This window comes from Phoca vitulina, unplaced genomic scaffold, assembly GCF_004348235.1.
Source record: "Phoca vitulina isolate PV1807 unplaced genomic scaffold, GSC_HSeal_1.0 scaffold8, whole genome shotgun sequence".
NCBI lineage: Eukaryota > Metazoa > Chordata > Mammalia > Carnivora > Phocidae > Phoca > Phoca vitulina.
Genome location: NW_022589711.1, coordinates 59920759 through 60046488, shown reverse-complemented (window position 1 = coordinate 60046488; position 125730 = coordinate 59920759). Strand labels below are relative to the sequence as shown.

General features: G+C 40.6%; 2 protein-coding genes across 5 annotated transcripts; both read right to left on the bottom strand.

Annotated features, from left to right (window-relative positions):
* Positions 1 to 25018: 25018 nt before the first annotated feature.
* On the bottom strand, positions 25019 to 84563 carry MCCC1 (methylcrotonoyl-CoA carboxylase 1). 2 transcript variants are annotated; one of them, XM_032407097.1, is made up of 19 exons: positions 84339 to 84563; positions 80608 to 80654; positions 79229 to 79365; positions 75972 to 76067; positions 66543 to 66664; positions 65972 to 66119; positions 65763 to 65884; positions 59526 to 59637; positions 57642 to 57723; positions 49900 to 50027; positions 46526 to 46709; positions 44716 to 44825; positions 40386 to 40602; positions 38549 to 38635; positions 32297 to 32346; positions 29243 to 29380; positions 27756 to 27863; positions 26074 to 26145; positions 25019 to 25293 (listed from the first exon to the last, which is right to left on the bottom strand). In XM_032407097.1, exons 1-19 carry the CDS (start codon positions 84425 to 84427, stop codon positions 25165 to 25167), a joined length of 2178 nt encoding a protein of 725 aa, XP_032262988.1. In that variant the 5' UTR covers positions 84428 to 84563; the 3' UTR covers positions 25019 to 25164. The 2 variants fall into 2 exon arrangements, with proteins under 2 accessions (XP_032262988.1, XP_032262989.1); XM_032407098.1 differs by lacking the exons at positions 66543 to 66664; positions 80608 to 80654; positions 84339 to 84563 and having other exon boundaries at positions 79229 to 79322.
* A 6023-nt stretch (positions 84564 to 90586) lies between these two features.
* Positions 90587 to 125445, bottom strand: LAMP3 (lysosomal associated membrane protein 3). 3 transcript variants are annotated; one of them, XM_032407096.1, is made up of 6 exons: positions 125226 to 125445; positions 117829 to 118574; positions 116658 to 116786; positions 105591 to 105648; positions 102140 to 102310; positions 90587 to 91211 (listed from the first exon to the last, which is right to left on the bottom strand). In XM_032407096.1, the coding sequence occupies exons 1-6, from the start codon at positions 125272 to 125274 to the stop codon at positions 91078 to 91080; spliced, it is 1287 nt and encodes a 428-aa protein (XP_032262987.1). In that variant the 5' UTR covers positions 125275 to 125445; the 3' UTR covers positions 90587 to 91077. The 3 variants fall into 3 exon arrangements, with proteins under 3 accessions (XP_032262987.1, XP_032262985.1, XP_032262986.1); XM_032407094.1 differs by lacking the exon at positions 90587 to 91211 and adding an exon at positions 97242 to 97791; XM_032407095.1 differs by lacking the exon at positions 90587 to 91211 and adding an exon at positions 98303 to 100313.
* Positions 125446 to 125730: the final 285 nt, after the last annotated feature.

Genomic DNA, 125730 nt, shown 5'->3' with positions numbered 1-125730 from the left:
AGTGGCAAAAGTTGCAGTATCAACACCTACTGCTTGCTCTAAATATCCCCTCAGTTCAACCTTACTAGGATAAGTTTTGGGAAGTAACTGTGGAAGTCTTGTTTTGTTGTTGTTGTTGTTGTTTTCTGATGGTTGACGTCGTGCCAGGTGCACTGTAGAGGCTTGACCTATTCTTGGTTCTAAGTCCGGTGAGGCTGAGGATACCAGGATTCTGAGCTAGGGTTCAACTGGACAGGAATGTGCTTACAGGGAGTTCAAAACACTGTTTGGAGTGTGGTCCCTGCCCTTAAGAAATTGACTATCCGGTTGGAGAGATGAGACACTTACACGAAGGAAATAAGAAAACAGGTAATGAAGCAAACCTAATCAGAAAAATCACATCTAAGACAGAGCCAAGAGTCTGGATGTGTTCCAGAACAGAACCAACTTGAATCAACCTGTTACCACCATCCTCACCAACACCCATTTTCCTTCCAACACCGGCACAAGCTACCAGATCAACTCTATAACTTCAGGGCTTTGAAGTTCTTATCAATGCCAGAGAACTTCTTTGGCAATGCCCCAGGGCCACTTAACACTTTCTGGAGCCAGCCATTTATCAGGAGCTCCCAGACCTCTACTAAGACAAATCTCTGGCCACCACAGCCCCTTGCTAGGTTCTGGGTAAATAGCTCCGTGAGGACAGGCCAGATCTGCTTCATGTAGCCAGCCTGAAGCTGGCCCACAACCCTGGATGTTCTCCAGGAATTCCCCTAGATTTGACCTGAAATATTAACTAACATCTAGGGTCGTGATGAAAAGGATTCACTGTATCTCTTTCTCCACTCTGTTATACTTAACTGAGGTAATAGCTCATGGGTTTTCTTAAGCTCTTTTTCTAATTGCCAAATCCGAAGTACAATTCTCAGTTCTCATTCTACCTGACCTCTCTCCTACATTTGAACACTTCCTCCTTGAATTTCCTCTCCATCATTTTCCATGATTCCACTTTCTTCTACATTTTCCTCCTCCTTCTATGAATACTCTCCTTTGCTGACTCAGCTTTCTTTGGCTCTGAAATGTTCCCAAACCATCCCTGAATCTCTTCCGGTATACAACCTTTATCATGCTCTCACTCACATTCCCACAATGTCAGCTGCTCCCTCGATCTTGAGGAGTACTGAATCTTGACTTCCAGCTCCCGAGTGGCAGGCCTAAACACTAATTTTGGTGACATCACAGGCCCATCGATTTTGACAAATCCCAAACCTGATCCCCAAGCCTGCTTTTCCTCCAGTCTTTTTACCAAATCACCCAAACTAGAAGTTCAAGAGTCATCCACAACTCCTTCTACCTCAACCCTTTAATCTAATCGGTCACCAAGTCTTATCAATTTTAACTTTGAATCTCCACCCTACCCTCCATCCCCCAGCCGAGCCTTGATCATATCTCTTCTCATCAGTAACCTCTTAACTAATCGGGCCTCTACTCATTCCCCATTGCTCCAGAGTTATCTTTCTATAACACAAACCCGAATTTGTTCCTTAAAATTCTCTACAGGCCCCATAAAACATGAGCCTCATGGGTGTGGCATATGAGGCTCTCTTGCCATAATCTGCCCACCACCCTTGTCATTCCCCACCACCTTCCACACAAATACACCTCAAATTTCAGTTTTGACAAGCCAAGCCTGCCATGATCCTTTGTGTCTCCTTGCTTTCTCTCATTCTGCTATCCCTGGCATTGGAACTAATACTGATTGAGGGCTTTCCATGTGCCATGCACTGTTCTGAGCCCATGGCACACATTAACTCACATAATCCTCACTTCAGCCCTAGGAACTGTGCCCAGTGATGATACCCATTCTACAGAGGAGGAAACTGAAGCACAGAAAGGTTAAATAACATGCCTAAGCTTCCTTGGTTGGTAGGCAGTAGAGCTGGGATTTAAACCATAGAGTCTGGCTACAGACGATTCTTTTAACCACCACACTGTATTTCCTACCAAGACCTCATACTCAATTCAAAGACCATCTTCTCTGTGATTATCTCCTGACCTCGTTCATTCCTGGATTCCAGCAGTTAGGCGTTGTTTTTCTTTCTGCACTTGTGACACCTTGTATATGCTTCTATTACACATAGGACATCGTGACATCATAGGATAGTCATTTGCCTGCATGACCACCTCCCCTGCCAGACTGTGTACTCCTCCAGGTCAGAGATCCAGCTGCACACATCTTGGAGTTTTCAGTGTCAAAGCAAGTATCTAACATATATGACACAGGTATGTGCCACGTGATAATAGTTGGATAAATTAAAAGGAAGATATCTGACGTCTGTCGATTTGCCTTAAGACTATGCCTATGTTGTTTGTTATTGTAATGGAATGTCTGTCCTCTTTGGCAGCTGTATGTTATACCATATGGTCAGATGGTAAATGTAGTAGCGACTGTTCCCATGACTGCACTTACAAGCTACAGAACTGAATGTGAAATGGAGAGTTATTACTCAATCATCATTATTGAGAGAAACATATTTGTTAAAGTTGTCCTGATCATTTTTGATGGAAAACCCTGAAGATAAAGCATAAATTACAATATTTGATCAACTAAGGAAAATTCATTAACATGTTCATGTTACTTTTTTGTCATGAGGTTTCAGATATTTAAGTTAAGACTTTGGGGTTTTTTTAAGAGCAGAATTTGTAAAGATTATTTCCTAAGTGACAATCTCAACACAAAATAAGAAATAAGATGGAACCATCCAGCTGAAATCCACTATCCTTATTCCCTCCGTGTGTGTGTGAATATACACACACACATCTCTATATATAACACATATATGTGTGTGTATATATCTATATATATATATACACACAGAGAATGTACATGGATACATATATATTCACTGTATATCTATAGCTACATAGACAAATTAATATAGTTTATAGTGTAACTTTTCAAGGTAAAACATGCAACTACTTGAAAATGAATGTTGCCTCAGATGCTTAAAAATTCACGTTAAGATAAATATAATCGCTGATAAAATTGTTACAGTTCTGTTTAAAGAAACATGTGAAACCAAGGATTCCATACTTTTAAAATCTGTCGTTTAGCAAAGAGAAAGAGCAAAAGTAATCTGAAGAGACAGATTGCTAACATTTCTGGTAGTTCATCTAGCTAAAATTAAGCCTGCAGGGCAGCCATGTATACATAGTTACAGTTCAAAGGCACTAGTCTGGGATGCACAGCCACCACCCTCCCACGCTTCACTTGGGTGGACTCAATTTTGCCCAACATTTACATAAATGTGCTTGTTGAATTCAAGCCCGCCTATTTATAAATACATAGGAGTAAATGAGACTGACCAACGCAACCTATTTTAGTCTGAGTAAAACGTGGCATTTCCGTCTTATCGATCCAGAATGATAATATTTTAAAAGGTGACAGGACTAGGCCTCCAGAGCAGGGATGGGAACTAGTGGGGTTGCAGGGAATCTAACGTGAGAGCCATAGCCCCAGACTCATGCCTAACTCACCGGGGGAGGAGAAAAAATGGAAGCCTTTTGGCTCTCCTTTCCCTAGTAAGCATCATCAGTGCCGCCGAAGAAATGAATGGCTGCCTGGGACTCTTTCCCCCACATTCTGAACTATTTGAATATGAATCCTTAATCAGGACAAAAGGATAAACCTTATCCTTAAGGACTGTCCTTAGAAAAATGAGCACCATTGTCCTCTTCGCACAAAAGAGCCAACGAAAGGGGCACCTCTAAACAGAAAAAGGGAGTATTCACCAGAGCCAGTCTGTCACCTCAAGGTACATGTGGATCTGTTGATTTTAGCTGCTCCACACTCATGGTAGAGGAATGGACTTGCAGTAACAGCTGAGACTGGAGGGCCAGCAGTGGGAAACCTTCTGAGACCATCACCGATGATGTCACAATGTACAATGTCCTAAGGTGTCCATTGTGGACCTCCCCGCCCAGCCCAGCTTGGTCCCTCCCACATGAGACTGCAGCCTGGTCTACGTGTCCGTCTTAGACGGCTCTGGTCAGTTGCAGAGAGTAATCATAAAGGCTGAAATAGTTCGACAGGTAGTATAGTTGATAGTCCTCTAGAATCCAGGGCGTTCGTCCCTGGATACTTTGGATATCTTTACCAAGGCATTTACCACTGATGATGACAGAAAAAATGCTGGTATTGAATCAACACCTTGCTTTCCTGTCTTTATTCAGTGGATAGTGCAGAGGGCGTGCAAATTTCTCTGGGACTGTGTATTCTCAATTACAAAATGAGAAGACTGGGTTGAACTGTAGTTAAGTTTTGATCAAACCCTGAGTTTGTTTGATTCCTTCCGGGTAGACAATTATGAGCTGTCCTCAAAGATCAGGAAAGTGTAGCTTGTCTCATTCATTTACTCATTCATTCACTTCTAAGTGTATGAAGTACCTAAACTAGCACTGTATGGCAAATATAATGCATGCTACAAATGTGAGGCACATATGAAATTTTAAATTTTCTAGCAGTGACATTTAAAACAGTGAAAAGAAACAGGCTTCCCCTGTTTTGTTTTTAATATTTAACCTAAGATATCCAAAATATCAGCATAGCCACATGTACTCAATCTAAGATATTATTGAGATAGCTTACATTCTTTCAGAGCAAGTCTTTAAAATCTGATCTGTATTTTATACTTAAAGTACATCTTAATTTGGACTAGTCACATTTCAAGTGTTTAATTGCCACCTATGGTAATGGCTACTACATTGGCCAGCACAGGAGGTCCAGACAGTGTCTGGCCTGGAAACAGAAGGTCAACAAGTGGGAGAAATAAGTACCCTTACTTCCAGGAAATAAATGAAAACCAATAAATTGGTTATATCTATATATAACCAACAGTAGTACAAAAATATTTAGCATTGGGGAAGCTAATGTAGTTCAACTAGAAAAAAATTTGGCAAGAAGGTAATGTGAATTCTTTAAATATATATAAAAATAATATATATAAGTAATCAATGAATTATTAATAACAAGTATATATGTTTATATATATGAAGTAAATGTTTTTGGTATAGATAGCAAACTAGGAAAATCACCCATATAAATTTATAAATATCTACCACACACCAATAATTGGCCTGGCCCTGACCATGTCATCCTGTTAAATGGGATTTGTGTATAAGTATTTTTCAATCAAAATAAGACATATGAAACACTGAAACATCTCACAGCCGCCTTAGAGTTTTGAGGGTTTTTTTCAGGGCTCTACAGTAATATGGTACCCAGTAAATAAGTAAGTGCCATTTTCTCCACTTCCATTAAGATAGGTCACCCTTTTCAAAGACCTTATTTGGGATGGGTGGAGAGAGAAGAGTTGGTGAAAGGGAAGATTTCTGTGCAAATATTGTAAAATTTAAAATGAATTAATATCAGGGTCAGATTAGCCTACAGCCCTATGAAAGACAAAAAAACAATGAAAATCACAAAGAAGCTCCTATTGTGAGATGATCATTTTGAAAACAAATCTACAGAAAGAGGAAGTCAATGAAGGAATCTACAAGTGAAGCCCAAATGGGTTAATGTGAGGACCCTTCAGGACACGTGGGAAAGGAGGTGATTGGGTTCTGAGTTCTTCAGAGAGAAAATGTGTGACATGGCCACTCTCAGCCGACCGGAAGGAAAATGTTGTGGTTGCATACCACCACTTTGAAACATAGCAATGAATTTTAGAGAATTTGAAGAGGTCCCCTGATTTTGTTGACAGCCTGACCTGAAAGAGGGGTGCGGGGGGGGGGGGGGGGGGGGTAAAGCGGGGAGGGAGCATGGTGGCCCAGGGTCAGGCTTGGTGGGCGAGCACTGGTGACAGCACAGTTGGCAGGTCAGGTCTGGCTGGAAGGAACAGCCAGTGGGAGGGGGCAGGAGAGAGGAAGGGATTATTTTCATTCGTGATTGATAGGATCCAGCCCTGCCGAGTAACAACAGAGCTGTGAAATGTGTAAGAAAACACCTCACTCAGGCTGGGCGCATAGGACAGGGCCATACACCTTGGGTGAAGCCTCTGGCTCAGAGCCCAGATTCTTAGTCCACCAACCCAGAGCCAGGTGTTTGGTTGATGTTTCGGCTGAAGAGTCTTAAGATTTGATTCTAATCCTTCAGATGGATGATTTCTCAAAAGAAGTAATGAATAGTGTTAAGTCCCTCATGAAGTCACTGTAGGTAGAATTTTTTCCTACAATGTTATCTTTACATGAGTTAAGATTCAGATCCCTTGTTATTATTTTTACATGTGCATTACCTTTATATACCTTACAAACTGAGGAGCAGGATCAGCTTTGAAACGTCAGAAACTGGCCGATGGGTTCCCTGAGAGAGCCACGGACTAAGACAACTGTGTTCTAATTTGACTGTCTCCAGATGAGTGGGCAAATCACACCTGTCTTCTTAGAGCCTCAACTCCACTGACTGGCAAGTCTGGATTAGATAAATTCCTGATTTCCTTCATATCTGAGCTTTCCTCAAAAGCCTAGGAGGTAAAATTGTTCTCACTCGGTCATTATTTCAACATCCGTTGAATACCTGCACGTCAGCCATAGTATGAAGTACTAGAAATACAAAGAAAGAACCAGACAGTCCTGGCATCCCTGCCTACCCCCCAGGAACTCAGGATCAGATGATGTGGGAACTCCGGGGGGTGGGAAAAGGGTCTCTGAGACAGCTGTACAGGTACTGCATCTGAGGAGCCCAGCAGGACTGTGGGGCGGGGGGCGTGGGCTTCAAGTTACCTAGACCTGTGCTGGAGCCAGACTCTACCATTTTATTATAAAGGTGATGTTGGCTGGGCGCCTGGGTGGCTCAGTCGTTAAGCGGCTGCCTTCGGCTCAGGTCATGATCCCAGGGTCCTGGGATGGGGAGCCCCACCTCGGGCTCCCTAAGGGGAGCCTGCTTCTCCCTCTCCCTGCTTGTGATCTCTGTTGCTATCTCTGTCTCTCTTTCTCAAATAAATAAATAAGCTTTTAAAAAAAAAAAGGTGATGTTGGCATATTTCTTAATATGAGCCCCAGTTTCTTCATCTATAAAATACCTACACCTCAGAGTATTATGTGAAGAGTAAATGAGACAGCGTATGTAATGCTGTGGCAGGCACTTGCTCATTCTAGAAGAGGTAACATATGAGTGGCCTTCTAAAGAATGAATACCAGTGAGTCTCAGTCTGAGGTGACTTGGTTTGTTTTCAGAAGAAAAAAGTCATTTAAAGTGATGTTTGGAAAAAAAGCAGTTCTTTCCTGTTACATTTGGATGTCTCTTTAATCAAAAGGCACGCTCATGTAGAGTATTGTGATTGTTCTTTATGTTTCATACACTGAAAAGTAACCCAAATCAACCATGATCATAACAGATATTAAAATTACATGATGAGGGAAACACTGGCTAGATAGTCAATTCCTTCCAAACACTAGATCAACACACAGATTCTTCTGACACTTGATACGGCTTTGGCATTGAGAAACACTTTGGGGGCACCTGGGTGGCTCAGTCAGTTAAACATCTGACTTCAGCTCAGGTCATTATCTCAGGGTCCCGGGATAAAGCCCTGTGTTGCGCTCCCCACTCAGCAGGGAGTCTGCTTGTCTTTGTCCTTCTCCCTCTCCCTCTGCCCCTCCCCCTGCTGCACTCTGTCTCTCTCTCAAATAAATAAATAAAATCTTAAAAAAAAAAAAATAGAAACACTTTGATCAGTAGAGCGAGCTTGACTGGTTATATATATAATTATCACATTTCTTCCCCAAATCTCAAGGGGCTATGATAAGACGTTACAACAATGGTCCATGACTACTCAGGAGACGTTTTTCTATCCCTCTACACTACAGTAGAGAAAAAGAAGGTGGCAACTTTCTCCTGTCTGTGATCAGTTGGGAAGTTTGACTTTGAGGTACTTAGGTCTCTGGCATGCCATCTGTCTCTGCCCCTGTCTGCAATCAACAGACAAATACTGTGAATAGAGGACCCTGCATGGGTTCTCAGATGAAACATCTATTAAATTTTGGTGGTCAAACCAGTAGATAAGATCTAATTTCTGTGTTAAAAATAACTTATGAAACTTGTTTCTCAAAATGAAAAAGAAACAAATAAATGCAAAAATTACAATAATGCAAATTCTATTTAACTGTCTATAGAAGCAAGGCAAATGTCAATTCCATGAGGCCAGTATTTTCCTGATGCGAAACCAAAACCTGATATCAAAGAAAATAAAACTACAGACTAATACATAAATGCAAAAACCCTTTAAAAATATTAGCAAACTAAATCCAGTAATGTATGAAAGGATTATATACCATGACCATGTACCCAGGAATGCAAAGTTGGTTTAATAGTTGAAAATCAGTTAATGTAACATACCACATTAATAGGATTAAGACAAAAACAATGCAATCAGGGACACCTGGGTGGCTCAGTTGGTTAAGCATCTGCTTCAGCTTAGGTCGTGATCCCAGGGTCCTGGGATCAAGCCCCGCATCGGGTTCCTTGCTCAGTGGGGAGCCTGCTTCTCCCTCTGCCTGCTCTGCCTGCTTGTGCTCTTTCTCTCTCTGACAGATAAATAAATAAAACCTTTAAAAAGAAGAAAAGAAAAGTGATGGAGGAAAAAAAAGGACTTTTTAAAAAAAACAATACAATCATCTCAATAGATGCAGAAAAAGCATTTAACAAAACCTAACATACATTCATGGTAAAAATTCTCAACAAACTAGGAATATAAGGGAAGTTCCTTACCTGATAAAGGGCATCTACAAAAAAACCTGAAACAAACAAAACAAACCTAGTGTTATTATCATACTTAATTGTGAAAGACTGAATGCTTCTCCCTATAATGGGAACAAGGCAAAGACATTTGCTCTTTCCAACTCTAATCAACCTTGAACAGAGGTTCTAGCCTATTAAGAAAAAAAATTTTAAGGTCTCCAGATTAGAAAAAAGAAGGAAAACTGTCTTTATTCTCAGATGATATTGTCCTATACATAGAAAACTCTAAGGAGTCCCCCACCCCTGCCCAAAGCTGCTCAAACAAAAAAATGAGTTCAGCAAGGCCATTGGATACAAGATCAATATTTTAAAAATGAATTGTGTTTCTATATACTATCAACAAACAATCTAAAATTAAGAAAATTTCACTCACAATAGGATCAAAAAATAATACTTGGGAATAAATTTAACAAAAGTGAAATATTTGTACACTGAAAATTATAAAACATTGCTGAGAGAAATTAAAGAAGATCTAAATAAGTGGAGAAATATCCCATGTTCATGGATTCAAAGACTCAATATTGGTAGGATGGCAAATCTCCCCCAAATTGTTACAGAGATTCAGTGCAATCCCTATCAAAATCCCAGTAGGCTTTGTAGAAGTTGATGAGCTGATCCCAAAATTTATATGGAAATTCAACATCATTGGTCATTGGGGAACTGCAAATTAAAACCACAAGCTAACACTACACATCCATAAGAATGGCTATAATTAAAAAGGTGGACCTTCCCAAGCTTGGGTGAACATGTAGAGAAACCTGATCCTCATGCACTGCTGATGGAAATGTAAAATGGAAACCCGGAAAATAGTTTGGCAGTTTCTTACAACTTAAAGTTACCATTTGACCCAGCCATTGCACTATTAGATGTGTATCCAGAAGACATGTAGAAGAATGTTTATAGCAGCATTGTATATAATAGACAAAAACTGGGAAATATTCAAATGTTTATCAGTTGGTGAATGGATGAAGAAAATGTGGTATATCCATATAACAGAATACTATTCAGTAATAAAAAGGTGATTCTGTTTGGCGCCTGTTTCTTCCTGTTTTCTTACAAATTGGAGTCTCCCTAGGTTAAAAGTTAGCTAAGAGAGTGATGTACTGGCTTCCAGCGGGATCCTTAATGTGGAAAATTCCCCAAACACAAAAAGGATTTTCAATTGCTATTGTTGGGTGTCATAAAACATGACAAATATCCACTGATCTCCTCTCTTTAGGACCACAAACTTCTAGGGTCACAAACTTGGGACTTTGACCCAGGGCACTGAAATTTTTAATGCTGAATAAAATGGATGGGACAAGTGTACCAACGTCAAGAGCAGGCAATGCTTCGTATGTAGATCTGCTCTCTTCCCCAAACACACAAAAGCAAGCTTCGTGCACTGGCCACAGCAGTAAAATTTCTAGGCACGGCTCTGCCACTTTCCTTTCTACTCCAACCTCCTGAATCCCCTTGCTACCACTTACCAGCATTCTGAGCTCGTGAGTTAGGCCCTCCAATCTGTCCTGCTCACCACTTCATTGTCCTTAAGGTCAGCTTCATTGCTGTTCCTCTGGCTCAAAAAATTCCAGTGGCCACTTATGTTGATACCATCTTAACTCTTTAGCTTAATTTTCAGAAGCTCCAAACTCTGGATACAAGCTGTGATGGCATGGAATGCATCTGATCTACATTTCCCAGAATTTCCTTTCTTGTATTTTTCTATTAGGGTGGGCCATTGGGAAGATTCTTGGAGATTTGGAGGGCAGAGGGAAGCAGCCATTTTGTGGCTCACACACAGTTTGGCTAACGTGCTGATTCACCTCATTGGCGTGAAGCAGCAACTAAGCCTGCAGTTTCTCTTCTTTGCCCTGGATTCTCCCTTCAGCTTCTCCAACTCCTGAGCCAGGTGTTTGTGTTTGGTTCTGTGACCTAGGGTCCTCACTTCTGCAGAATAGCCTTGACACCAAGGTCAGAGGTCACAGGAACTGACACAGCTTTCAGTCCATCCTCACGGAATCCCATCTCATGCTTGTGGCTTCCAGCCCTCTCTTGATCTCCCCTACTTCACATCCATCATCCCTTCCTGCCTGTATGGTGGCTTTCAGGTTCCAACATTAGACATGGAGACAATGGCTCAGAGAGACTGCTTAACCAGCTCACACAATTGTGTAAGACCAATTCCCTGGAACTGTAGATAGACAAGACAAATGATCTGGTGTTTCTGCTTCTCCATTAGGAACACCCTTGGCCCCATCTCCCTATGTTTACCTTCCGTAGGCTTCCTCTTCTTTCACCATCCAGTTCCTCCATCATGCTCCTCAGCCTCTACAGCTAGAAGTGACAACCCCCTACAAATACACACACACACACACACACACACACCTGTTCAACCCAAGCAGGCTGTTTGAAATCCCTAGAGCACTTGGCTCATTTTGCCTCTCATCTTAGGTATTTCTGCCCACGTCATTTTTCCTCTACTGATGATTAGACTGTACGTCCTCCAAGTCAGGGACCATGTGTCATACATTTTTAGGTCTCCTAAAGTATTGTCTACTGGCCTAGCACTCCCCCAATGAACTGAGCTGAACCGGGCTGAACACTCAAGGGGCAGAAGAGACAGTTGGTAGGGAGACAAAGCGCTTCCAAATAGACCACTTGTTTTACCACCTGCCTGCCTGGTGAGCCCATGTCCACGTGTCATCCTCAGGATGCGTCTCCTCTCCAGCAATAGCCAGGGACATCGGTTTTACAGCGAGAAAACACAGAAGGAAAAAAAATGTAAGAAAGCATATACCCAAAAGATTATTTACCAGTTCACGCAATTTTATGTGTAATAATGCCTATGAATGAGAAGGGGGAAAAGTCATCTTTAAAAAAAGCTATTATTTTTCTGCTACCAAGGCTCTTTTATAGGAGCTCTGAATGATGTAATTTAATGAGTAGAGCTATTAGCCCAACTACAGTTTGCAAAGGTAGTAATATAGAATTGCAGACCATTTTCACTATGTAAAAAAGTAACAGAAATGGCTTGGATAAAGAAAAAAATAAAAGCTTTCACCTGCTAACAAACTGAAATTCTTTCCTTTTAGCTGGGGCTATTTTAGTTCAGGGTGGTAATACATATTATTCCAAGCTCATTATGAACCGCATGTGTTCTTTGATTACTTTAAAAAAATGGAGAAGTTACTTGATAACTTGTTAATAAATACCTGTCATTTGTTAGGGAAAAAAATTGTTTTCATGCCAAAAGTTCCTGTTGATAGAATAATTAAGGAGAATCTAAAAGGTAAAGAGGTTGGGAACCATTAAACTGGATATTTAAATTAGAATAGATGTTAGAAACCAAGCCTTCAAAATATTAAAAATTTACTCCCTTCTCACGATGGGATCATCCTGTCTACTATGAATCTAAAATCAAAAAATGGTGGCATCAGATTTTCTATTTAATAACAGTGACTTGGGTAATTACCATGATATAATTCAATGAATTAAGAGGGAACAATTTCAACACAGGGAATACAACAAAAGAAATGGTTCCCGAGAGTATCCCAGGTTTATACTATCACTTTCAATTTTAATTCAAAACAATTCAAATCAAAAGAAAAATGAATCTCTTTTACCTTACTTGAAAAACTGCAGAAAATTAAGCTTTTATTTTGTAATTTTCCATTTGCTTTACTGGAAGATTTTTTTATTTGGCTTTTTTTGTGTGTTAGTTATATACTCTATTGATTAATTCAACCCAACGCCAAGGAAGCAGGAATTGAGATGCTGGCAGATGTTCCTGCTTCTAACAGAATATATAAGAGAAGAGCCAACCGGTTTCCACATTGTGGTTTCAATTAGAGCTTAGAATGAATAAACTCATCTAAGAGAATTCAGGATTCCACCGGCCCTGAGGAAATTCATAAGATGAATCATTTCTGTTTTATTCCCAAATAAACATAGATTTTAAAGTTCAAGCAGGGGTCAAAGTAAGCACAATTTCTCACTAACCAAGTTTCTTTGTCAACATCTCCCTTCCAGGTAGGTGTCTCTGAGTAATGCAGGGCAGAAACTGCGAGCTGACCGGGCCGACCGGAAGAGTCGGGGAGAGGCCCGGGAAGAAAGGCCAGGCGGGCTGGCTGGGTAGGATATGAAGGTTGAGAGAGTATAATGTGCTGTGTGGTAGATCATTGAGGCTCCAGTCATATTTAGTGCTTTGATTTCACAGTCCAAGGAAAGCTAAATATGGTGTAATGATTTATAAAAGTTTTCAAATATATACAAAAGTAGACCAAATCGCCCAAATGTACCCATCCCCCAACTTCTACGATTATCAACTCAAGGCCAGCCTTGAGTTGATGCCCCATCCATTCCCATGGCCTGCATAATTTTGATGCAAATCTCATATATAATACATTTTATTCATATGTATTTCCATATCTCTAAAAGAAGGGGATTTTAGAAAAAAAAAGATACAATACCATTAGCTCACTTAAAAAGTAACCGTAATTCCTTAAGATCTTCAAGTGTCCAGTTTGTGTTCACATTTCCCACGAGTGTCATATATATTTTTTAAGAACATAAACTTTACTTAGAAGGTTAATGGACTCAGGTTTATGTTCCTGATTTCCTAATAAAATATAAACTCCTTGAGCAGAAGGACTGTTTTGTTTATGCCTGCCTGTGAGGGTTTTGCCCAGACTTCACAGAAAAGGTAATTAAGTAAATGTATAATAAAAGCTTTTTATGACTCTTCACGCAATTACATTCACAAATCAGAAAAAAAAATCACCGCACTACTTCTCCAGATTTTTGATACAGAAAATAGAAACAATATAGATGCTCAATTTCTTCAATTAAATTGGAATGAAATGTCATCTAGAGGATGATTAGGCAATTGCAAATCTGCAACATTTGGCTACTAAAAATCTCTCTTGATAGCGATCATAATTTCTGACAACCTGAGAAATGGATTCTCCAGAGAGTGACCTACTCTGTCAGTTTGGACAAAATATCCGCAGTGACCAGCGAAATGTAGAAGAACATCCCTGATAGGAGAAAAATGTGTTCTATGAATTTTAATGCAAAAAAATTGAAGTTCTGTCTTGGATTCAATCAAGGTGAACAATTTTGAATATCTCTGCGTCGGGATGTTCCCTTTTGTACCATCTCTCCACCTGTTTCCTTCTCTCACTTCCACTCCAATTCTGGTTCTTTCTTAGAGTGCACAAATGAAATACATGTGTTTATAGGGAAAAGAAAATTGAGGGAAATGTATCCTCAGGCATATGACAATATGAAAAAAGAAAGCTATGTATATCACAATGTTTAGTGCTGCATTATTTTATAATAGCAAAAATTTAAAAAATCTGCATGTCTAAGATTAGAAGCATAGTTATATAAATTAAATTTAAGGAGTAATTGTGCAGTTTTTAAAATTAGAATTATGAAGAACATGTACCAACATAGAAAATGCTTATGATGTATTAGGTACAATCAGGATTGAAATTTTATGGACACTATGAATTTTTTTAAATATTTATTTATTTATTTGAGAGAGAGAGAGAGAGAGAGCTGGATCGGGGGGGGTGGGGGCGGGGAATAGAGGGAGAGAATCTTAAGCAGACTCTGCACCAAGCACGGAGTCCAATGCAGGGCTCGGATCTCACAACCCTGAGATCATGACCTGAGCCAAAATCAAAAGTCAGACACTTAACCGACTGAACCACCCCAGGCGCCCCTGGACACTATGACTTTAACTATGTAAAAAGTGTACCTAGTGTAAAAGTGTAAAAAGACTGAAGGAAATAAAATAATAATAGTGGTTATGCTAGTGCGTGGAATTACACGATTTTAAAAATATTATTCATCTGGCCTTTAGAATATGTTAAATAAATACCAATTTCTTTTGTTTTTGTGTTCTCTCTACCTGACTGTAGATTAAAATTTTTTAAAGCTAAAAATAATAGAACTTTGGTTAATGGTATTAAATTTAAATCTTTACTTTTTAAAGCCTGTATCCAGCTTATATATAAAACAATATTTATATTTTTATATTTTTAGTTTTATATAGAAAACAATAGTAAAAAAATAAGATTAACTTTTTAAAATGATAAACTAAAATAAAATATAATTATTTTCTTTCTTTTCTTTTCTCTTTAAGTAAGATCTACACCCAACGTGGGGCTTGAACCTACCACACTGAGATCAAGTCACATGCTCTACAGACTGATCCATCCAGGTACCCCTATTTTATTTCTTTCATTAAATTTTATTTAGGGGCGCCTGGGTGGCTTGGTCACTTAAGCATCCAACTCTTGATTTCGGCTCAAGTCATGATTTCAGGGTCATGAGGTTGAGCCCCTGGGCGTGGAGTGTGCTCAGGATTCTCTCTCTCCCTCTGGCCAGCCCCCCCACCCAACCCTGGTGCAAGCATGAGTGCTCTCTCTCGCTCTCAAAAAAAAAAATTTTTTTTTTACTTCTCCTTCTACTTAAATAGCAAATACTATAATGTATTTATTTATTTATTTTTAAAGATTTTATTTTATTTATTTGACAGAGAGAGAGAGCACAAGCAAGGGGAGCTGCGGGCAGAGGCAGAGGGAGAAGCAGCCTCCCCGCTGAGCAGGGAGCCCAATGTGGGATCATGACCTGAGCCGAAGGCAGCCGCTTAAAGACTGAGCCACCCAGGCACCCTACTATAATGTTTTTAATAACACAATACCTAGTGGGGATCCTTACACATTTAGGCCCGTGATATATAGTGGCTGAATAGATTTGAAATCATTCATTTACTTGTGCATTCATTCAACAAATGTTTATTGAAGAACTACTTTGCCCAATGAAATGTGTTATTTTTGCTGACTTAAAAAAGGGCCAAATGCTTTTTCAAATTATGAAATATACATGAAACTCTAAATAATGTAAGCGAACAGCTGAACACATTGTTGTAAAATAAACCCCCTGGTATCCACCTTCCCACAAAGGTGAAGAAATAGAGCATCACCAGCACCCAGAACACCAACCCGTCCAGTCCTATCCTAGCCCCTGCCTGCATCCCAGTGGTCACCAGGACGGAGGCAGGTATGTGGGGACACCCAGGACGCCCCAGGGCCCCTGTTTGTATGGGCCCTTCCGAGGCAGAAGCAGGCATTTGCTCTTTGTAAAATTTGCAAGAGTAAACATTTCCCACATTGGGTTAAGATTTCTTTGTACTTTCATAGATAACTTTGCATTCATCATTTCACATATTTTTCTTAAATAGGGTCCCTCCAAATTGTATAAGCCTCAGGACTCATGGAATCTGGATCTGCCCCTAGGCAGAGCTATCCTGACTACAGGATATATAGTCAGGGGCGCCTGGGTGGCTCAGTCGTTGAGCGTCTGCCTCTGGCTCAGGTCATGGTCCCAGGGTCCTGGGATCAAGCCCCGCATCAGGATTCCTGCTCGGCGGGGAGCCTGCTTCTCCATCTCCCACCCCTCCCTGCCACTTGTGTTCCTTCTCTCGCTGTGTCTCTGTCAAATAAATAAATAAAAAATCTTAAAAAAAAAAAAAAAAAAAAGATGTTCTTTGCTCCCAGATGGATCACACAATGTGACACTGTCCATTTTCCAATTACAAATGCTCCACATATTTCTATGAGCTCAAACCTGCAGCTGCCCCGGGAGCTACTTAGAGGAATTGAGGGGCCTTTCCCAAGAGCATGGTAAATGGTTTGGGTTTGGGTTTCCCAGCAGTGGACCTCTGGAGCCGGCTTTCTCTTCTTTATGAGCTAGGCCAGTGAATCAATGACCTCCCTAACGAGTCCCTCCAATGTGGAGTTGCTAACAGAAGCCTCGCTTGTTAGGCACACAGAATATTTACAACAAATCTGAATAGTTTGCCAACACTTAAAAATCATGAGATTTCCCGTGAAAAGTTGGCTTCTTCTGGCTTCTCATAAGCAATTGGAAGATGTAACCCCTCTGGGCTCACATCCCCACCTGGCCTGGCACCTGCTGGGTGGAGCCGAGGCACCCCTGCTTTCTGAAGCCAGACCTCCTCCCTGAAACTCTGCCACTTCACTTAAAGGTCTTCCCTGAGTGTTTGGTCCCTTTAAGCATTTGTGAACCCTGCTCTGACAGATTACCTTGTATTAATACAAATTAAAGATAACAAGGAATAAGTTCCCCCAAATACTCTAAGATGAGTTTCTTGCCAATATTTCCCGCACACTTGACAAAGGTGCTAGTAAGGTATCACCCCAATGGAGTAAAACATATATCTAAAGGCAGATATCATGAATCAAATCAGAAATGTACAAAGGGTCATCTCAAATGAAATAACCTCCCAATCAGAAGCAGTAGGAAGCAGCTAAGCATAACTACAGATCTGTGGTTCTTGAATTTTAGTATGCATCAAAATCTCACCTGGAGGCCTTGTTAAAACAGACTGCTGGATTGCACCCCAGCGTTTCTGATTCATTACGTGTAGGCTGGGAATTTGCCCTTCTAGGAGGTTCTGCGGTACTGCCCAGGCCACTGGCCCAGGAGCGCCTTTTGAAAACCACTGCGGCATCTTACTCAAAATGGGATCGGTCCCCTGGCCAGAGGCCGGGGGAGCTTGTTAGGAATGGAGAATCTAGGGCCCTCTCTAGACCAATGGAATCAGGAGCAGGTGCTTTGTAGGAACATTACATTTTGAGACACACTGAACTAATTGTTCCCAAACCCCCCTGGGAAAAATCACCTGGGTGTTTGTTAAATATACAGAATGCCAGGCCTTTCCTTAGAAATTTCTATTCAGAAATCTATTTTTGTCAAGCACTCCAGGTGATTCCTATCATGAGGAAAGTTTAGGGAAAATAGGTTAATGGTGGTGTTAATAAATCTAAAGAAAGAGTATGTTAATAAAATGGGGGCGAGTAGATGAAACAGGGGCAAGTAGGAAATCCCAGGAGAGAAAATTGGTAGCATAATTTCAACCATTTGGGGCTCTTTAGCCACTGGTAAGCCTTCCTTTTGTGGGGAGAGATGCAGCAAATTGTTAGATCCTATACCACACACCAAACTCCTTTTATCTAGTTCCTTGCGCATCAAGAACGCTTGTCATTATGATTTGGCTTCCCTGTGCTTTTCATACCAGGGGAAACACACCAGTCAAATCAAGAGGCGTACCCGATTGGAGTGACAGGTGCGTGAATCAAGAACTCTTCATTAACGTGTTGAGATATTTTTCTGTGGGTTCTATTAGTGTCTCTAAGAGATCAAACCACTTTTAATAACAAAATCAAATTTCTGGGCATGTGTGTACCTTATTCAAATTGAAGAAGGGACAAATTCTTTTGCCCACAAAGTTGTCTTATGTGGATTCCACTGTGTAGTTTTTAACTTTTTTGTACATTCATTTAAGTCAGATTTTTTTGAAAGAATTACACTAGCAAATAATAAAAGTCTGCAAAAATATATAAGAAAATAAAGCAGAGGATGAGGAAATTGCCTTTTTAAAAAAATTTTAGTCTAGTCGACACATTAGTCTCAGACATAGTGATCGGACACCTTCATGTGTTATGTTATGCTCACAAGTGTAGCTACGGTCTGTCACCATACAACACTGTTACAATATCATTGACTATTCCTTATGCTGTACCTTTCATTCCTGTGACTCATTCACCCCATAACTGGAGGACTATATCTCCTACTCCCTTCATCCATTTTGTCCATCCCCCTGCCCCCTCACTCCTGCAACCATCAGTTTCTTCTCTGTGGACGTTGTCTTTATTTTTTAAGTAGGCTCCATGCCCATTGTGGAGCCCAGTACAGGGCTTGAACTCAGGACCCTGAGATCAAGACCTGAGCTGAGATCAAGAGTCGGCCGCCCAACTGACTAAGCCACCCAGGTGCCTCTGGAAGTTGTCTTTAAATTAACAAATTCTTTCAGTTTTCATAGTGAAATATTGGCCTGGATGAGTCATATCTTTTCTCTTAATCTGTCTCCACAATTCTCCACAAGAAGGGCAAAATTTTACCCTTCTATTTAAAAGACCTAAACCATCATTGAGTCTAAGTTTTTCCAAATATCAGATATTTCCAAAATCCTTTAGTGAAGTAAAAATCTCTGAAAGTTAGATCACATTGCCTGCTCCCCTGTCTATCCCCCAATACCACAGTTTTCATCTGGGAAATTAACAAATTCCTCGTTGATGCTGAAACGTGGTATTTCTCTTACGGTTTCAAGAGAATGATCTTATTCTGGAAATAAGGCCACCAGAAGATCAGTTTGTCCGGAGGGTATTTTTGTTTTGTTTTGTTTTTTTAAGTAGGCTCCATGCTGGGCCCAAACTCACAACCCTGAGATCAAGACCTGAGCCGAGATCAAGTCAGACACCCAACAACTGAGCCACCCAGGTGCCCCTGGAGGGTGTTTTAATGTTAACCCCCATTCTGAACAAAACAGTTTTAATTTCCAGTCCCAGTTCCACCTGAAGTTGCACTGACTTTTTAAGTAGGATGGTCTGGCAAGTAGCTTAACTGTGATTCTCTGGCCAAACAAGCATGGGGGCCATGGTACCATTAAGTTCTCCAGGTGGAGATCTAAAAGAATGACGAGATATTCAACCAAGGAGGTAACGTTTTCAGAAAATGATAAGTTCTGGTTGAGTAAAATTTCCTGTCCCCCTGCCTTGCTAATTCAGGAGGCAGCATTATACATAGAAAGCAGGGAATTTCTGAATGAAAAGTCCTAGTTTCAGTTTTGGTCACAACAACTATGTGAAGTAGGATTGTGTGGAAGTCACTTTCATAATCTCAGTTCCCTCAGATTTCTATGAGGACAATATTGGTGATTCCTCCCTTGGTGATAAAATATCAGTACATCATAAAATGAGTTGTTACTGTGGACACGGTAACACTACCCTCAAATGTAGGTGGTTTTAGCTTAATTTTTCAATAATTCACTACTAGTCTCTGACCAAGGAATTTACTTCTAGGAATTTATCCTAACAGAACTGCATACGTGCAAAATGAAATATTGTCAGGTTCTTCACTGCATTTTTTTTTTTTTGTCATAGCAAGGCTTTGAAAATAACCTAGATGTCCACCAATAAGTGTCTGGTTGAATAAGTTATGTCCATTTAGTGGAACAAATGGGATACCATGCAGCTATGAAACAGAATAAGGAAACTCCCTGTATATTATTATGGAAGGATCACTAAGACACATGGTTAAATAAAAAAAGCAAAGTGCAGAACTTGACCTTTATCGTAGTGGGTTGGAAATTAGAAAATAGAGTTGCATTTGGTTTTGTGCACATAAACACTGGAAGGATACACAACAAACAAAGGCAACTAAATATTGCCAGGGGTGAGGAGGCTGTGGGTAGGAGGGAGATTTTCACTGTATGCCTTTTAGTATACAGTGTTAGATTTTGAACCATGGGCAGGTATTACCTATTCACAAATTAAATTAATACTTATCTGAGAAGAGACTAATGGTATTCACATGGCCAAGGAACTAAAGACCTGTGACTTATCTTGCACATAGATCTTCAGTAGTTGTGTGACATATTGTATTACTGTGGAAGGACTCTAGGGTTCAGTTGTGCAATGGGTCTGGCCTAGAGTGGAGTAAGGAAGGTTGAGGGCAAGGGTTGCCCACTGTGCATGAGGCAGCCCGCTTAGAATGGCATATCAGAAATGGAAGGTCCCGGTGGGGCCAGATGAGCAATAGGAGAACAAACGTAGGTGGGATGCCAGTCTGAATTATGACTAACATGCCACCTGCCTTCAGGAATGGGGACAAAACCACAATGCTTTTATGACATAGGTGGTGATGATAAAGGAGTAAGAATAACTGAGGAGAGAGAGAAGCCCCAAGTTATCTTTTGTTGTTGCTGTTAGTGGGTTTTTTGTTTTTTGTTTTGTTTGGTTTTGGTTTTGGTGGGGGTGATGGATTTGGAACGAGGATTTATTTCTAATCTAAACAAAGGGTTTAGCACCAAGCTTATGAGGAGTGGTCTGTACAGAGAGAATGACGTTAGCCATCTTAGGAGGGACGGAGTTAACGTCAGGGCTGTGACTTGGAGGTTTAAGGGGCGGGTGCTCCCTGTACTTGCCACTCATTGCAGGAGACTGAGCCACTTAGAGGCACCAGGGCATTCTGATTCCCGTGATCCAGCATATGGGAGACAAATGTCAGAGGGACAGGGTAATCTTTGGTATCGGCTGTGATCTGCTAACAATCCAGGCACCCCCTGGTCCAGAAGGAATGGTCTCCCCAGGGTTATTCACAGGGGCTGGGGGCGGATGGGCAAGACTGCTCCCACCCAGCCTGCGACTCTGAGATCTGTGGAGCGTGGGCCGAGCCTCCTGGGATGCCCTATACTTAGAGTCTGGTGGAGGAGAACCACTCCCCCAAGGCTGCAGCTCCCCGGGGCCAGCCCACAGGGAGCAGTGTGTCATTAGCGGGAAGGCACTAATGATCCAAGGCTCCCTGCTCTGGGCACGGAGCAAAGCATTTGGGGACATCCATCTCCTTCCCTCTCACCACACAGTTTGAATCACATTTTCCTCTTCCTGGGTATCTTGAAGCTTGGTGTGAATATCTCGGAGTACTTTTAGAAATCCTTTGACGGAAGGTGCGACAGAAGGGCAAGGTCTTACTATCAACACTGTAAAATATCTTAACCACAACAGAAGATGGAACATAGATGCACATTTCAACTTCTAATATTCCTCAGAGAACGATTTGAGGGTTAAGAATGGTAAGTGCAAGGGTGAGAAGAGAAGCCAGTAGTGGAGGAAAAAACAAAGAATGAGTTCAGCCCCAGTAAGAAGACCTCCCTACTCGGCTGCCCCACTGGAGTGGTGACGCCCACTCACACGGAGCCTGAAGCCAGACAGGGACGGTCCCCGCTCCAGCGCCATCTACACACATGTGACAACTGGAAGATGGAGCCCATCCTTTGTGCAAGAAGCAAGCTGCTTCTGGGCGTGCTGCCGTCCCATCAGCACGCAGGCTCTAGGACATGCCAGCCTGACAGCCCACTGTTGCAGAGGGAGGGGACCGTGGGGCCTTCCCCAGACAGCGCCACAATCTGCCTGTGGCTGACAAGCGCCTGGGTGACCCTGGAGCCGGCTAGAGCTGGGGGAGGGAGTGAAGAGGGGACAGAGTGATGCATGTCCAGTGGGGTTGCTCACCACCCCAGCACCTGGGAATTTTGCTGGCGAGGATAAGCAGCTGAGCTGAATTAAGAGCAGTTCCTTAATTGCTCTGGAGCAATAGCTGCAGTTAAAAATTAATAATAACTATCAGTTGCGAATAAATGATGTTCCAGGCACAGTGTTAAAGGCAACCTATACATTTTCTCATTTAATCTGCCAAACGACCCTGCGAGGTTAGTGTTGCCACCCCCATTTACAGATGATGCTGAGAGTGTCAGTGACTTTCCCCAAGACGCTCCAGTAAGTGGCAAGGCCAAGGGTCTGAATGCCAGAATTTTAACGCCCAAGGCTGTTTTGACTACAATGCTATGTGGCCTCGCCAAGGATTAAAAAGCAATGTCTTAACTTTTGTTGTTTTCTTCATTATTCTAGACCTGAACACAATGCATCCAGAATGCTACTGTCAGAGATAAGGGAGGGAACTGCTTTCTTCCAATCATACAACTCGGGTTTTGACCCATGCTTGTAAATGGAGGTAACCCAAAAGAAAAGCTACTTTTAAGTCGTGGAAATGTGTACCGAGCTCTGTCTTCTCCACCTGGCCCATCCCGCTCAGGCATCCATAGCTGGTGCCTCTTCTGGACTGTCTCCGGTCTCTCTCCACTTTCCAGTCTGTACTCCAGATTGTGGACAGAAACAACTTTGAAAAATGTGTTTGAAAATCTCCATGGCTCCCAACTGCCTCCGGGATCAAGTCCTTTCCCTGCTGGGCAGCCACTTCCCCAGCCCCTCTCTGCCGCGCCCCCCCGTGATCCAGCCCAAGCTGGATGGCTCTGTGCCCCGAACACCGTGTGTACTTTCACGCCTTACTGTTATTATTAGCCCTTGCTAGTCCCTCTCCCTGTGACGGCCTTATCTTACCTTCTTTCTCCGCTGGCAAATGGCTGTACTCCAAAGCCCAGGTCAGATGTCACCGTCTCTCCCTCAGCCTCCCAGCCAAGTAGAAGTGATTACGCCACTCACCTGGCCCCCGCCATGGCACCTAGTGCACCGGTATATCATACTATCAATTAGAGTACATTCTCCTACATAGCTGGATCCTGTTTCCCATTAATTAGGGCAGGAGTAAAAACCGTTTCTTGCCATCTTGGGTTCCAGAGGCCCTGGTATAAGGCAAATGCTCAATGCTCTGTCTTTAGAAGGAACGGATGTAGGCACATGCAAAGGAACTCTGCTCACACAGCACCCCAGTTAGCGATGCTCTCAAAGGATTCCACCAGTATGTGGGTAATTGGGCTGGCGGGCTTTAAGTTCCTTCTCTGCACCAACACGGTCAAGTAACAAGGAAATTGAGAGCTCGATCTTATTCCATGAAAGAGATCAAAGGGAGAAAATAGCAACCCCTAATTTCCACCAGAGCACCTTTGCTTTTCCCTCTTGTAGAGAGTTTTGCTTGGATAGGGGCAAAGCCTCTGTTGCTAAAAATAGATTTAAAAAGCTCTGGTTGAGATGGCCTTGTCCTTTATTACCCCATGCCTAAATATCTGTAAGAACTTCCTAGCTGGTTTTCTAGGCTCTAGTCTTTTCCTCCTCCATCCACATGCATCTTGCTGCCAGATGAGATTTTTTAAAGTATTATTTGAATTATGAAGAGTTTCTATGTAACATGTTAGTTATGAAACATAATTGCATGATAAATATAACCAACCAACCATTCAGCCCTAGAATATTAGCGGCAGCTTGCATCCATCTCTATATGCCTCACCTGTCTCAACCACTGGCCTAATTAATACCTGAAGCTAATCCCTGTCGTTAACTTTATGATTCCAAAACGCATGCCTTGGTGTTCTTAGCCTGTTTATTTTGTTGTTACATAGTATTCCACTGTGTGCCATACCAGTTATTTACCCCTTCTCCTGCCAACCAACTGGGATTGTTTCCAATGTTATGGGTAATGTGGCTATGAACATTCTTAGTGCACAAGTACATTTGTACATTTCTAGAAGTTAGGTCATAGGGTATGCAAATGTTCAACCTTGTGAAATAATGTCAAAATTTCTTAAAGGGGCTCTACTAGCCTGATGAATTTTCTACAAATCCCTGTTTTCCCTGCTAAAAAATAATTCAATGTAACTGCTACTTGCAAGATAAAATCCAAAAGGGCTCTTCCTTGCCAGTTAGTCTGGCCCCAACCTCTTATAGCCCCCAAATACCCTCTTTACTTCAGTTGGGCAGATCTGTTTTTGGATGTAGAACACACCTTACTCATTTTCGTTTCTTTTTAAAATTTATTTATTTGAAAGACAGAGAGCACACACAAGCGGGGGAGCGGCATAGGGAGAGGGAGAAGCAGGCTCCCTGCTGAGCAGGGAGCCTGATGAAGGGTTCAATCCCAGGACCCTGAGGTCATGGCCTGAGCCAAAGACACTTAACCAACTGAGTCACTCAGGTGCCCCATTCATCTTCTTTTCTTTCCTTTTTTTTTAGGGAGGGGGGAGAGGGAGTGAGGGGGGAAGAGCAAAGGGAGAGGGAGAGAGAGAGAATCTTTTATTTTTTAATTTTTTAAAGATTTTATTTATTTGACACGGGGCGGAGGGGGGGGCAGCAAAGTGAGAGGGAAAAGCAGGCTCCCCCACCAAGCAGGGAGCCTGATGCAGGGCTCAATCCCAGGATCCTGGGATCATGACCTGAGCTGAAATCAAGAGTTGGACATTTAACTGACTGAGCCACCCAGGCTCCCTAGGAGAATCTTAAGTAGGCTCCACACCCAGTGTGGAGCTGGATACGAGGCTTGATCTCACAATCCTGAGATCATGACTAAAGCAGAAATCAAGAGTCGGACACTTAACCGGCTGAGCCAGCCAGGCGCCCCAGGAAAATTACGTTCAACTCAATCATGTTTTCAGATTTGCTTCTGTCTCTGAAATATGTCTATTTTCATCATGATTGTAAGTGGGAAATAATTTAAACAACCTTTTCGCTACCCGCCTTCCTAAAAGACACTACAGTGTATAAAATTTGAGGCAGAAACAAACTATATTAGCTTCCAATAAAAAAGTAAAATTCAATCTATTAGTATGAAATATTTTGAGATAATTTATTGTGTTGGTGACCCAAGTACATGATTCTCAAAGATAAAAATGTGTTTTAGCCTAATCATACAATCATTTAGTAAAACTGCTGTTTATTGGACTCCGAGAAAAGCAGGAAGGCACTTTCCCTTTTTGTAGAGATACTATATTGAAGATACTGCTTAATGGAGCATTTCTTTGATGGAGTTTACTCTGCTTTTCTTTTGTCAGATTCCTCTTCCTCAAACTCGATTAAAGGATCGTGTCTGTTGGCCTGAGAACCTTCTTTGTAGAACACTTTCTTGATCGTGCCATCCTTTGGGGCCTTTATGGTGTGCTGCAGGGACACAAGACATGAAATGATTGCAATACCAATGAAGACTGAGCACGCAGCATGGCAAGAGAGAAGTGAAAAATAAAGCCAGTTGTTCTGATGTTTCTCAAGCTTTTTTATACCACAGCACCCAGAGAAAAATAACCTTTTTATGGTGTGCTTTGGAGTTGTGAGGAGTCACTATTCTACATACCTGTAACATACTCAAGGTCACTGATCAGGAAGCTCTGGCCTATTGGTAATTCACAACAAGCTTCACCACAGAGTCTCACTTGAGAAGCTGTTAAAAACTACCGATCCTCGGGCCCCACTCCAGGGGATCCCAATTCAGCCAGTCTGGGGAAGTAGTTTTGAAAAGCCTTCCCCATCAGGGGATTGTAATATGTGGCCAGGCCAAGAACTACTGGCCTACAATTTCCAACCATCTACAAACCTCAACAGCTCATCTAGTTTGACTGAGGTTTCACCTTGATACTGATGCTTGGCATCCCAAGTTTGGCCTTAGAAAATACCAACAGTTTAACAATCAGCTGGGGGGAACTGCCTGAATTTAAGCTATTGATAATTTCTTTAATTTCAGTATCAGAATGGACAGGTGCAATTTCACAAAATTAAAATGAAAATGTATTTAAAAGAAGGGTGGTTTGGTTTAATGTCTTGCAGTTAATGCTTCCATCAACCCGTGGCTCTTAATATTTAAAATGGTATTAACTTATAAAAAAAAAAAATTAGGTCTGAAAGTTCCCAAAGTTTAATTGGCAAGTGAACTTGTGATTTCATTACCTCCATTTTCATGGCAAGCATAACCATTAGAGAATCTCCAGCTTTTACTCTGTCTCCGACTTTCACAAATATCTAGAAATTAAGAGTGACAGGTTAATATTGAAAAACAGAGGTCCCTCGTGGTCCAGAGTTGGAGTACGAATGTACACAGTGAAAGTATAGATCTATGTGGTTGTCTTATCTGCCAAAGACAGGTGTGCTGAGGCAAATCAGGGACCTACAGGTCAATCTGTGTTGCTGGGCCTCTTGTCAGTGGGGAACACTGCTTAGCTCCTCACCTCCATCCCCAAACCATCTAGTTTTCCTTGAATCAGATGAATATGCTTTATATATCTTGAGATCCTTTTGTGTTTTCATGAATGTACAGACAAGCCATACCACCACCAAGGAAGAACCAACATACTTAAATGTCATAGGCAGGGTGGAGGGTCACACCTTGTTTTCTAGATTTTATAGGTGGTCTAGGATAGTGCTCCAAGTTTTGAGGCCCCTGTGTGGTAAATGCATAGACGACTATCTTCATGTGAAAGAATTAAACTTATTGGCAACCCTGGAAAAAAATCTTTATTTTCCTTTTTACATGTATAAATGAACTCATATATCCCATGTCTCAGCTGTCTTCCCGGTTAACATGGTGATGAAGCAGTTTTTGGAAACATCACACAGTGGAGTTAGGTTCTAAAGTCAATGTGTAGAGCCCAAAGTGTGAAAAATAAGAACACCTCTGAAAGCCCCCAAATCACCCAATGCTGGGTGATGCTATAATAGTGCTTGATGAAATGCATGGTCTAGGGGGCAGCTATGGGGAAAATGTGCATCTTCTGCCACAGATGTGCAGGGATGCCCACATTATGGAATGTCCATGGGAACAGAGACTGAGTGATCCAAGTCTCTGAGCTCATACTCCCTCTGGGGCAAACATCTGTAGAGGGGAATGGTGGGTGCAATCACTTTCACTACTTAAATGGTTATTTTCTTCTCCTTCTTTTTGGGTACCAAGAATATAGTGTTGAATTTTTATGACTTAGATGCAATTAAAGGGACCCTACTATATTCAGGTGTATAAAAAGGTTACTACTGATCCGCCACCATTTGAAGTTATTTCAGTATGGATCATAACTCTGAATACATATAGCATTCAACACCAAACCTCGTTGTTCTTCACCAGTAGCAGCCTTTCAAATTTCATTTTAACCCACATGCAATTATGTACATTAGAAAAACTGTTACTTCACGATAAATTGTTTGCTGTTACGTTTAACATTAAAAAACAGACCTTTTGGATAATGCTTGGTGAATGTTCCATTTTAATCATAAAATGACAAATTTAGATTATTTGTACTTTGATGGAAATTCCCACTTTCAAAAATAACAGTATCGTAAATTAGGTAAATGGGTATTTTCATTGAAGACTGAACATAGAACTGGAATCTGTCATACAGTCTCTTGTTTTCTTTCTTTTTTTAAGGTTTTATTTTTAAGTAATCTCTACACACAACATGGGGCTTGAACTTACAACACCAAGACACATGCTCTATCGACTGAGCCAGCCAGGTGGCCCAGTCTCTTGTTTTCTTGAATAGGATGCTTTCCAATGAGAAAGATTTGGAGAGGGAAAAATGATGTATATGCCATTTACTGGGCCTTACTGAACATCCTTCTACATACATTCACATGATTACCTTTTCAATGGTACCCGTCATAGGAGCTATGGTACCTTCCTGAGTTCCATCTGAGCTCATTGAAGACAAGTATTTGGGGACTGGAATGCCAATCTGAGTACTTCCTTCCTATAAATAGAAACCAAACTGGAAATGAAATCAAGATCAAATCACTGTAGTTTTATTAATATACCCAGGGTAATGACTGTCTTCAAGCTATTTGTTAAATATTAGTCATCTTTAATACCAGGGTTCCAATCAAGCTTTGTGACCTTAAGCAAATTACTAACCCCCTCTCAGTCTTGGTTTCCCATTATAAAGGAGTAATGGCATCATGCCTCACAGGGGATTAAAGGAATTAATGTATATAACTGTTGATAACAGATAGCCACCGTCTGAAAGCCATTTGAGTAGCATCCCCACTATCAAGGGCTTAGTCTAAGCCAGGAACTGTTCTTAACAGTTATATATATATATATATATATATATATGTATATATATATATATATATAGAGAGAGAGAGAGAGAGAGAGAGAGTGTGTGTGTGTGTGTGTCATTGATCATCACAGCAAGCTTACGAGGTAGGCAGGTACTGTTATTTTTCCTGTTTAGAGAAGGGGAAACTGAAGCCAGAGAGTTTAACTTGCCCTAGCTCACACAGCTGCTGAGGTAGAGCCGGGATTTCACATTCCAGAACTCCTACTCGTCACCACTCCACCATACTGCCTCCACCACCATATTGTTACCAGAGTAACTATGGAAAGGAATGCCTGATCAAGTGAGATCATCCTTGATTCTGTATAAAGTAAATTACCGGAATACTAAAGGCATCTCATCACAAAGGAGTATGATCTGTAAGATGGTTCTCAAATGTGAGAAGACTCTGAAGAGGCCACAATGTATCTGATAATCCATTTTCTTTTCTGCCCATGCAGAAACTACGGGCTCATCAGGCAGCAGGCTCCTAACTGGGAGCAATGAGTCAGGAGACATGCTCCTACCCAAATCTATGCCACGCCTGCCTCAATCATCAACCATCCTTTGACTGCCAAGACACCACCATTAACCCCCACTACCTTCCTACTGCCCACCTTCCCCACAAGGAATATTGGCTCCACAGACTCTTCCCTCAATGGTCACCTCCTCCCAAATCCCCAGAATTCCAAGTGCCAGGAGGATGGGGTTGGGAAAGTATTCAGGCACCAAATCCCTGAGAAAATACTGCGCACTGGGCAGCGAGATACCTTCTGACAAGAAGGGTGTAAGGACGTGTTTCAGAATTCAAGGAAGAAAATGAGTATGTATCTATCAGTGAGGAGCTGTGTGAACAAAAGAACTAGGGAAGGCAGGAATGTGGCAAAGAAACAGAGTGGAGCGGGGGACACAGAGGAAAGGTCACAGCAGTGATGGAAGGAAGCAGGGTCTTTCTAATGTTTCAGTGGGATGCCTCTGGTCAAGCAATGTTCTCCCAAACCTCAACAGTGTTATTATAAAAAAAGACACATTACCATGGAAAATAAGTAAATAGTGTTTTCCAGGATAATTAGTTTAGTTTTACTAACAACTCCATTAACAGAACATTTCAGGTAAGTGCAGTCTCCCTCAGTACAAAGATCACCAAGGACTTGGAAAGTTTTATCTTCAATCTGAAAATAAAAACAGAAAAATTAGATCCTTAAAATAAATAAACAACCCTACAGAATTCATAAAATCAGAATTCTTTACTATTAATAGTTTCAAAAGGAAACAGGTGAAGTATTTTTTTAAAAAGCCATGTATGAACTTTCCCCTAAGATTCATAAACAAAGTTCTCTAGATAGAAACAGCACAAGATAATTAAAAAGATAACTTATCTACAGCACCATAATGCTACAGATAAATGTTCACTTAAGAATAACAATAAAAACATGAAATAGAAATACAAATTAAGCAAGATTATTAAAATTCAGTTGACTCTATTACATGTTAGTATTCATTTCTGAGTACCTGAAGTCAAATTTGGTTTTACTATGCCAATGTCAGTAAAGAAAAAAGCCAGAACCACACAATTAGATGGTATATCTTTTATCTCCCCAACATGTAGATAAAATTTATGGGTTTCAGTTTTGAGTTTAAGAAGATAAATTAGCTGGAGACTGGCCACAGTTTTCTCACTGTAAGAGAGAATGCCAAAGAACAGATTTCACACTTGATCTTTCAAGGAAGCTGACAAAGGGACATGAAACCTTTCTGTTTTAAAAAATATTTTCTCACATATACTATACTCAAGAAAAAAAATTCCTCTACACACAGGAAATCCATTTAAATCTTCTCTATTTTTCATTTCAGTTCCCACGAGGTTATTGTCCAAGTCCTGTGGCTATTCTTTTCAAATATATTATAGAGGCTAAGGTGAACCAGGTTACATTGCAGTATTTATACACTGGTTCTCATCTATCCTAAGTTAAATATGACATTTACTGGGCTCTGTAACCTACTAAAACAGCCGTTTGAATGTTTGTGGAATTCTCAGGACATAAAGGTTAGATCGGGAACAGTTTTGTTTAAAGGTTTACACAAGCGCATTCTAAATTTGTGAATGTAGTTCAAAGAGCAGATTAGAACAAATCTATAGTTGACTTTACCAAGGGAATAAGAAAGGGATCCCCAAACCAGAGGTACTGATACGAATTACAACTCTCCTATACTAAAATAGGTAGACTTTCCAGTTTTTCTGAATCTCAGTGAAACAAAATGGTATCTCATGGCATTGGCAGATCCACAGCATATCCTCAATCAATTCTTTTTGCAGGACTTAAAGTCTCTTGGCTCATATTAAAAATGATTTGTTCTGCTCTCTGACTTTGTACCTATTTATGAATTTGGTTGAGTTCTCACATTGTTGTTTTTGTTTTTTAATCCCTTTCAGCATTTCATTTTGCCAGTGTAATGGACTTTTCAATTGAGGACTATCATGAACATTTTCACCAGAGATTCTCAAAGTATGACCTTGGGGTCCCCAAGACCCTTTTCAGGGTCCACAAAGTCAAACTACTTCATAATAATACTAATGTTACTTGCCTTTTTTTACCCTCATTCTCTCATGAATATACAATAGGATTTTCTAGAGACTGCAGGACATGTGATAATGTTACCCTGACAGCTAATGGAACATGTGCTTGTATAATCTTAGGTTTTAAATTTTCTCAGTTTATCCTACAACTCAACAACAACAACAAAAAACCAACCTGATTTAAAAAAACAAGAGGCAAAGGACTTGAATAGACATTTCTCCAAAGAAGATATACAAATGGCCAATTAGCATATGAAAAGATGCTCAACAACATTATTCATTATGGAAATGCAAATCAAAACCACAGTGAGATAACACTTCATACCCATTAGGATGGCTATTATAAAAAAGAAAAAAGAAACAAAATCAATGTGGGCGAGGATGCAGAGAAAAGGGAACCCTTGTGCACTGATGGTAGGAACGTAAAATGGTGCAGCCACTGTGGAAAACAGTATGGTAGTTCCTCAAAAAATTAAAAATATGATCCAGCAATTCTATTTATGGGTATATGCCCAAAAGGATTGAAAACAGGGTCTCAAAGAGGTATTTGTCCCCCATGTACATAGCGGCATTATCCACAATAGGCAAAAGGTGGAAGCAACCCAAGTCTCCATCAAGAGATGAATGAATAAACAAAGTGTGGTAAATAGAGGCAATGGAATATCATTCCACTTCCAAAAGGAAGGAATCTTGGACACATGCTACAACGTAGAAGAACCTTACAGACATGCTAAGTGAAATAGCCAATCACAAAGGGCAAATGTTGAATGATTTCATTTATATGAGGTACTTAAAGTGGTCAAATTCATAGACACAGAAAAGTAGGATGGTGGCTGCCAGAGGCCGGGAGCGGGGGAGGCGGAAAGGGGCAAGGGGAGTGTATTGTTTAATGGGTACAGAGAGAGTGTCAATTTTGCAAGAGGAGAAAAGAGGAGATGGGTGGTGGTGATGCTTGTAAAACAAATGTTAATATATTTAATGTCTTTAACTCCAAAATGTTTAATATGGTAAATTTTACATATAATTTTTAAAATATACATTAAAAAGAACAGTAAGAAATAAAAGTATGCTCGGTCTAACTTCCTAAATGGTAAATATTAATACATGTAATTAACACAAACAAGAGCTCTTCGGGGAGTCTTAATAATTTTTAAAGGTGTACATGGATTTTGAGACCAAAAAGTTTGAGAATGGCTGCTTTCGATGTAAATACATGCACATACTTTAGAGACTTGTCAGGCGTCTGATTCAAAGCTATTATTACTATTTTTTTTTCTTTTACCAAGTTTTCATTCTTAAGGGAACCACAGACAAATTGAGGAGACAATCAGAACTGTAGAGGGGGTAATTTCCCCAAATTGGTCTGAAATAAAAGCACATGACATCCTCCTAACTATAGTCATACTGGTCACCAGCTTAGGAGAAACCAGAGTGTGAAAAAAAGACCCTCCTCGGTATGAGAGAGATCAGATTTAGCTTTAAACTGTAGAACAAAACCAGTTAGACTTACCCGCATGCTATACGACCCATCACGGTTATATGTTACAGCTATGGCTACATCTTTATGGAAAAGGGGGAAAAGTTGAAGAAAAATTAGAAGACATTCATTTATTCAGTAACTGACATTCTACAGATCTCTTTCAACCTAAAAGATATCAACATCTTTTAACTACCTGACAATAAAGATAAAAAAAAAAATCTATAGGCAGGTTCCAAAAAAGGTGAATTTCAAAGTTTTCTTTTTCTTTTTTTTTTTAAATGGAGTTTTAGCAGTCCCTTAACTATAGAAAATAAACTGGTGGTTACAGGGGGGTGGGGGGGAAGGAATGGGTAAAACAGGTGATGGGGATTAAGAGTACACTTATCTTGATAAGCACTGAGTAAGGTATAGAATTGCTGAATCACTATATTGTATACCTGAAACTAATAAACACTGTACGTTAACTACACTGGAATTAAAATTTTTTTTAAAATGGAGTTTTAGCTCTTTGAATGTTTGTAGGATATTTTAGATATTTTTCCTTCAACAAGAAAAGTTGCAGTGTTAAAGCAGGAAATGCAATGAATTGGGAGAGAGAAATTCTGGTTTAAGACCCAAATCTGCCATCTGTCACATGATCACCTCTGTGATCTTGACTAGGTCATTTCAAATCTCAGAGTCCTGATTTCCTGGTCCATTCTGACCCATTAAATGGGTATGAGAATGTAACAATGATTTAATAAATGTGAAAGTGCTTTGTAAACTGTAACAGACCATACGAATATACAATATATTTCATAGTATCATGTGAACACAGAATTGGTTAAAGACTTTCCTAGCAGATGGGGGCAAAAAGAAGACGTTCCCAGGAGATGGAAATCAGAAGTCTTGCGGTGTAGAGAATGCAGACCAAAGTCATTTCATAGACTCCTGATACTTTAACTACCATTTTGATGCTGCCAGCTCAAATCTATTTCCAGCCCTGACCTTCCTTCTCCAGAACTGATTAGTCATTCCCAGCTGGATGCTCTATCGGCACCTTAAAGTGAACATGGTGGGTCCAATAAATCATCTCCCCGCTCTGCCTGCACTCTTTCCCGCCCTGGGAGCTCCATGACTGGCATTACTATTTTCCTTGTCCTGCAGGTTGAAAACCTGTCATTACCATACCTTCTCCTTCGCTTTCCACATGCGATAGTCAACTACAAAGCTCCCAAATTCTTCCCTATCTGTCCTCTTCATTTCTTCCTCTCATGCCCATCGCTCGACCCTGATTCAGGCGGAGGGCCACAGGCCTGGGTAACTCTGAGGTCTTCTTGGGACTTCCTGCTTCCTTCTCAGCCCTTCCAGCTGACGCTTCCTAGCATGTCTCCACCATATTCAAAATATCGGACCTGGTATTGAAGGCCCTAAACTCTCAGTCTTATTTCCCACCATTCTTCTACATAGCCCTATATGACAACCAAATGGGAAAATGGGCAAATTAATGTTCTCCATATGTGCCTCCAGTCTTCCCCCTACTGTGCTTCTTTGCTCATGCTCCTCCTTCACTATGTTGTCAGTCCCCAGCCCCACCAAATGAAACCTCACCCTGTGTTCACATCATACCCATTCATGGTCCCTGGGAAAAGTCTGTCTAGCTGGAATGAATTTCCTCTCCTCTGAACGTTTAGACATTTGCATATAAAACACCATTGTGATTCCTTCCTCATCCAGTTTTATAATAGAATGATTTTTCTCTTTATCAGCTGTTTTAAAAAAAAGTGCAAAAATAAAACTGTTCCCAAATATCAAATACTGAAGTACATAAAGTAAAAAGGGAAAGTCCTCTCTACTGCCCAGTGTAACTACTGTTAAACTCTTTAATGTGTGTCCTTTCAGAATGCACAAACTTATATTTTTTTATAAAAATAGTATATTCTTATACATATTGTTCTGCAACCAACTTAAAAAAAATTTTATTTATTTTTCCACCTTTTTTTATTAACATATGACATATATACCTACTTTGTCTTTCAACAGCAGCAAGGGGGTAGTTTAATAATGATGATGATGATGACAGCTAATGTGTACTGGACTGCTTGCTATATGCTGCACAACGAGCTTTCTGTGTATCGTCTCATTTAACATCCACAATAACCCAAGGAAGTAATTATCACTATCATTCCCATTCATGGCTGAGGACACTTGATGCTTAGAGAGAGTGTATGTCTTCCCTAAGGGTCACACACAACAGAGGAACCAGAATCAAACCCATAACAGCCTAACTCCAGGGTCCGCATTATTTTTAGTTTATTTTAGTTTTTTAAAGATTTACTTATTTATATTAGAGAGGGAGACAGAGACAGACAGAGAGAGCACAGTGGGGAGGAGCAGAGGGAGAGGGAGAGAGAGAGAGAGTCCCAAGTAGACTCTGCACTGAGTGTGGAGCCCAACGCGGGGCTAGATCCCATGACCCTCAGGGGCCTCAGGGCCTCAGCCCAAATCAAGAGTCGCAGACACCTAAACGACTGCGCCCCCCATGCACCCCCAGGGTCTGCATTATTAACCACCACACCACCTATCTTCCCAACACACCCACTTCTCCTTTGCTATATGGTAAATTCCTTAAGAGAGGAAAGTAGGGACAAAGACATCTTTTTTTCTCTTCACATTACTCAGAACATCTATTTTTTTGAAAACTTTATAATGAACATATTAGTAAATGAACCTTCTCCAACCTATATCTTGCCAATATCTTTTAACCCTTCTGAAGAGAAAATGCATCCAATTATACCAGATTAGGGTTTTTTTTCGATTTATGAAATATGAAAAGTATTTAGCTGACATGAAAGTCAACAGAATCATAGTAAACACATTTCCAGGAAAACTATAAATTCTTTTTTAAAAAATTTCTTAAAAATTTGAATTATTGTTGACATACAATATTAAATTAGTTTCAGGTATACAACACAGTGAATTCAACAACTGTATACATTTTTAAATGCTTACCATAAGTGTATTATATTATTGACTATATTCCCTATGTTGTACTTTTCATTCGTGTGACTTGTTTTATAACTTGAAGTTTGTACCTCTTAACCCCCTTCACCATTTCATCCGCTGCCCCCAACTCCTTCAGCAACCACTAGTTTGTTCTCTATGAGTCTGTTTCTCTCTTTGTTGTTTATTCACTTGTTTCATTTTTTAGATTCCACATATAAGTGAAATCATATGATATTTGTCTTTCTCTGGCTTATTTCACTTAGCATAATATTGTCTAGGTCCATCTATGTTGTCACGAATGGCAAGATTTCATTCTTTCTTAAGGCTGAGTAATATTCCATTGTGTATATATGCCACGTCTTCTTTATCCATTCATCTATCGATAACCCACAGCTAACATCATACTCAATGATAAAAAGCTGAAAGCTTTCCCACTAAGGTCAGGAACAAGACAAGGATGGCTGCTCTCACCACTTTTATTCAACATAGTACTGGAAGTCCTAGTCAGAGCAATCAGACAAGAAAACAAATAAATAAAAGACATTCAATTGATAAAGAAGTAAAACTTTCATTATTTGCAGATAATATGATACTATACATAGAAAATCCTAAAGACTACCAAAAAACTATTAGATCTAATAAATGAATTCAGCAAAGTTGCAGGATACGAAAATCAATACACAAAAATCTGTTGTGTTTCTATTCACTAATAATGAAATAGCAGAAAGGGAAATAAAGAAAACAATCCCATTTACAATTGCACTAAAGGAATAAATTCTTTCATATGTTACAGGGTAACTGAACGTGTTCCTCCCTCCCCTAGTTATCTCTAGATCTCCTCAAGAGAACGTTAAATATCCTCCTATTTCTCTATTTTTAAAATTAATTAATTTTAAGTAAGCTCTATGCCCAACGTGGGGCTTGAACTCATGACCCCGAGACCAACTGAACCAGCCAGGCGCCCCATCCTCTTATACATTTAATAAGGTATGTAAGTGTAGCATGGCACAGTGTTAGGTAAGCGCATATACCCTGGAGTGTGGGTTCGAATTCTGGCTCCACCAATTACTTTTGGAATGACTTTAAGAAAATTATTAATCTAAGCTTTGGTTCCCCATTTATGAAGTTGACACTAATAATAACACCAATTTCATTGGCCTATTCTGAAAACGGTAATTAAATAATCATGGAAAGCACTTAATATCTGACATATACAAAACAACTCAATAAATCTTAGCTATTATTCTTATTCTTATTATTGAGGGTAGGGCAGGGTTTTGTGAAGCATGGCCACTACCAACAAAGTAGGAATTTTTCAAGCCTTAAATATTTAAAATACTTGATCATTCTCACTGAGATCATTCATTAAGAGTTGGTTCTACTTTAAATTCACAAATGCTTCTGGGCCCTTAAGACTTCCTGTTTGGTGTACTCACTTATTCAATCATGGTATTGTTAATTAGCATTTATCAGAGACCCACCAGAACATTTCTGACAGCTGGGTTATTGTTGAAAAAGACTACCAGAAGAATGTAGTGAACAGCAATCGTGCTGGTTTTCAATAATGTATTCATTTTTTAATTAAAAATTTTAAAAATTTCCAAGAAATGCAGTAAAGTTCAAAACACTGCTAAGTGCCTTGGTGAAGATCCACACCAAATAACACAGTTGGCTCATCTGACTCTTAATCACACATGCGATTTTTCTGTTTAATTTAGGCTGAAGAGGCCACTGAAACTTTACTCCTACTGAGACTTATATTCAGTATATAGGGGTCTAGAATAAGATAATCCCTGATTTTGGAGGGACTGTTTTTTAAGAATGAAATGAATAACCACACTAGCATAAAATGGATAGGTTAACCATTTGCAGAATGCTACTCTATAAGGGATGTTTGCAAACATTTTTTTCCACGTACTCAATACATTGAAGGTAATGACCATCCAGGTTCAGGATGAAAAAATATCTCAAGAGCTGTAACCCAATCAACTTCTGTGAAAAAGGAATTTGCTAAAAACTGAACAGATGTCTACACAGAGTTGAGATAAAGATCTTACTCTGTCTGGGGAGGAGGGTACTACCATGAGCTAGCAGGAAGATTCTGTTCTACCTGGTAGGCACGTTTTTATAATGGAGCTTTCACAGTTCAATGACACCTCACGTTCAAGATTATGCAGCCCCACCAGCTCTGACTCTGCACCCATCTGGCTTCCCATGCAAAGTGTCCTGCAGCAGAAGGGATACTGCTATCAAGGGATTCTGATCCCTCTGGTACATTGTTCCAGTCACAAATTTATAAAAAATTTAAAATTTTTGATGTCAGCCTCTCCTGGCTTCAATTACAATAAATCAGTCCCACCCTCAACCTACCCAAATTAGTTTGCAGCCAAAAATCCATTTTCCACTGGAAAAGTAAAAATGGCACAGGAGTCAAGGTCAGAAAGGCTGGATGTCAATGTCACTAATCTTCAGTAAGTTACTTCACCTTCTCTGCCTCAGTTTCATTGGCTGTACATGGGTATGGCAGGGACTCCCCCTCATTCAATTACAGTGAAGATAAATTTTTTTTAAGATTTTATTTATTTGTTTGAGGGAGAGACAGAGAGAGAGCACGAGGGGTGGGGAGGGGCAGAGGGAGAGGGAGAAGCAGACTCCCTGTTGAGCAGGGAGCCCAATGGGCACCGGGCTTGAGCCCAGGGTCATGAATCATGACCTGAGCTGAAGGCGGACATTTAACCGACTGAGCCACCCAGGTGCCCCTATTTTGGTGAAGACAAAAATTTACATGTGATTGGGCACTTAATAAATCATGGCTCCTTAATAACCCACTTCGACCTGAAACACTGCCTGAACGGTGGATAATCCTTCTCCCCAGAGTAGTTTTGGATATTGTTTTTATTTAAAAGTAGTACATTCTTGCTGAAGAAAAGCTGCAAGGGAAAGAAAGTACAAAGAAGTGGGTTGTATGTGTGTGAGTGGGGGGGTACAAATCACCTCAAATCCCACTACCCAATGGTCACCTAACATCTTGGCATATTTCATTTTAGTCATTTTGCTAGGTATATTTAATGACATATTTTTCAAATATTTACAAAATATAGGAAGAGGAAAAAGAACAAAAATACCACTAATTGTACCACCCGAGCCAATCAATCCTAGTATTCCTACCAATGGTTAGGCTAGGGAGCTTAAAAAATGTAACTGACTGATCCGTGACTAGGGTGGATCCTTTTATTCCAGGTGAATGTGATGTATTTCCATGAAGCACACTCCTCTTTTTAATAAAACATTACTTACTGTTTTTACCATCCCTCAGAGTTATGTTTCTCGTGTAAGAAATATTCAGTCTTCTTCCACTGCTGAATGCAAAAGGTGAGTACTGATCTAGAAAAAAGTTAAAATTTAATTTAATTAAAAAATTACAATTCAGCAACAAATTTACAAACGTCAGGCCTGACTTCATACCTTACAAAAGAAAACATAAAACACCCGCCCTACGCTGGCAGCTCAAATGGGCCTTCTTTGTCCCTATTGCTTTAAATTTAAATTAATACTTTCATTTATATCTCAGGAAATGGCATGTGAAAAATTCCAGCTTGTCTGAAAAATCAGAGTGTTTGCAGCCTCAACACTCTTCCTCCGGGGCTGTGAGCGGCACAGTGGTCTTCCCCTCCTTGGGCAAATGCATTCCAGGTCACCAAAATCTCCACCACTCACTACTCTTGTCTCGCCTCGCCTCTTTCTGCGTCACTCGTCCCGCCCACAGGCTTGTGTGCTCATCCTCTGTTGGACAGTATCCAGGAGTTACAGCAGAGCTGAACTGAAGCAATTTCTTCTGAAGCTCCTATGTGCACCCATTATAAATTGTAAAAAGGAAGGAGGGAGTAAGAGGACACTTGATTCTAGGGCGCCCAGGTGGCTCAGTCCGTTGAGAGTCTGCCTTTGGCTCAGGTCATGATCCTGAAGACCCGGGATGGAGCTCCGGGTCAGGCTCCCTGCTCAGCGGGGAGTCTGCTTCTCCCTCTCCCTCTGCCCCTCCCCCCAGCCCCATGCTCTCTCTCTCTCTCACTCTCTTTCAAATAAATAAACAAAATCTTTAAAAAAAAGAGGATACTCGATTCTAACAATGCTATGTTCAGGCTTTGGAACACCGTGCAGGCATATTTAGATGCATTTCATTTAGTGTAAAAGGACAAAATGAGAATAGAGCACACATCTCCTAAAGCTGTAGTTATATATTTTAAGCTTTCAATATAACTTTCTTGAATGAATCTAGAAATTAAAGATCCTAATAATAAAACCCTATAATATAAAAATCCTAAAAATAATGAAGAGATAAATGGATTAATTTGGTTTTTTTCCCTGTTTGCTCCAAAGGTCAGAGTTAGCCTGCAGTAAATATTCTGGAGCAAGTTTGGGAGAACTCAGATTTTGCTCAATTTAGAGGGAAGAACTTTTAAAGGAAGAACTGACTGAAACCATAACAGGCTAATGAGTTCTCGTTACGAATTTCCTGAGGTGTTAAAAAGAGGTTGAGCAACAGCTTAGAGGGGGTGTTGAAGCAGAGATGTGTGCGTGTGGCAACCGGGACAAATCTCTGCCTTGGTCCTTCCTGTGCTCAGATTCTCTGATTCGAGGAAGTACCTAGGTCTCTAGTTCATCAGAAATTTGATCACAGAATGGAAAAGAAAGGAGGAAATAACGCAACGATAAATCTCAGGTACCCAAGAGAATCTGAGAGTCTCCAGTGCTCTGTCTTTAGTCCCTAGGACCAAGGAAGTTGCCACAGGTACAGAAAATACAACAACATAGTCCCTTGAGGAGCGGCGAATAAAAAAGCTTTGGAAGGCGTCAGCACAGGGTGTAGGAAGAACTAGCGTTTGGTTGAAAAAAGACCCATCTCAACACTGTTAGGCAATTAGTTAAGTTTTATTTAATGGGTTAAAAAGTGTTTATGGGCACATCCATATATGTGAATCTACTCTACTTCACACTAAGAACCACATTAGCAGAGGACGGTGTCAATCACCAAGAGAAGAAAAGGGACACAAGAGTGGCATAAAGAAAGAAAAGCACCTCCAATGCTTATTCATAGACTCTTAACAAGCAGAGCAAAGAGAAAAGCTTTCCATACCGTGGGACTGAATGTTGAAAACATCAGACATGGCTTTCTCCTTGAGGATGAGACCCAGAGCTGCCTGGCATAAAAACTCCTTGGCTGTGGCCTTCCTACTGGGAAACAGTTCCTTGTGGTGTTGAGCGATGAAATCCGTGTGCACGTTCCCAGCCTCAAACTCTGGATGGCCGGACAGGCTGAGGAGGAAGTCAATGTTGGTATGCAGTCCGACAATCTGGGAAGAGAATAAAGCCCACGTCCCCAGTGAGTGGGGAAATCAACATATTCAGAAAATGATTTCTCGACAGATGTTGGCGAGGATGTAGAGAAAGGGGAACCCTCCTACGCTGTTGGTGGGAATGCGAGCTGGTGCAGCCACTCTGGAAAACAGTATGGAGGTTCCTCAAAAAGTTGAAAGTAGAGCTATCCTATGACCCAGCAATTGCACTACTGGGCATTTACCCCAAAGATACAAATGTAGTGATCTGAAGGGGCACCTGCACCCCGATGTTTATAGCAGCAATGTCCACAATAGCCAAACTATGGAAAGAGCTTAGATGTCCATCAACAGATGAATGGATAAAGAAAATGTGGTGTGTGTGTATATATATATATATATATATATATATATATATAGAATTTATTATATATATATTAATATATATATTATATATATTCCATTGTGTGTGTGTATATATATATATTATGCAGCCATCAAAAAATTGAAATCTTGCCATTTGCAAAGACGTGGATGGAACTAGAGGGTATTACGCTAAGCGAAATAAGTCAATCAGAGAAAGACAAGCATCATATGATCTCACTGATATAAGGAATTTGAGAAACAAGACAGAGGATCATAGGGGAAGGGAGGGAAAAATGAAACAAGATGAAACCAGAGAGGGAGACAAACCATAAGAGACTTAATTTCAGGAAACACACAGAGGGTTGCTGGAGTGGAGGGGGGTGGGAGGGATGGGGTGGTTGGTGATGGACACTGGGGAGGGTATGTACTATGGTGAGCGCTGTGAATTGTGTAAGACTGATGAATCACAGATCTCTACCCCGAAACAAATAATACATTATATGTTAAAAGAAATTTTTAAAAAAAGACAAAATCATTTCTATGGCATCTGCTCTTTGTACGAAGTATTTTCCACAATGGACAATTCTCAAGGAAAATAAAAAACCTACTAAGGTACCACATGGCAGCATTAGGACAACTTGTAGGAAAAACAAAACAAAACAAAACAACCCACTTCACCATCACTATCTATCTGGACTTAACACTTAAAACTGTATTTTATGATACATTTTTTAAAATGTAGCAAACTACATTTTACTCTCTATGATAAAGAGGAAATAGGAAATGATGTTAGGGTAGGTCACATGGATACATTTAATTGACTCAGGCTAGGAAAGTGATAAATGTTAAGAAACTTAAATGAGATTTATTTGCAAGATATTGAAGACTTGCCACTCAGAATACTCCTACAAAATAGGAAGACTGCAAACTGAGGTTAGGATTGCTACACTGAGGAGGAGATAGGATTAAATGTAACCTCAAAGGAACTTCCTTCTGACACTAAAATCCAAACTTTACACAACGATATAAAAATGAAAAGGTATAAAATGAACCCACATACACCCAATAAATGGGATCAAGGGTAAAACCAGCTATCTGAGCCTTGGGTTCATTCAGTCATTCATCCAATCATTCATTTAATAGACATTTACTGAGCACCGTTAGGTGCCAGGTCCTGATCCAGGTACTGGGGACACGATGAGGAATGAAACCTTACAGAGCTTACATTCTAGGGACAGATAACAGACAATATAAACAAATATCTAATATGATGTCAGGCTATATGAAGAAAAATAAGGCTGGTTAAGGGGATAGAGAAGAGCAAAGGGCCCTATTTTAAATGGGGTGACCTGGTTTCAAGCTATACTACAAAGCTGTAGTAATAAAAACATTATGGTACTGGCACAAAAATAGTCACAAAGATCAATGGAACAGAACTGACAACCCAGAAATAAACCCATGCTTACATGGTCAATTAATCTATGACAAAGGAGGCGAGAATATACAGTGGGAAAGGACCATCTTTTCAATAACTGGTGTTGGGAAAACAGGACAGCTACATGCAAAAGAATGAAACTGGACCACTTTCTCACACCATACACAAAAAATAAACTCAAAATGGATTACAGACCTAAATGTGAGACCTAAAACAATAAAACTCCTAAAATAAAACATAGGCAGTAATCTCTCGGGATATCAGCTTTAGCAACATACTTATGGATATGTCTCCTCAGGCAAGGGAAACAAAAGAAAAATTAAACTACTGGGACTACACCAAACTAAAAAGCTTTTGCACAGTTTTTGCACATCAACAAAATGAAAAGGTAATGGAAGAAGAATGGGTGAAGATAGTTGCAAATTATATGTCCTGATAAGGGGCTAATATCCAAAATATATAAAGAACTCCTACAACTCAACACCAAAAAACCTAATAATCCAATTAAAAAGTGGGCAGAAAACCTGAACATTTTTTTTCCTCCAAAAGAGACATACAAATGGCTAACAGACATACGAAAAGACGCTCACGATCACTCATCATCAGGGAAATGCAAATCAAAACCACAATGAGATAGCACCTCATACTGGTCAGAATGGTTAGTATCAAAAAGACACAAATAACAACTGTTGGTAAGGACATGGAAAAAAGGGAACCCTTGTGCCCTATTGGTAGGAAGGTAAATGGGTGCAGCCACTGTGGAAAATAGTATAGAAGTTCCCCCAAAATTAAAAACAGAAATATCGTATGATCCAGTAATTCCAATTGCTGGCTATTTGCCCAAATGAAACGAAAACACGAATTAGAAAAGATACATGCACCCCTATGTTTATTGCAACATGATTTACAATAGTCAAGATATGGAAGCAACCTCAGTCCATCTATAGATGAAGGATAAAGAAGATGTGGTGTATACACATAACAGAATGCTACTCAGCCATAATAAAGAATGAAATCTTGCCATTTGTAACAACATGGATGGACCTAGAGGGTTATTATACTAAGTGAAATAAGTCAAAGACAAACATCACATGATTTCACTTACATGTGCAATCTAAAACACAAAGCAAACACACAACAGAAACAGATTCATAAATAGAGAACTGATGATTGCCAGCAGGGAAGGCGATGAGGGGATAAGTTAAATAGATGAATGGGATCAAGAGGTACAAATTTCCAGTTGTAAGTAAGTCACAGGGATGAAAACTACAGCATATGGAATATAGTCAATAATACTGTAATAACTTTGGTAACAGATGGTAGCTACACTTATTGTGGTGAGTCCTGTGTAAGGTATAGAACTGACTCACTCTGTTGTACACCTAAAACTAATATAACATTATATATCAACTATACTTCAATTAAAAAAAAAATGGATGGGTGCCTAGGTGGCTCAGTCGGTTAAATGTCTGATTCTTGGTTTCAGCTCAGGTCATGATCTCAGGGTTGTAGGATTGAGCCCTGCGTTGGGGCTCTGTGCTCAACGCGAGTCTGCTGGGGATTCTTTCTCTCCCTCTGCTCCCCCCCCCCCCCACTTATGTGCACATGCGCGTGCCTTCTCTCTCTCTCAATAATTAAATAAAATCTTTTAAAAAAAAATGGAGAAGGCCTGGGAAGGATTCTGAATGAGCAGGAGCTGAGGATGGTGAGGAGGGAGTCTTGCGATCATGTGGGGAAAAACATTCTGGAAGAGAGAACAGGAACACATGGGTCCATGCTGGGTGTGTCTAAGGAATGGCAAGGAGCCCTGTGTGGTTGGAGCCACAGAGATGAGAAGTTTGGTCAAATTAATGACATATAACACTTTGGATGTCACGGGTTAATAAATCCTTCTATGACGCTACATCAGTATGGTTTGGGGCTTACGGCACCAAGGAAATCAATGTGCTACAAAAAAGCAACAAACTCTGTCAAATGGATAAAACTGAACATAATTATTTTCCTTTGGGGAAAATAAAACCAGACTGTAGGCCACACTTGTGTAGCTGGCCTTATCTAACAGGATGAATATGAATTTAATATCAGATTTCACTGAAGTATAACACTGACATTAACAGTTTTAGCCCTGCAATTTTTCTTTTCTAGCTGAATCAAGAAGTCATTAAACTCTATTCTGACCCATGGGAATGTGAAATCAGTTTGTTCCTGACATCTGGGTAACTGGTGGAAATAAGCCGACAAGGACAAAGGCTGACCAATCATGACGGACATACTTGGCTGTGGAGATACACAGATCATCAGGGTCCCCAACATGGCCCCAGGGCACTCACATTGTACTGACGAAGGCTGTACCTCAGTTTCGTCAAGGCCGCCTGGCGATCTGCAGCCCATACAACCAGCTTTGCAATCATGGGGTCATAATGCACTGAAACCTCATCTCCTGAAATTGAAAAACCAGTAACCACAGTCAAAACTCAAAGTGATAAAATATGACATGGAAGACATTCTGCTGGGGCTTTATGCTCATTTCACACTTAATCTTCAGGAGCTCTTGCATGACTGTTTTATTCATGAGGAACTGAGGCTCGCAGGGGTTTAAGACCCAGGGTCTTCATCTATAAAATCAAGGGGTTAGATTACACTCCCTTATCCATCATCCACCCACCTATCCACCCCATCACTCACCAACACATACTGAACACTTCTAGGCCCAGGCCTGAGCAAGGTGCTGCAAATATAACATGGAAGAAACTTACAATATAGTGGGAAAACTAGACAAGGAGTAAAAGGTTACTGTAAAACAGTATAATAAGGAAAGTGCCTGAGGAATACACAAGGGGCTTGGGGAACGCAGAAGAGGAGGGCTGGGGAAGCTTCTTGGAGTAGATGATGCTCCCAGTGCCGAGATGTGAATCTGGGAGTCCTTCGCAGAATTACACCTCTGTTATCCTTCGAGCACCTTTATTAAATTACACTGCAAGTTTTGCTTGCCCTGCAGATTCTTTCTTTTCCATCGCAAGTGTTCTCTTTTCTCTCTAAAGTGTTCTGCTATTAAGTTAAAAAAAGGCACTGACTACTAAATCTTGCTGTGGTTTAGCCAGAGTTCTCAAAATTCTTCCACTTTGCCCTCAAGAGGTCCTGACTCATTTTGGCTTTCAAGACACTATGTGATCTGCTTTCAACCTGTACCTCTAGCTGCACCTCCAACTATTCACCATCCTGACCCCTTTTCTCCAGCCACGTTTTCTTACAGTTCCTCCACCACACCTGGAGTTAAGCTCTCCTTTCTTCACTGTTCTGCATGCTGTTCAATCTGCTACTCAAATCCACTCCACACTTCCTCTTCGAAATGTGTCCGGGCTGTATTGGCCTAACATGACTTCTTATGCTGAGAACTGCTTTTCAACATTCACCACCCGGATAACTTCTCTGGCAGCTAAAGTCAAGGTGGCAGGAGCTCAGAGCATGGACTCTGGAGCCAGAGAGACTGGGTCTGAATCTTGGCTCCAAGGGTGACCTTGGGCAAGTCACCTAACTTCTCTGTGCCCTGGTGTCCTCATCTGGAAAATGGGAGTGATAATAACCCCTACTCATAGGGTAGTTCAGCCCATATAAAAAAAGTCACCTGGAACAGTGTATGTAGTACACAGTATGCGCTAAATAACTGTTATGACCATTGCTGGTAATCACACGCTATGACAGCTCTTGTGCTGTTATTGTTTTATTTCTCTTTCTTTTATTGTTGTTTCGCTTGCACTGAGTTTATATATTAATTCTCCAGCTTGACTTTAAGTCCCTTGAAGGCAGAGGGCATTGGGCATAGCGGGGATCAGTGCCTTAAATCACTTTTAGAACTAGGAGGAGTAGAAATATGAAACAGTATACACAAAATGTTTGTTATTTAGGTTTGAACAAGTACTGCTACATTTCAACAAAGGGCATATTGTGTAAAAATACTAGCTATTTTTTTTTAAATAACTATTCCAGAAAGAAAAATAAAGATTAATGAGAAACCAATTAAGTCCTTTATTCTAAAACATACTAAACATTTCCATAAGACACAGGGAAAAGATGCTGTCCAGAAATAGTAATGCACCGAAAATTCCACAAGACCGAGACTTTTCATTGAATTCACTTTACCTTGTCTCACTCCAGTTTCGATCCTAGTGCAAAGGTCTGCCTGAGGGGTGGAGAGATGCACTAATGGCCCAGCCCCGGGCATGAAGTTATTGTCAGGATCTTCTGCATATATTCTAGCTTCAAAGGAATGGCCCTGCAGAGTTATTTCTTCCTGGCTCAAAGGAATCTTCTCTCCTGCTGCAATCTGGTGAAAGATGTGCTTCTGTGAAAATCCCCCTTATATAGCACCTATGAGACTTGGGAAGTTGATGGTCTTGCGTTTTTCCATGGAAAACGTGCATTCGGGCTTTATAACGAAGCCAAATAAAAACTATTACTTTCCTCACCTCCCCGAGTTTGAGGCAAAAACAAAAATAGGTTAAAAAACAGATGCAGCTTGGAAATAATGTATTAAGTACAATGGATTTCTAGAGTCTTCAAAGTAGAAAAAGCAGGTGAACTGATGACTAAATTATAAATATAAAAATCACTGTTTTTTTAATGTAATACAATTAAAAGTTCTCACTGGCAAGATAATCCATTTTCATTTAAAACATCAGTGCTCAGTTACCAAACCAATCTTCTTTTTATAGCTAATTATTAGTTGGTGTTTAGGACTACACTCACAGCTATGGCTAAAGTGTGGCATTTGTCATCTTTGTTAACCTTTTTTTTTTTAAAGTTTATTTATTTAAGTAATCTCTACACCCAATGTGGGGCTCAAACTCACCACCCTGAGATCAAGAGTCATACACTCTACCCACTGAGCCAGCCAGGTGCCCCCATCTTTGTCATCTTCATCACCAAGTGAGTGATAAAGCAAAACAGAAAGGGGAACATGATGATTTTTCAATTTTGTTATGTTAACCCATATTGCACGATACCAGATTATAAGCAGGATGACCACCAATCACACTGACTGTTACGTACCAATACAACAACTCTCTCTCTTCAACTAGTATAATTTGGAAAAGGGTATTGGAGGACATGCTGTCACTCTCTCTCTCTCTCTTCTCTCTCCTTAAATTGTCCTCTAAGATGAGAAAAGAACTGAGAAAGCAGAAGATACAGGGGAAGAAACTAAGTAATTTAGCACTACTTGCAACTAAGGAGGTAAGCATGAAACAGAGGCAAAGGTTTCATCTCTCTAAATCTGTAGATAAGAAAAATCAGGAACCACAGCAGTTAAGAATGAAAGGAAAATGAACTACACTGAATGCCTTTATGACATGGTGTTTTGAACCACAGACTCTGCAGCCCTATTGCCTGGGTTCAAATTCTGTCTCTATACTTCCTCTGTTCTGGGCATGTTTCTTAACCTCTTGATGCTACAGAGAAAAGTGCATACAGTAAGCACTACACAAGTGTTAGCTATTGTCATTTCATTCTTATCCTTTATAATGAAATACTTTTTAATGTTTTAATAAAGAATCCTATTTGTCTTGATATAAACAAGAATGACCATGTGTCCATATTTCATGATGTGATCTTATTTCTGACTATATAGCCCCATTTCAACCTGGCTTATCTTTGCCTATTTTCCTCTCGGGTTGGCTTCTATCTGGGCTCAGAAGAGACAGGCCCCAACCGTGCCTCTGGAGCCTTGGAAATCTGTGCCATGTGAGTTCTCTCAGGCTTAGACATTGACTCTTTGGAACTCGTGGACCTTGGATCTTCTCCCCAGCTTCCCCTGGACATGGCTACCCACCTGCGTCTGCAGCCTAGATGCTGACAACATTGCAGCCTCATTCTAGGGAGCCTTTGACTCCAGAGGCTGATCCTGGAGCTTGAACTCACCAAATGGTGAGGCCCCTTGTTTTACCTCTGCCTGGAAGCAAGACTCCAAAGTGCCTTGAACATTGTAAATGAGGTCCAGTGGTATCCATCAGTTCAAGAATTCCAGCCACCCCCCGCCCCCAGATAAGAAAAGCCTACTTCTCTTTTTAAAGGGCCTTCAAAGCTCTTGCAGTTTCTTGAGATGCAGAAATAAGTCTACTGGTTCCCCTTATGCCCAAAAGCTTTCTCTTCCCTTCCCTAGAAACCTTTTATCCATCATGATTTCAAAATTCTGGACTCCTGGGGCGCTGGGGTGGCACAGTCAGTTAAACGTCTGACTCTTGGTTTCAGCTCAAGTTGAAATCTCCAGGTCATGAGATTGAGCCCCACGTCAGGCTCTGCACTCAGTGAGGAATCTGACTCTTTCTCCTTCTCCCTCTGCCCCACCGCCTTTAAAATAAATAAATAAATCTAAAAAAAAAAAATTCTGGACTCTCTCAATTACTGCTTCAGGAAAAAAAAAATATCCCCCTTTCCTTGAATTCTGGAAACAGAAGCACTCTTTCTAAAACTTTCTAAATCCGCTACAATTTTCCCATCACTTACTAACACTTACTAGCCTGATGTGCCTGGCTTTCATTAGCTCCCAAGGCTATAGAGGCCCCAAAGAATCTTATGGCTCAACTAAAACCACCAATCATCCCCAAGGAGCCAGCAAAAGGAACATGATATTACTGTCCATCGACCTTCTGAAAAGACAAAATTATCAAAATAATTAAGACTTTAGCATCACAACACACACAAAAAAATTTTAGATTCAGAATATATAAAGAACCAAGAATCCTACAGAGATCAAAAGTATTTATAGTACTTAAAACATTTTTTTCATATTAAAAAAGGCTATAAAATCAACTGTTTTCAATAATGAGAGTAAAACAGACTAAGGTATTATTCTTATTTGAAGGAATATGCTTTGTGGAACTCTAGTTCAGGCCAGCGTTTCTCAAACTATTTATAAAAAAGGAACAATTATAGACTTACACTTTTGTAACATACAGTAGACGTATCATAGCAATGTCAAAAATGCTATAAAAATTTCTAAACACTTATTCTGAATGGGCTATACTTATCCTACCACAGGCAACAACAGTGTACAAGTCAGCACTTGCATGTGGCTCACTCTATTGGTCTAGACCATTACCTTGGCTCTTCATTCCCAGCTCTTCCTTAGCTCATTTCACTGGGGCTAGCATCTGTCCTGCCTCTAAAATCAAATGATGGCCCAGCCCGGAATAATGTGGCCTCAGGTAGAGCACGAGGCTTTGGTGTTGAGATAATGTGGTCACAAGAAAGCCTCAGTGACAGCATCTCACTTGCCCCTTGCCTTAGGCTACCCCATGCTGAAGAGAAATGATGGTAAGTGACAGGTTAGAAATCTGAGTCCATAAAGTGACAATAATGTCACAGCAACAAATGAAATATCATCTTTAACTGCCCATTTTCCTGTCCTCATGACAACCACCAAGAATTGAACCCTTGTCCAAAGTGACACCTTCTTTTAGGAGGCTAGCAGGTAACCTATTGTCAAGACTGATCTTTAACAGAAAAAATACTCCCACCCTAAGCTGCCACTCCACCAAGTCAGTTCCTGTGATCATCTCAGTAACAGGATGTTCCACTTGCAGCCTTGTATTCATTTCCATGAAGTAGAAATTGTGCTTTGAGTCCATAATAAACTCCACGGTTCCTAAAAGATAAAATACAAGAGTCACATTTCAATAGCATATGATCAGTAGAAATCAAAATCTTCTATGATGTATCACATCAACTTCTTATTAATATATTTTTTTAAACTTTATTTTATTTAAATTCAATTAATTAACATATAGCGTAGTATTAGTTTCAGAGGTCAAGTTCAGTGATTCATCAGTGGTATATAACACCCAGTGCTCCATTCCATCACGTGCCCTCCTTAATGCCCATCCCCCAGTTACCCCATCCCACACCTACCTCCTCTCCAGCAACCCTCAGTTTCCTATAGTTAACAGTCTCTTATGGTTTGTCTCCCGAAACCAGACAGAGAAACAAATCACATCAACTTTTAATGCTGCCTTCATTCAATGGTAAACATTTTGCATTTCGTGAAGAAAATAGCTCACATTTTGCAGCAGCAAATGATTGTTACTAAAAAGTAGGGAGCCACATGAAATCTAGCAACAGAAAAGTATGTTTGGGGTTTTCAGCAAAGGGTAAGTCCAAGTTGTGAGTAGTCTCAACCGTTGCAGCAACGAGAACATGGCTGGACCATGTGTTACGGCTTCGGGGCACCAAGATCCCTGGAACCTCACACTGTGACATCCCACCTCCCTCTAGCCCAGTAGAATAAATATAATAACATTTTTTCCTCCTGATTGTGGGCTTTGCAGGTTTCCTTTAAAAGTCCTTTAGCTGGTGATCCACTGGAAGATTGTTTAGCAACTAAAAGCTACATCTTTTCCAACTTTATTAAGGTATAATTTAATATAATAAAATTTATCCATTTTAAGCATGGGGAAGTGTGTTGAGTTTCAATTGCAACTGAATACAGTCATAGAAACACCACCACCACCACCATGAAAATGCAAAACATTTCCAACATCCAAAATGTTCATTCCTTTGTTCCCCTTTGCAGTCAGTCCCTGCCCTGGGTCACTGGCCCCAGGCAACCTTAGTTTTTTCTAGAATGTCATATAAATGAAATCATATACTACATAGTGTTTTGTGTTTGAGTTTTTTTTCACTTAGCTGAAAGTAGTTCCATATAATTTAAGACTGTTTCTCAAACTGGGGGTCATAACCCATTAGTGCCTTGTAAAAATTTAGTGAAGACTTCCAGTTTCTGGTCCATAAGAAACTAAGAAGTCACCATTCTAACCCGACAAGAGTAAAAAGCCAAATAAACTGAAAAATCAACAATTTTCCTCAGATCCATCAGAGATATGAGGTCACAGGGCAAACTGCTGCCCCCAAAATCAGAGAGACAGGCAAATACAGAGATTCACAACTTACTGGAACAGAAACCCATGAACAAAACTTCTAAGGAACAAGTACCAGAGGAGGAAAAACTGGGCTGTAACCGACAAGTTGCTGGACGCTCAGTGTGGACGACTCTGAGAGTCACAATCCCCAAGGACAGCCCCCCATACTTTTGTGTTTTACCTCCAGAAGCTCTATCAGGTCCTCACAGTGAATACTGGAGAAAAATCCCCTTGACCCTCTAGCAGTGGAAGGGGAAAAGGAATCATTTGAAGTACACCAGAGTTCTATTCTGACCAAGATTTGTCCATAAGAGAACTATTTTACTAGAGCCTAAACTATGGGGGTTTCACCAGAGCCTAATTAACAGAACTGAAGGAAGGGAAATACACATCTCCAGCCATCCTGTCCCCCACAAATGAATAAATCAAAACAAATCAGCAAAAAAACAAACTGAGATGCATTGGTGAAATTCAGGGCACAAGCTCACCAAAAAACTTAAGACATAATCCTAGGACTATAGAACACCTCCCCTCCCCCACACCTAATCACCACATGACTAAAGACTGGTTCACCACAGTTCTTTTTACCTGGTACCTCAGGTCTGGCTATCAAGAAATAAATCACAAGGCACACTAAGAGGCAAAAAACACAGTTTAAAGAAACTGAAAAAGCATCAGAACTTGATTCAGATATGACAGAAATATTGGAATAATCAGACCAAGAACTTTTTTTTAAAGATTTTTTAAATTTATTTGTCAGAGAGAGAGAGAGAGAGAGAGACAGCACAAGCAGGGGAGAGAGGCAGAGGGAGAAGTAGGCTCCCTGTTGAGCAAGGAGCCCGATGCGGGACTCGATCCCAGGACCCTGGGATTGTGACCTGAGCCAGAGGCAGATGCTTAACCGACTGAGCCACCCAGGCATCCCCAGACCAAGAACTTAAAAACATTTTGATTAGTACACTAACAGCTTTAATGGAAAAAGTAGACAAATGCAAGAACCCACATGGATAACATAAGAAACATGGAAATACAAGGAATCAAAAAGAAATGCTAGAAATCAAAACACTGTAATAGAAATGAAGAATGCCTTTGGTGGGCTCATCGGTAGACTGGACACAGCTAAGGAAACAATCTCTGAGCTGATATGACATAATATGACAACAGAAACTTCCAAAACTAAAAGCAAAGACAAAAAAGACTGAAAAAACCAAAACAGAATATCCAAGAACTGTGGACAACTAGACAAGGTGTAACAGATACATAATGGGAATACCAAAAGAATAAAAAAGAAAGGACCAGAAACATTATTGAAGCAATAATGACTAAGAATTTTCTCAAATTAATGTCGAGACATTGAACCACACCTCTGGAAGGTCAGAGAACACCAAGCAGGATAAATGCCAAAAAACCCCTATACCTAGGCATATCATTTTCAAAGTACAGAAAATAAAAATGAATGAATGAATGAATGAATCCTGAAAGAATCTGGGGCGGAGGGGAAACACCTTACTTATAAAGGAGAAAAGATAAGAATTACATATGATTCTCTTCAGAAACCATGCAAGCAAGAAGAGTGGAGTGTTATTTAAGGTCTTGAGTGGGAAAAAAATCATCAACTTGGTATTCTGTTACCTTGTGGAGTTATCCTTCCAAATGAAGGAGAAATAGGGACTGTTTCAAATAAACAGAAATTGAGAAAATTTATTGGCAGTGGATCTATCTTGCAAAAAATGTTAAAAGAAGTTCTTTAGAGAGAAGGAAAATGCCATATAGGTCAATATTCCAAAAAGACACAACAACCTTAACGTGTATGCACCTAAGAAGAGAGTATTAAAATACATGGGATAAAAACTGAGAGTAAAAACTGAGAACTGCAAATAGATGAATCCACTAATACAGCTGGAGATTTTAATACCCCTTTATCAGAAACGGACAAATCTAGCAGGCAGAAAAGTAAGGACATAGTTGAACTCAATAGCACTATCAATAAATGGGACATAATCGATGTCTATAGACTACTTTATCCAACAATAGCAGATTACATATTTTGAAACTTACATGGAACATTCACCAAGACAGATCACATTCAGGGTCACAGAAAAAACCTTAACAAATTTAAAAGAATAGATATACAATGTTTGCTCTCAAGACCACAGTTAAATTAAAAATCAACTGAACTAGAAATCAGTAATAGAAAAGATAGCTGGGAAAAAAATCTCCAAATACTTGCAGATTAAATAACACAGTACCAAGTAACACATGGGTCAAAGAAGAAATCCCAAGTGAATTTTAAAAATATTTTAAACTAAATGAAAATAGAAATGCAACTTTTCAAAATTTGTGAGATGCACTGAAAGCAGTGCTTAGAGGGAAATTTATACCACTGAATCCATATATTTGAAGAGAAGAAAGATCTAAAATTAAGCTTCCATTTTAGGAAACTAGAAAAAGAACAGCAAATTAATTCCAAAGTAAGCAAGAGAAAAGAAATAATAGAGTAGAAATCTATGAAACTGAAAACAGAAAATCTATAGAGAAGACAAATAAAACCAGAAGTCAGTTCTTTGAAAAGATCAATAACATACATAAGCTTCTAGCCAAGTTGTTTAAGAAAAAAAAAAAGAGAGAAGAGACAAATTATTAATATCAGAAATGAAAGAAGGGAAATTACTATAGGTCTTATGGTTAACAGGATATTAAAAATATATTATGAACAACTCTATGCCCATAAATTTGATAACCTAGATGAAACAGACCAATTCCTTGAAAGACACAATCTGCCAAAAGTCACACAAGAAAAAATCACTCTGAAACAATCTGAATAGGCCTATATCTACTAAGGAAGTTGAAATAATCATTAATAACCTCCAAAACCTCCAAAATAGACCCAGATTGGTTCACTGGTGAGTTCTACCAAACACTGAAGGTAGAATTTATACCAATTTTCTGTAATTTCTTCCAGAACATAGAAAACAGAATATTTCCTAACTCATTTTATGAGACCAGCATTACCTTAATACCAAAACGAGAGAAAGCTATTACAAAAAACCTACAAATCAGTATCTCTTATGAACATGGATGCAACAGTCCTCAACAAAATATTAGCAAATCAAATCCAATAATGTACAAAAGTAAATATATACTATGACCAAATGGGATTTATCCTGGGTATGCAAGGCTGGTCCAACATTTGAACATCAATTAATGTAATCCATCACATCAACAAGCTAAAGAAGAATCATATGACTGTATCAATAGATGCAGAAAAAGCATTGGATGAAATCCAATATCTAATTATAATAAAAACTCTCAACAAACTACTAATGGAGAGGAACTTCCTAATTTGATAAAGAAGATTTACAAGAACCCACAGCTAATATTATATTTAATGGTGAGAAACTAGAAGATTTCCTACTAAGAAAAGAAATAAGGGAAGGATGTCCATTCTCACCACTCCTTTCAACATCATACTGAAAGTCCTAGTAATGCAATGAGGTAAGAAAAGGAAATACAAGGTATACAGATTGAGAAGGAAGAAATGAAACTGTCTCATCACAGATGACTTGTCTATGTAGAAAAATCCAAAAGAACTGACAAACTTCTAGAACTACAAACCTAACAAGCTTGCAGGATACAAGGTTAATATACGAAAGTCAATTGTTTTCCTATGTACCAATGATGAACAAGTAGAATTTGAGGGGCGCTTGGGTGGCTCAGTCGTTAAGCGTCTGCCTTCGGCTCAGGTCATGATCCCAGGGTCCTGGGATCGAGCCCCACATCGGGCTCCCTGCTCGGCGGGAAGCCTGCTTCTCCCTCTCCCACTCCCCCTGCTTGTGTTCCCTCTCTCGCTGTTTCTCTCTCTGTTAAATAAATAAAATCTTTAAAAAAAAAAAAAAAGTAGAATTTGAAATTAAAAACACAATACCATCTACACAAGCACCCCCAAAATGAAATAGGTATAAATCTAACAAAATATATATAAGATCTATATGAGAAAAATTACAAAACTCTGATGAAAGAAGTCAAGGCAGAACAAAATGGAAAGATATTCCATGTTCATGGAAAGGAAGACTCAACATTGTCAAGATGTCAGTTCTCCCAATTTGTTGTATAGAAACAACACAATCCCAATTAAAACTCCAGCAAGTTATTTTGTGGATATCAAAAAACTGATTCTAGTGTTTTATAGGGAAAGGCAAAAGACCCAGGATAGCCAATTCAATATTGAAGGAGAATAACAAAGTTGGAGGACTGACACTGAGTTCAAGATTTACTATAAAGCTACAGTATTCAAAATAATGAAGTACTGGGAAAAGAACAAATAGATCAGTGGAACAGAATAGGCAGCCCAGAAATAGACCTATATAAATATAGTCAATTGATCTTTGACAAAGGAGCAAAGGCAATACAATGGAGCAAAGATAGTCTTTTCAAAAAATGGTGTTGGAATAGTATATGGTATATGTTTACATACAAAAAAATGAATCTAGGCACAGATCTTATACTCTCAGAAAAATTAACAAAATGGACCATAGACCTAAATTTGGAACACAAAACTATAAAATTCCTAGAAGACAGTAGGAGAAAACCTAGATGACCTTGGGTGTGGTGATGCCTTTTTAGGTACAACAGCAAAGGCACAATTCATTAAGCAAATAATTGATAAGCCAGCTTCATTAAAATTAAAAAGTTATGCTCTGCAAAAGATAATGTCAAGAGAATGAGAAGATAAACCACAGACTGGGAGAAAATATTTCCAAAAGACACCTCTGATAAAGGACTACTATCCAAAATGTACTAAGGAGTCATAAAACTCAATAAGAAAACAAACAAACCAATTTAAAAACTGGGCAAAACACTTGAACAGACCTCACTAAAGAAGAAACACCGATGGCAAGCAAGCATATGAGAAGATGCTCCAATCATGTTATCAGGGAAATGCAAATTAAAATGAGATACAACTATACACCTATTAGAATAGAACACTGATCATACCAAATGCTAGTGAAGATGTGGAGCAATAGGAACTCTCATACATTGCTGGTGAGGATGCAAAATGGTACAGCCACTCTGGAAGAAAGTTTGGCAGTTTCTTACAAAACTAAACATATTCTTACCATATGACCCAGCGATTAAACTTCTTGTTTACCTAAATAAATTGAAACTATGCCCACACCTATGCCCACACAGAACTCTGCACATAGATTGTTATAATAGTTTGATTTATAATTGCCAAACTTAGAAAGTAACCAAGATATCCTTCAGTAGGTGACAGGATAAACTGTGGTACATCCAGACAATGGAATATTATTCAACACTAAACAGAAATGATCAACCCATGAAAAGACATGGAGGAAACTTAAATGCATATTATTAAGTGAAAGAAGCCAATCTTAAAAGGCTACAAACTGTATGATTCCAACTGTATGATATTCTGGGAAAGACAGAACTATGGAGGCAACAGAAAGATCAGAGATTGTCAGGAGTTAAAGACAGGAAGAGAGGGGCGCCTGGGTGGCTCAGTCGTTAAGCGTCTGCCTTCGGCTCAGGTCATGATCCCAGGGTCCTGGGATCGAGCCCCGCATCGGGCTCCCTGCTCTGCGGGAAGCCTGCTTCTCCCTCTCCCACTCTCCCTGCTTGTGTTCCCTCCCTCGCTGTGTCTCTCTCTGTCAAATAAATAAATAAAATCTTTAAAAAAAAAAAAATAAAGACAGGAAGAGATAAAGAGCAGAGCACAGAGGCTATTTAGGGCACTGAAAATACTCTGTATGATACTACAATGGTGAATACATGTCATTATACATTTTTCCAAATGTACACTGTACAACAATGTCATAGAACACACAATATTAAGAGTAAACCCTAATGTAAATTATGAATTCTGGGTGATAATGATGTGTCACTGAAGGTTTATTGATTGTAACAAATGAATCACTCTGGTGTGGGATGCTGGTACTTGGGGAGGCTACGCCAAGTGTGGGGATAGAGGGTATGGGAACTCTGTACTTACCACTCAATTTAGCTGTGAACCTAAAAAATTAAAGCTTACTAATTTTAAAAGAGGCAAAGGAAATCATTTTAGTGATTTTATTTTAAAATGGAATAGAAAATATCAAATAGCATTACACGTAATTAGGGTAAGTACTGTTTAGTGACTTTTTTTTCCAAATATACATGTATATAGACATAAATATGTGTATATACTGAGTCTCAATGTAAAATGTATTTCTTAAAGTGGGTATAATTTGTTTGAAAGACAATGATTTAAAAGTTGTAAGTTTCTTTTGCCTTCTGAACATAAATAAGTATTTCTTCTCCTCTATTCAAAGTAAATCTTAGCGTACCTGCTCCAACATAATTTACAGCTTTAGCAGCTCTGACTGCAGCTTCTCCAAGCTTCTTTCTTATTTCAGGTTTAATACCAGGCTATAAAAAAATATTTAAAATAAATTTCCATTAGTTCTTTTCCCTATTAGAAATTTCCATTAAGATCCAATATTGCCTTTCTAGGTATCAAATATTACATTAAAGAGTTAATAAGGATAAATAGCTAATGCTATACATTTCATCAAGAAATACATCCTATACCACAGTCAACAGCCTCATACCAAAGTTTAATGGTTCTGTTAGTAATTTCTATGAACTGCAGGTATTATTCAGCATAATGATATATCTCCTTTGTACCTACATAAGAACTTTCATGACTGTATGTCCAATTACATGTATCAATATGAAAACTTTGATCACTGTTTTATTTTAAGATGGTAGAGCAATCTGGGCCATGTGCCCAATAATTATCTTGGAATAACGGTAAACCTTAAGATTCCAAGCTAATAAGAAAGGTTCATAAAAAGAAATGTAGGTTAAAAAGTAGGCAAAGGTTTTAATATTTTAAAACAGTGCTCTACAGACATATATTTAAGCAATCACTACTTGAAAATAAGGCTTTACTGAAATTATTGTTGACATTTACTTTGAACGATATAATATACTCTGCAACAGAAATTAAAATTTGAATATAGTATGAGAACAACAAACTGATTAACCAGAAACCTCAGATCCCTGACCTTTTAGAAGTACCTACTGGAAAAAAAAAAAACAAACCACATACAAAACCTTAGAAAAGAAAGAAGCCTACAGCAGTAGTAGGCTCAAAAGAAATGTAAATCCAAAAAGGGGTAATTCTAGGAGTAGGCCTTGACCCAGAGGACAACCGAAACCAATCAAGAGATAGACCTGAAGAGATGTAAACAATTAATTCCATGGGGGCAAAAAATGCCAAATAAGAGCAAATCTCTCTCCTCTACAATAAACCTTTATGGTAGGAAGATGACTAATATATTTTAGGGATGCCTCAAACAGAAGTCAAAATAAAAGAATCTTCATAAAAAATATATTCAATGAACCAGGCCAATCCATTCCTCAAACATTCTCATTACAATTTAAAATCTACATGGAAATATTATACAATTGCTCACTATAAGTCAGATACAGATCTTCCTCAACTTACAGTGGGGTTATGTCCAGATAAACCCATCATAAGTTGAAAATACTGGAAGTTGAAAATTCATTTAAATACATGTAACCTACCAAACATCCTTAGTCTACCTTAAATGTGTTCAGAACACTTACATTAGCCTACAGTTGGGCAGAATCATCTAACACAACAGCTATTCCATAATAAAAGGCTGACTATCTCACATAATTTGTTGAATACCAAGTACAGAGAGTGTAAGAACGGGTATGGGTAAGAGCGAGTTTAGGCGTATCAGTTATTTACTCTCCTGACCGTGTGGCTGACTGGCTCACTGCTGCTGCCCAGGAGAGTAGCATACCACACAGAGAGCCCGGGAAAAGATCAAAATTCAAAATTCGAAGTATTTCTACTAAATATGTATCACTTTTGCACCACCGTAAAGCAAAAAAATTCTAACCTGAACCATCGTGAAGTCAGGGACAGTCTGTACTTGGATCAGAGTAGGTTTTCCTAGATACCATCCAGAAGGATCGTGGCCCTACTGTGCCCTCAGTATGGTAGCCTGGGAATTTCAACCCCCTCCTCATCCCCAAGGCTCCAGTGGGGCCTTATCATTATACTACCACTGGGAAGCAGTTATTCAGCAGGACTGTGGAGGAGACGCTACCTCCACAGATTCCTGATGTGAAAATTAGAGTGACTGGGGTTTACGTTATAGAGAAGCTTGCAAATTTCTTTACAAGGTCCTTACCCCTGGGGCTTCCTCAATGATCTTCTGATGTCTCCTCTGTACACTACAGTCTCTTTCAAACAAGTACACAGCATTGCCATGGTAGTCACCAAACACCTGGACTTCTACATGCCTATTTAAAAACCCAATGAGAAAGTTTCCATTTGTAGAATAAACATTCTAGAAAAAAAAAATTACATACATGAAGTGACTAGGAAATAAGAAAACACAGGAGACTATATTTATGACCTCAGGGTAGGGGCAAGTCACAAGTACAAACTGACAAGGAAAACACTGATAAATCTGACATCAAAATATTTCATGTATTCTCGAAAAGCTAATGAAAACTTTATGATCCGGGGATTTTTATTTTATTTTTTATTATTTTTTAAAATATTTATTCATTTATTTGAGAGAGAGAGAGAGCACAAGCAGAGGGAGGAGCAGAGGGAGACAGAGAATCCTGAAGCAGACTCCCCACTGAGCGCAGAGCCCGACACAGGGCTCGATCCCAAGACCTGAGATCATGACCTGAGCTGAAATCAATGAGTCGGCTGCTTAAGCGACTGAGCCACCCAGGCACCCCATGATCAGGGGATTTTTAAAAATCAACCCTTATGGTCAGATTTTATAAGCTCAGGCAGACTAAAAATTACAATGGCTCACCCATAAAAAGGTTAAGAAATAAATTAATATGGATTATTAATTCTTAAAAAATATTACTAATATTATATCATAAAAACAAAAAAGGCACTTTAATGTTGAATCTAAAATAGTAAAATTATGAGAAATCATATTAAGAGTAAATGCACAGAACACTTAGGAAAATAAGGGTAAACAGACCATTTGGTGAACATGAAAGCATTCTTCTCATAAGGTTTATTTTGATATGTTCACTCTGTAGTTCACCTCACATATTCACCACCATGATGTAGAAATGAGTGACGAGCAAATGTTTTTTCTGTTGATTTTTTAAAATAAAAATTGTCAAAAAGAAACAATATAAAAGAAAAACCAGGAAGGGTCTTGTAAATGTACTGTGTTAACACAGCAGCTCATTTCTGTTCCTTTTTTGTTCACCTCATCAAGCCACTTCATTAAACCACTTGGAATAATTTCGTTTCTTGATATACCATTTCTACTGAATGTTCAATTTTAACCTTTTCCAACCTGTCCATCACATTCTCTTGACAAAATAATAGGAGCTGATTTCTTCCTTTTGGATCTGCCTGCTTGAGTTTTCCTCCTCTTTTCATTTATCTTTAAGCTATTATCACCGAACACTTTCTTGCTATTATTTCTCTGGACAAACTGTTGTCTGTGAGATCAATTGAGAAGAGAAAAATGAGAGATTTTATTTTAGCCTCATTTATTCTTTCTCTAATACTCTTCCTTTCTTTATGGAGATCTAAATTTCTGACCTGTATCATTTTCCTTCTCTCTGAAGAACTTCTGTTATCATTTCTTACAAGTCAAGTCTGTGATGACAATGTCCTTCAACTTTCGTTTGTCTGAGGAAGTCTATTTCTCCCTCCTGTTTGAAGGATAAGTTCACCGGACAGAGTTCTACGTTAGTTTTTTTTTTTCTTTCAACGCTTTATAAATATTTCACTCCCCCCATTCTTGCTTAAGCCTGATATATTTCTTACCTTGTTTCTCTATAGGTAAGACATTCTTATCCCCATGTTTTTTCCAAGATTTTCTATTTGTGTTTGGTTTCCTGCAGTTTGAATATGATTCAAAAAATGTTTTGACATTTATCCTGCTTGGTGTCCTCAGAGCTTCCTGGTTCTGTGGCTTGGTGTTATCATTAATTTTGTAACATTTTTGGCCATTATTACTTCAAATATTTCTCCTGCTCCTTTCTTTATTCTTGTAGTATTCAAATAACACATACGTTATTCCTCTTAAAATTGTCCCACAGACCTTGGATATTACGTTTGTTTTCATTCTTATTTCTCTTTTGCATTTCAGTTTGGGAAGTTTCCACTGACATATGTTCTCGGTCACAGATTCTTTCCTCAGCTGCGTCCAGTCTACTGAGGAGCCCACCAACTGCATTCTTCATTTCGGTTACATTGTTTGATTCCTAGCATTTTCTTTTTTTTATTATTATTATGTTATGTTAGTCACCATATAGTACATCATTAGTTTTGATGTAGTGTTCCATGATTCATTGTTTGCGTATAACGATTCCTAGCATTTTCTTTTGACTTTTCTCTTAGAGTGTCCATCTCTCTGCTTACATTTCCCAAATGTTCTTGCATGTTGTCTACACACTCCATTAGAGCCCTTAACATATTAATCAGTTACTTTAAACTCTATATCTGGTAATTCCAAAATCTGTGGTTCTGATGCTTGCTTGGTCTCCTTACACTGTGCTTTTTCTTACCTAAATTTTAGCACGCCTTGTCATTTTTTTGTTAAAAGCTGGACATGAGGTATCACTTTACAGTAAGTAAGGTAAACACAGACCTTTACTGTAAAGTTTAATGTGAATCTGGCTAGGACACTGGGTTTCATGTCTGCAGTAGTTGTAGGTACCAGAGGCTTGTTTCCTCTAGTGCCCTTGTTTTGTTTTGTTTCTCCTGCTGTCTTTGACTAAGAACTCTTCTTATTAGAGTCTGTGTCTTGCAGTTCTTTCAGCTGAAACCCTGTTATTATACTGGGGCCCTGGTGATGTGGTAGAAGGGTGCAGGGGAGGGAACGCATCCCATGATCTAATGATTAAATCTTGGTCTTTTAGTGGGCCTGTATCCCTGTGTGCTTCAGGTTTCTATGTTCATGAGCACCATCTGTTTGGATGTATGTGTGTTTTGTTTTTTTTTTTTTTAAGATTTTATTTGACAGAGAGAGAGAGCACAGGCAGGGGGAGCAGGAGAGGGAGAGGGAGATATTTATTTTTAAAGTAAGCTGTACAACCAGCGTGGAGCTTGAACCCACGACCCTGAGATCAAGAGTCACATGCTCCACTGACTGAGCCAGCCCTGTGCCCCCAAAAGTGTTTCTTAGCATTTTTTCTCTCCTTACACGAAACAGGAAAGCTCGAGCGGGTTAGAGTTGGCTAACTGCCCTTCCCACAGGACAGAAAAGGTGCTGGCCAAGTTTCCCTTGGAGAGCTGGCCTTTGTTAGGGAGAACAGACCACTCTGGGCCAATCGCAAATGGTTACCTTTCTCCTCCCTCTGCCCCAAAATGGGAGGGAATTTTTCCTGTATTTTCACTGTGAGAACGTGGTTTTGTTCTTGAAGGGAGAACTCATGAAAATCTGGGGTTCCCCTAACACTGGACCTTGAGGAGTTTCTCACTAGCAAGCTAGTCCACACCCAGACTCCAGTAATTTATCATAATCCCCGCAGAAGTGTCCCTATCAGTTTATGGCTCCAGGAGCTTTGCTCTGGGTGAGTGGCTCCTGGCTATGATTCACTGTATTCACACGCTGTCCAGATTCCACAGGGTGGTGGTTTGCCCTGCGGCCCCTATTATCCGACAGGTCTCAAACTCACTGACTTTCATTTTGTTCAGATTTTTACTTGCTTTTTGGATGTGAGTGACAACTTCCCACTAAATGGTTTGTTTTTCAAATTCCAATTGTAAAATTTTACCACTTCCACTGACACTCCCTTATGTGTTAGCTGCTCCAGGGAAGGAGTCAGTAAAGCACGGACTCCAGGTTCTGAAAGGAACACATACCAGGGGCACAGCACAGCTCTTTTCTGAGTTCTCAGAAGCTGGAAACACTTATTCCTGGGGCGGCTTACAAGGGAAACTTTTTGAGGACCTGTGTTCTGTTATGATTTCTGTAGTGATCATATCACTTTTGTTATTTTCCTTTTTCTGACTGATCCTCTTTCTGTGCTGCTTTATCTAACTTAAGAGATTCTGCAGCACACATTCTCCTGTCTGAGAACCAGGAGGTGCACCAAATCCCAGCTGTTCCGGTTCAGCCACTGCTGGGGTCTGGCTAGATAGTCAGACACAGCTGGAGTCTACCAAGAACGCCTTGATATTTTCTAAGAGTTCCACAGTTTTTATTTTCCTATTTACATTTTTAATCTATCTGGAATATATGTTGAATGTAAACTGAGAAAGGAACCCAATTTCCTTTTTTATCCTCCAAAATAGTACGCTTTGAAGACTGTTTCTATCCCAGCCTTTCAGGTAAGCTCAATAGTTCCGAGCAGATTTATAAAACACCTTGATATGTACTTTTCTGAGTTATAAGCAGCACCTTGACAATCTTCTAGCACGCCATTAACTCAACAGGTAATTACTTAGCAGCACACAAAACAGTAGAATTATCATGATATTAAAATATTATTATTAGAAAATACAGATTAAATATATAGAGAAATACTATTACTTGTATTAGGAGAATGAGATTATGAGTGACTTTGTTTCCCATCTTCTCTATTTTCCGTGTTGGTAATGTATTTATATTACTTCTATATTTCAAAAAATATTATTATTGATGACTGTCATGAAGAAAGTAGTATGCCAGATGATATACAGGGGAAAATAAAAAGAAATGTACTATCAGGTCCTTGATTCCCAGGAGCTTCCCAGCTATTGGGAGAACAAATTACAATGTGAGGTTATATACAGCTAACATTTCACATGTAAAGAATTCACATCTTCAGAAAATGTTGTAGGCATTGAGTTACGGTCACTGAAATAGCTAACTGACATCTCCACGATAATTCTAACTCAAAAGCATGCCAATTTGGACAGTCGGCCTATTCTTTTTTGAAACATATTGTGAAAGGGAGCTCTCAATTTACCTTAGAATTTCCTCCATTTTTGCCTTACTTTTCACTAAGAGGTGGCAGACTTTTTAACTATCAAAATCTAAATGAATTTAACTTACCGTGCCATGTTCAGGGACAGTTCAAAGTCTTGTAGCACTTGAAACAAAAACAATTTAAGAAGAATACAAAATAAGGTATAGGATCTTAGAAGAGGCTCACACAAGGAAGGGCCTGAAGCTTTAGTATATTACCTTCAAGGTAAATCCCTCTCTGCTCATGGTTCCCAAGTGAATTATTCTTGATAAAGTCACTTGACTTACAGCTTTTACATATATATATATATATATATATAAATACAAATATATATATATAATGTGTTGTATTTATATATAATTACCAAAAATCTATGAAACAAGAAGCTTTTATAGTACCTTATTTTAAGCAATATATATGAAAATAAAATTCCAGAAAATAAAAAAATCAGAAATTCACATGGCATTTGTTACAGCAGTACCGAGAGAAGCAATTTAGTACAATGGCTTAGAGTGTGAATTCTGAATTCAAATCCCAGCCTCACCACTTCCCAGCTGGCTCAAGCAAGTCATATGACCATTCTGTTCCTCAGAGTCTTCACCTGCAAAATGGGAATAGGGCCTACCTACAGGATTGTTGCAGGAATTAGATTAGGATTAGGACAGCAAAAATATTTAGTATATGTAAAATGTTTAGAATGTGGCAAATGGTAAGTGTGATACATGGGTGAGATGTTAGTATTATTATTTGTTAACATACCACTACCAACTCAATTTAGGTATCTATTCTCATTCTCTGAGCATCTCAACTGATGTTTATAGAATTCTGTAAGATAAAAGTAAATTTCTTACAAGAATTTTTTTTTATGTTGAAAAAATCCCTAAGTTCCATCAACAAGAAATGGATTAGGGGCGCCTGGGTGGCTCAGTCGGTTAAGCGTCTGCCTTCGGCTCAGGTCATGATTGCAAGGTCCTGCGATCAAGCTCCACATCGGGCTCCCTGCTCAGCAGGGAGCCTGCTTCTCCCTCTCCTACTCCCCCTGCTTATGCTCACTCTGTCAAATAATAAAATCTTAAAAAACAAAACAAAACAAAACAATAAATGGATTGAATAAATTCATGGCATTATCAATATCATGGAACCATTAAGCCCAATAAAAAGAATAAGGTAGACCTATATTTACTGACATGTAAAGATAGCTATGATGTCATATTAGCATATGATACTATATTATATTGTACTCACTGTACTTCTGTATGTATTTTGTATTCTGTGTGTATATGTATAAATATTTCTATTCGTGTAGAAAATGCTCGGAGGAATACACACCGTATATGCTAAACGGTTACATCAGGGGGTGGGACTGGGGAACTTAATGTACTTATGTACTAGTAGAACTTTATATTTTATATAATTTGTATGCATTTCTTTTATAATTTACTTTTAAAAAGCTAAGTCGGAAAAAAAGCCGAACCCACCTTGGTGTGTCTACAAACTTCTCGATCAGCATCGCATCATCATTGAAAGACTTCTTAGCTTCTCTCCGTGCTGATTCTAACTGTTCTTGGAATTCTTCTTCAGATCTGACGATCCTCATGCCCTAAGATGGCAAGACAGTTATGACTACAACCTAAATAAAACCAAGAAGACTCGCCTGAAATGAAAAACACGGCAGGCATGATCTTACCTTTCCTCCCCCACCCCGGACGGCTTTAATCATGACAGGATAACCGATTCTCCGGGCGCACTCCCTCAGGCACTGGTCCGACTGGTCCTCGCCATGATAACCTTCCACAACAGGCACCCCGGCAGCGGCCATTATGGATTTGGATGTGCTTTCGGATCAAAAAGGTGAGGTGTCTCAATTCTATGAGTTATTTCATACAAGAGAAACACAACAACAGCCCAATCTACAAATACAATGGAACTTTTTAAAATAAAACATCCCACAGGTAAAGAAAAGACTATAGACAACAAATATTCACACAAATATTAAAATATTAGTTTTTCTGTGATAACCAGGAATCCAGTTTTTCATGTGATAGCTCATCCCACCTTGTTTTTAATCCCTAAAACTAATTCATATATTGATTAGAAACCCTAATTAGATGGACGTTTTCTGTAACTCACTGGAGTGGCAGATGAATAACTTAATGCCTATGACAACCAAAGGTTCTAATTACCATATCTCTTATAGGTTAAACCAACCACTTCAATGGACCTTCCTATGGTTATATTTAAAAGATAGAAATTAATACCTCTTTATACCCATGTCTTTAATTGCAGATGAAGGAGGACCTATAAAAAGAATTCCTTCTTGTTTACACAGTTCGGCAAATTCCGTGTTTTCTGAAAGAAAACCATATCCTGGATGGATAGCCTAGAAGCGAAAATGAAAGGACAAACTTACTAGCACTCTGCTGACACGCTGTGCGAGGCCGGAGATGTCATCTTCCTCTGGGGAAGCCTCTCCCTACGCTGGTGGTAAGTACACTATGGGCTCGATCAGAATCTGTTTCCAAAGAGGGATCTGAAACATCCATACTGAAGTTCCGAAGCCTGACCTGAACCAGATAAATCTATACTTCTTTTTATTGTGGTAATATATAACCACATTTAAAAAAAAATTTTTTTTTCATGTTATGTTAGTCACCATACATCACATCATTAGTTTTTGATGTAGTGTTCCATGATTCACTGTTTTCGTGTAACACCCAGTGCTCCATGCAGCACGTGCCCTCCTTAATACCCATCACCGGGCTAACCCATCCCCCCACCCCCTCCCCTCTAAAACCCTGTTTGTTTCTCAGAGTCCATAGTCTCTCATGGTTCGTCTCCCCCTCCGATATCCCCCCCTTCATTTTAACAACTTTTAAGTGTAGAGTTCAGTGGCATCAAAGTACCTTCACAATGCTGTGCAACTATTACCACCATCCGTGTCCACAACGCTGTCATCATCCCAGAGACTCTGTACCCATTAAATATCAATTCCACGTTCCCTGATAACCTCTACCTTACTTTCTGTCTCTATGAATACCCAATCTAGGAACCTAATATAAACGGAATTGTACAATATTTGTCCTTTTGTGTCTAGTTTATTTCATTTAGTATTATGTTTTCAAGGCTCTTCCATGTGTAGCATGTATAAGAATGTCATTCCTTTTCATGGCTGAAGAATAGAATACTGTGTATATTCCACATTTTGGTTTTTTTTTGCTTATCCATTCATCTGTTCATGGATGTGTGGATCGTTTCTACCTTTTGCTTTTATGAGTAACACTGCTATGAACATCGGTGTACAAGTACCTGTTTGAGTCCCTGCTTTAAATTCTTTTAGGTATAGGGGCACCTGGGTGGCTCAGTCGTTAAGCGTCTGCCTTCGGCTCAGGTCATGATCCCAGGGTCCTGGGATCGAGCCCCACATCGGGCTCCCTGCTCGGCAGGGAGTCTGCTTCTCCCTCTCCCACTCCCCCTTCTTGTGTTCCTGCTCTCACTGTGTCTCTCTCTGTCAAATAAATAAATAAAATCTTAAAAAAAAAATAATAGTGACTTCCACATCCAGCACCCTTTAAAAAAAAAAAAAAATAAAAAAATAAATTCTTTTAGGTATAGATCTATAAGTGAAATTGTTTGATCATACAGAAGAATCTATATTTTAATTTAAAATAATACTGCTATTAGGGTAGAGTGTCAATGAATATTTAGAAGCAGGAGTAAAGGGCTCCACAGTAGCAGGGGGGAGGGTTGTTTACTCTGTCTCCATATAAAGCTGGCCTAGAACTGAAACCATGGTACCCTAAAACTGAAAGGAACACGCTAGCACAATAATACCTCGTTTATCTTCAGGTCACTATCTGCCAATATCACCTTTCCAAAAAAAAAGCTAAGAAGCAAACAAAAGGTCATATATTAGAGTCTACATACACTTTGGGAAAGAGGACCCCCTCATATGTTAACCTAGTCACTTGCAACTTACTCAGAGTTGTAAGAAATTTGTCTGGCTTTCTAGCCCACAGAAGAGGAAAATCAATACCTGAAGGACAGTAAGATTCTTAAGAGCAAACATACAGCAAAAAGGGAGGATACAGAGGAAAGCAAAAAGCAGAACAGTCTTACACAATTTAGTGAGGGATAAAGCAAGTTTCTCTCCAACCTCAACAGCCCTGACGGCATTATTGTTCTTCTAAAATAATAAGAATATATAATAATTACAACCAAGAGAATGTAAAAAGAAAAAAATTCACCCAACACTATGTTTGTTTTGAAATAGTTATGTTTACATCAATATTCTTTGAATAGCTATGTTTCAGGGGCACCCTGGTGGCTAGTTGGTTGAGCGACCAACTCTTGATTTTTGGCTCAGGTCATGATCTCAGGGTCGTAAGACGGAGCCCCAAGTTGGGCTCCACGCTCAGTGTGGAGTCTGCTTGAGATTCTCTCTCTCCTCTCCCTTTGCCCCTCCCCTGGCTTGTGCGTGTGCTTTCTCTCTCTCTCTTTTAAATAAATAAACAAATAAACAAATAAATAAAATCTTAAAAAAAAAAAAACCCAAAGAATAGTTATGTTCCAAAATTAAAGGGGTATGCTTCAGACATCTGGTAAACTCATATGACTAGAAAACCAACATCTTAGTGACAGCAAACAACAAAATGCTAGGTAATCACATTTTGATGTCAGTTTGATCACAGTTTGATGTTTGTTTTTTTTTTAAAGATTTTATTTATTTATTTGAGAGAGGGAATGAGAGACAGAGAGCACGAGAGGGAAGAGGGTCAGAGGGAGAAGCAGACCCCCCGCTGAGCAGGGAGCCTGATGTGCGACTCGATCCCGGGAGTCCAGGATCATGACCTGAGCCGAAGGCAGTCGCTTAACCAACTGAGCCACCCAGGCGCCCTACAGTTTGATGTTTTTTAAACCAGAGTTCAATTTTAGTAATTTTACATGAAATGTCAAATATTACTTATATGAGGCAAAGTGAAACAGGTCTACATCCATCTTCCCTATGTCTTAACAGCTTTTTTTTTATGATTTACAGTACATAACACTCACTCATTTATAGTTTGATTAATTTAGCAAATTTATACAACTGTGCAACTATTACTATAATCCAGTTGTAGAATACTTCCATCACTTGAATAAGTTCCTCTGTGCCCATATGCATAATTGATTAATCCTTGCTCCCAGAACCAGGCAACTACTGACCTGCTTTTGGTCTTTCGTAATTTTGCCTTTTTTAAGAAATCTCATATAAACGGAACCACAGAGTGCAGTCCTATGTGTCTGGCTTCTTTAGCTTAGCATAATGTTAATGGCTCATCCTTGTTGTGTGCATGGGTAGTTCATTTTTTATAGATCTTTTTGTATTTGTTGATGTACTGAATGGATAGCCCACATTTTATTTATCCATTCATTTGGATTTTTTCCCAGTTTTAGACTATTATGAATAATGCTGTTATGAACAACTCATGTACAAGTAACAGATGTGAACATATTTTTCATTTCTCTCGGGTAAATACCCAGCAGTGCAATTGTTGGGTCAAATATGGTAAGTATATATTTAACTTTTTAAAACCAGCCAGTTTTCTTTTTTTTTTTTTTTTTAAAGATTTTATTTATTTATTTGAGAGAGAGAGAATGAGTACATGAGAGGGGGTGGGTCAGAGGGAGAAGCAGACTCCCTGCCGAGCAGGGAGCCTGATGCGGGACTCGATCCAGGGTCTCCAGGATCATGACCTGAGCCGAAGGCAGTCGCTTAACCAACTGAGCCACCCAGGCGCCCCTAACCAGCCAGTTTTCTAAAGTGCCTGTACTATTTTGCATTTCCATCAGCAATGTATGAATGGTTCTAAGTTTCTCCATATCCCTGCCAACACATGGTATTATCAGTCTTTTTGATTTTAGCCTTTCTAGTCTGTACATAATGATATTGCATTCTTAAAACATCTTCACTGACATATAATTGATGTACCATAAACTTAGCCAAATCAACGACTTTTAGTATTATTCACAGAGTTGGCAAACATTACCATAATCTAAGATACTGAGTAAGATCTAATAACGTAATTTTCGTCACCCCCAAAACAAACTCCTTGCCTATTAGCGGTTATTTTCCATTCCCTACATATCCCCAGCCCTAGGCCACCACTGATTTACTCTGTTTCTATAGATTTGCCTATTTTGGACATTCCATATAAATGGAATTATACAATACATACAGTCTTCAAGTGACTGGCTTCCTTCTTCCACTGAACACAATATTTTCGAAGTTCATCCATTTTTTAGCATGTATCAGCACCTTTTTCCTGTTTATTGCTGATTTTAGGTTTATCTTTTTGTATATAAATATCCAATCGTTACAGCACAACTTGTTGAAAAGACTATCTTTCCCACTGATTTACTTTAGCTCTTTTTTCAAAAATAAATTGACCATACATGTGTGAGTTTATTGTGGGACTTTCTATTCTGTTGCACTGACATATGTATTTTTCCTTCTGATACCATACTGTCTTGGTTACTGTAGGTTTATAATGAGTTTTGAAATCCGAGAGTCTAAACCCTACAAATTTATCGTCTTTTCAAAATTGTTTTTTTTAGAGATTTTATTTTTAAGTAATCTCTGCACTGAGTATGGCGCTTGAACTCACAACCCCGGTACCAAGAGCTGCACGCTCTCCTGACTGAGCCAGCCAGGCGCCCCTCAAAATTGTTTTAACTATATACCAGACCTTTGGGCTATTTTAGGACCAGCTTGTCAACATTTACCAAAAAAAGCCTATTGGAATTTTGATCAAGATTGTCTTAAATCTACAGATCAATTTGGAAAGAACTGCCATCTTAACACTATTGATTCTTCCACTGATATATCTATCCATTTATTTAGAACTTCTTTAATTCCTCTCAGCAATGTGTTATGGTTTTCATGCATAGATCTTAAACCGATTTTGCTAACTTTAATGCTAAGTATTTGATTTTTACTGATGTCATTGTGAATATAACTGTTTCCTTAATTTCATTTTCAAAGTGTCGCTAGCTTCCCTTCTTTTGAACAGATAGTTAATTCAAAAGAACTCTGATGAACCAGATAAATATTCTCCTTCAGAACTAAAAAGAAAAGCACCTATCTTCTTGCAAAAAAAAAAAAAAAAAGTCCAACCACACATTACAGGAATGACCTCAAGAAGTTTTAACTAATTTCTCTTAGGAAGAACAATTTAATATATCCAAATCACAGTATTCTTGAGCATTTGAATATATTAAAAAGGAAAAATCAGTAATACTACTGTTACCAGGGGGCTAATTTCTCTAGCCATCGGGCATGTATTTAGCCACCAATTCACCCTGGTGGGTCCCAGGACTGTAAGCCTATTTAGATCCTTCATTCCATAGTACTAATATGCCTTTAACAGTAAAGATAAAAACTGTCATCTCCTACCCTTAAATCTCTGCCAAAATAATTTATTCCATGCTTTTAGTCTGTAACCTTTCTGTTGCACTTTTCAAGCATATGTACAGGTCCAAAGTTGTTGTTGGCTCTGCCTTCAAGCAGAAATGAGAGGTGTCCTTTTCTTGATGGAGAGAACAAGCCATACTCTTCAAATTCTTATTATCAAAAATTTCCTATCCACATCTCCAATACTTAAACATATGGATTTCCTTCTGGTCAACTACATAGATGACCAGCATTTAAATAACTTGCAATATTCATTAAAGTTACTTATCAGTGATTTTGAAATGCCTGTAATAAAGTTTTTCATTCCTGGTGGTACATTAAAAGAAAATGGAGCACTTCACAGAACATTAATGCTTGGGAACTAATCCTGCCAACTGAGGGGATAAAAGTTTTTTTAAACCTTTCACTAAAGAATAATACACATACAGAAAAGTGCATGTCATAAGTATATAGCTTTTATAAACATAGTTTTCATTAACTGAATACACCTGTGTAACCAACACTCAGCTCAAGAAACAAAGTATCACTAGTATTCCACAAGATCCCTATAAGCTCTCTTCCAGTAACTAACTCTAGGGCCCGCCCCCAAAGCACTATGGCAATAGTCTCTTTAAAAGGCTCCTCAGGGGATTCTAATCTTCAGCCAGCACTCACTACCTGATCTTTCCCATGCGGCGAAGATCTGAGACAAATGACAATCAAGAGAACTAGAGAACCATTACATTTTCTAGATTCTCTCAAGTTAGCCACGTCACCAGCAAATCACGAGAAATTTAGCTCACGTGCAAATGTTACTCTAGCATGCATAAAAATGCCTATGTCAAAATGGCTACATTAACAACTCTACATTCTGGGCAACCTTCTTTCAAAATCATTAGACAAACGTTATTCAAAGTCCTATATCAGAAAGATCAGTAAGTTTCTTCTTCAAAGTTAAAGCAAGGTTTACTCCCCTAATTGACAAGTATCCTTTTATTAGAGAGCCTTGTCAATCGTAACCCACCAAATTTCCTTTTCAATCAGGATTCCAGGAAGAACTGAAGTGGGTTTCTTTGGCTTAAGTTTTCTGACTTAATTCCAACCCCTAACCCAATAATAGTCTCATATTACTAATTTTTCTGATGTTATTCTTTGTTTTAATTACTACCTGTAATGTTTACAAGCCATCTCAAATCTTGAATATCCAGGCAAAGTTGTGAAAATTATTTATTCTTTCTTCATTGTTTGTTAGTATCGCATCTAATAGAATACTAGTCCAGATAGACACAGAGTTAATAAATTCCCCAGAATTAGCATATCATTCATTTGCTACAGGGTTGTTACTTAAACTGAAAAATGGTCTCAGCAAACTATCACTAAAAAGGGAGATTTGAGGGGTGCCTGGGTGGCACAGTCGGTTAAGTGTCTGACTCTTGGTTTCCGCTCAAGTCGTGATCTCAGGGTCATGAGGTTGAGCCCTGGTAGGGCTTGCACTCAGCACAGAGTCTACTTAAGATTCTCTCTCCCTCTCCCCCTGCCCTTCCCCACCATCCACCCTCCTCCCCTGCTCTATCTCTCTCTCTCAAAAAAAAAACCGGGGGGGTGGGGGTGGGAGATTTTCACCTCTAAGGAAATAACTGATTAGAGTACAAAACAATGATAAAATAAGAAAGCTGGCTTGCTTACAAGAAACTTTTTTTTTTTAAAGATTTTATTTATTTATTTGAGAAAGAGATAGGGAACATGAGGAGCAGGGGTAGGGGCAGAGGGAGAACGAGACTCCCTGCTGAGCAGGAAGCCAGACATGGGGCTTGATCCCAGAACCCTGGGATCATGACCCGAGCCGAAGGCAGATGCTTAACTGACTGAGCCACCCAGGCGCCCCTACAAGAAACTATTTTTAATTAATTGAAATTTCTGATTAAATAATACCTTCCCTTTTACCAAAATGCAGGGCAACAAAGTTCTACTGCTCAGCCTGATCTAACGGGCTGGAAGTCAGGAGACTTTTATTTAATCCTCTCTTTCAATGATAAGTTTTGTGTTCAAGGTATCTGGGGATTTTTTAAAAAATGCAAATTATGCATTAAATGTAAATTACAGTGGTTTGGGGTAAGGCTTACAAGTCTGCATTTCTACTGAGCTCCCAAACAATGCCATGGGCCATCCTCTGATTAGGGAGACTAGATAATTTGGGTTATCATGTAACCTTCTGTGCATTAGATTTTACGATCTGTAAAATGAAGGTAATAATACTCTCTCCTAGGGGCGCCTGGGTGGCTCAGTTGGTTAAGCGACTGCCTTCGGCTCAGGTCATGATCCTGGAGTCCCGGGATCGAGTCCCGCATCGGGCTCCCTGCTCGGCAGGGAGTCTGCTTCTCCCTCTGACCCTCCTCCTTCTCATGCTCTCTGTCTCTCGTTCTCTCTCTCTCAAATAAATAAATAAAATCTTTAAAAAAAAAAAAAAATACTCTCTCCTAAAAACAACAACAAAAAAGAAATATGTAATGGAATTTCAGTGTTCCTGACTGGATCCTGAATGACAGCCCCTCACTGCCTTTACTCCATCTACACTGAATATTACTCTCCCTTGAACGCCAAGCTTGTTTTAATCTCAGAGTCTTGGCAATTGCATTTGCCTGAATCTCACTCTTCAGATCCTTCATATGGCTGGCTCCTCGTCAGTCAAGGTCTCTGTTCAACTGTCACCTCTTTGGTAAGGCCTCTACTGACCAGCTGATTTTAAAGTATCTCCTAACCTGTCTTTATCCCTTTATCCTGCTTTACTTTTCTCCACCACTTACAACATTCTTAATTGTATTATTTCTTTACCTGTTTAAGTATTTATTGTCTGCCCCACCTACTAGAGTGTAGCTTCACAGGGTAGGAACTATGTGTCTTATTCACTGCTGCATCCATGCTTAGAAGCTGGCACAAAGCAGGAGACCAAGGAATGCTTGCTGAGAATAAAGCCATGAAGGATCAGAGAAGGGGGAACAGAGTACTTCAGGCAGGTGAGTAATACATGCAAATGCTCAGAAAAAATAAGCATGTGTATAAAGGAGACTGAGAAAAGTTCATGGTAACGCTAATAAAAGAACTGGCAATGAGAAAAAAGTTTTGACAAATATTGGACACTCTTAAATGCTAGGCTAACGAGTTTGAACTCTAACCTGTAACCACAGCAACCTAGGAAGATTACTCACTAGGGGCTAGGATGAGAAAGGGTGAGGTTATTAAAAAAAAAGAGCAGGGAATAATAATGAAACTAGTGTTTAACAAACACTTGTCTACACGTATTGAATGGAGCACTGGGTGTTAATACGCAAACAATGAATCATGGAACACTACATCAAAAACTAATGATGTAATATATGGCAACTAACAACATAATTAAAAAAAAAAAACCACTTGTCTAAAGAGTATGGAGAACTCACTGGATAGGTAATGGACTTAGAAGGAGGGAAACCAGCTGAGAATCAGAAATCTAGATGAGAAATCATAAAGTCTGGTTGTGTGATAAAAAAGAACTACTTCTGGGACGCCTGGGGGCTCAGTCGGTTAAGCATCTGCCTTGGGCTCAGGTCATGATCCCAGGGTTCTGGAATCAAGTCCCACATTGGGTTCCTTGCTCAGTGGGGAACCTGCATCTCCCTCTGCCTGCCGCTCCCCCTGCTTGTACGCGCCCTCTCTGTCTCGATCTGACAAATAAATAAAATCTTCAAAAAAAAGAAAAAAAAAAGAACTACTTCCGAAGAAATTTCAAACAAAGACTCTGCACAGTTGGTTCCTATTTTATTTTGATGTAATAATATTGGAGTTTTGAACCTGGGAGACTGGAAAACTTGGGAGTGGGGCAGGGGCTAGAATGGGACTGGGAAGTCAGAGGACAACAGATTTCTTTCTTGATTATATTTTTTCTTGAAATTTATAGCACCATCTATTTCCCACGAAGGATCTGATGTTCCTAGGCTCTGGTTTTAATGGTAGAAGGACAGAATTCCCTCTTAATTTTAATTTGTAATATAAACCCTTCCCCACCTGTTTCCCAAAAGATCTAAAGTGCACAGGATTCAGTGAGAAGGTGGAGTGACTGAGGAATAAGGGACATGTCTAGTATACAACAACCCCATAATCAAATGTAAAAATCTTGGGAATGGCTAAAAACGAAGAATGAGTTCTGAAAATGGTAAGTAATCTTGTGTGAATTGTACAAAACTTATTCCTTTTACATTGCAAATCTCTTCACGACTCTTACCTGGGCAGCGGAGATCTTGGCCACTTGAATGATTTTCTCCATAGAAAGGTAGCTTTGCTGCGAGGGAGCGGGGCCAATGGAATATGCTTCATCTGCCTGTTTAAGGAATAGTACGTGCTTAAAAGATCTCACAGCTAGCACACACTAATACACAACAGAACAGCTTCAGGGTCATTTGATTATTATAAATAAAAAGACTGGCTCCCCAAGAACAATGCAAGAATTAAGAAACAGAAGGACCAGCTCATGTCTGCTATAAAAATAAGCCAGTTTGGAATCTTTTGCATGAAGAGGATGCCCAAATTTGATTTTTATGTATAAACCAAACACTAAAGTGAAATGTCTTTAGGAGAGAAAGCAACAGTATCATCATTAGTAACAATAATAACCTTAAATGTATCTAATGCCAAAAGTGTATAATTTGACGAGATAAAATATGACAGTTGTATGAAGCAAGAAATAAAATTATGAAGTTTACTAAAGTGTATATAATTATTCAAGTATGACGATAACGCTCTTTCTTTACTTTTGTGAACTACTTTTTACACTGTCCTTTCAAATGTCCACATAATCACAGCAGCCCTCGAAGCAGACCAGAGAGAAAACTTCACTCATTCATTCGAAGACTCATTGAATGCCTACTATGTGCCGTGCACGCTTCGAGGTAGGAGCTGCCTGCACAACACTGAACACACGTCCCTGCCTGGAGGGAGAGACAGACATCAAACATACATCCACACGTGTAGTGACAACTGCAATAAAGGCCATGAAGGAAAAACAAAGGACACGACACAGGTGAAGAGGAAGACCGATGATCAGGCCTGAGGGTGCTCAGGGAAAGGCTGGGAGGGAAGGTCAGGGGCTCCTCCAGGAGGACCAGGACTTGGCCAGGCAAATGGGTGGAGGATGTGGAGATGGGAACAGGAATAGAGAAGGGGGCCAGCCTCCCACACAAAGAAAGTGGGAGCTGGGAAGAAACTTGGTCCATTGGAGGGACTGACAGAGGCTTGTGTGGCTGGAGCCCAGTGAGCCAGGGGCCAGGGGCCAGAGATGTGGCTGGACAGACCAGGGAGCACAGGTTTCAGGGGGCCTCCTGGGCCTCCAAAAGCTTTGGATTTTCTCCCAAGGGAACACATAATGAAGTTTTCTGGGTACTGTTTTTTTGTTTTTAAACTTTTAATTCCACAAAAACACAAATCCATTCTTATTCTAAAGAACGTGAACAATGATACCAAGGCAAAGGAGCCTTTTGGCACCGCCCCTCTCCCTCACTTCAAACCTCTTCCGGATAGAACTACTATGATCAATTTGGGACATATTCTTCCATATCCATATTCCTATTTATTTGTATATATTTACATAAACACATACAGTTTTAGTTTTTGTTTTTATAGGAACAGGATCAAACTTCTGTAATTGCTTTTTTCACTAACAGTATGTCTTGGGAGCTCTCCCTCCTTGCTAGTGCACATGTGTCTACCTCATTTTTTTATAACAATCGCATAATGTTCCACAGGATGGAGGTCCCACAGTTCATTTAATCATGTAGCTCTGAACAGACATTTAGGTCATAATGGCAAAAAGCTGGATGCTGGCAGCATTCCCATAAATGCCTTATTTGCATATACGTGTGAGCATGTATCTGGACTGAGATCTAGAGGAACATTTGCAGGGCTGGGTGAAGGATATGACATTTTAATAGCTCCTGGTTAATCATCCCTTGAAATGGTATCACCAACATACGTTTCATCAACATACTAATTTTTAACCACGTTATAACCAACAATACTACCCATCTCTTAAATTCTTGCTAATCCAGTAGATGATCAAAAGGTTTAAGGCATTTAAAGCAGAGGAACACCATGAGAAAATCTGCTTTTAGGCTACTGGCCTGGCTGCAATGTAGAACATGCCATGGAAGTGGTCAAGATGCAAGTAGGGAGACCCCTTAGGAGGCTGCGGCACCGGACCAGCAAAGGTGAGGGTGGCCCTGACTTAAGGTGCCAAGGGGGGAGGGCAGAAAGAAGAGCAAAGAAGTGTTCGGGAACCAGAATAAACCGCACCAGGTGCCTGCCCAAATGGGGAAGGGGAAGTCATGTAGAGTGGTGTGGTGGGAAGACAGAAGATGTTCCAAGACGCCCAGACCTCTGGCATTATGGCTTTTATGGGCCAGACTGTTGCCATCTGCTGGGTTAGGGAAGTCTGCAGGAAACGCAGCTTCACTACAGAACAAAGTCATGAGTTCAATTTCAGGCACGTTAGTTTGGTAGCTGTGACACATCCACGTGGAGATGTCGCGCGGGCAGTTGGATGTACTTGTAGCACATTCAAAAGAGTATGGCCTAGAAATAGAAATAGAAATTTGGAAGGGTCAGCAAAGCCCTAGGAGATGAAATGATCTAGAGAGTATACAGCGAGAAAAGAAGAAGCTGGAAGATGTTTGAAAAGGTAAGAGGAGGACTCCAGAGCACAGGAAGACAACTAGCCTTGGACGGGACGAGGACAGATGCTGAGGCAGCGAACAGAAGTGCACTTCTTCTTCCTCTGTGAATCAAGATCATCATCTGAGAATAGGTGGTTAGAGGGAGAGTCAGAGGCTGGAATGGAGCAAAGCAGGCTTGAGTTGGTCACTACACAGAATGAGAAAGAAAAGTGGCCAGGGAGCCCATGGGCCTGCCATGCAATGCTGAAAGCCCAGCGGCGGCCAGTTGCCACGAATCTCTGTCACTGCTCGGTCTTGCCACAGGCGTAAGGAAGACCAAGAGTTGAATTCATCCATGGTTGGTTCTGGCTGGTGAATAACAGCTAGTAACAAGTGGTAACACTCAGGGGAGCAGGATCCTTTTACTTATAATCTTATAGTTAAGCCAGGGCTCAGAAACATTAAGTGACTTGTCGAAGATCCCTTGGTGAGTAAGTGGTAGTTGCTAAGACTGGAACCTGGATCCTTCTTGTACATGGGGGATCCGGGTATGTGCCGCTCAAAGTATGATCTGTGGCCACATTCTGTGAATTGTCTTAACCAACCCCTGATGAGACAGGACTTTGCCCGTAAGTCAACTACACAACCCAAACAAACTGTTTCGTTCAACTGGTGTTATGTTTGGAAACCGTTCCCAACAGGGATGAGAGAACTTACCCACTTATGCCCTGTGAACACAACAAACATAAACTGTCAACATAAAGAAGTAAAATACCAACACAATAAAAAAAGCCAATCACTTACAAAATTTGACTTTCAGTTTTTAACAACATACCATGTTGACATGCATGGAGGTCCTGTCGGCCTCACTATACACGGCCACGGACTGTATACCCATTTTTTTGGCTGTTCGTATCACCCTGCAGGCAATTTCTCCTCTGTTTGCAATGAGGAGTTTGGCAATGTTTCGTCCTGTTTAAAACACCATGAAAATCACACACAAATGTTACCAGAGAGCAAAGAATGAGAAAGCGAAATAACCATCTCATGATAGGAACCAGCCGATAAACATTTGTTTTCGTAAAATCAACACAGCAGAGCCTCAAATAACCATTTTAACTAATATTAGTGCCTTTTTTTCTCTTCATTGAAATTCAAGATGCCCTCATTAACATCAACTCTTAAATTATTCAGCTTTTTCAACTTTAAAATGAAAAGATGCTTTGATAATGCCAAAGGTCAAATTACAATAGCCCCAAACCCCCATCACTAATTAATCTTTCATAAGTACTTATGCCTCAGGACCTGTGCTAAAAACTCACTCTGGACTTAAATCTTCACAATAATCCCATGAAGTAGATACTATTATTATTATATCAATCTTAAAGATAAAGAAATTACAACTCAGAGATACAACTTTCCTGAAATAATACAGCTAAAAGAAATGGTGGAGCCAGGACTGGAACCCAGGTCAGCTGCACTCCCGAATCTGAAGTCTCAGTCACTCTGCCCACCGCCTCTAGCCCGTACACATACACAGACATGCGAGGCTCTCTCAAAATGTAAGTGAGGACCGCGCCGGTACACCGGCACCGGGGCCATGAGGACATTTTATTGTATCAATATGTAAAATGCACTTCCACCATCACACGTAAAATGAATGTTCCCTGGCAGTTTACAATAATTATTTTTCTCAAAAAGTACAGTTATATAACTTAAAACAAGGTCTTTCTATGGGGATCTAGAGAGCCTAAGTTGTCACAAGAGCTGCTGGGATGACGTATGCATGTGTGTCTTGTGGGGAGGAAGCTGCATCCAATCAACCACAAGTTACACTTAGATATGTTTCAGAGTTGGGAATTCCGTGTAACATTTTATTTGAAAAAACATTCTGCTACTTAACAGAACTGTTGTAAAGCACTGATTTAGACCATCACAGTTATGCCTTTGCAATTCACTGCACTAAAGATGATCAAAGAGGCAGAAATAACAACATATATTTAAATGTTCTCAATTATTTCTGTATATGTTTTAGACTCAACAACGAGAGATTTGACATAAAAAGAGGTAGAAACCATGACTCAATACTTACTAAGAAAATGATCATGAAAATCCCAAACTTCAAAAGTATATGAGAACTAATTCTACACACACAAATTAAGGAATTTAACATTTCACAGTCTGAAGCAAAGCCAAGGAGAGCAGAGACCGTACCTGTGGTTGTTGCATACTTCATGGTCCTCTGCTTCCAAGTCCATCTCCTATCAAATGAATCCAAATGGAATTATAATTAAACAGGATACACAAGATCAGTTGTTGTTTCAAAAGAATCAAAAATTTTTAAGACTTGAAACCAAATCCAGATATGACCTTCGTTAAGCCTGAAGCCTACAAAGTGACTTAAAGACTTTCTTTGTGGGAAGAAAATTCCTCTAGAAACTGGAAGTTACAGTGCTGGCTCTTTTCCCTGGCACGGCGTGTCCTTGAGATGGAGATGGACCAGCTAACCTGCTCGTTCCAGAGGCTGGCATATGGCCACAGAGTCACCAACAATTAGAAGAAAGTCAAGGTGGGCGCCTCGGTGGCTCAGTTGGTTGAGCAACCGTCTTCGGCTCAGGTCATGATCCTGGAGTCCCGGGATCGAGTCCCGCATCAGGCTCCCTGCTCGGCGGGGAGTCTGCTTCTCCCTCTGACCCTCCCCCCTCTCATGCTCTCTCATCTCATTCTCTCTCTCAAATAAATAAATAAAATCTTTAAAAAAAAAAAAAAAAGAAGAAAGTCAAGGTACTTCAAGAACATCCAGTTCAGCTTTTTCAAACTCTTTTGACTAGAACCCAAAGTAAAAACTATATTTGACTTCACAAGTTGTTCCACACACAAAACAGAAGTTTCATGACAAAAGATTTTCCCTGCGTTTTGATACTCTCTGTTCTATTCCAGTTTACTAAATAAAATACGCTGGTCAAACTATGGCTTGAAAAATACCGATCTAATTCAACCCCTGAAAACTCATAAGACAGGCTTGAACAATTAAGCCCAGAGAAGTAAAGAGAAGGAGTTGATCAAGGGCAGCAGAAAGAATGCTGGCTATGGGGCCAGGAAAGCGCCCACCGACCAGCTGTTGGTGACCCCAGGCAAGTCTCTTTACATCAGTGTTTCTCCAGGCTTTTTTCATTATGGCCCCCTAATGCAAAAACATGAATACTAAGATTTTGTAGGAGGGGTTGAGCCTTGGAGGGTATAGTAACTATGGTAACATCTAAGATTTTTTCCCTCTTTCAAGACCCAATTTTCACTTTACAACTCAGACTTCAGTGTCCTCACAGAAGACAGGAGACTCCAACAGGTGCTCTTGAAGATACTTTTCAGTTGTCAAAGTATATAATTTAAGCTGAGTCCTTGTATTAATAAGAAATGGAGAACCAGGGAGGCTAAACGACTTGTTTGAGGTGTCTTAACTAGGTAGAAGTTTATTAAGGTCTAAGACAATTTTTAAGTTCCATGATACCTATTGATACGGTAAGTTACAAAACTGTAACCAAGAGCTGACAGAAAGCAGGCCACATTCACTCTGGGAACAAAAAGTATAATGCCTATCAGGTGTCAGCTAAAAAGAATACACTGGGAAAACAACAAATTGCAGAAGGAGTTCCATCTTCGTCTTTTCCATCCATATCTGGAAGATTTGGCAAAACTATGGTTATAAAGAACTAACCATTTGAGATCATTTACAAAGCAGGTGATAAAAAGCATAATGTACATTAGATTCTATGCAACTATGTACGTGTAGCATGTATATGCTGTGTATATAACGAGGTAACTGAACAGGACTAGCATTGCCCTGGGGCGGAGGTGCAGGAGGTGGGATTATACAGTGGGGCCGGCAGTCATTGGCCTCTGATGCACACGCAGTCAGACCCTGACATCCATTAAGGGCTGGGGGGGAAGACCCACAGCTATGGCACTTGAGTTCCACAAGACAGCTTCCTCAGGAGGTTACTGCTTTCCCACATCTTTCCAATTCCACTGACCTCACTCTCTTGATCTTTAAGGAGAAACGTCGTTTTTCCTTATCTTTAAAAGGCATCTTCTAGTTCATGGCATCCTCCCATCACATTCTTCAGATAGGTTTTTGGTGTTTCTTTTATTTATAAGATTCAAGGCCTGTCCTGCACAGACGGATCTATAAAATGGCTGCTTCTTGGTAAATCCAGCTTAAAACTCTGATTAAGTTTCAAGGCCACCACTGAACTAAAGTTTTCTTCTGCCATTCTAGTCAAGACAGACAATCACATACATACACACCACTTAACATAATCCTCTATCCCAACCATGTTTTGATTGGGATATTCCATTTTTCACCATTATCTAAGCTACAACTTAAAACAATGGCTTAAAAAACAAAATTAAGAAGTTCCTTCCATGAGATAATTCCACCCTAATTCAAGATAACTTCTGTATCAGTTGATTCTCATTTCTAAAATCCCACCACCAGATTTCTTTCCTCTGAGTTACTAGAGAATCATTACAAGACATGTAACCACCCTCTATCGTGGCAAGATTTGTAATCCCTTATGCCATTAACAACGCTAACATTTTCCAGGATCACAGGTACTTGAGAACAGTTCTATACACAGTAGGGAAGATTTGAGAGGGAGAGGGAAGAGAGAGAAAATGGGTCTGTGTGATCTCCTGAAGAGCCCTGGAAACCTAAGAAAAGAAAAATGAGGAGAAAGAGAGGAGCACTAACACTGCTTTTACCAACTGTCTTATTTTATACTCTGGGGCTAGTCCTAAAATTAAGTAACTGAAATCTAAATACCTCTACAGTAACTTGTGGAAAACAAAAGCAAGCAAAAAACTTGACCCAAATGGAAGTCTGCAAAGGCTGCATCTATGGATTGATTCATATGCACAAGGTTGTTTGAGCCTCTTTCCATGTATTAATTCATTTAACTCACACAATCCTAGGTACTAATATTATCTCCTCTAGGAATAATATCATCACCTCCTCCTAGGTAAGTAAACTGAAGCACGGAGACATTAACTTGCCCAAAGTTGCTCACACAGCTAGTGAGTAGCAAAGCTGAGATCCCTGGCTTCTGACTGCAGTCTGAGCGTCCTTCAGCCCTAAGCTATGCCGTCTTTCCAGAATGGAGAAGGAGGTGAGGAGGAGAAAGGTGAAGAAGCAAAGCAAGATAGGGAAGCCTGCTACCTGGAAACCTGAGGGTGCCAAAGTTATTGTCATTGAAGCTTACAGTCACAATTTGAAACTGATCTGGAGTCAGGTTAGTTAACTTGCCTCCAAGAACTTTTGACAAAACAGCCTCTCGGCCCTCTGGAAGATAAATTTGCTTTTCTTAACCTGATCCATTCCAACAATGAGAAAGAACTCCAAGGGTCTCTGAACTGGACACCTGACCGGGGCTAGCCGAACCAAAAGGCGCTTAAGGGCGTCCTGGCTCCATTTCTTACTACGTGTGTAAACTTGGGCAAGTCGTTGACCTGTCCGGGCTTCACCAGAGCCGGGGTTTATCAACACTCCCACGCAGGGAACGCAGTGAAAGCACCAGGTTAACCGCAGCGGCTGAGCCGGCGTCGCTCTCGCCGCGACAGTGCGGGGAGCGTGGATGCGGCCGACCCAGCTCCACCCCTCCCCCACGCCTCAAAAATGGAAAAACAGAGGCAGGCGGCTGCGGGGTGGATATGGGAAAAGGGGAGGAAAAGGAAGGGCCGGCTGTGAAGATGTCTCCCTCCTGATGCCAAGACTGAAAGCAGACCCCGAAAGGGGCCGCGGTTTTCCCTCCGTCCTCCCTTGGTCCCGCCCCACCCCCTCCACCCTCGGTCCCTGCGCCCCGCTCGCGGCGTGCAGGAGCCCATTTACCACCAGCCCTGCCCGCCCCCGGCCCCAGACACAGATTCATCGCCCCTCCACCTCACGATACCTAGGCGGCAGCAGCAGGCTCGGGACTCGCAGCCACCGGTTCCTCTCCGCCGCCACTAGCAGCACCGACACCGCAGAGGCTGCGGCCATGTCCCCACAGCACGGTCCCTCTCCGACTCCTTGGTACACCAGCGGCTTCCCCCTCGCTGCAAAACCTTGCCTCCGCTCCGCAAGCCTGTTGTCCTCCACGGGCCACCGTCCAGGTCTGAGTCTCGCTCTGGGCCTCTCTGGCGTGTGGGGGGGGGGCGTCTCCATCAAAACCAATCAAAGGACAGAGCGGGGCGTCGGGGGCGACGATTGGCCAATCGGCCACGAACCCGCGGGCGTGTGGTCCCTGCTTCTTCGGGCCCCCTGGGTGTGGCGCCTGCGGAACGCAGGGTCCGCCCTCACCTTCCTGAGCACCTGTGGGGCCTGGGTTGCTGTGCCCTCTATTGGCCCGCTGGGTTCCTTCGTTCCCTTCGCGCTTTAAGGAGAACCCGCCTCCTGACCTTTATCATTAAAGGCTGGAGACAGTGGTGGAGGCGGAGTCCTGGGGGAAAAGTCAAATGGGATGAAGAGCAAAACACGGATTTTCTAGTGTTCTCAAGAAAGGAGAAAATAAAAAAACCTGAAATAAATAACTAAAATAAAATTTTAAAAAGTTAAAACTACCCGAGTTTTTTAAAAAAGTGTTTTAGTTGAGGGGCACCTAGGTGGCTCAGTGGGTTAAGCTTCTGATTCTTGATTTTGGCTCAGGTCATGATCTCAGGCTCAGCCCAGGGTGGGGCTCTTTGCTCAGCCCGAAGTTTGCTTGAGATTCTCTCTTCCTTTCCCCCTACCCCCTCCTGTCCTTTGGGAGTGCTCTCTCTCTCTCTCTAATAATAATAATAATAAATAAAAATAAATAAGTGTTTTAGTGCACTATTGGGAAATAGAGGAAGTCAAAACCGAAATTGCAAAATATCTAGAAAATAAAAACACTGAAAACACTACATACAGATGCTTATTTGGACATAGTTAAAGCAGGGCTGATAAGCAAATTCATAATGGAAGTAAAATAATCATCCAATTCAAGGGCTAAAAAACGCAAAAATAAACATAAGGAAAGCAGAATAAAGAAATTAGTAACAGGGCGCCTGGGTGGCTCAGTCGTTAAGTGTCTGCCTTCGGCTCAGGTCAGGATTCCAGGGTCCTGGGATCGAGCCCCGCATCGGGCTCCCTGCTCTGCGGGAAGCCTGTTTCTCCCTCTAACTCTCCCCCTGCTTGTGATCCTGCTCTCACTGTGTCTCTCTCTGTCAAATAAATAAATAAAATCTTTAAAAAAAAAAAAAAAGAAATTAGTAACAATAAAAGAAGAAATTAATGAGTTAAGAAAACTAATACTAAAGAACTAATAAATCCAGAGGTTTAGAAAAGAAATTAATAATGTAGTTAACTAATTTAATAAAAGTAAATGGAGAAAAAGGCACACTTGTCATGATAAAAAAAATAAGGGGAGAAAAGTCACAGATACAGAAAACAGATTATAGATTTGTAGGAGACTAATTTTGCTCAACTGTAAGCAAAGAAATTTGAAAACTTGGATGAAATGGAAGATGTTACAAGAAATGATTCAATGTTCATATAATTAATTAATATCTTAATAGTTTAAAAGAAAAAATCTTATGTTCATAGATGCTTAACAGGTCATTAGTAAAATTCAACATACATTCTAGATTTTAAGACTCAATAATTCAAGAAGTGGTATTGGAACAAGTGGCTAGCTCTCTGGGGAATAAAGTTGAATCCTTACTTCTCATACCTAAAATCAAAATAAGTTCTAAAAGAATAAGAGATTAATATAAAAGATGGAAGCATAAAAGAGGCTAGAAAACATCATGGGAGATCTTAAAAGAGGGAAGGTTTTTCTAAGTGTAACACAGTGCTTAAACTATAAAAGAAAATTAATCAAATTCAGTTTTTTTAACTCTGCCCAGCAAAACATACATAGGAAAAAACAAACAGTAAACTGGGAATAATTTTATAACTCTTATCACAGATGAAGGGCTACTTTCTTTAATATATAAGTAACTCCCACAAATCAATGAGAAAAAAAGAACTGTAATGCAAGAGAAAATTGGGGGCTGATTTTAGATTGCACCTGGGAAGCTTCCAGGAGGGTTACAAACCAACGGGTTGATATGTAAAATACATTCATACAACTCAATAGCAAAAAATAGGGACGCCTGGGTGGCTCAGTCAGTTAAGTGTTTGCTGTCGGCTCAGGTCATGATCCCAGGGTCCTGGGATCGAGTCCCACATCGGGCTCCTTGTTCAGCAGGAAGCCTGCTTCTCCCTCTGCCTGCTGCTCCCCCTGCTCGTGCTCTCTCTCTCTCCTTCTCTCTGACAAATAAATAAATGAAAATTTAAAAAAATAATAAAATAAAATGAAGTGATGCATGCTGTTCATTAATTATAAAAAATAGCAAAAACCAAATAACCCAACCTAAAATGATCAAAGGACCAGAATAGACATTTTTCCAAAGAAGACATACAAATAGCAAACAGCTATGTGAAAAGGTGCTCAATATCACTAATCATCAGGGAAAATACAAATCAAAACCACAATGAGATATCACTTCACACCCGTTGGGATGGCTACCATCAGAAAGACAAAAGATCACAAATGTTGGTGGGCATGTAGACAGAAGGGAGCACTTGTACACTGTTGGTGGGAATGTAAAATAGCCATTATGGAAACCAGTATGGAGGTGGCTTAGAAAATTAAAAATAGAACTACCATATGAGCCAGCAATCCCACTTCGGTATATATCCGAAAGAAAGGAAATCAGTACCTTGTAGAGATGCCTGCGCTTCCACCCTCATTGCAGCATTATTCACAATAGCCAAGATGTGGAAACCACCTAGGTGTCCATCGACTGGATGAACCAAGAAGATGCAGTATAAATGTACACAATGAAATAATATTCATCTATGAGAAAGAAAACCTGCCATTTACGACAACATGGATGAACCTGGAAAGACATTATGCTAAGTAAAATTAGCGAGATAGAGAAAGACAAACACCATTTTAGAAAAACTGTTCAGTAGTTTCTTATAAATTTAAACATTTAACTGCCCAGAGGCTTGGCAAATTTTCTGTAAAAGGGAAGATAGTAAATATTCTAAGTTTTGTGGACCTGTTACACTATTACAACTATTCAACTCTGCTGTTGTAAAGCAGCTGTAGACAAATGGGCATGGCTGTACTCCACAAAATGTTATTTACAAAAACGGGTGGCCCAACCATGAGCTGTAATTTATTGACCTCTGTCCTATTACCCATTTTACGACTGACTTCATTACTTAGTGGATTTGACAGAATTCAGCTCAACATGGGCAATTCTGGATATGTGGTAACAGTGTCCCGAAGTCAAGTGTTCCGGGACCCAGTAACATGCCACGAGCTGTATCTTAAAGGGCATCTATTTCTCTGCCGCAAATGGCATGGTCTCCAGAATACTCAGGGCCTGTGTTATCATTCTCCCACTGGAGTTTGCCAAAAATTCCATACTGTACCTTTACCCACCACTGATACCTCCAACATGAGGTTTGCCTGATTGTGTAGCTCAAGCAGCAGAGCTGATTGCATTACAGCCTGGAGTTGCTGTACTGCCCTCTCCCGCTCGGGCCTCACCCAAAACTGATAGTTTTCTATGTCCCCCGGTGAATGGGCCAGAGGAAATTTTCCTAGCTGTGGAATGTTGCCTCTAGACCCTAAAAAGGCCTACCTGATTCTATGGCTTCTTCTTTGTGGAAAGGATGCAAGATGCAAACTATCTGTATTTTATTTTGGAGGGGATATCTGGCATGCCTCTGACCCCTTGGGTCCCTAATCTTCATTGGGTTTGCCTCCTACTTCCTGGAATACACGTGTCTTGGCAAAGCTTCCAACATAATAATTGCTTTGTGCTTGTCCTGTCTAATTAGCATAATGTCATCTAAGTAATGGTTCAGTGTGATGTCCTGTGGGATATCTGTGTGGTCCAGATCTCTTTGGATTATATTATGACAAAGAGTTAACAAATCCTTGAGGCAAAGCTATCAGTTAACACTGTAGAGCAATAAGCCAACAACCAGCCTGGGTGAAAAGGCAAGTCTGCCTGAGCAGCAGCTGATCAATAGACTGTTAGCACCAGAGGTTGAGGGGCTGCTCTCCTGGTGAGGTGCTATACTTGGAGCAGAGTTGGTAGCAGGCTGGAAAGGGCCCCGTCCTCATTACCTTTTGTATAGTTTCCTATTAAGCCACTTTTTTTAGTGTACATACTGGAATTTATTTACCTGAATTGTCCCCAAAAAGTAAACCAGTAATTCAACCTTGACAATGGACCCGGAGTAGCCAGCATCCAAGATGGCCCCCATTGATTTCCACCTCTTCTGGTCTTCATTCCCACATTGTACCAGAGATGGTTGGTGTGACCAATAGAATTCAACACAAGTGATGGTATGTAACTTTTGTGAATAGGTGGCCAGTCTCTCTCTCTCTCGAATCACTCACCTGGGGAAAGTCAGCTGTCATGTTGTGAGCATTCCTATAGATATGCCACATGATGTGAACTTGGAAGCAGATCCTTCAGCTCCAGTTGCACTTTCAGATGACTACAGCTCTTGCCAACAGCTTAACTGCCTCCTAGTAAGAGAGCCTGAACCAGAACCACCCAGCAAACTGCTCCAGGATTTCTGACCCTCAGAAACTGCATGAGATCATAAATGTGTGTTGTTTTAAGCTGCTAAGTTTTCAGTTAACTTGTTATATAGCTGTACAGGACTAATACAGTGAATACAGGACTTCTTCTTATTTATCTCAGCCCCTACCTGAGTATCCGGCATTTAGTAAGTCCTTAATTGATGTTGGTTGAATGAATGAATAAATGGATGGATAAACTGGCAGCACTTAAGTAAACCAGTAATCTAGTCAATTAGTCTGGTCTAAGAATTGGGAGATTTCATTTATAACTTTAATGTGGTTTCCTTCTCAAAAATTCAGATTCTCTCAAATAGGTCTTCCTAGCTAGTAATAAAGTGGCAGTAGAGAATAGAACAAAATGAACTATAGAAAGATGATTTAACGTATTGATTCAAGCAACAACCTCCACTACGTTGGTAAACAAAAATTTTTATAGCACAAAAATCGAATTATAAGACACTAATGACATAAATTCACCTCCAAAATAAAGTTTTTTATTACAAAAACTTTTAATACAATTCAATACTCTATTAAGACTAAACTGAGGACCTTGCTAACCCTATTGACTCATAAGAGAACAAGTCAGGAAAGTCAACATGTCCTCTAAGGTGACCTGAATTATTCCTTTCCTAAAGAATGCTAGGGGTATGTGGTCTTTTCTGTTAGAAGACTCAGCTCCTTCCTTTAGTTGTAAAAACAGGCAGGAGTACGATTCTTGGCAGGTTGCTCTACAGAATAAAGTGAATTTTAGAATAGAAAAGGTGGCTATAACAGTGCAGAAGAAGCAAGTTCCACAAGGGGGGGATCTACATTCAAGAAAGAAAAGTTGGTTGGCGGTTGGAAGATTTCTCTATTTTCAAAGAAATAAAAAATGACCTGAGAAGTTTCCTCCATGCCTTCATCTTTAGAGCAACCAAGAGCCACTTTAGAGCCGCACAATCCCATACAAATGACAAACCCTTGTTTTATAGAGCCCCTCAGTCTCCTTCAAGGAGGCAGAGAACTTTACTAAAGATCAGCTCTTTCACTACCCACCAAGTCCTCCTTTCGTGTCTCCTAATCTCTCATGATTCTGGAGAAATTCATTTTCTCTGTGAAAAAGGAGCTTGTGCTGGTGTGAGGCGTCAGGCAGCACTTAGTGTCACCGCTGCTGTGGGAAGTCCAGAGCTCTTGCCACCAGACCAACTGGCAGTCAAATTCTGGCTCTGCCACTTGTGAGCTGGTTGACATGGAGGTGATTAATTTCCTCAAGTCTGACTTTATTCATCTGTAAGTTGTGAGAATTATATGGGATGGATCTAAACTTAGCCTAGTGTCTGGTATAGATGTGTACAAAAATTAAGGGCTATTGTTTCTTGCTGATTAGTGAATTGCGTTGTCCATAGCCATTGAATTCTTAGTCTCTAGTGATTCTGCAGGAGGAGTCATCAAGAGTGTAAGTTGATTTGTTCCTCTTGTTGGTGTCACATCAAACCTAGACAACCTGTGATATGGTGGGTTTTTTGATGATTTTTTTTTAATTAAAGTGGAAGAAGAGGCAAGTAGGTCATCAGACATATGTATATCATAGAAAACATGGATAGTAAAAGCACTAGTCCATTTTATAGACAAAGCTGAGGCATTTTTTTAATGGGAAAGATGAAGGATAAAATAACATCCCCAATGTACACAGGTAGCATTAATTACAATTGACATTTTAGTTTATAGTTTGGAAGCATATACCACTTTGCATATATTATGTTAATTTAACATATCTCAAATGTTGACTTAGAATGGTTAAAATATTTTGAAGGAAATTTTCTCTGTGAAACAGAGGAATTTACTCTGAAACAGCTCACTAGGCCTTTCATAAAATGAACAAAAAATATGCAGAAATTGATTTGCTGCTTGACCTTCAATCAGAAATGACTTGGGTATTGTGAAAGATAGTGGTATACGTCGTTGGAAGGACTAATTCTAAGGGACATCCCCAACATCCTGGAACCGATGAAAGGATTCTCTAAACCCCATTGTTTTCTTTTCCCCAGGGCACCAATTAGATTCTCTGGTATCCAGATGATTCGCGTCTTAGGCGGAGTCCATAGACAATCAAACCCACAGCGCAGAGACCAAGCACAATGGCCCCAATCACAGGAAGCACAATTGTGTAGTCAGACGAACACTCGTCCACTAAGAGAGAGAGAGAGAAAATACAATATAGCGGGTAACGTTTGGTGAGGACAGACCAGAAAGCAGACTAGAGTGGGAAGGATACGACTGGGTTTTTTTTTTTAATTGGAGTATAGTTGACACACAACGCACCTTGACTTTTAATTCCACCCCTAACTGTGTGAACTGGGATGAGTTATTGAACCTTGCAATTTCCTCATTCATAAAGTAAGCAAATAATATATAAAATCGTTGAAGGATTAAATAAGATAAACTTATCTTCTCAGCAATTATTAGTTATTTAATAATTGTTAGACCCATTTTCTTCCAGGTGTGTCCTCTGCAAAGTAGAACGTGTTTACATAAAAGAGACTGTCGTTAGATTACACATGCTCTCTTGAAAACATGTGATGTTTATCCATGTTTTCAAAAATGTAAAACATTTTTGCTATACTTAACGTTCTTTTTTATTGCTTTTAATGAGCTAAAAATATTAGGAAACAGACCTAAATATTCATGAGAGCTTAAAAATGAAAGTTTATAAATTTGTCAAAACTTTTTTCTTTATTTCATTAGAGTGCTTATTCAGTTCATTTAAAATATAATCAGTCTCAATTGGAGAAAGATGGAGAGCCCTGAGGAAACAAGGGAATGTGATTGAACACAAATAAGTAGAGAACTATATCTATATCTTATTCAAGGATAGATAAGAGCCAATAGATGAATGGATAAAGAAGATGCGGTCTACACACACGATGGAACATTATGCAGCCATAAAAAGGATGAGATCTTGCCGTTTGCAACAACATGGATGGACCTAGAGGGTATTATGCTCAGTGAAATAAGTCAGACTGAGAAAGACAAATACCATATGATTTTCATTCATATGTGGAATCTAAAACAAAACAAAACAAAACAAATGAATAAACAAATAAAAAGCAGAATCAGACCTATAAATAAGGAGAACAAATTGATGGTTGCCAGAGGGAAGGGGGCTGGGGGGCTGGGCCAAACAGGTGAAGAGGAGTGGGAGATACAGGTTTCCAGGTATGGAATGAGTAAGTCACAGGGCTGAAAGGCACAGCACAGGGAATAGAGTCAATGGTATTATAAGAGTATGGTGACAGATGGGAGCTACACTTGTGGTGAGCATAACATAACCTACAGAGAAGTTGAATCACTATGTTGTACACCTGAAACTACTATAACACTGTGCATCAATTCGAATAAAAAAAAAAAGAAAAATCTCCAGTATATGTTAAGGGGGAAAAAGCAATGCAAAGAAAAATGAATATAGTACTATAATGTTTTGTGTAAATAAAGAAGAAGTGAAGATATATTTGCTTGCATTTACTTAAAGAAAACCTGGAAGGGTAAGAATGCATGATAAACCAGTAAAAGTAATTGCCTATGGGTGGCAAGGTGAGGGCAAGGATTTGTAAGGTAAAGCTCCATATCATCTTAGTTTTAAACCACATGCAAAGAAAAATTTTAATCAAAATTTCAAATATCTGAATAATATTTTATAAGAAAAAGAAAAAGGATAAATAAGAGAATGTATCCATGAGATCCTTGCATAAACCAATATCAAAATGAACCAAGGATCAATTTTCACCTGAGGTCAGAGAAAAAAGAATCGGGAAGGACCAGGGGAGAGGGAATGATAGAGACTCCAGGAAACAACAAATCTGTACAAGACAGGAACTGTGCTTGTCCTACACTATTTGACATGGCAGTGGACAATATTTTCATAATTATAATACTATATACCTTATTAATTTAGCAAAAAACAGTGATATAACCATAAAAGGAATGGTGTAAGAATGAAATCCTTATCTGCCATAATAAGTAGTTTAAAGCTGATATATTAAGAGGTAAGAAAGCTTTTTAACATTTTTAAAAAGAATTTTTGAGATAGTTACCATAAGAAATTATTAAAATTAGTTAAAAGTACTTTGTCTCTTAGAGGAAGGACAGGGAAATGTTGCTTTTCATGATAAGCCCTTTTGGAGTATACAATTTTGTTACTATATATATTTTAAAGATTTATTTACTTATTTTAGAGAGAGAAAAGCACGCACATATGAGGTGAGGGAAGGGCAGAGGGAGAGAGAATCTCAAGCAGACTTCCCACTGAACACAGAGCCCCACACAGGGCTCAATCCCACGACCCTGAGATCATGACCTGAGCCGAAATCAAGAGTTGGACACTTAACTGACTGAGCCACCCAGGCGCCCCTATTATATATACATATTAATAAATGTGTATTTCTTAGATAAAAAAGAACATTGACAAATTAAGAAGTTAATTTGATTAAAATGATTTGAAAAAAATACAAAAATATTAAAACAAAATGTAAAACACATACCCTAAAGTAATTCCACCAGAAACTTACACTAACGATGTATTCATGTAATTACACAAAGAAATGTTACAATAATCTCATTTTATGAGAACGAAGTGGACAACCTTGATATCCATCCAGAATTTTAAATGGCATATCCATACAATAGAATATAAAGTAGACACTTCAAAGAATGTGGTAGATCTCAGTGTGCGGACAGAAAAGTTCGCTAAGATCTGCAGAGGGTTGCCTGAACCCAAACAAATGTTCATGTGTGCCTGAAGGGAAAAGAGGCAAGGTGCTGGGGAAGGGGTGGGGTGGGCATAGAGAGCAACTTTTACTCTCCATATAGTGTTATACTATTTAATGTCACGTTGCTTAAATGTTTTTAAAACGTAGAAAAGTACACAAAGAAAATAATTATTTAATCACCGCAGTCCTTCCACTTGAATGAATCACCGCAAACCTTGAAGGCATTTGCTTCCTCTGTACATATGCGTGCTCATGTGTATGCTTAAAGAAACATTATTCTATTTTTTTAAAAATGGTATTTTCTCGTTATAGATAATTACGATGATTTACGAAAGCTCACAAAAAAAAGTAAAAACTGTAGGAGAGGAAGAAATTTCTTCTTTCCTCCAAGATTCTTCCAACTGGTTTAAGAATTACTGATTAGTAGGAGAAAAAAAAACCTAAGTTTTATTATGTGTGCACAGAGGGCCAATGATGAAATTGACACCCGGAGAAATGACCAAGGCAGGCAGTTTTGATACATTTTAGACAAAAGAGAACACATTTGCGAGGAATTGACAGGATAAAGAAAACAGATGTTGGGAGTTTCAATTAACAAAAATTCTAAGTGGAATTTAGGTTGAGATGGCAGATCAGTAAAAAGTAACAGGGTTTGTTTCTATAGCTTTCTTGGCTTTAAAGATCCTTTCTCGGGTGATAAGGATGTCTTTTTACTTCTTAGTACAGGGAGGGTAGCTTTCATATGGGAGATTTATTTCCTGCTTTCAGGGTGACAGAGGAGGGTCTAAGAATGTCCTTGTTTCCCAAGAAGCTTCAATTCAAAATAATCAATATGCCGTTGTGGTACATTTTGGGCCACCCTCCCTTGGGCCCCTTACAAAACCAATCACCCGAAAACCACCCACCCAGAAATTATCCTTGCTAAAACATGAACCAATATAACTTCAGGCATCTTTCTTTACAACTACAAGGACAGATGGGCAGAAAAATAAATACAAGTACTTGTATTAATATAGGATCATGCAAGTGCTATTTTACCAAAATTGCTGATTTTCATTTAACTTGATTTCATAGAAGAAAAAAAGCTAAAACAAAACTGGGACAGCTACCAAACTTCAAATAAATGTATCTTTGTCACAAGAAGTATTGTTTCATAAAAGATCCCTTTAAGGTTCAAAAAAGAGATTATAAATACACACTAAAGGATTATGAAATGCATTAAGAGGGTTATGAAGTAAATGACAGACATTCTGTGTTTTCTAAACTCTGTGTTTCCAATTTAGACATTATCTATTGATACTGTTTTGAAAGATGAGCACGAGCAGTTTCCCTTCTATCTCTCTTCTTCCCAACTCAAATTTTGAATAGATATGTTATTTTTTTTAATCATTGTTTGGGTTTACATTATTTCAATTCTATTTGATAACTGTCATTCCTATGGTTAAAAAAAATTTGTTTCAAATATATAACACATTCACAATTCAAAGTCAAAATACCACAAAATGCTGTACATTGGGAAGTTCCACTTTCACCCTTGTCCCATCTCAGTGCCCCCTGTCATAACCATTTGGCTTTTTATATATATTTCCAATGTTTCAGATATAAGCAAAATGAAAATATATTTTTCCCTCCTTCTCTCACTATTATTGTACATTATGCTTTTTTCATTTAACAATACATTTTGAAGATTTTATTTATTTTAGAGAGAGTGCAAGTGGAGGGAGGAGCAAAGGGGGAGGAAGAGGGAGAGGGAGAGAGAATCTTGAACAGACTCTGCGCTGAGGGTGGAGTCAGGCCGGGCTCAATCACCACCCTTAGATCATGACCAGGGCTGAAACCAAGAGTCTGATGCTTAACCAACTGAGCCACCCAGGTGCCCCAACAATATATTTTGGGTAACTTTCCTATACATACATAAATAGGTATGTTCTCAATCTTACTTATAACTGTATTCTGTTGTGGGATGTATCTGTCCCAGACTGATGGACACTTTGTTTTCAGTCTTTTGCTATTACAAATGATGCTGTCATGAATAACCATGTACATATATCATTTCATATACAAGAAGGTGTAACTGTATGATAGATTTACAGACCCATAGTTGTTTAATGCTTTTTATATTTAACTATTTAAATAGATAAAATGCCTTTTTTAAATGTGGCTTCTCTATTCCTGAGAAAGATTTGTTTATATCCTTGTTTATAATGTGGCTTCTCTCTGATCTTACCCAATTTCATGGTTAAGCACTATCTTGAAGAAGAGCTCACTGGGGTGTTGTATCCTTTGATTTATTTCATGTTTGAGGTTATCTGCCTATTACCTTAATAAATAATATTTTGGGGTCACACTTTCTATCCCTTAGGATTTTGTAGACATCGGTCTATTATTTGCTGGCTTTAAATGTTATTGTAGAAATCTGAGGCCAACTTTAACTTTCCCCTTTATAGGTGATTTGCTCTTTTGAGAGGGGAGGGAGAATTCATATGTCTAAAGAGTTCTTTATCTTTAAAGTTCTATAGCTTAGTTTGGATGTGTCTTAATGCTAAGCTTTCTGTGTCAGTTTTTTTTCCTGGTACACACTATGCTCTTTCAATGTGCAACTTCAATTATTTGTCTTAAGGAAAATCTCTGAAACCATCACATTTATCTTCCTTCTGTTTTTGAACTCTCTACGTCAGAGGCACCAATTATCCTTACGTTAGCTGATCTGAATTTCTTCCATACCTAACAGCTGCCCTATAATGTCATAATCTTAATTTTTATCTGCATTAACTGCTTATTTCTCTATGAAGATGATTCACCTTTCAGCTCTATTGATTCTTCCTCTTACTATTTCTATATATTATTGGGTGTTGCTTTGATACTCAATTTGTTCACTTGCAGGAGTGAAATCTCCCATTCACCTCACTCTTTCATTATAACATTTCATCCATGAGCTCTGGTTATATGGAATTCACACTTTTATTGATTCTCAGCAAAAACCAGTTGTCAGGGATTTCTCTCTGTTCCTTAAGTTATGTTTTCTTTGTATTTTGTCAACTAAATTCCTTTCTAACTCTCCCTCCTTTAATTGAGGTAAAAGGTAACATAACATAAAATTTACCATTTTAACTATTTTTAAGTGTACACTTCAGTGACATTAAGTACATTCACATTTTTGTGCAACCATCACCACTATCCATTTCCAGAACATTTTTCATCTTGCAAAACTAAAACTATAGCCATATTTTGCTCTAATATTATTCTTATTTTGCTGCAGTAATTTCGCATAGTGGTCATAGAGCTTGTTTTCATCTTGCCTATTCTTTTTTTTTTTTTTTTTAAGACTTTTTATCTTTAAGTAATCCCTACACCCAATGTGGGGCTCGAACTTACAACCCAAGATCAAGAGTTGCATGCTCCACCGACTGAACCAGCCAGGCGCAACCCTCATCTTGCTCGTTCTTGAGCATCTCATCCATGACATTCTGTTTCCTTTAATATCATTTGGGTAAATTAGGGCCTTTCTTCCCACCATGTCTGAGATCAGTTAAAAATTAAGAATCAGTACTGCAGAATAAATTATAACCATTTTAACAGTTTACTCTATTAGGCAAAACCAAAATTCAGGCACACGTTTATACACATTTGTTAACCAATGTCTTGTCTGTTTTGTAATTCATATGTAATTCTTTAATCACAACATATTTGTGAAAAGCTAAAAACAATAAAAACTCTCAACAACACAATAATTAAGTAAATTATTATATAATGTTGATAGCGTATTCATAGCAGCCGTAATAATGACACTTTGCACCTTTAATAGCATGGAGAAATGCTTATGATGCACAGGTAACAAAGGATTCCAAATTGTGTACTCTGTATGCTCCAGTTTTGTAAAACAATATTCATGCCAGGGAAATACATCAGAATTAACAATGGATAGGTTATCTCCAAGTGGGCGTTCGTGAAGGTTTCTATTATCCCAGGGTGGGTTGTAGAGGGAGGGGTGAATTCAGGATGCTCTACCCTCGGCAGAAGAGAAAAATGGAGTTGAAACCCGCTGGACGGGCAAGCAGCAGGTGCACTAAAGGCAAGGGGCAAGCGCAGCCCGCCGCAGAGGCCCCCCGAAGGGCTGCCCGGGGGTGGGGGTGGCCCCAGAAAGCGACCTGCAGCACTCTGCAGTAAGCCTGGGACCCCTGAAACTGCAGCCATGAGACTAGGACTCGGAGGCAGCAGCAGAGGAACCCAGGGCGGGAGGAGGCTACTTCCCGACCAGCAGCTCGTGACAGTCGCAATCCGGGACCCTCCCCGGAAGTCACTGCAGAAAGTGGGCAGAACTGCGGGGCAGGAACGCATCCGGGCTTTAGGTACTAGTCTTCCAAATGAAACCTTTGCTCTTTTTGCTTACTAGAATGTTAATTCACGGTAATTTAAAAGATAATTGGCGGCGGGGATGGGTGGGGGGTGGGGGGGTAGGGGGTGGGGGTAGATAACAGGACTCTAAGCAGCAGCTGTCACTCCAAAGAACTCACTGAAGATGGTAGAAAGGAAAATTGAACTTATGTGAACTGCCTTATCCCCCTCTTCTTGATTTTAACTCCGCGTCTTTTCCCATGGAAATTCCCCCACACTAGAAGAGTAACCTTCCTTTAGTCATTCTACAGGCTGGTCAGTGGCACGGTGAATAAACAACTCATGCTCTGCGGTACAGAAGCTCTTGAGTACACTTCAGGCGGAGCTGGAAACGGGAGGGGGAGCGGGGTATTTGTGGATGCCTACTGGAGGGCCTGCTGGAGATGGAGAGAGATGGCATCTCTCCAAAAGCCAACCCTCGCTGGCAAACCTGAGTCCCTCTGGGGAACATCGGGTCCTCACAGCCTAGATTATCGTCAAAATCTCCTGTTGTAAGGGGGAAACAGGAATGTCCTGACACTCCAAACGTCTTAGGGGCTCTTGAAGCTCTCTTGAAGCTGCTGTGTGCCCTCCCCACCCCCTCACTTCTGAGAAAGTGGAGAGAGCTAAAATCCTTCCAGGGAAAGCCAGAACATGCCCTAGATAAGCAGTGGTTATAGAGCTGTTGCCAAGTTTCATAAACTTCCTGTTAAAAAAAACAAAACAAAACACCAAAAAACCAAAAGACAATGAATGGCACCTCTGGCAAATACAGAAAAACAAGAACACTTCTGTTAGTAAAAGCAATTAAAAACATCCAGAAGCCCTTTACCCTCCCTTTTCTCCGAAATAAAAACCTCAATTCTCCTATTTACTTTTTTTTTTTTAACGTAAGCTCCGCACCCAGTGAGGAGTCCAAGGCCGGGCTTGAACTCAGGACCCTGAGGTCAAGATCTGAGGTGAGATCTAGAGTCACGGGCTCAACAGACTGAGCCATCCAGGTGTCTCAATTCTCCTCTTTAAACAATGTAATAGAAAAGCATGAATAACATTCCAAGCCATATTTGATAGAATTTTTCCTCCACATACCACTCTTTCCCAATCAGGAATCTCCTGGTTTATGATTTTTTTGTAATGTTTGCTTAAGAGGAAGGTGGTAATAATCTGGGGTAGATCTACATGTTCTGTTTGCAATTCCTGATTGTTCTGATGCTTTGCCTTCATCCCCTCCCCACAATGGCCCAAATTAACGAATTTACAAGGATAGACTAAAGATCAAAGAAAAACAGAGACAAAGCAGAAAAAAAATGTTAAGGAGACAGAGAACAAATGAAGGTGAAGAAATTGGAGAACTAACATTTATGGAGCCTCTTTTGTTTGCCAAGATCTTTGGTGTGTGCTTTACATTTTAAAAAATGAAATGTTGGGAAGTTATCTAGTTTTGTCTTTTTTTTTTTACTGGTAATACATTATAATAGCATATAATGTCTTTTTAAAAATATTAGCCTATTAACACCATTCTGTAATTCAAGTAAATCAGGAATTGGGCAAAATCCGAGAGTTTAAAATCACTTTAGAATCTATTTCAAAATGGATTGTTTTTTAAAAACTGGATATTGAGACTCTTAAAAGTGTGTAAGAAAAATCAGTGCAGTTTGAAAATGTCTTTCTTACAATTCTCCCTTTAGGTATTTGCTTTCTCCTTCCCCCAAGCACCTTCCTCATGTCCCCGCCTCTTGTCCCTAATTCTCGAAGCCAGCCCTGTATTATCAGGTGTGGAGAGTGGAATTCAAGCCCATACGTCACAGTCTCCCTGTGCCAACAGGAGAAAGTGCAGTGGGGGCTACCTTTTCGGTAGCCTTCCGTTGGCCCCTCGGTAGAAAGCCAGGTTTCCTAATTGGATTGGGAGGGTGGGATAGGCAACTAGAAAAATGGATCCCTTCACTTCAGGCTGAATATGAAGCCAGAATTCCCAAGGCCTCAACCTGGCACATTTTGAAGAAGGTGGGGCTTTACATGCGTTCATATCCTGTACTGGGCCTCTTGTTGGCCATCAGACATGCTGTTACCAAAACGACAAGCAGTACTGCGATACTCAGGCCCACGGCCACAGGGGTTTCTCTCCTGTTTCTGTCAGTGAAGCATTCATCCGCTGCAATCGAAGTCAGAGTAACAGGTGTTACAAGCTGGCCGCAATGCTGGGAAGTGATTCTGCCTGCCTGCCTCAGCCGCGCAGGGAGGGAAACCCAGCGAGAGGTGGAGTGGAGCTGCTGGGCTTCCCACCGGCTGCCTCAGACACACGGATAGGTGAAAACAAGGGAAGGTCAGTGCGATGATCTGAAGTGTGCAGTGCTTGTGATCATTTAAGGGCTATCTTAAATTGCAGATACCCTGTCCCCACACCCAGGAAATTCCGATTCAATGCATTGGAGGTGGGGCCCAGATGATTCTGTTGTAGCTGGGAGGCAGATCCAACTTTGGGAAACATCGGTTTGGTCTAGAGAGTCAGGATCAGAACTGTAAGCCCGTGGAAGTTCTGGGGCCATGTTTTCCCAACTCTGGCAACAGAGACCTGCACCAAATTGCATGGCCAAAGTTTTCTAGCCAGACTCTGCTTCTTAAAGGTTGCTGCTGGTACTGGAGAAACATTTTACAGGCTCTGGGATTTTAGCTCCCTGAAATGGGTTGAGAGTGTGGAAGTTTGATAATTATATGAAAAGGGGAGGAAGGGCAGGGAAAAAATGAAAAGATAAATTTTCTACATCTCCCTATGGGCACTGCTAAGAGAGGCCAGGTGTATGTTGCTGAAAGGTTTTATTTCTCACCTCTGCCACTACAAGGTTTCCCACCTGCTCACTTCCTGTTTCACAGAGGTTCAGAGGGGGAGGAAGAGCAAGTGTATACCTTATTTTTTTAGATCACATGGGATGCTTTTCAAACCTTCATCATGAATTTTTAAGTTTCCCCAAATTGGAAGTTTTGAGACCAGATGACAAAGTGGGGGCCATACCTACTAAGAAATTTTAGTATTTTTGTCTTAGCACTGTGGTAAAGGTCCAAAACGGAGGCAGAGATTTGAAGACTCAGACAAAACCTACAGAAATCAGGGGATCCGAGGCCCGCAACACTTTAATCCTTCCTCTGCTCAATGCTTCCCAGCAAGTATATCAGGTTTTTGTAGGCACATCTTTGACTTTATAATGGAACTCAAAGAAAAGTTGGGTTCACATTACAGAAATTTAATTTACAGCTAAACTTCTAGGTAAATCTGTTTATAAAAATTGAGAGGTATACATAATGTTCTTAGTTATTATGAGAGGAATGTTTAGAAACTGAAATTCAATTCCTGGACATATGTAGGAATCTTTATAACCCGTTTTCCCAGAAGGGAAAAAAGGGCTTTTTCAGAAAGTCACCCTGGTCTATCCCTGGCCTTCTGCCTAGGACCTGCTTCCCTCTGCGGTGGTTAGAACTCAAAGCAGAAGTTGCATAGAAACTAACACCAACTACAAGGAAGCTCTAGCCAGGGGAATTGAGCTCATAATCGAGAAGAGGGGGCCCAACAGAGTATATTTCTGTCTTGAATTATTGCAACTTTCTTTTTTCCCTCTGCAAGTGGGAAAAAATCTATTCTGAAATCTTGAATTTTAGATATTACTACTATTCAGGATCTTTAAAGTCTCCAAATATACCTGAGGAGTCAGAATATTACATACAAGGAGAATGTATCCTGCTGTGGGAGAGTAGTGGACATGAACAGGTTAGTGTCCAATAATGAGGTTGGTATTGACTCAAAGGAATGGCAGGAGGGAAAGTTAGCCAGAGAAACTTGGCCCTAAAAACTTTGTGGAACCATACTGTTGTAGGAAGCTCATGTGATTCTTGTCCCTTTTGACAGCTGCACATACACAAAACAACTTGAAACTACCCTTGGGTCTCTGAAGTTTTTGTTTGCAACATGATGAAGACTTGACTTACCATTTCCAAAGTGGTCATCTTCGAAATCAAAGGCTTGATATTGGACATTCATTGTTTTCAGTTGAAGGTGGGTTGACAGCTGGATGCTCTGTTCACTCACACATTTGAAGGAATGCCCAACCACAGTCTCAAACATCACCACAGAACTTTTCATTCCTTGGTAAATTTTCTCTGAAAACACAAGGATGTAATATAGACACTTGTTGGCATATATCCATTGAGTATCAACTGTTACCGGGTGGCCCATGTGCAGTTAAATGGCCTTCGTTGAGATGTGGCTTTCAGGGGTTCTGCCTTCTCTTCATGAAGACCCACTCTGGTGCTCTTTAGGGACTTTTTTATGGTATTATGTAGTATATGGGGGCAAACTCACATAAATCAGAATGTGATAACATTGAAATGAGAACTTTTAGGAACTTTTTCTTCAGTTGTCTTGAGTCATTGGGGGCAGAGTTGGTGGGTACTATTGTCAGGGCTTGGGGACTACGGAGACGTGCCCACAAAAACCTCAGAAATAAGAGAAGTAAGATTGCTCTCTGTGACAGTCACATGAACTCTTATTGAATCAGAATAGACATCCGCAGCCACCAAGTGGAACATCTGCATGTTACCAGACTGTATTAATATAGCAAAAGGACAGGCTGATCCCATCATTAGGAGGGGTTGTTACACCCATCCGTAGGGACACAGAGAAGAGAAGGCCCATCTCTGTCCACCTGAGTGCTGTTGGGGAGAGAAAGACCTGCTCAAGGACTGGCGCTATTTTATGACAGGTTCACTCTTTTCAAGGAAGCATATGCTTCAAGGCAGATGGGGTTAAACATTTTAATCATATAATTAACTCCATTTGCTCTAATTCTACACTCACCCCACACCCTTCTGATTATACTTTGGCTTCTTGGATGGGAGAAAGTTCACTGGCCAGACGACCCAACTGTCTAGTCCCCTTGGCAGTTACCGTAAGAAATAGTTGCATGATAAATGCACACGTTTACATTTTGATTTTATACATCAGTTTCATGACCTTGGTTTAAATGTCTCCTTGAAGAGACAGACAATATGTAAGGGAGTGCTGACAGCTCCCGCGATTGAGGACCAGACTATGGACCTTCATGAATTCACCAAAGTTGTGCCTGAAAGGAATACCCAGGGGCTATTAATGAGGGAGCTTGGAAGTCTCCCTCCTTTCCTGTCTCTGTGGGTGTGTTTGCTTGTATCTAAGGTAGCCTCCCTCCCACGTTAAGTGTCTGCTTGCTATGTGCCAGGAACCACGCAAGTACTCTGTAAGCACTGTCCTGTTTAATTCTTTTTTTTTTTTTTTTTTTTATTTATTGGAGAGAGAGAGAGCACAAGAAGGCGGAGGGGTCAGAGGGAGAAGCAGACTCCCCGCTGAGCAGGGAGCCCGATGTGGGACTCCAATCCAGGACCCTGCGATCATGACCTGAGCTGAAGGCAGACCCTTAACTAACTGAGCCACCCAGGCACCCCTGTTCTGTTTAATTCTCATACAATCTTTTAAGATCTATTCTGCTGTTTCCATTTTACAGACAAGGAAATGGAGAGTCAGAGAATTGAAAACATCTGCCTAAGAGCCTACAGCTAGTAAGTGGTACTGGGACTCAAGCAGTCTGACTCTAGAGCCTGCTATCTTAACCAATACACTATTGTGTTTCCCACCCATCACTGTACTATTTACTGTAGACTCTTGCATATGTACATGCAAATGTCCTACATGATGCAGTGAATTATCCATCTACACCACTATATCATGTGTTATATCCCAGGGTGATCTACTACGATCACTCCCACTAACATTACAACAGTCATTACCACTGTAATTACAACTAACTACTGTTACGAATACCGCCCTCGCCACCACTGACGTGCAAATTATCATCATCGTGATTCCTATAGCTCCTACTGCTACTGCTGAGCCTGGACTTTTGGGACCTAGAATTGTCTTATCCCCTTTCTCAGCCTCTAACTTAGCTGGTCTGACCTTCCCTTCCCCTCCTCTTGCGACATTACTACCCTACTCCTGGCTAAAATTTAGGCCATGTCTTGTGATAACATTAGCTAATGTATAGCATTCACAATATGTATTCCCCAGCCCCTATGAGCACACTTGTCTAAGTGAGGTACTATATATGAAAATGAGTTGTCAACTATGACATCTTACTTTTAACCAATAATCACGGATAGCATTCTCTTGAACAATATCAATAAAATATATCTTGTATTTTAAATAGACATTTCTCCACGTTTTCATTTCTTGGCAAGTTTCTTTAGTATAGGTTCCTTAATAAGATAAGCTTAAGCCAGTCAAAAGATAGAATTTTAAGAAGGAGAAAACAGACATGAAAACTCTCCGTACACTACCTGGCAGAGAGGAGGTGCCCAGCAATGGTTTGTTATCAAAGGCTGGGCTTTCCAGAGAAACATTTGAGCCCTCTGAGAAATTCCCCCAACTTGACTGGGAGCATTACTTTCCTAGATGGAAACCTTAACAGGAGTTCTCTCGACTGGCCCCGCTGCGGACCATTCTCTATACAGCAACCAAACTAAATCTTTATCAATGTAAATCTGATATACCATTTCCCTACACCAAACCCTCCAATGGCATCCTTGCACACTTTAAACTCAAATCCAAAGTCCTCACCTTGCCTTAGCCAGAAGCCCTACATGCTCTGGCCCGGATGCCCGTCAGAACTGATCTGCTGCTCTGCTCACTCTCTTGGGCTCACATGGCACTAGCCGCTCCCCAATCACACGCATGTTCGCTTCTAAGGACTTGTATATCTGTTGTTCCTGCCACCTGAAAAAAGCATCCCCAGACCCAGATGCCCCCAAATGGGGCTATCTCTCTGCTCAAACTTCACCTCTTCAGAGAGGCCTTCCTCCCCTAAGGGCTTTCCAAAGGCCCTACCTAAAAATATCTTTCCAGTCCTCCCCCGGCCCCCAAACCTGCTTGTGTTTGCTCATAGAACTTAACACTACTTAACTGTCTATTATAATTTAATGTGCCTGTTTGTGGTCCTCTCCCCACTTTTAGAATGTAAGCTCCATGACAGCAGGGACCATATGTTTGGATAATATGGATTTCTACTGCCTCTTCCAGGGCTTGGCACATAGCCAGCACTCTCCACATTTTTGTAGAATGAATGCATGATTCTAGGAGTACGGAAGAGACTGCACCGTCACTAGCAAATCTGTCCCAAAGTCACGAAACTCTCTAGAGTTGCTGATAATGATCTCTGACATAAGAGTCCAGCCTCTTCATGAGCAGATGAGCAAACGGAGGCATACAAAGATAGAGTGCGTTCTCCTGGTTCCTCTCTCAGTCTGTTTCTCCAAAGCAGCATCAAAGATTAGCAAATTCAATGGGCTGAAAAATGAGCTAACCCGAGGCACAGAGTCATTGCTGGTGGAATGACCTTCTCTAACGACTTACCTGGATTTGAGACTGTCAAATAGGCTCTCACTTCATTGATATAATACGAGTTTTCATCCTGTAAAACAGCAGTGTGTTAACCTTTGGGCAATCTGTTTCTACATTTATGATTCTGGTTTACAAACTTTGTTTAGGCAGGATTCCAGCTATTCAATCCTTGATATGGGGCTTTGGGGGTGTGTTGGTATGGAACCATAATTGTGTCTGAAAACTTCAAAAAAGTAAATACACCACACAATAAATAAATAATAAGTAATGGCTTGCTCTTGGTCCCAAATTTTTCTCCTGCATACTTGTTGCTAGAGCCTAAAAATCAAATTCCACCAGTCCAAAGTCTCTTCAGTTAGGCCAAGTTTCTTCCTGTTAAAATGCATATACATCTGGAAGGTGGAGAGGTTGGAGGGGTGTACATTAAGCTTTTACTAGTAATGAATATCTTAGGGTAGAGATTCAAACTGAGACCACTCATCTTTTTTTTTGAAGGAAGAACTTCAGGCGCCTGGGTGGCTCAGATGGTTGAACGTCTGCCTTCAGCTCAGGTCATGATCCCAGGTCAGATCAAGCCCCACATCGGGCTCCTGGCTTGGCAGGGAGCCTGCTTCTCCTTCTCCCTCTGCCTCTCTCCCTGCTCATGCTCTCTCTCTCTGTATCTCTGCGTCTCAAATGAATAAATAAAATCTTAAAAAAAAAAAAAGAAGAACTTCAGCATTTAAAGATTTATTTATTTATTTTAGAGAGAGAGCAGAGGGGAGGGGCAGAGGGAGAGAGAGTCCCAAGCAGACTCCAAACTAAGCTCGATCTCATGACCCTGAGATCAACCTGAGTTGAAACCAAGAGTCGGTTGCTTAACCAACTGAGCCACCCAGGAGCCCTGAGACCACTCATCTACCATGGGTGGACTTCATGGGGCTCATAAACTCTCTGGGAAAAACAGTGCATGCAAAATTTTTCATGCATTTTCCTGGGGAGGGTATCAATTGCTTTAAATAGATTAAAGGGTTCATGTCTCCAAAATGGTTAGATGGGGCCACCATGAGGGATTCTGGAAAAAAATGGTTTACTCTGAAATCACTGGGTGTTCTCTAGAAGAGGACCCCAGGAGGTGTGTTCAGAAATATTAAGCAGTGTTCCACATTTTATTCAGGGATTGCCCTTTCGGAAAAACAAAACAAACCATTACAAAACAGCCCTATAACCTCCTGAGAGACTAAGGGTGTGAAACATTAAAAGGAATTGAATTGAGATATAGAAGGGTAAGTTGAAAAAGGAGGTTTTGGGGTTTTTAAAAGTAGGTGATTTACAGTTATTATTTGTAAACATTCATTAGAAAACTATCCACAAGTAAGAGGTGCAAAAAAATGATAGAGCAACGAAAATCAGAATCTGAAATTGAATTACCTTTAGAAGTTCCAGGTCTAGTCATAAAGAAATTTAATAATAATAATCTTGACTATATTCAAGTACATTTGTGTATTATTTGTAGGTAAAATGATGATTCCCTACACAATATAAGGGTTCTAAAAATCAAACTGCTTTAGTAAGGTAACTGCTACTGATACACTCAACTCTAGATCCTATAATTTGTTGAATGGCACCTACCACATACTGGCTCCTTACCTCGTGCCAGGCACTGGAGCAGACACTGCTTTGCCAGGCCTTACGTAATCCTCACAGCAACTCTGAGAAGAATTAGAGGCTCACTGACTTGCCCAAGGTCCCAGCCCTAATAGGGGGCAGGGGAAGATATGACCCCAAGCTTCTTGCCTCCACGTCTAGCATTTAACTTCTCTTATATCCACTCCAGACCAGGCATTGCTCTAGGTCCTAGATAAAGAATAAGACCCGGCTCCTTCCTTCTTGGGTCTCAAAGGCAGGGTGAACAATATGCTTGGACCATCCATTTGATTTCGAGAGAACATCTGTGACCCAGGCCCTTCTTCGGTCGTTTTCACAAACCATTTATTCAGGCTATTCTTTATTTGGCGTCCTTTTTAGTATATAAGAGACCTGGACTTCAGGGCCCCAGGTCACTGATACAAGACCCCTGCCCTATCCTAAGAGCACATAGGATCCACTGATGGGATTTAAGCAAGACAGTGACATGAGCATGAGTTGGTTTTTTGAAATTGCATGGGTTGCAGCATGAGATTCCTTTAAGGAACAGCAGGAGAACAGTGATAAGGCCAGCTCTGAGCAACATAGGGTACGTCCTGGAATCTTCCCCTTCCTGTGGCATCTCCTCGATCTATCCTCACATAAGGAAAGGCTTTGTATTTCTACAAAGGCTTCACAGTTTACTAAGTGCATGCTGTCACCTACATTGCCTCCTTTGATCCTCACAACAGCCCCCTGAGACAGAATAAATATTATCATCCCATTTTGCAGCTGAGAACAAAGAGGCTCAGAGGAATTAGGCATCTACCTCTAATTCACATTGTTTGTAGGTGACACAAAGCAAAATCTGGTCTACAGGATCCTGCCCTACATTTTCCTCCATGGGATATATGGGCATGGACAAAAAATTCATTGTGCAAGAACTTTCTTTCACATTCCCCGAAATGCAGTTGTCTGTATTTAACCATCTACCGGAAACAGGACCAGCTACACAATTTGTGGGGTCTGCTATAAAACCCAAATGTAGGATTTCTTTTCTTTTCTTTTCTTTTTTTTAAAGATTTTATTTATTTATTTGCCACAGAGAGAGAGTGAGAGGGAACACAAGCAGGGGGAGTGGGAGAGGGAGAAGCAGGCTCCCCGCTGAGCAAGGAGCCCGATGCGGGACTCAATCCCGGGACTCTGGCATCATGACCTGAGCTGAAGGCAGACGTTTAACCGACTGAGCCACCCAGGTGTCCCCCAAATGTAGGATTTTTTGTTCAAAAATCATTGAAGAATTTCAAGAGGTGACAGCAAAGCTTAAACCAAGCATGGGCCCGGCTGACTGCACAAGTCACGTGCTCATGAAGCCAGCCCTGATAGGAAGGGCCATTCCTACTCCCCAAGAACTAGTACTGTCTAGGGTAATGCCAAAAGTGAGGCTTTCCAAAGCAGATTGCAGAGTGCTCACATTCACTGTGAGTTCACCTTTTTAAAGATTTTAAAAATTTATTTATTTGAGAGAGAGAGGGGGAGAGAATGAACAGGGAGAGTGGCAGAGGGAGAGGGAGAAGTGGGCTCCCCACTGAGTAGGGAGCCCGACTCAGGGCTCCATCCCAGGATGCTGGGATCATGACCAGAGCTGAAGGTAGACACTTAACCGACTGAGTCACCCAGGTGCCCTGCTGTGAGTTCACCTTAATGACATAACAGGACAGAGTCCGGAGCTCATATCCAGGTTTCCTTCTATTAGCCAAATATTTCCTGGGCCTGAGCTTATGCCCATGGTTAGGATAAAGGAAAAGCATTTGTTAGGTGAACTCATGTAAACAAAAGCACAGACAGATGTTTAGTTTCCTTGAGATTCCAAATTTTATATAATTTATGCTACTGATACCAAATGAGTCTTATCTAGACAATTGTGCCCGCTTTTTCTGTAGAGTTTTGGAATAGAAATGGAAATAGGAGAATAGAAATAAAATTGTCTTTTTCTTTTTAAGTAATCTCTACACCCAATGTGGGGCTTGAACTCACAAGCCCGAGATCAAGAGTCACACACTCCATGGACTGAGCCAGCCAGGCACTCCGAAATTGTCTTTTATTTAAACTAGAACAAAGCATTTCTTTTTCGACTCGGAAGTTCAGAATTTGGCATAATTTGAATGGTAGTAGGGCTGAAGTTTATTCTATAAAGGGGGTTGGCAAGCTTGTTTATGTAAAGAGCCAGATGGTAAATATTTTAGGCTTCATGGCTCTGTGTAGCTGACACTCAATTCTGTCATTGTAGCACAGAAGCAGCCATAGACCAACACATACACAAGAGAGTGTGGCCACCTTCCAGAAAACTTCATTTATGGACACTGAAATTTGGATTTCATATGATTTCCAGGCTCCACACAATTTCCTCCATCCCCCACCAGCCATTTAAAAAAGTAAAAGCCATTCTTAGACTGCAGACTGTACATTTTTTGGTGGCAGCCTGAATTTGGTCTGGGGGCCACAGCTTGTCAACTCCTGGTCCTCACCATCAATGAAAAACCAAGTTGCAGAACAAATCACTTGGTTAAAACAAAAGCAAAAATAAACTACGGGGACTTCATCAAGATAAAAAGCTTCTGCACAGCAAAGGAAACAGTCAACAAAACAAAGAGGCAATCTACAGACTGGAAGAATATATTTGCAAATGACATATCAGATAAGGGGCTAGTATCTAAAATCTATAAAAAACTTATCAAACCCAACACCCAAAATAACAAAAAATCCAGTCAAGAAATGGGCAGAAGACATGAACAGACATTTCTCCAAAGAAGACATACAAATGGCCAACAGACACATGAAAAAGTGCTCAACATCACTTCTCATCAGGGAAATACAAATCAAAACCACAATGAGATACCATCTCACACTGGTCAGAAAGGCTAAAATTAACATCAGGAAACAACAGGTGTTGGAGAGGATGCGGAGAAAGGGGAACCCTCTTATGCTGTTGGTAGGAATGCAAGCTGGCGCAGCCACTGTGGAAAACAGTATGGAGGTTCCACAAAAAGTTAAAAATAGAGCTACCCTACGACCCAGCAATTGTACTACTAGGTATTTATCCAAAGGATAGGAACATAGTGACCCGAAGGGCACCTGCATCCCAATGTTTATAGAAGCAATGTCCACAATAGCCAAACTGTGGAAAGAGCCCAGATGTCCACTGACAGATGAATGGATAAAGAAGATGTGGTATATATACACAATGGAATACCACTCAGCCATCAAAAAGAATGAAATCTTGCCATTTGCAATGACATGGAAGGAACTAGAGGGTATTATGCTAAGCAAAATAAGTCAGTCAGAAAAAAGACAAATACCATATGCTTTCACTCATATGTGGAATTTAAGAAATAAAACATATGAACATAGGGGAAGGGAAGGAAAAATAAAATAAGATGAAAATCAGGAGGTAAACCATAAGAGACACTAAGCTCTAGGAAACAAACTTGGGTTGTTGGAGGGGAGATGGGGGGTGGGGGATGGGTTAACTGGGTGACAGGCATCAAGGAGGGCACTTGATGTAATGAGCACTGTTATATGCAACTGATGAATCACTAAATTCTACCTCTGAACTAATAATACAGTACATGTTAGCTAAATTGAATTTAAATAAAGACTTTAAAAAATTTTTTAAAAAGAAATGTTATAAAGAGAGCAATTAACCTCCTATTTGGGAGAACAAAGCTTTACTAAGACTTTTTTAATACCAATTTAAAAATATCTTTTTGTTCCCGTGTAACCTAGTTTGACTTGTCAAATCATTGTGAACATTCCAAAAATTTTATTTTTTTGCTTATTCAGTAGGATGGGGAAAATTATAACAGGACTTACCTCTTAGTTTGATGTGAAGATTAAATGAAGGAATCCATGTAAAAAACTTATCACAGAGTCTTCACTCAAATTTTTTTTTTTAAGATTTTATTTATTTATTTGACAGAGAGAGAGAGACAGCGAGAGAGGGAACACAAGCAGGGGGAGTGGGAGGAAGAGAAGCAGGCTTCCTGCTGAGCAGGGAGCCCGATGTGGGCCTCAATCCCAGGACCCTGGGATCATGACCTGAGCCGAAGGCAGATGCATAACGACTGAGCCACCCAGGCGCCCTTCACTCAAATTTTAACTGGTGTTATTCACAATGGTGACAATAAATGAGATTGCCCCTTCCCAGTAAACCTCTCTCACTGAGCTCAAATGATCCTTTTTTGTCTATTTCTCAGAGCTCAGATCTACCACAAATAGAAAGAGAGAGCAAGCAAGTTAAGCTTCGACAGCCCTACTCATCAAAGAAACAGAGCTGAAACCTCAGCCCTGGGGGATGGGAGACAGGTGAATACAGAGGAAGGGGTGGAGGGTTTGGGAACTCCAAGCAGATTCACACTGAACCCAAAGCGCAAGGGAGATTACATGCTACACATTATGCAGTTTATAGTATCTGCTTTCTCCTTTGATACCCACAAAGTGATTCTCTGCCAGGCGTTTTTTGCATTTGGGGTTCAGGTTGGAGAGTGAGAAAGATCTACCATGCCAGATTCTTGAAAACAAAGTGAAAATCCTTTGTGTACCCATCAGCGTTGCCAAAAGGGGCTAAGGACTCCTAACAGCTAGCTGTGGTACGTCAGCTCTTATGGTGTGTCCATGGGAATGCACCTGTTGCACAAGTCCCATCCCCCCATTCAACCGATTGGGTGCTGGACACAGTGGCTCCTCGTCACCAGTATCTAAGAGCTCAGCAGTATCTCATCAGAGGGGCCCTAATTCCCCAAGGGACCTAAACATCCTCCTTAGCAAAGGACCAAGTCCAGAGCAAACCAGCCAATCAATCTGCTCTGGAAGGCATACCAATGACCTTGAGGTCCAGGGTCCTCTCCCTAACTTTAGCAAAATGCATTGTGGGAGTTTCATAGTCACAGATGTTCAGGATGTGGATTTTTGTCTTCAACATCAATCATGCCTTTTCTGCTCAGCATTGTTGTGACTATGTCAAGAAACCTTTGCTCTGTATATAGCAAAGGGAAGCCAAAGAGGCTACTTCTTTGGAGCTGCTGATCTACTTTTTGGCAGCTTGGCTAAGACTCTCTGTGAAATTTAGATTCATTCCTTTATTGATTCATTTCCTCACCAAATAATTTGCTAAAGATATACTTATGTACAAAGTCAGGGCTGGGCACTCTGAGTAAATCACAGACACGCCTTCAAGACAGCAAAATGTGCAATAAGTGCATTAATGGAGGTCGGGGAACAATCAATGGAGGGTCAGGAAACCTAAAGAAGAAAGCCTCCCAGTTTTACCTGGGATGGAGGTGGGGGCTGGGGCAGTGGGGAGACTTCACAGGGTGAAGATATATGAGCCATCTTAAAGCATGAGTGCAAAAAGGGCTGGGGGTGGGAGGGGCATTCCAGGCAGAGGGGAAAGCATAGGGGAAAATGGGACATGACATAATACAGCATACTGGGGAAGCTCTAAATAGTGCATTCTGAGGGTGTTTGCATTTGAACACTGATAAGAGTTCTCAGGAGTCTCTCAGTTAAGAGAGCTCCAAATACCCCTGCAAGGCTCTGGGTAAACAGCAGGGTGGTGGGCAGCATTAGCTTTCCAGACCTTGGCTGGCCAGAACACCACCTGGCCTGGTACCACAACCCCCTGCCTCACCGCCCCACCCCCACCCCACTGATTTCTCCCATGTCCCATCCCTGAGTCAGGGCTGGAAGCCTTGAGCTGCCCTGACAGCCAGGTGGATGAGAAAGGGGTAGTGTTGAGCATGGAAAAATAAACTCTACACAAAGTTACTAAAAGATGTTCTAAAACAAAGAAGGAAGTTGTGGGGAGTGGGGGAAGGGAGGTCTATTTATCTTGCACCTGGAGAGCCTGAACAACTTTCAGTTTGTCACCTTAATCAAATGAGACACTGACATGGAAAGGTTTTCAGTTCTTTAAAAAACGAAATGAGAGAAATGAGAAAAGAGACCCACCTCTCCTAACCCCGCTATGGGCCAGACACCATGCTCAGCATTTCCCGATACGCTAGCCTGGTTCACCTTCACAGCACCCCAACAAAATTGGTGGTTAGCCCCATCTCATAGAGGAGGAAACAGGCTCAGAAAGAGAGCTAGCGACTTGCCCGTGGTCACATATAAATGACATGGATAATTTAAGTCTTGATTGAACAACATCAAGGGACAGTTTGGGAGGCAGAATTTTCTTTACATTTCTGTCATTGGCAGTATTTCAATTTTAAAAAATTACATATTATGGTCCATGTTTTGAAACCTGGAACTATAGCCTATATTTCTTTTATTTTCTCCCATAATGTCTGGCTCAGTGTTCAGGACGCAATAGGGGCTCCATAAATTCCTATTAATAAATTGTTAATTCAGGCTTGCTTACCAGCATCCATTTACCATTCTCCAACTTGGTTCTCATGTATAACACTTATGATGTCATAACTAACATAAATTATTTTCCAAGACTTTCTTTTTCTCTAGAGCGGTGGTCCTTGACCAGGGGTGATTTTTCCCCCCAGGGGACATCTGGCAATGTCTGGAGACATTTGGGGTTGTCACCAATGGGCCTGAGTGTTGTTACTGGCATCCAGTAAGGAGAAGCCAGGGATACTGTTCAGCATCCCACAAGGCACAAGACAATCCCCATCACAGACTTATCTGGCCCCAAATGTTACGACTATTGTTGTTGAGAAATGTGGTCTAGAGGGTAACTACATTTGGAAAAGTGGCTGACAGAATTGCTGAGGCCATTTCTCCTGTGGAAGAAACAAGATGGCTTCCCTGTTTAAATACATTTAGCACAGACCACTTGTTAGGGCAGAGCATCCACAGGCCACATCTGGCTTACAACTGTGTTCTGTGTGGCCAGCTTTGTTCAAGTTTTCAAAAAAATGTGTTGCCAGCATTTAAAAATAAAAAGATCTGGATTTCTGCCTTGTCTTGAATAGTCAGAAGATCTGACAACCCTGGTTTCTTGTGACCACCTGAGAGAGGCGATATCTAAAATATCTAACAACTGACACGGTAGGGCCGTAGCCACTCAGAATGTGTACCCGGTCATCCAGAATGAACGTCCACCATAAAGGACAGTGACAGTCCCCAGGGAGGGAGGCCAGCCCAGCCACTGGCCCCTACCAGCCGGAGCTGAGGAGTGGCTGCCCCCTCTGGGGAGGATGGGCACGTCTTACCCCTCCATGGTGTTTCCTCACTTCTGAGGCTTGCCTCTGTCATCTCATTCCTCCAGCATTTTTCCTACGCAGACTTAATGGGAAGATGAAGTCTTCAGCGAAAGTAGGACAATAAAAAAGAAAGACGGCGTGTTTCAAGGGGGAAAAAATTTTACTAGCCTACTTCTCTCCTTAAGTTCTATACTTAGCCCCTGTGATCTTCGAATTTGTGGTTACTATTTTAGCTTAAACAAGTTCTCTTTTAAAATGTGGAAATTCTCCTGAAGGACTAAGGCTGGCAGGAACTTTTGCTTTCTATAAGCTTCTTTGCTTCCCTGTTGTTGTAGAGCTAAGGTCAGCTGCTTGAGGAATTGGTGCTGGGGAATGAAATGAATAAAGTGAATTTGGTTGGCGGGACTCAGGCAAAGCAGCTAATGCAAACTTGGGGCCACGGATAGTGGCTCTCCTTGCTTCTTCCAGAAGAGGGGTGGAGGGGAGAGAGGCCCTGCTGGTCCTTCTAGCTCTATCTCAGTACTCATTTCCTACCCATACCTCTGGAGACACAGAGATTTCCAGAAAGGTAGCGGTTCGACTGTTGGGTGGAGTTTGATCAAACAGAATCCAGTCTGAAGGTATTGGAAAGGCAGGCAGAGAGGGCATCAGGAGACAGAGGAAAGGAGCAAAAAGAGACATTGAAAGGTGCCAGAGAAACTCCTGCAGGCCTGCCTAAGGCAGCGGCCACTGTGTGCTACAGAAAACACTGGGGTTTTCTGATGCCTTCAGACAGTTACTCACATGGGCAGGAGTGTGGGTGGAATCAGGCCCTGAGCTAAAGCAGAGATGTTTGTGCCTCTACCCTCTGCCCTTTTGCTGAAGTGACTTTAAAAGAATTCCTGACCCCTCTGTAGGTTTAACCTCAGTTGTCCAGAAGTAGAGCACATATTCTTCCCAGAATGTTCTTCTGGTGTGAAAGAATATGTTTTTCCCATTTGATACTGAAGGGAAACCCCTGACTTCTCCAGTGCATCTCTACCTTAAGGAGAACCATATGCACAAGGAGGATAAAGCCTTTGACACCAAGTTAAGAATGTCAACACCCTTTATTGAACATTGTTATATACCAAGCACTGTGCAAGACAGTTTACATATACCATTTCTGATTCTCCCAAGGGTCCCACTAAGGAGGTGTCATTATTTCCATTTTATAGATGAGAAAACATGCCCCAACTAGTCCAAGATCATGTGGCTAATCAGTGTCATGGCTGAGAGCCAATCTTGACTTGTTTCATGCCTATGTTTATGCTCATTCCTCTCCAAGCTCTGCCACCCAAGACCCCTCTAACTTCAGGGGTCACATTCAACAGGTAAGAAGGAGGCCCACACCAAGTCCCAGCTGCAAGTGTACTCTCGGCAAGCATGCTGCCCCCCCCCCCCCCCCCACCCCGGCCAGCTCTTACTTGGCCTATTTGAATGATACTTTGGGAGAAGCAGGGATAAGGCTCTCCTTTGAGAGTGGGATGACCAACGTTGTATCGCCAAGACACTTACCCACTTGAGCCACTGTAATCATAGCTACTGGCTCTTGAACATCTACTTTCCAAGTACTGGACAATGCTCTTTACAGAGGTGATCTTTAATTCCCTTCCCCCATTTCTCAAGTGTTCAAATAAAGCTCAGACAGGTTAAGTTGCCTGCCTGATGTCACAAGGAGAACAGTGACAGAGTCAGATTTCAGCCAAGACTCTCTGACCTCATGTCCATCGTCTTTCTGCTCCACTCTGTTGTCCATCCCTTTTGTAATATGGTCTGGAAAACCCAGTGCCTGGTTAGTCCCTGAATCTTGCCTGCCACAGTTGGAAAGAACCCATGGTGATATTTGATTTTGGTCTGAGAATAATCCTATTTCTGTGTGCCCACTGGGAATTTCAATGGGTCTGTTGATCTGTATAACTTCCTCCTTTGGGTGGTTTGCAAAGGGCACCTGTGGCTGGGTTCCCCAAGGCCAAGTCTCCCCTCAGAGGCACTGAAGCCTTCTTGGGTTGCACGGAGGAGGCTTAAGGGGTTAGGAGGCAAACATAAGATGTCGACACTTCCCTCTTCTCCATCTCCATGCCCCTCATTCTTATCGGGGAATATCTCAAAAGGCTCTGAGATCTACTTCCTTTGGAATTTAAAGTGAAGTGTGGGGTTGCACCACCGGGCCCCAGGGTGAGGGAAAGGGAAAGCGATGCTAGAGCCAGTTAGTATGAAGGAGCTCAGCCCTCACCTTCGTAAATGTGAAATTCACAAAACCGCCCTGGAAATTCAAGAGAAGGTTGGATTTTCGGTAGCCACAGTTCCCAGAAGCTTGGGTTGCGTTAGGGTCGATGTTGAAGTATCTCTGAGGTGAAAACACCTAAACCAAATAAAATAGATCAGATCAATGAGATATCAAAGAAAACTCTAGCTAGGGAACCAGAAGCACAGGCTAGTAAGTGAGCTCGAAACTCAAGTCTAGTGCGTGTTCGCTCAAAAACTTCCAAGTCCCCAGAAAACACCTCTCATTCCCAAACTGCTATGTTCAAAGATTGTTTATTTTTTTCAATTTTTTTATTAACATATAATGTATTATTTGTTTCAGAGGTACAGGTCTGTGAGTCACCAGTCTTACACAATTCACAGCGCTCACCATAGCACATACCCTCCCCAATGTCCATCACCCAGCCACCCCAACCCCCCTCAGTTTGTTTCCTGAGATTAAGAGTCTCTTATGGTTTGTCTCCCTCAAAGATTTTTTAAAGGAGTTCTCCCATAGTAAGAGTCCTCGATAGATCATTTATAGCCAGTCTTTTCCTGACATACTGCATAGAATTTAATTTTCGTTAAATTAAACATGTTACAAGGTACTACAGGAAAGATCTTGCTGTCTAATGTACTTCTGTTTCAAATGAAAACCTGAATGTGAAAGTTTCATAAAACCTGTGCAGAAAAAGAAAGTATTATTTTTATGGTGATTCCTTTAGTAAATCGAATAATCTTAACCCCACCACCACCCCTTCTCATCTTCTTGTTAACCTGGGCTTTTGATACTAATGTCGCAGCTGGCTGGAACCATGGAGACCATGCAAGCCAAACCCCTCACTTCACAGGAGAGTTGCTGAGGCTTGAGGTCAACACGGAGCGCACCCCAACACTCTGTCCATGTTGGCTAAAAGTGAGAGGTGTGCATAGTTACAGGTTTGGTGTGTGCCTTCCTCTAAGCAGTCTCTATCAGTTTTTATTTTTGTATGTTTTCTAAAACAGATTCATCTTTTAATGGAGCACCTTGGAGAAAGAGGAGCTTGCAGCCCTTTATTTCATTAAAAGACACAAGATGCAGGGGAATGCCTATTCTCAGCAAGACACACCGTACTCACACTTTTTGAAGACAGTGTTACAGTCCTATGGCCCCAACTTACCGACTCTGTGTCTTGAACCGTTAGCTCTATCCCCATCTCTGCTTTGATACAGAGCCTGCTTCCATTTAGAACTTGATAAATTCCAGTCTTGGCTGACGAAGCCCGAGGTGCAAGAGTGGGTCCGGAAGCCGTGGTGACAGGTGGGGCCGTTTGGGTGGTATTGTGCGCAGCTGGGGTTGGGCCTGGGGCATGACTGGATTGAGCAGACTTGTAACTGGTTGTGCTGTTATGTAGTGGGGTGGACAAAGTTGCTGGAAGGGCGGTCTGGTGACTGGTTTGGGTGCTTTTCCCAGTTGTGTGGCTGACAGTTGGTGGGCTGGTTCCTGTCATATGTGCTGCTGGAGGGACGGTGGTTGGCGGTGAACCTGGGGCTGCACTGGGGCCAATTGTAACCTCAGTGACTGGAGCAGCCGTGTGGGAGTTATTGGGTGTGGCCAAGGTTGTGACTAGGGTGTGGGGTGTCGGGCTGGTAGTTGGGGTGCTGTTTGTAGCTATCAAGGAAGTTGTTACCAGAGATTTTACTGTTGTATGTGTGGTTGGGGGCTCAGAGCTGGAGGGTGGGGCAGCTCTTTGAGAGGGGACGTGACCATCCATTGATCTGGCTGCTAAAGTTTGGCCAGGGACTTGGCGAGTTAGTTGCAGGAAAGGCTTTGCTGTGGCCTCTGCTGTTGCTGCTATTGTAGGTTGATAGTCCGCGGTTTCTGGAAACATTTTTGCTCTTATTTGACTGCCATGATGCAAAATCCCTGCAAATTAGGAAATAAAAGTGTTACCACACTAAGAATTCACATTGGTTCCTCCCTCGCCCACCCCCATTTTGATGTTTCTGCCCAACAAATTAACACGCATTTATTTATTTACTTTTCTCTTTGACATAGTGGCTTTATTGCCTTCGTATATACATACACTCAGAAATGTGATTGCTGGATCACATGGTAGTTCTACTTTTAATTCTTTTGGAGATAAACATGATTTATTTTATTATTTCCAAACATGCTCATTTACTTTTAATGAGGAATGTGCATATATTTATATTTGGGTGAAATTTATAAGGATATAACAATGAAGTGAAGATCACCAAAGATTCTACCACAAGGCCACAGCTTAAAAGTTCGGGTTGCACCCATGTTTTTTACAGGGTTGTGATCACACTGCAGATATTCTTCTGTGTCCAGCCCCATTGTCTGTACAGGGTGTGGTACTAACACCGCGAAGTGGTCATGCTTAATCTAAGTGCGGATGCCCCCTCATTCCCCATCTTCCAGTGTGAATCCAGACAGCTCCAAATGGAGAGTGGTCCTGGGTGGGGTGCCGCTGTGATGCCCTGATAGAGCTGGACAGCATGAATAGTGGTAATAAAGACTTACACAGAGTTGTGTAGTTCGCATACAATCATACAATCCCAGGTTTGAAAGGGGTCTTAATGATCATCTAGTCCAAGCCCTAATCTGGTGTCTGAATTGTACCTACGAATATTTGCCACGTGTTCATCCAATCGATGCATAAATACCTCCGAGGATGGGAGATTCGTTTCCCTTCCATTTTTTATTTTGCTGTCAGTTTTTGCAAAGAGAGACCAGTTCTTGTCATTTCTTATTTCACCTTTTGAATGGTCCAGGCTTTCTCAAGTAGGAAAGAAAATTAAGCCATAATTGCTCTGATGCATCTGGTGGGCTGTCCTTCGTAGTTTAGCTCAAACGCCAGATCTTCAGAGAGTCTTCCCTGACATCCTTATATAAAATAGCTCCCCACCCCACAATTCCCCATCACGTGTTATATTCCTTGCCTGCACTGCACTAATCACAACTTGTAATGATATGAGGGGATGGTATTAACATATTTAATAGTAAGCCTGGCCACACAGCGTGTACCAGCAGAATAATAGCCCTGATTATATGTTTATTTATTGGTTTATTTATTTAGACTGTGCATCTCTCCCACTAGATTAAAAGCAACCTCAAGGTGGAGATTGTATTTTTTTTCACCACCAGTACTTATGCACAGAAAGTGTTCAGTGCATATGAATTGGATGAATAGATAAGTGGATGGGTAAATGAGGATAATAGCATTGTAGACCTTCTAGGATTATTGTAAGGCTCAAACAAGTTGGTTTAAGTGAAATCTTCCTGGACCATCAAGCATACCTATAGTGTGTGTTATTGTCACAGGTTCTCTCCTGGGACATTCTTTAAGGGTGGAAGGGTTCTGGCTCTTTTTCAACCAGAATAGTTCTATCCTTGCCTCATCCCAAGCACATAGCAAATCCGAAAACTGAGCAAAATGCAGATGATGTTCCTTGAGAGTTTAGAATCAGGCACACGGGAGAGATGGCTCTGTCTCTTCAATGCTTTGGTTTCATTGTATTTGCCCATTGTATTTACACTCACTGGAGTTGGAGCTCCCCAGTGCTGGCCAGTGACTTGGGAAAACATGGGTAAAAGGGAAAGGAGATCACTCTATGCTGGTGTTTAGAGTCCTGAAATTCACATCTAATCAAAATCATCCATAAACTCCTTTACTATCTCCCTCTTTCATTCATTATATTTCTAAGTGGTTACTTTTACTATAATAATAGCAATAAAATGTCCAAGTTATTGGACACTACATGGCAAGCCTCAGGTCAGGGTCATCTTTCACCAACTCCTCTCAAAAACCCTCTGATGGGTTCTATCTTTATCAACCTTTCAGATGAGGAAACTCAGGTTTAGAAAAATCCCATCAACTTGACCATAATCCCACAACTAGTATATTCTGGAAGTGAGACACCTAGTAAATTTTGGAGGTGAGACTTGAACCCCTGTCTGAACCAAAGCCTGCCCTTGGATTTGGTGTGGGTGGAGGTGGTGTGCATCACTGGGAAGAATGGTGAGAGAAGAGACAAAAACAGAGAAGAGAAGAAGAGTAGGGTGCCTCTCCAGGGACGCCAAATTACCAGACCCTCATAATGATGGTCTTTGGTGAGGGTTTCAAAAGCTTATGTGATAAAATAGTGATTATTTTCCAGAAGAGAAGTTCTAACTTCAAGCCCAATAGTAATGCTTATAAATTATTTCTGCACAGCTGGCTTGAAAAATGAGAAAGACAAAAGCACCAGTTCAAATTGCCTTGAATAACCTTTAAGAAAGGCTTATTAGGGGCGCCTGGGTGGCCCAGTCGTTAAGCGTCTGCCTTCAGCTTGGGTCATGATCCCAGGGTCCTGGGATCAAGCCCCGCATTGGGCTCCCTGCTCGGCGGGAAGCCTGCTTCTCCCACTCCCCCTGCTTGTGTTCCTGCTCTCGCTATCTCTCTCTCTCTCTCTGTCAAATAAGTAAATAAAATCTTAAAAGAAAAGAAAGAAAGGCTTATTAATGACATTAAGTTATGTGAGACTATTACTAAATGGGTTTTTTTGTATCTAAAATGTTCATTTGGATAATTTGAAATGTATGATACTTGAGAGTTGTGGATTTTATGGACTGTAGGTTTTCCTGGTAAGCCTTCATAAAATCACTATATGTGGACACTTTATGCCTGCATTGTAGAACTTGGAGCAAGATTTTTCCTTTCAAGATTGGTATGAAGGTTGACAATTGTGAAAGATTTATTTTCACAATTCATTTGGGCTAAATCTGAGTTGCTGGTTCCTCAGTCATGACCCTAACAGAAACCCCATTAAGTTTACACTATTACTATGGAGAAAGAGAATTCACTCCCAGATGGACTCTTGAGGAATATCTTGTGGTGGTAAGCAAAGATTGCTGCAGAGAACTCTGGGAGACTGGAAACCACTAGCCTTTTGTTCTCTTGGGTGGGGGGTGGTCATTAGATCCTTCAAAAAATCTCACAATGCACGGTATACGCTTATGAACTAAAGTAAACCTTTCTCAACTGAGTAGAATATCCTCAACTGGGTAGCACGCAGCCTCCAAAACAGGACAAGATGACTCATGGTACCCATCAAGATGTATTTGGTGCACAGGAACTATTTATGGGGTGGCTAAAGGTGATGGCAATCATGGTGTCTTGATACAGTGTGTGGTTTATGGTAGGCAGAAGGCTGGGCCAGCAGGTGGCTGGACCAAGTGTCGGAGTGTGTTACAGATTGAACCAGAGTGTGTTCCCAGATAGAACTGGGAAATATTGTTCTAATAATCCTCTCCTTCCCTTCTGCAGCTTCTCTCCTCCCCTTCCCATCTCCCGGTACAAGTGTGGGGTATAAAAGATGGGCAGGTAATTAGATGGAAAACTGATAGGAGTAGGTACGCTGTGCATTATAATACATTCTAGAATGTTCATATGTTAGGTAGTTAATAGAAATAAGGCTCTGAAAAATACTCTATTTTATAAAGTCTATGTATATGACCACACAGTGTATGACCAATCTTTGTCAAAATTGGGTCACAGTTCTTAAACAGGACCTTTGACTCTGTAAAGGTTAAGTTCGCAAGTCTGTCTGACACCCACAAAGAGGGTAGTGGGCAAGGGCAGGACATAGCTCAGAATCTGTCTCAACCCTTCCTCTACTCAAAAGGACACAGCCCTGGAGTTCACATGCTGATTTGTCAAACCCACACCCCAAATCCTCTAGCATCTTCTCTCCAGGATTCAGGAGACTCAGCAAACAAGTACCCCAGAACCTAGACCCATTGCTTGGACTCCTCTAGATGATGAGCTGCAGGAAGAGGTGCGAGAGGGTTTGGATTCCCCTACAACCTATAGAAGGAGCTGAGAGATGACTCATCAGCCCAGCCCTGGGAAACTCAGTGACCATGCAAGGGTTTTTTTTCTCTAGGTACTTCCCGGATGGCTGGTCCTTCCCAGATAGCCTTTGTTTGGTTTCCCTGCCACACCCAATTCAACAGATATGTAGGAGCTTCTTCTGAGCCAGGCTCCTTGCCAGGCACTGGGTCTTTGTTTTCAGGGGCTCAAAGCCTTGTGAGGCGGACACATAAGTGGACCCCATTCCTCGGTGTGACAAGCGTTATTATAGAAGGAAGCCCTGAGTGCTATGAGGTGGGGTGGGGAATCCAACACCAAGACAAATTCTTTAGGCAGACAAGAAAGTAAGTGGTATCCCAGGCAGGGGGAAAAGTATGTGCAAAGACACAGGGTCTTCAGAGTCTGGTAGGTCTGGAGAATAGCAAGGGGGTAAAGCATGATGGGAACATGAGGAGGGAGGTGAGGTGAGGGGCCAGCTGGGAATTGGCCTGGCAGGTCTTGGAGGCTACCCTTTGTCTGCAGTTGGGAACACAGTTGGGAAGTAAATGTAGCCCCGTGGCCACACCCAGGGGCAGAGAACTGAATTTTAGCCCCCATATACTTTCTCTGGCACCTCCCCAGGGAGCAGAAGCAGCCCCAGTTGGGTGCAGCAGGAAGACAGTTTCTGGATGTGTGAGGCAGCAGGGGTGGGCCCTTAGTTAAGATTCTGTTTACAGTTTCACAATTTAACCTTCAATCTTTTAGTAAAAAGATATAAATCTTACCTGTTACTTTCTGTGGGACTTGAGATTCAAAGAGAACCCTCATACAGAAGTGGCTCCAGTCCCGTGGCACAGACTGCTGGTTAACTACTCCCAAATCCAGCCTCCCCTTTTTCCTTAGTAACAGAACCACAAATTTAAGCTGTGCACTTGCTGCCCAGAATAAGGAACCCTACCTCCAAGACTCCTTTCCATCTGGGTGGGAATGTGTGACTGCATTTGAGCCAAAGCAGTAGAAGTGATAGGGTTATGTGGGCCTTCTGGGAATGCTGCTTGAGGGGGACTCCATCACCTATGTGACCACTCTATTGCCTTTATGTTTTCCTTTTCAAACCAGCCTGCAAATTGTATGTGATGGCTGGAGATCCAGCAGACATTTAGAACCATGAAAAGAACTTGCAGGTGGGAGTCACACATAGGAGGGAGAGTCCACGATAATGAGCTCCCACACTGGACCTGGGATGGATTCTTCTGGACTTGTTTTCACATGAAAGAGAAACACACATTTATCTTGTTTATTTTGCTCCTATTTGTCTATTAGGAGCAGCTGAAGCTAAATGTAACTGATACAAATTTAAATCCCCTCATTTTGTGGGGGAGGAATTTGAGACCAGGGCAGCAAAGTGAGTGGATAAAGATTACAGAGCTAGTTTACCTAGAAGCTATGTCTCTCCTACCAAAATGTCCAATGGTTTTTGCTCATCTCCAATTCAACAAGTATGTCTTGAACCTATGCGTGCAAGGCCCTGAAACCAGGCTTCCTGGATGCAAATCTCAGGGCTGCCCCTTGCTAGTTGAGGGACCACGAGCAATTCCTTAATCTGGAAAATGGGGACCCTTCACACACTTCGTTCACTTGGTTCACCCTGGAGAATCTGCAGCTCAGAGAGAGGAGGGCAGCGGGGTATTTCCTGTCCACCTCCCCGGGAATTACTGAGCACTCATTGCATTTCTGAATCTGCTAGTCATCTGCTCACAGGTCACTGAGGGTGACTGCTAGACTGAGATCTTTTGCCTTTTTATTAGCTTAGATTTCGCCTTTTGCCTCCAGAAGAATGTGAAACTATTTCTGAAAATGCGGCAGAAGTAAAACAGCCACAGATTAGGACACTGGCCTGAACTTTCACCCAACTTCCTGACAATTCATGTCACAATCAAGTGCCTCTGCATTCTCCCCATTGAGCATGTTAGCAGGGCCATGTGGTTCCCTCACATGTTCAACTCAGTGCTTCTGGAAGGAATTGTGAATTAACCAGCAACTAGGTAATGACACACAAGAGGACTCAATGTCCTAGAGAGAAAATGCTCTTTGTGAAAGCAGGGGGTGGGCACAAAAAATAATCATTAAAAGCCCAGTTTCCCAGACAGCTTCTCTGACCTGAAGTATAATAGTAATGTTTTAAAAAAATCTTGACTCCTTAGCTTATACCTCTCTGAAATGGCACAGCTTGCAAGACCACATCTCATTCATCTTCACAATTCACTGTTTATGTAATGCAAACATAGCACTTCCGTTCAAGCAAAACAGGAAAAGCAAGACATAATGCGCTTAGCAAGAGTCCCGTTTCTAAAGTCTGGCTCAGTTCTCCATCTCTTAAATCTACGTGATTTCCAAAACTCTCCCTGCCAAGGTGCCCAGAACCCATCCGGGAACCAGGTGCAGTGTCACTGCCTTCTGGAGTTGACACGTCCTCTGCCTGACTCATGGAAAACAAGCCCAAACCGTGAAAGCCCTTGGGAGAAACAGGAAAGTGTGCTCCATGCATTTAAGGTAATAAGGAGGAGGTCTCCCCAAGCCAAATACCCACAGTAGCTGAAGCCATATGGCTATTCTCCAGGCTGTCCTGTCTTCCCTTGGTCCGTGGCACTAGAACGCATTTGAATCAAATAGGACCAGAGTTGGCAGGGTCACCATGGAAAGCCACGGGTGTCACTCACCAGCCAGAGACACGAAGAGCACCAGCACTGCAGACAGCTGCCAGGACATGACTGGGGAGCCAGAGAGAGCCGCTGCCTCACCAGGGGCCCGCTCTGCTCCCGTTCCGCTGGCGCGCTCAGCACCCCTCAGTCTTCTGAGGAGCACGAGGTCAATTCCAGGGCAGGCTCCAGGAACAAAGAAGATACCTCTCTTCGCCCCTCATTCACTCGTGGCAGAGAAACCAACGTCACTTTCATTATGACGAGTAGCTGAAACGCCCTCCCAAGGGGTAGGCTGAGTGGGGAGGGAAACCAGAAACCAGAAGTGGCCCTTGTGTGAAAGCAGCCACATTCATCTCCGCCTTTAGTGTTTGTGAGGGGTGGGCAATACCCCTCCCCCCTACTCCAGCCGACGGGAAGGGCATCTGAGACCATTTCTCCACAAGAGATGGAGGATCTGTGGTGATGCCAGCTTCTTTGTCTGAGAAGCTGGGTCTCCATTTTTCTTTAAGATCTTGAGTACCTT

Excerpts from the sequence above, each read along its gene's own strand:
- MCCC1 (XM_032407097.1), bottom strand. The coding sequence starts at position 84,427 with ATGGCCGCAGCCTCTGCGGTGTCGGTGCTGCTAGTGGCGGCGGAGAGG. Across the intron at positions 76,068-79,228 it reads CCTCCATGCATGTCAACATG|GCAGATGAAGCATATTCCAT; the intron begins GTATGTTGTTAA and ends TTCCTTAAACAG. Across the intron at positions 66,120-66,542 it reads AAAGACATGGGTATAAAGAG|CACATCCAAATCCATAATGG; the intron begins GTATTAATTTCT and ends TTGATCCGAAAG.
- LAMP3 (XM_032407094.1), bottom strand. The coding sequence starts at position 125,274 with ATGTCCTGGCAGCTGTCTGCAGTGCTGGTGCTCTTCGTGTCTCTGGCT. Across the intron at positions 118,575-125,225 it reads GCTCTTCGTGTCTCTGGCTG|GGATTTTGCATCATGGCAGT; the intron begins GTGAGTGACACC and ends CCTAATTTGCAG. Across the intron at positions 116,787-117,828 it reads CGGTTCAAGACACAGAGTCG|GTGTTTTCACCTCAGAGATA; the intron begins GTAAGTTGGGGC and ends TATTTGGTTTAG.